The 144,179-nt window shown below is 34.9% G+C and overlaps 3 protein-coding genes across 9 annotated transcripts in view; 2 read left to right on the top strand and 1 right to left on the bottom strand.

Annotated features, from left to right (window-relative positions):
- The window catches only part of LOC113234764 (YLP motif-containing protein 1-like), a 22,095-nt gene extending 3,162 nt beyond the window's left edge, over positions 1–18,933 (top strand). Inside the window, exons 2-14 of one of the 2 annotated variants that reach the window (XM_026470233.1) lie at positions 1,373–1,642; positions 2,156–2,299; positions 2,606–3,489; positions 4,278–4,395; positions 4,833–5,006; positions 6,514–6,704; positions 8,761–8,927; positions 9,029–9,135; positions 9,431–9,541; positions 10,074–10,162; positions 14,047–14,131; positions 16,570–16,699; positions 17,825–18,933. In XM_026470233.1, the coding sequence (XP_026326018.1) occupies positions 1,373–1,642; positions 2,156–2,299; positions 2,606–3,489; positions 4,278–4,395; positions 4,833–5,006; positions 6,514–6,704; positions 8,761–8,927; positions 9,029–9,135; positions 9,431–9,541; positions 10,074–10,162; positions 14,047–14,131; positions 16,570–16,699; positions 17,825–17,851 (2,497 nt within the window). In that variant the 3' untranslated portion in view covers positions 17,852–18,933. Of the gene's footprint in view, positions 1–1,372; positions 1,643–2,155; positions 2,300–2,605; positions 3,490–4,277; positions 4,396–4,832; positions 5,007–6,513; positions 6,705–8,760; positions 8,928–9,028; positions 9,136–9,430; positions 9,542–10,073; positions 10,163–14,046; positions 14,132–15,681; positions 15,701–16,569; positions 16,700–17,824 lie in introns of those variants that run through there. The other variant, XM_026470234.1, reaches the window with a different exon arrangement.
- A 20,396-nt stretch (positions 18,934–39,329) lies between these two features.
- On the top strand, positions 39,330–129,533 carry LOC113234673 (GRAM domain-containing protein 2A-like). 6 transcript variants are annotated; one of them, XM_026470104.1, is made up of 10 exons: positions 39,330–39,401; positions 41,248–41,364; positions 90,663–90,776; positions 115,498–115,667; positions 116,642–116,745; positions 120,498–120,695; positions 122,118–122,259; positions 122,719–122,876; positions 123,753–123,881; positions 124,348–129,532. In XM_026470104.1, exons 1-10 carry the CDS (start codon positions 39,331–39,333, stop codon positions 124,450–124,452), a joined length of 1,308 nt encoding a protein of 435 aa, XP_026325889.1. In that variant the 5' UTR covers position 39,330; the 3' UTR covers positions 124,453–129,532. The 6 variants fall into 6 exon arrangements, with proteins under 6 accessions (XP_026325889.1, XP_026325887.1, XP_026325886.1 ...); XM_026470102.1 differs by having other exon boundaries at positions 122,716–122,876; positions 124,348–129,531; XM_026470105.1 differs by lacking the exons at positions 39,330–39,401; positions 41,248–41,364 and adding exons at positions 88,066–88,149; positions 88,257–88,434 and having other exon boundaries at positions 122,716–122,876; positions 124,348–129,530.
- Positions 129,534–138,412: 8,879 nt separating this feature from the next.
- LOC113234827 (elongation factor-like GTPase 1) overlaps positions 138,413–144,179 on the bottom strand; it is a 217,433-nt gene continuing 211,666 nt past the window's right edge. The window contains exons 10-11 of the mRNA XM_026470334.1: positions 139,383–139,567; positions 138,413–139,008 (exon numbers count right to left, since the gene is read on the bottom strand). Coding sequence (XP_026326119.1) covers positions 138,820–139,008; positions 139,383–139,567 — 374 coding nt within the window. The 3' untranslated portion in view covers positions 138,413–138,819. The remainder of the gene's footprint in view (positions 139,009–139,382; positions 139,568–144,179) is intronic.

Raw genomic sequence — 144,179 nt, 5'->3', positions numbered from 1 at the left:
CATGAGTGTCAGACTGTTTTTCAGGTTTGATAATTAGACTCCTGTACTTCTGGTTATTTCCAAAACCTCTATGCAAATTTTTTTCATTAGCAGATCATTAGGTAATGTACATTATTATTCTCAATGAGTCTCTAAATATTTGCATCACAAGTTGGCCCCAATTTGGGAAAACATTAGTTCAAATACATAGATATTCACTCTCCACGAATTTTTGTGTACATTACCTATTATGGAAAGTACCAATATGGTATTATTTGTGTTGAACATTATCCCCTTGGCATTTCGTATGTGGATGCTTTAAAGTGTGAGGTAGGAAAAGTTGCAAAAGTAAGTAGCATGAAGAAAAAATCTATTATAAGGTAAGTATATAATCTGATATTGGCATGCTAATATGCATGCGAGTACATGAGTCCAGTATTTTTAGAATAGGCATAAATGACTTCTGAAACAGTATTTGGTTCAAATAATATCGCACCCCTCATGGATGAATTGCATGAGTTACGTCATAAACGTTTATTGCTACATTAGATACAGAAAAATATAACCCACATCGACGACTAATATTGTAGCGACTAATGTTGTAGATAGAGTTACAAGAATGACTGAGGATGTGGGTTATATTTTTCTGTATCTGATGGAGCTATAAACATGTTTTTCGTAACTTCACTTATGCCATTCTTCCATGAGGGGTGCGATATGTGAACTGCTATTACAACAGTGTCGTAACTGAAAATTGTGGAATTGAAAAAACACAATTTGAAAATAAAAATAAACTAAATGGATCTTATTGCCAATAATGTGTTTTCTATTTATCATTATTTTTAATTATCCATTAATAAACGAGAACATAGTGTTTTTTTAATGAGGCAGTACAGGGAAATCCATAACCATAAAAGATACAAGGTAACTGATTTAGAAACCATTCTTTTTTTAAAAACAATTTTGGCGTAGTTAATTTTTTGGTCAAGCATGAGTTGTCCATAAAAATGAATCCCTTCATAAAACTATAACTTTAACTGTAATATTAACTATAATTTTGAGCAACGACACTACTGTAATTGCAGTGCGATATGCTCGTTATTGGATATCCTTAGTGTAGCACTTTTTAATTGCTGGATGGCCAATGGTTCTTACCTATTTTTATTTTAGATGGTAGGTCAATGTTAGATCCATAATTCTTTGCAATTTGCCTAATCTATGTTTATATATACATACATACAGACTATCATGTCTTTCTTCCACAGGACGAGTGGTGTAAATTGTCTTCAGTAGAGACAGATACTTTGTGATTAGTACCTGTTATGATCTTTGTCTCATTTTAAGTAGATTTTTTATGTGTACTTATGGTCAGATAAAATTTTTTTTTTTACAGTACTTGCACCAAAGATGATAAGGGAACTGCTAACATTTTCTCAAACGATGGTAGTTTCATGAGTCAATTCAAGGCATTACTGGAAAAACAAAAACAGGACAAAGAAGAAAAAGAGGAGAAAGAAAAACAAAAGACCCTTGAAGAGGAAAGAGTTAAAAATGAAGCACAAAGACAGGAAATGCATGATAATGACGTGGAGAGTGATAGGGAACACTCTGGAGATTATCATGAGAGAGATCTTCTTGACAAGAGAACTGGAGATCGATCTAGGTAATTAAAAAAAAAGTAGTTATATTAGTCGCGGTTTTCATTAGTAATGTAGGCACGCACACACGCACGCGCGCGCGCGTTTACAAACTATCTCACCTAAATGGTTTTCAGTGCAATTGTGACAATATGTTTTGAATCATGAAGATGAAAGTAATATTTGTTATCATTGACTTACAAATAAATGGATGACGGGTCTAATACAAAAACCACGAAAAAAATGTCCCAAGTCAACCTATTTAAACGTAGTGACATGTAAAGGAATATGAAAAAGCTAAAACGTTGAATTTAAATTGTAATGTCATCGCAATACTGTCTAATTTTGCTTGCTTCGCTGTCAGTCGAACAAACGAAGACTAAAGCGTGAATGACGCTCTGTATACGATTTTAACGCCCTATAATTTCGGACACTTTTTAGCGCGGACCCGACGTCCATATAATTGTAAGTCAATGTTTGTTATCATTTGATTCTAGAAGTTTATTAAAGAAAGTGATGTACTGTTATCTCATTCTCAGGGAAAGACACCGTAGATGGAGTGATAGAGGTCGCAACCGTACACACAGCCCAATGACTCCAGTTGTAGAAGACAGAAAGAAACTCTCAGACAAACAGATCCCTTCCCTCATGCAAATCCCTGTTAGGCCTCCTGAGGATCAATCTCCTGAAAACAGTGAAAGTAATTGGCATGTGTATAGAGGCTCATCTGATGATGAGTCTAAACCTGGGCCAGGCCCCATGGGCCTTGGATCAATGGGTCCAGGTCCCATGGGCCCTGGTCCCATTGGCCCTGGTCCCATGGGCTCTGGTCCTATGGGTCATGGTCCCATGGGACCTGGACCTATGGGTCCTGGCCCTATGGGTCCTGGTCCTATGGGCCCTGGTCCTATGGGCCCGGGTCCTATGGGACCTGGTCCTATGGGGCCTGGTCCTATGGGCCCTGGTCCTATGGGCCCTGGTCCTATGGGTCCTGGTCCTATGGGTCCTGGTCCAATGGGTTCTGGCCCTATGAGGCCAATGGGTCCTAGGACTATGGTTCCTGGACATAGCATAGGTCCGGGTTCAAATATGGGCCCTAGATCAAACATGGGACCTGCACCTGGTATGGGGCCTGGTCCTAATATGGGTCCGGGAGGGCCAATTATGAATATGCCCCCTGGTGGGCCAATGCCTCCTAGAGGTCCAATGCCTCCATTCATGGCTGGTCCGCCTAATTTTCCTATGCCACCGAATTTTATGGGCCCTAATGGCCCTGGTGCTATGCCACCTAATATGTGTGGTCCTAATATGCCCCCAGGACCGAATGGTCCTCCTATGCCTCCGTTTTTCGGCCCTCCGTTTCCTATGGGTCCTAATGGTCCAATGGGTCCCAATGGTCCAATGGGTCCGAATGGTCCAATGGGTCCCAATGGTCCAATGGGCCCTCATGGTCCAATGGGTCCTAATGGTCCAATGGGTCCGATGGTTCACAACGGCCCAATGGGTCCTAACGTACCTATGCGCCCTAACGGTCCCATGGGACATACTGGTCCTAACTCAATGATGCCACCAAATCCCAACGGTAATATGCCGTTTATGGGACCACGTCCTCCTTTCGGACCAAATGGGCCTAATTTCGGTAATGGGAACGGTCCTAACATGCCTTTCATGCCTCCGAACTCAATGCCACCTAATACAATGTCTCTTCATACAATTCCTGAGCCAAAACCCTTGGACGCTCCTTCGATTCCTCCACCGGAGCCAATGAAGCTGCAGAACATTCCGCCGCCCATGCCTCTGCCTCTGAACCACATCCCGAAACCGAAAGACCTCGATCCGGGCAATATACCAGCACCACCAATCGTGACTCAAGGTAACAATTGCCAGAATAATTATCTTGCGAACAGCTTTGCATTTTTATCTCTAATTCGGGTATTAATGCAAAGGTTTGCTTCTTCATGGGACTATTCTATACGAAAACACGAAATTGCGACTTGAAAAGTCTCAAGTGGAGAATCTAAAATGAAATGCTACATGTAACAGTCTAATATAATTTGTATTGCCTTGCTCTTTCTCTATGAAAAATAAATACTAGTTGTAGCACTTCGTTTTATGAAAAAAGTTTATGGGGTTATTCTTCGAGCTTTGCACCCAATGCCTGATTCACAGATATCAATAACATCTCTATGAATTAGCTAGAAATATGTTGTAAAAATGAGAGAAATATATATTGACATTAAAAAGTGGAATTTCTGTGCAATACAAAGATTAGTAAATTATTTAAAGCTATTAAGTAACAAGATTCATATCCATGACCACGATGTAAATTCTCTGTAAATTTCCAATTTAAACATTATACACATAATTTATAGAGCCCTTTTTCGGTCACAAGGATTGTTCTTCGCATGCGTTATTATTGACTATTATTCTAGCTATTATGACTATAATATTTGATGTAATTAAAAATCTAATATAATAATAGATTTATGAAGTCGGCAAAATTTTTATTAGTTCCTATTTGATATGGATTCAACATTTATTTGAATATGTACTTGACATATATTTCACAATTACGGGGCAGAAAATTGACTGATATATCTGTGAATGTTATGGCGGGTTCGCGTGGCGACGGCCGACACAATGCTGACTCGTGGTGTGCAGTTCTCTCTCCAGATGCGTTCCCGCCATCGGTGCACCGCGCGGCCTCCGAGGTGGCCACCAACGGGGACCACTGGGAAAATGTCCTGAAAGCAATACACTCACAAGACCAAAATTTGTGGTAATGCCACTGGTACCCAATATTCCCGACAGGAGGATACGTGATCTTTTATACTTTTATTTCTATAACTTAAAATGTGGTGAGACCGTGTCATGGATAACACAGTAACGATAATCTTTAATGGTATCATTAACGGATGTTTGATAAGAAAGAACATGACATGAAATTGTACAATCAAACTGACCATTATAACTGTCCACGTAAGTAACTCCAAATATAGCAATGGCATAAATATAATTCCTATTACAGGACATTTTAATCATTAAAAGCGTACATTAAAAGTGATACCAAACATATTAAAAGTAGTATTGACAATGAAACGTTTTAAAATTGAAGAGTTCATAGCACGGTCTCACCTTATTTCCAGGTTGATGAAACCTTAAAAGCATATAATATTTCCCTTATTCCCCAATCTGTATTAGTTAATATTATTGCAGGTTTCTTCACAACCCGAATAGCGCGGAATATAAGGCGTTCAGGAACTTAGTAAAGATTATGAAGGATGAAAAGAAGCCAGAAGTGAGACCCGAGGATAAGTATGAACCGGAGTTCTGTATGGATGATGACAGCAATGACAGCAAGTCAGGAGTCAGGGAAGAAAGTAAGGACGGGTATGTACGAAATAGAGCTTTATTTAGTGTAGTCTGTAGTTTCTTAGTCGAAATGTAGTTGTAATTATATTGCCGAGCTAATGTTGACAATGTCTAAATTACCTCTCTTATTCAAGGACGCTTATTTTTATGATATCAAGTGACGGGATCAACAAGTCGTGGGTCAATTGGTAAGCGACACGTCGATCCATAAATGTTGCAGTGCCACTCAAAGCTTTAAATTGCAAAGATCTGAGAGGCACTGTTATTGCGCCCGTCACCCTCTGACACAAAGTTGACCAGTTCTATATGACATTTCCTATACATATATTTATATAGAATGTGTTCCGTACCGATGCCTTACTTTCACAAACTCCTATAAAGAGTGATTATCAGGAGATGGCAAAACTTTGTATTTATTTTAAATTTCTTATCAGGGATGTTAATGTGGATGCATTACCTACTTTAAGAATAGGCAAAAGGCAGTGTGTGAATATGAAGGAAATGTGATGTGAATCAGTCTGCAAATTTTGTATATACAATCCATTTTTTGCATTTCAGTAACTTTGTGCTTTAAGATACGAGTTTAAGAGAGTAAGGCGACGATACATTTCCTTACTCTTACAAATGCAGTTATAGTTGGTAGATGTACTATTAACTGTACATCTAACAAATGTAATATGAATTTTTCAATATAGTTAAACAGAATGAAAAATGTTGTCCCAAGTGTTATGTAAGACCATCATTTTATAGTTTTACATCCAACCTAAAATATGTGCTGGTTAAAGCACAATTGTTGTATTATATCGCACAAACCAAATAAAAAAATAAAACTTGTCTAACTAAAATTTGTCGTAATTAAAAAATGACGGAATTGAGAACATACTTTTTGAAAAAAAAAATACTGAATGAATTTTGTTGCGAATAATGGGATTGTTTTTATTTATGCATAATATTGGTTATCCAATTATAAACGAGAACAGAAATTTATTATAATAATAATATTGCACACATAACCCTGGACTAAGGAAACCCTGTATCGCGAGTGCCATGGAAACAGATAAACAACTACAAATTACACCCAAGCTCAAGAGAGAAATGAACGTAGGCCATACAAATAGAGAAATATTTAAGATTAGGAGGCCGGAGAATCGAACCCGTGACCTCTGCGTTGCAGACTAGCATGCTAACCGTTCGGCCACAGAAGCAGTTAAATAAATTTGGTTCCATTCAATAATTTATTGTTCAAATCGTGTTTGATTTCATGTGCGATATTTGTATGACATTCTGCGTCCCTATAAAACGGAACTCTAATCGAGACCTATCTAATAATTTATAAATATAATAATTTGATACGCGCTTTGGGACAGCTCCTTATATTTTCGCCCACGCATGTTTACATTTGCAAAACCTTATGCAGCTCTTATGATACGTGAGCATGCATTATGCCTTTACCTAGCAAAACGGTAATTGGTAATATTTATTTGTTATATTGACGCGTGACGAGAAATTTTACAAAATATTCCAGCTATACAGAATCTCAGTACCCATGGAGCCAAGTAAAGAGGGAGCATACGAGTTCCCAAAGTGACGAGGAGCCAGAGGCAAGAAGGGAAAGGCGTAAAAGGAAGAAATCTCGATGGAGTGATGAACCGCCATCAGCCGATATTAAGCCGCCGGGTGTTGTAGTGCCTATGCCGGGCACTCTTGTTCCAACGGGTAAGTTGAGAAATAGAGTAATTAAATAAAAGTAAAAGTAAATGAGAAAATTGACTCAAATTGACTTTTATTACTTGCTATAATGTTCTACGAAAAATGACAATATCGGAAAGGGTTCGCGAAATTAAAACTTGTGAAGTACTTGTCGAGATCATTGATCATGTGATAGGTTAAAATCCTCTCCACACAGGAGACTTACATTGATGGAAATGACCATCAAACTTACATTCAGAAGAAAAGGGGAAAAAGCACAATCAAATATGAATTAACAATACCATTACGTTACATTTTTAATAAATGTTTACTTTTTTGTTATTATTTATTTACTGTACATATCTGAACACCTGTATTCTATTAAGTTCAAAAATATAATTTCCTTTTACTGCTATTTTGGCACAAGGGCAGTTCTAATCACGATGACAAAATTCTGGCCTACCATTTTTTCCCTATTTTAGTTCGTAAATTAGTCTTGCGTGTTTGTGAAAATATTCGTAATGTTTCGTAAGACGGACAGTAAAAAAACAAAAATATGCGAATTATGACGATTTGAAATAATAATCTTAGTACAGAGTACTAAAAAAACCGACCTCAAAAGTCATTTATCCACTAGTTTGCCATCCTTAAATGTGGAATATTTTCTTTAAATTTAAATGGGACCACATCTGAGGTATCCTCATTCCTACAAAAAAGAATCACCAAAATCGGTTCACAAGTTAGCCGGAGTTAGCGCGCAACATACATAAAAATACGAAACAATAAAAACAGTCGAATTGAGAACCACCTCCTTTTTTTAAAGTCGGTCAGGGGCTGATAACATAATCAGGAAACGTATATAAAACGAAAGAAATCAAATTAAAATAGCTTATTTCTTAGTTTTGGCTAAGCAGAAAACGTGCAAAATCTGTTGTAAATTAATTTTTCAGTCTCAATAAATCACTAAGTAATGTTTCTGTATAGGTAATAAAAGTACTTAACTAAAACTACAACGTACTAATTATAAAATACGTTCTGGTCAATGTGGACGGGGTCACATTTTCGTAAAATTCTGATGGTTAGAGCTTGAAAACACATTAGCCTGTGCCTGGTTTTCAGTTACCTACGTGAATAAGGGACAAACATACAGGGGACCGATTTCAACTGTGAATCTGTTAGACCTTTTCAATCCGCCACTTCATTTACTGTGTAATGACTATTATGTCTATACTAAAAATATCAACCATCTGAGTTTGGTTACTGACGAAAACACTCACCAGGGAACTGAACGTTTGAGTGATCGCGACATAATTTGAGGCACCGCACTGACGAACTGAACGCGTGCCGTGTTATCATTTGCGGTTTGATGCGAACTTCACGAAGTGTTACGATTTTTCGGAATAGCAAAATTGCACGCATAGAGTACTATTTGTGATAATTTTGGAGTCACATTTTCTCCAGGAGACTGACAACAAATTGCAGCGACGAAAGTATTTAAAAGACTTTGGGTGTAAAATAAGCAATAGACTGAGGGTCATATTCTAGAACTCTACTCAATGCTCAAGTCAGGACTTGAGTATGATTTAAAGCGCTAGAAATCATACTCAAGTCCTGACTTGAGCATTGAGTAAAGTTCTGGAATACGACCCTGATTGTACTTTCGTGACCATAACTGCTTCATTCTTGACTTTAAAATAGCAAGACAACTTAGAAGTTTAAAAGCTGAATTGCCAAGCATCAATTAGAAATTCAAAAATTCAGCTTTTAAACAATATTTTCCAGTCCATTCGGGAGTTGCGATACACCAGGGGACTGAGGGTTTGCGACTTCAATCTTTTCATTAAAAAAAACAACAATTCTTATGTCGCCACTTTCAGTGACTAGATGGTTAATGATGTAAATATAGGTGTAGATATAAAAATAAGTGATGAAATGAAGAAATTTCACATGATATGTCTCGGGCCATCGAAAATTCCATCATGATTAGAACGTACCACAACGCTGTCACCATTTGTAAGATTTTTCACACACGTTCGTCTCTTTGAAGGATGACGTATTAAGAATTCATTTTTATAAATATCAGGTACAAAACTTGCAAAAATTGACGAGGAAGGAATAAAACTGACTACGATGAACCGAACCAACCAAGCGTTAATGCAATACGCTCTTACAAACTATGGTACAACAAATTTGAGTGTTGAGGATTGGAAGAAGTGCGAAGATAACTTTAAACTTAATCTGTTGTATCAGGTATGTTGGCTCTTCTTTATACAGATTTTTATTGAGTATCAACAGCACACACATACTAAGGCAGGGAAATAAATAACACAGTGATCATAATTAATTTTCAGGATATGCTAAAGAAAAGGCAGGAGGTGGAGCGACTGGCGGCAGCCGGTAAGCACAAATACGAGTATGACAGCGACGAAGATACTGCGGACGGCACTTGGGAACATAGGTAATTAATTGAAGAATGTGATGTACTTGGAAAAGAATAACGCACAGGCTAAATATAGAAGGTTACTCGATCTGTTCAAATATACATAATATCCAAGGATGTTCTATTGAACACTTTAGTCCATACATTATTTCAGACACAAAGTTTGCGTTCACGTAACGAGTAAAAGAAAGAAAGATAAATAAATATCAATGTTTTATTACTATGTTATTTAAACATAGAGACCTTTGTTTTTCCGAGATTGTAGCGTATATGTGTTGTATTTGAAATTAAATTGTCGTAACGTTTATTACAGGCTTCGTGCAAAAGAAATGTTTGCAACACAGAAATGGGCAGATGAGTTGACGAAACAAGCTGCTGGCAAACACCATATAGGTGATTTCTTGCCTCCGGAAGAACTGAAAAAGTAAGTGCATATTATTATGTGCTTTATAAAAGAACATATATTTCCACTCAGAATATGAAACAAGCAATTTCTCGCTGTAGTGTATTTTCAAGAGTGATTTTTTAACTTTTTACGCTCGGGGAGAAGCTCAAGTATGCAACACTATTTTCTTATGTTTTGCAAAAATAAAGCTTGGAAACTGTGACAGTGTATATCTGACTGTAGCGTACTGTACTAAGTGTAGCTCTCTTCTATAATAGACAGAATCATAGTGACTAATATAAAAAATCTGGTGCATCCCAGATTTTTTGAAAGCGACAATAATAAGAAATATGAGAAATTAAATAATAATAATAATGAGAAATTAAATTCCAAAGAAAACACTTTTACGTAGGGGACCTCTCTGAAATCGCGAAAAGACCTTTACACACACATTGCTCTTTTTTTAATATACCTCGACAGAAATTACAATTGCGAGAATCCTTAGCCTAGAAGTCATGCCTCGTATCTCGAACCCGTACTTTTTTTCCTATTTAATAATGCACTATTACAGATTCATGGAAAAGTACTCGGCGGTGAAAAGTGGCAAGGAGCCAGACCTCAGTGATTACAAAGAATTCAAACTTAAAGAGGACAATGTTGGTAAGTCATGACTTAACATTTCGCATTGTTATTAATACCTACATAGTTTGTCGGGGATATCGGTTATTTTTCTCAAATCCGTATTAATAAAAAGCTCTTAAATCAGTTATTAAATTTACCCTCCAGCTCCTCTAAAACCCTTTGCAACTACTAAATATCTAAGCTAAGCGTGCTTGGAAGAAATTGCAATTTAGTAATAATGCCGCATGTTGAATATGTGCTTATTCTGTTATACCCACATTGCATTTCTATGTTGTCTTTGTAATTTTTAACGTGTAATAAAAAATATTTCGTTAATTCATTCACTCTCTGTATTATAAGACCGTTTGCGCAATACATTCGATTCGTATCTGTTTCGAGAAATGACGGTCCAAAATGTCACAGGTATCCAAAGTGCCATTTTAAATGTCACAGGTATTCAAAGTGTAATTTTATCTCTTGGTGTACAAGCGATGTTCGTATGTTCCAGGACTCCAATCGGACTTAGTGCACAAGCGACATCCGAGTGACTCTCGAGTTTTCTGATTTGCATAGTCTCGGATTCGGAACTCTATACGAACCGGATGCAGTACGCAAACGCACTAAGACTAAATCGTTGATGTCCTTAATGATACTATATCAAGTGAACAAGATTCCGCACTTGATTAAAAATATGTAAATGAAAAATAATAGCTTTAGCTTCAAATCAGACGCTTCTAGAAACGCTGCAGTGAAGCAGCAGCCGCGCGTCTAGCGTAATTTTTAGTTCACTAATTGTGACAGCAAAAATGGTGTCACGACATTGGCGCTTTAACTGCGCTTCTAAATAATGTATCAAAATCAGTAATGGCGCTGCTACAGCGCTTCTATAAGCGTCTCATTTGAAGGCGCCCTAAGTGCTGTGTGACGAATATTCATCATATATAGTTATAATTAGTAGTCAGTTAGAAACAATTGTTTTTAAAATTAGGTTACGAAGTGAGTAGATTATATTGAAAAAACAAGTAGAACACAATATAAACTTTCCGAAACGGTTATTTCGGTTATGGGTATGTACTTTCAGGAGTAATTCCATCCAATATTTTTGGATGGAAAAATCTGTTGGTACTGCAGCGCAATCTGCATCTTAGAAACATCGCCTTTTTCGGCATGATCGCGAAAAAATCATCAATACGGGTTTCGGCAAACATCCCCGACGCGCTGCAGAAGCACGACATCCCCAACAAGGCCCTGCAGATGTTATTGTATTGTACGCGCAGAGTAATGTAGATACCTGTTGTACGAAATCCACAGACAGCTCGTGTAAAACGACTTGCAAAGTAAATCTTCGAGCAAGCATATTGCCCCGTACCGCCAGCGCTCTATGCACTCTTTCGACATCACTATCGTGTTTACGGTGTTTATTTACGTGCCCGAGATATTTGTACTCGGGCGACTCTTTTGTGGTCTACTCCATTAAACCGTACTGGAGGTACATGATTTGGGGCTTTAATATTAGGGGTTAAAGTATGAAATTGCCGTTTTATTGCAATAGGTTCTTTGAATTTTCATAGAATCTTCATGGTTTGAGGTTTTCGAATGAAACTTTTTTCAAATGGTTTCTGTGATTTTTTTTTTTAAATTTGAAACATTTGAATATCGACTTTCAATTGTTTTTGTTATTCAATTTAGACAAGAAAGATGGATACTGCGAAAATTCGAGTGATTTTTGAATACGAGTTCCGACGCGGAACTAACGCGGCAGAAACAGCCCGCAATATCAATGCTGCGTTTGGAGAGGGGTCTACTAATGAACGCACCGTGCGATTTTGGTTTAAACGCTTTCGTGATGGAAATTTCGACTTAAAGAACGAGGCACGAGGAAGACCGCCCACACAGGTGAATAACGATGAATTAAGAGAGATAGTGGAAGCCGATCCTAGTCAAACTACCCAGGAATTAGCGGCATGGTTTAACGTTACCTTACCCACAATATTGACTCACTTGCGTCAAATCAATAAAATAAAAAAATACGAAAAATGGGTGCCTCATGATTTGACTGATCTGCAGAAAGAAACGCGTGTAGAAACTTGTGTTGCCTTGTTGAACCGGTACAGAAATGAAGGAATATTGGATCGAATTGTAACATGTGATGAAAAGTGGATTCTTTATGATAACCGGAAAAGAAAAATGCAATGGCTGACCCCAGGTCAAATGCCACAACAGTGTCCTAAAGCAAAACTTACCAATAAAAAGGTAATGGTAACTGTTTGGTGGTCTCAACATGGTGTTATTCACTATAGTTTTCTCTGATCTGGTCAAGCAATAACGGCAGATGTCTATTGTGCCGAACTCCGAACCATGTTGACAAAACTAGCAGTAAAACAGCCCCGACTCATGAATCGATCTTCACCATTATTGCTCCACGACAACGCGAGACCTCACACAGCACGAGAAACCATTTTGACCCTTCAGGAACTGCAGTTAGAAACCATTCGTCATCCTCCGTATTCACCAGACCTTGCTCCAACGGACTACCATTTTTTTCGTGATTTGGACAATTATCTACGTGACAAGAAGTTTTCTTCCCAGGAGGCAGTACAAAATGCTTTCACACAGTTTGTGCAGTCTAGATCGTCGGAGTTCTATCGCAAAGGCATTAATAACCTTCCCATTAGATGGCAGCAATGTATAGATAATAATGGCAACTATTTTGATTAAATAAATTTGTTAAAAATTTAAAAAATAAACAATTTAGATTTTCAGTACAAATCGGCAATTTCATACTTTAACCCCTATTATTTGCTTTGAAAATCGTAAATTCACTCTATACGTTGTAACGTAATCCATGCATGATTAATGAGCGAAACTTTAAAAAACTCGCAAAAATGATGCGTACTCACTAATCAGTGAGTAACCGTTGATATAAACGCAAAGTTTTATTTATTGGTAAAGGCATGGGACTTAAGTAGTATTTTAATAATGGTCCTATATTTAAAACGGACTTATTAATACGGGCTAGAAAGGTCAACCGGTAACTAATGAAAGCAATTCGACATGTAGTGTACTTCTAGTGTACTGTACTTTCTACCCTGTCTCACTGCAAGAGAAACCGAAAAATTACGCAAACGTAAAAAATAACTGAGTATTCACTCAGTATGCAATCAAAAAATATAAAATGCTCGTAATTTGAATATCTGTCTACAACTACTATGCCAAATTCATGTTTCGGTAACGTGAATAACGTCTTGCCAAGAGTCTAGTTCTGGAATGTGGAAATTTATTCAGATATGAAATCATATCATAAATGTCCGAGACAGTATTTCCGTTGGCGATTGCAACTATGATGACAAACAACTATATTTTTGTTCCTGATACTGAGTATCGATTCTTCGCGCGCTTTGTGTGAACAAATTTTTTCCCCTAATTTAATAGTCTAACGGAGTAATTTTAGGGTTCGTTTTCTCTACCTAGTTTCGGTGGCAAGCTTAAACCGTGTTTTATTCCCTAGACTCTAGGACCTAGAGAATAATGAAATTTGAATTTTAGTCATGAGATTTGAACTGAATGCTCCACAACATAGCGCTACAAAAAGATCGAAATTTAAGATTTTGTAAATGTAGAATAAGCCGACTAGCCTGACAAGCGCCTTCTAATGATTTTCGTCGTAGGGTGGATTGAAAATTAAAATCTTACATTCAGGATGAAAATTATTTCCATATCAGGCGTTACATTCTACAGCGAAGCGAAGCGATATCTTAAGTAATAGAAAGCAGTAGTCTGCACCCTCACTCTAAATATACTATTTGGGTTTCTAGCGACACAAACCACTATTTTATCAAAATTCTTATCGTGTATGGTGGACTTTTTTTTAACTGTATTTCCTAGGTTTCAAAATACTGAATATGGTATCTTTTATATTCTAGGCTTCAAGATGCTGCAAAAACTTGGGTGGAACGAGGGACAAGGCCTCGGCGCTGAGGGCACTGGGATTGTCGAACCTATTAACAAGTAAGTTTAGTATGTTTTGAAATAATAAATCAATCATAGTTAAAAAAGGTATAAAATAAATGTCTAATTATTTACAAGACAAAACAAACAAAGACAAAGGACAAGACCCCTATCGTGGACATCCATCCAGGGCACAGAATAACAAATACAATAGAAGTGCTTAGTGGGCGTCACACGTATGCCAACAATACGCGGAGTTCCATTTACTTGAGCTCAGTCCGCCATTTTGCGCTTTGTACGTTATGGCCAATTATCTCGCGCAAAACCTCAAAAATCAAAAGTGCCTTATTTTGCTACTTTGGAGTGCAAAAATTATATTCTGTAATATTATCCATGTGGTGTTTAATATCTCAAATTAGTACATTTTAAATTTGAACGCAATAAGTTAACGTAGATATTATATTATTGTTCTTAAGACTATTATTATACATTATTCATACATTTATATCGTAAAAATTAAATTATAATTGGACCATTAACTAAGTACATTCGTATATTTACGTCAAAAATAAATTATAGTTTTATAATTTTAACAAATAGGGACATATTATAATATACAGATAACCATTGACTAAGTACTTTACTGTAGCAGTATCTCCAGGTTCATACTTTTGACACGCCTTTTTTTATTAACCATGAATTTGTTCTATCATGAACCCATAACTCAATAGGACTGCTAATCTCCATACAGATCGTAACTCTGAAAAAAGTCAAAATCCCGTCCTATATCTGGACGGCGCTGATCAATAGCCTGGAAGTAGTATAAATTACGTTAATGGCCGTAGATATCAATTAATTCCTCTTTAATATGAAATATAAGTACTCACTTGTTTCTTTGTAATATAATTCAAATATTGATTATAAGCTAGAATATTTTTTTGTTCATTGACAAATACGCGTATCAGGACGGGATTGTGTTACAAATTAATTTAAAAATTAATGCTTGATAATATGGGTAGATGGCGCTAATCTTAACCCATAATTGGTCGCGTGGGGTGTTTCACACACCGTTGCAGGTTTCTAGGCTCATAATTTTTTTAAATTTGAAGTTACAGCGCCTGTCTTCAGGTTCGTAACTGCGTACAGTCTTCAAACAGTTTTGTCTAATAGTAATGCAAACCACCCTATTTTTTCGCTACAGTTACAATAGGTTATTAATTAAATACCTTATTTTTAATTTTACAAAGAAAACGTTCCAATTTACGCTACATTAAGTTTTACAAATTATTTTATTGAATGAATTTTTATTAAGTTCAATTTATTATTACCACCTCAGTCAACCGTGACCATGGGACCTGTAAAGGGCCCGAAACGTCGGTTTGTTTGAAAAAACAAATATACGCGATTTAAATCCGGAAAAATAGTTTCATTTCCTATGTGTAACAATCGCCAAAACCTAAGAACTCCATAAGTAAATATATTTTTTTATTATTACGTATTTAAGTAAGACAGGTGGACAAAAATACATTGTAGTGACATATGTACAACGAATATAATGGCATTTTAAAGATTTTGTTGTAATGTGGTGTTTTTTTGTATTTTGTTTTGAGGTAGCTGTAAAATGCCACATGAATTGACTGTTTATGAGATCGTGCAGCAATTGAAAGACGAAGAAGCTGTTGATAGTGCTTCTGAAGGTGAACAACTTCATGAAGTCATTATGAAATGACCATAATTGTGCATAATAACAAAGCGAAAATGAAAACGAAGGTATTCGCACACCACCTCGACCGCTGCAAAATACACAATATTACAAGGGGCTTGAAAGTGGAGGTCCTGAGTCGGCATCTAGAGCAGTCCGGTCGCCTTTATATAAACAATGCCATATATGTCCTAGAATCAAGGACCAAAAAATCAAGACAGAATGTTCGAAAGGCTTAAAACATATGTGCATTGATCACACGATACTAGCCTGCCAAAATTGTGGTGAAGAAAATAAGCTGTTACGAATATTGTTGTTTTTTTATTAATAGTATGTTTTATCAGTCAGAAAGACTATCTGTAATGTAAGCTAGAAAATAACTGTTCAAATATTGTCATTAATAAAAGTCTAATTTTGCGTGTATTTTGTATTTTATTTCACGAGTCTATTTTGGGGTGTCGCACACCCCACGCGACCAATTGCGTAACTTTTTTAGCGCGACTAATTGGGTTAATTAAAATAAAAGAATAACCGGCAGTATCCATAAAAATCTGTGCAATAAGCGCCATCTAGTTGATTTGTCTGTTATCACCGGAAATTAGAGTAGCTTTAATAAATTGCATCTCGTCAATGTAAAACAAATTAGTTACGAAAATAGCTATTTCGTACTCGTCGCGACATCTACTACGGTACTAAATACCCGGCTACGTTGTCTTGTATCGCGAATAGCAATCCTCTTGAGTATTGGTCCATGGTTCTATTTTTTTTCTACTATCGTTTAACTTGAATTGTGCAGAGCAAACCAACCAGTGGCAAATATGGGCCTAGGCGCTTCTGCATCCGATATCGTGTCCCCGGAAGACGACGAGTTCGACGCGTACAGGAAGCGAATGATGCTCGCTTATAGATTTAGACCTAATCCATTGGTAAGTTTCTCGCTCTCTCCGATATGACATTAGAATTAGAAATTTAACCTCTTAAGACCCAGCAAACTACAATGGGAAAAGCGCTTAACGCCCAATGTATATTAAAATGATCTAAATATAATTACATGTTTCACGCCCAAGTAAGAATGCACTCAGTTTTGTATGAAAAACGTATTTTTATCTCAAAAAAAGGAGGAGGTTCTCTATTCGATTGTATTTTTTTGTATGTATGTCACGCGATAACTATTTATGAACCGATTTTGATGATTCATTTCTTGTTGGAAAGAGGGTGGTACCTCAGATGTGATTCCATTTAAATTTGAATAAAATATTCCACCTCTTAAGGGTGGCAAACTAGGGGATAAATCCGGTTTCAATAAAACTTGGCAAATAGATGTAATTCCACGATCTCATGAGGTCGGTTTTTTTAGTTTTCTTTTACTTTTATTATTCTATACTTCGTTTCAATCCATTTTCAACAAAATATAAACAAACAAGTCACTGACCCGGCCATAGACGGTTTAGTGATGGCCAATTGTAATGCCAACTACAAATCGATTAATTAATTGAATTAATCGATTTATTCAATTGTGTCATACTGGAGATTTTCCCTACATAAGCATATTTAAAATTTCCGAAATCGCAATTTTAAGCCCTCTTTCAAATCCTTACACTTAGATACTCTTTCGTTTGCTATTGAAATCTCATCCAAAATACTCATTTGTATGCATTTCAAGCGGCGGTCGGTGGGTTTTATTATTAACTATGTAAAAGTAAAGTGAAGAACGCTCTAAAGGGGTGCCACTCACTTTACATAAGTTTAACAAAATTATAAACAATCGTGAAGATGTGATATAAATAGTTATGGAGAGTAAGTCTTGTTTCGATCCTACATGAACAGGACTCCTTCCTTTCTCCAACTTTCTTCCCACGAGGTAATTAACGACTAACGTTAGGTCCAGGAGAAAGGTATTGTATTTTACTTGAATATTTACTTCTAAGTTCATAGATTTCTTTTTGTATTTTGATTTAGATCATTTTGTCACTTTTCTACTTCAGTCGTCATCCTTTTGAGTACTGTACTAGTTATTAATTTGTAAATAAATGATTTTCTTTCTTTCACAGAATAATCCTCGAAGACCATACTATTGAGAAGATCATAACAGCTGCAGTGAAAGCTTAGGGATCATGACCAAAGTTCGCTTATTATTATAAAAAATGCTTGGCAGCCAAATTCCAATGAAATTATGATATATACTTTATTCACTGCCTGTATACGTCGCTGTATTGTATATAACACGCATGAGGTCACCAATCAAATAATAATCAACAGGACATCTTTTTAGAACCTGCCATTATCTTTCTAAAGGATTATCCGGCCGTAAAACTTCTAAAGGTGGAACTGCTCTGGGCAAGATGACAAACAGTATTGTGCGTCAAAATTGCATATGCGTGCAGTGTCCCAATTAATAAAGCCACTATAGCGTTGTTAAGACCCCCATATACTTACGATTCCTCGTTTTGACCGAGATAGTCACGATAATCTTATCGATCCGTCGCTACTCCCATGGCTTTCAAGTTAATCGTTAACGACATAAAGATATACTATCGATCCATCGGTTAAATCAGGCTGAAACTATAGATCGTGAAGACAAATCCGTATATTACTATGTCGTTTCAATAATCGTTTTGTAGTTATTCTCCTGTAATGCAGTTCTAGTGCGGTTCTGCCGCTTAAGGGATCCACATTTATTACCTACGTTGTTTTGTGGGTTTTGTACACGAATTTCTAAATAATGTATGTTTTCTCTTGTAGTGTAATTAATGTGTTTTTATATAATATGTAGTTAAACAAATTAATGCTCTATGAATTTCACATGTTTTATATCACAAATTGCCGCATTTTGGCGTGGAACGACGTATAGCCCTTAGACGAGCGAGACCCATGGCCAGATGTTAGACGTGTAAAGGTGAATACACGTTGGAATTTTATTACATTTTGTTCGTAATATTAAATTATAGAATAATTATTTACTTATAGTTTATTAGTTTACAGCAAAAAAACATTGTAAAACAATACAAAGTATAAAGAATATCAACAAAGTACTATAAGTTTCATTTTGACAAGAAATGGTGACCATAATGCTTTTGACGTCGTCATTTTAAATTTGTTATTTTGCAACATGGCGCGGGTTCAAATTTAACTGGTTAACCCAAATTAATACAAGGATTTTTTTTAGTGTTAGAAATGTTAATCAACTGGTGTTTTAAAATGGTCGTTGGAAATAAATCTTCGAGATTATAGCTAAGACTTACTTCCATTTTATTTAGTGTAACTTGTATTATAATAAGTAAGTACGTTATTTGGCAAAGTATTGTTAACTCTCAATAAACGATTTTAACTGTATTTAATCATTATTTTCATTTTACTTTGATAGTGATTAATTATTGGAATTCTTTGGAATAAAAGGCGACAATATTCTTCCATTTCCCAAGTTCGAACGGCAGATAGGCTCGTTGCCAGTATTTAGAGCATAATACGTCATCAGAGGGCACTTTGCCCGAACATTTTGTATCCAGCGCTACCGTAAAGGTCAATTTATATTGCCGGAATGGCATTATGGAATGGAAGCAAGTTTTTATAAAGAAATTGTAGGGCTTTTATCTCGCTGCATTGCGTGCATGCGTCCCGGAAAAAAGTATCGAGACTCGAAGCGGTCTCGAAAATCCCGGGAGAAACTAGACTGTTTTAAAAGTAGGTTTCCATACTTACTGTCAAACCACGTATAGGCAGTCAAACCACGATATTTCCACATGATATTTTAATTAAATCTTTAATAATACCTTCATTTTAATGAACAATTTTTATGAAAGTTATTTTTTAATTTTTATAGTGGGTACATTTACTACAGTTTCAGATGTAGAGGACCTGATTTTGTTACTACCGTTCTTCAATCTCCACAAATATACTAAGCTGCACTCTACGTGTTGCCACGTCCGGAATAAAAAATAACTGATGGTTTAGTAAATTTTTGAACCGAGTTCTGAAAAAAAGGAAACAGTTCTCATCGACTGTATTTTTTCTTGTATGTATGTTGCGCGATAAGTCCCTATTTGTAAACTGATTTTGGGACGACGACCGTGTCTTTTATTAATGAAAATCAACGCTTTATGACCTAAAAATCAAATCTAAAATGTGTCAACATTTGATATTAGTTTTCGTTTTCGATGATTATGTAGATTTGGGACTTAACCATTTTATGCAAACCTTAATTGCTTATTGCTGATGTCACTAATGTTTTTCTGTATTCATATTGCAAATGTTAAAAAAACATGTTACATAAAGCCTTCTGTTTCGTAATGTTACCTACTCTACTGTTTGACATGTCTTTTATCAACTAAATAAGAATCTAATCGATTGATAGGGGTTATCTTCTAAATGGAAATCTTAGTAGGGAACTCTGCAAAACTAGTCTACCACATAAAAAAAACTGTGAAAATTGTCATAGGAAACCGAATCATGTCATTTCTAAAAGCGTTTGAACTTGTGAAAATATTATTATAGTTTTTATAGGTACCTACTTCAGTTTAGATGTCGATAAAAGCGCTATCGCAGCCATATATTGCAGACAATGGTATAGTATGGTCCGCTACATTATTTATTTAACAATATTTCCAGAGAGGAAGATGTTTTACAACTGATCTAATTTTTGGTCTTGATTAAAATGTACCGACGCTCAGGCGCCGGCGCGTGTGGTAGCTGTCGACTGTCAGTGTCTAGCTATTCAGTTTAAATTTAGAAGTCACAGTAATTTCTCGGTACATTTATTTTTCTTAAATCCTATACAAAAGAGTAACATAGGAATCGTCACCGGCCAGTGTGTTTATTTGTTCCATTCAATGTTCTACATGTTCCAGGTTTTATGTAATAATTTTCCTATAAGGAAGTTTTTTAAAATATGGCGAAAAGGAATTTACGTAAAAGTGCTAGTTGTCAAATGTATAACAATTTAACCTTAAGTGGGAGTGATATTTCGGCTCCTTCATCGTCATCGGATTCACCAACTTCGGATATCTCAGAACAATCGAGTTCGCCTTTAAAGAGGTAAATTTCATTTCAGTTTTACGAATGTATGCAAGCTTCTATTTGCTCTACATATTTTTTTCTTCAAAAGAGGTAAGTAGGTAGGTACTGCAAGTTTTAGTATAATACAAAAGGTAACAGAGGAATCGCCACCGGTCAGTGTGTTTCTTTGTTCCATTCAATGTTCTACATGTACCAGGTTTCATGTAATAATTTTCATAAAAGGAAGTTTTTGAAAATATGGCGAAATGGAATTTACGTAAAAGTGCTAGTTGTCAAATGTATAGCAATCTAACCTTAAGTGGGAGTGATGTTTCGGCTCCTTCATCATCATCGGATACACCAACTTCGGATATCTCAGAACAATCGAGTTCGCCTTTAAAGAGGTAAATTTCATTTCAGTTTTACGAATGTATGCAGGCTTGTATTTGCTCTACATATTTTTTTACTTCAAAACAGGTAAGTAGGTAGGTACTGCAAGTTTTAGTATAATAGAAAAGAGTAACAGAGGAATCGTCACCAGCCAGTGTGTTTCTTTGTTCCATTCAATGTTCTACATGTACCAGGTTTCATGTAGTAATTTTCTTATAAGGAACTTTTTTAAAGTATGGCGAAAAGGTATTTACATAAAAGTGCTAGTTGTCAAATGTATAACAATTTAACCTTAAGTGGGAGTGATATTTCGGCTCCATCATCATCGGATTCACCAACTTCAGATATCTCAGAACAATCGAGTTCGCCTTTAAAGTGGTAAATTGCATTTCAATTTTACGAATGTGTGCAAGCTTATGTTTGCTCTATATAAAATTTTTACTTTAAAAGAGGTAAGAAGGTAGGTGCCGCCAGTTTTAGCATATACGTAATTACCAAACCAAACAATGACACGAATTACTTATACCCAATTAATTTATCTGCTAGCTTTGCTTTTGTTTTCCGTTACCTATACTCAGGATTATATACAAAATCACTTTAACCAGAGCAGTGTAGTGTTATTGAAGATATACAATAGTATGATCTTGTAATGTTGTTGCTATTGCTATGAATTATTGGCAAACGATTATCACTAATTACAAACTTCTTACAAAGTAAGATTTTCAATTCTTCTTTATTTTGAAACGTTCACGCACTATATGCACGGCCATTTGTAACTAATGGCCTACAAAACATGAGGACAAATTTACCTACTATGGTGTCATAACTTTATTGTTTTTACAATAGTGGTACCTATGCATATATTAATGATTATTATGTGACCGTCAAAATACAATATTTGGACGCCTAGCTCTTATTTTCGGTTCTTAAAGCACACCATTTGTGGAGCTTCTAAACCACGTTGGTTTAATCTAACCCCTCCCTCTCGTAAGTAGGATAGCATCGCATAGCTTTATCAAAGGCAGATAAGGCATACCCCTAGCTTCGTTATGAGTTCCGGTAAGTGGATGGTGGAAGCTAACTTACAACTAATTGATAGGTGGTAAATATAATTACGCACCTAGATGGTACACGTGTGTATGTACATAATAATTATCTTTCAACGAGTTAAAAGACTAGTAGGTAATGACGCAGGTAAACGGCAAAATATTGACCAAATTTTTATAGACATTTCTGTATATTCGAGTAAGGTTGAATTTCAATTGAAACAACTGCGTAGCTTTGGCAAAGGTAGAAGTCATTACCTACAAGCTGGCAGGTCGCAGTTGTTGACTGAAAATGATGGACGGCTAACAGATGTTCTTCAAAATTTTCGTAAGAATTTACTTCTTATTCTTGTTTAAATAATGTTTTTTTGCGTCATAATCAGTTTTGAAAATCAAATTCGCAGTAACAAAACTACAAATCTACCATTGTACATTTATTACGAATTAAATTGAACGAAGTATTTCCGTTCACGAATTCATAAAATATTTACACTTCCAATGGAAACGGGCTTTACTAATATTTCAATGTAAAAATGATTCACGGTTCCAAGGATCTCGCATTTGACTTTTACATATTTACATAAGTAAATAATTTCTTTAACGCAATACCAAGGCGACTGAGACGTTGATAAGGAAATAAAATACTATGTTAGTTTTTCTGCAATGTTGTAGGTGTAACCTAGACACTATGTATAAATTTAATTAAACAACAAACACCATGCTACACCTTCCTACATTGGGGAGGTAAGTACAGTTGCAATGAAATTTAGACACGTGAAGAAATTACAATAATAACGTGAATATTTTATTAAATTACTATATTGTGGAAATAACTTCTTAATTTCAATGAGAGTTTTAACATTGCTCCGTGCTTACAATGCAGGCGTCTGTATTTTATAAAGATTTAATAACAGAAATGAAGAATAGCTTCATTAACATAACAATATTGCATAGCTGAAAGAGACAATTACGAATATTAATAAATATGACAGCTTTCAGTTTAAGTAAAAATTTAAAATCAGGTGGAGTGGAGTCATCTGCCTGCCTTGTATAAAAAAAAGTCCGTTTTATAAATAGTAGACATGGGAAACTCGAAAGAGGAAGGTGCGTTTTTTAAAATATTATTTTTTGAAAATTATAAAATAATAGTTTGGATAGCTGCCTTCCCGCATTATAGACACGTGTAATCGGGCAATGTGCCCAAAAAAAAAACGAAACAGGGATGATGTTCCACCAGACGAGGAATCCCTTTCCAGCAGCAGCGGACAGTGAAAAGGAGTCTGTGAAACATGATACATTCAGGGCTCCTAACTACAAAATGGTCCTAGACCTTTGCCTTTCCGCAAAGAAAAACGAAAAGAAAAATAAATAGTAGACAAAACGTCTAATAAGACCATAATAACACAATTTTTGTTTCAGAATTCTCAATATCACTTTCTAATTGGTTCTAACATAAAAACATGAAAAAACTTTGTGTCCCTGCAAATTGCTTTTGTGGTTAGGCCAACGAAAAGTTGAAATTTGCGTACCACTAAAGAAACGCAATAATTTACGGAATTCTCTTTATTTAAACACTAAAGGGAACCTTATGAATCAAATCGACAGTAGGTATATGTTAACCAAATTTCTAATTCGTGCCAAAGAACCTAGAAATGTACAGATTTGCGAGATTACGTACATTGTGACAGCAAAAGCAAGTTTCAGGGGTATCAACAGCTACCCTTTTCTACATACTTGCTGCTCGATTGAACAGAAACCATATACTGTCAAAATAGGAACAAATATCTTATACGAGATCACTGCCAGAAACAGAACCTTTTTAAAAATTGTTACGTAGTGTAATAGACAAAACATGTAATTATGAATACTCGATACTGGCGAAATCCAAAAAGGACACCGCCAACAAGCTAAAAGAAGAAGTTCTCAAACAAAAGTCAATCTTGATGAGCACAAAACGTTTGTCGTTCCATCATCATCATCAACACAGGCTGACGCTGGGAACGATTCTCTTCCAAGAAGAGTGTCAATAAACTATAGTCCGAGGCTAGCCTAACATTTCTTCAAAGAGTTATGTGACCTTCTATAACATGCAGGTTTCACCATGAGATATTTATTTACAAAATGTTAAACTAATTACTTCGCCCATTGACTTACAAATAAATGGACGACGGATCTAATACAAAAACCACGAAAAAAATGTCCCAAGTCAACCTATTCGAAATTTAAATTGTAATGTCATCGCAGTATCGCGCTGTCAGTCGAACAAATGAAGACTAAAGCGGAGTTTGGCGCTCTGTATACGATTTTAGGGCCTTACAAGTGCGGACACTTTTTAGCGCGGACCCGACGTCCATATAATTGTAAGTCAATGACTTCGCCCATCTATTTCAGCCCCACTTTGATCTGTCTTTTGTATTTACCTCCATACATCCTCGAAAGCTTTTCTGGAGATTGGTCCCGCGAGTCTAGAGATCGTTTCATCCAATGAACATCTGCAAGTTGTCTCATGTTAATTATTGTCGTTAATTCATTTTTCGGGTCATCATGTGGTCGTCTTAGTATATAGATAGATACTTCAATAGGGCCTAGTCGTGAGACGACGAGTCTTTCTAACCTAGAGCTCTGTCAAACGAAAGATTAATAACCATTAAACGGTAATAATAATAATTATATTTATTTTTATATTAGAACGATATATTTTTTATAATTTTATAATCATCACAAAATTCTCAAAATTGTAGATATGTGGTACATACTAAATCTATGGGTACACTAGACTGCAAGAGTGAAGGACACCTCATCAAATAAAAAAAAATTCGCATATAATATTTTATAATAAAAATATTTGTAAATAGCGGAAATTAAATGTAAACTATAAATTTTTGAGACGATATGTTTTATATTGATGTATTTAGTAGCTGTAGAGCTCCTTGTGTAAAAGTTCGTCCAGGGAAGTACTGCCGCTTTACGGATATTAAACTGTAATGTGAGCATTATTACGTTCCGGTTTTGAAGAGTAAGGGTGCTTGGTGAAATTACAGGTACCTACGTGAAACTTTACAACTTACATATTAGAGTGATGGACGCAGTGACAGCGCCCCTCAGATCTGTAGCACGATTTGGTATCATAATAATAATTTTTTTTCTATAATATATACTTGTTCGCCATACTCTTTTGCAATTAAACATGTTATGCTAACAGAAGTACATTTATTGTTAACAGGTTTAATCGTCTACTGCATAATACATTATCTAGGCGCTGGGCCTATTTCAGACTGTACCGCCGTGGAGTCAAGTCTCAAGGGCGATCGTTCTCTGTCGCCAAACTCTACACCATTGTAGACCATGGTACGTAAGGAAAAAAAACTAATAAAAGTTGAGACGGTGAAATACCTTTTGAATTGAAAACTATTGCAGTCTAATTTGGACTATGAGTTTAGCTGAATGTGATCATTTTGAATACGACACAACAGGCACACATTATAACATAATAAAACCTTGTTTTAATTAATTATTTTACTTATTTTTATTAATAAAGTTTGTAAAATTATGGGCACATTGGACTTGTGAACTTATGTCTCAGAGTGACGGGCGCAGTGACAGTTGCCCCTCAGATTTGAGTGGCACTACAACTGTTATGAACCGGCGTGTAGCTTACTATCAGGCGTACGACTTGTTCGTTTGGTCACTTGATGCGTATTATAAAAAAGTTATAGTATAGTTTTTTACTTATGTTTTTTTCCTTTTTCTCAGTCCATATTTTTGTGTTGTCTCTACAGTCAGATACAAATTGTATCTAATTGTATATAGACAAACACAAAAATAATGAATAGTACGTCGAAGCACGAACCAAAATGTTTATCTTATATAGGTAGTTTTCAACTTATCTTCTAAATCATTACAACTTTCAAATTTTACTTTAAAATTCCTTTAAGTTGAAAGCCCAACGTTGTCTTAACTATTTTTTTGATAACGTAAAGTACAGCATTATTTGACGACCTTGGTGGCCTAAAGGTTCAAATTGTGGATGCTGCATGCGGAAGTCCCGGGTTCGATACCCGGTACAATCAATTCTGCCGCCGTTTGTTCAAAGGGCGCTTATGACAAAAGCTTAAAATCGAGAAAATAATGTAACGGCAGGCATAACAAATTAAAAAAAAAATCACATGCACCCTTTCAAGTAACGGCGACAGAATTTGGGAAATGCGCTTTTCTAAATTGGAAATCTGGAACTACCTACTAGAACTTCCTTGAATTTCCTGGAATTCCCTAGTTGGAGATCAGGCAATTGATGTGGTTGTATCGCACATATTATTATTATTTATTATTATAATTTAATTTCATTCAGTTCAAAGTACGTTTACTGCATCAGAATCGGTAATACCTACAAATCGTGTCATAATATTCAAATAATTTAGAAATTAAGAAAACTTCTGGTATAATGAAAGAAATAACCGCCACCATAATCAAGTTCCATTTGGTTGCATAAAAATTGTTTCAGATCCAATATTGGCGTATCTTGACATCCCGGTGGGACCGTCGCGACGCACAATGCAAGTGTATGGCAATCGGTCAAACAGTGTCACCATTAACCCCATTTTGACGTGAGTTGTTGTCTTTCATTTTGTTTTTAATATGGTATACAAATCGGCTAAATAAACAGTTCATCTGATGGTTAATGGTTACTGCTGTAATACTCGTATATAGGTACATATACAATGTATGTAAGTTATGTAGTACGTTTTATGAAGTCAGTTTAGAGCAGAGGTTCCCAGACTTTTTCTCATAGACCACTTTCAAAATTTAGCTGGTTCCGGTGGACCCCCTGCAGCTACATTTCTACCATATTCCATATCCATATTATTTTTTGTCACGCCAATGTAGACCCCCGTCGAGTCTCCCGCGGACCCCTGGACCACTTTGGGAACTAAGAGTTTAGAGTATATTCGGTTCAATTTATACATCGTTTAGCTGCTTTGTGCACCATTAACTAACTGCCTTTCACCTATAACTCCGTGATCATTTGTAAGGTTGCCTGGAAAAGATCGCTGTCGCGATAGGTCGCCAGTTGTACCTTTAACTGTTTTGAATTGTTATTATTTTTATTTTGTGTGCAATAAAACTTATTTTATTCTAAACTATACAGATACTTCTTCTTCCTGTAAGTGTGCTTACCGCAAGTGCAGGTTGTGGGAAATGCTATCTTTGTTCGGGAAATGTATTTAGTAGCAGTAGGCTTCTTGTGAAAGAGTTCGTCCAGGGAAGTATTGCCACTTTACCTTTTTCTGTCGCCAAGCAGTAATGCGTCAATTTATGTCTCAGAGTGGCAGGCGCAGTGGCAGCGCCCGTCAGATCTTTGTGATTTAAAGCTGTGTATGGACAGGCGTGTCGCTTAACACCAGGCGCACGACTTCTCCGTCCTGTAACTTGGTATCATAAAAAAAAATATTTTCTAAGTTGGTTCTGCTCAGGGTGTTCTGGGAAGTGTCCCAGAAATCCGTTAATCTGGTACTAATTTTTTTTTGGTACTCAGTTTGGGACATAGGTATACCTATATGTATATACTTCTATATGTGACTGTGATCGCTCTGGCTCACCTTACCCTTCAACACACACACACAACAGTGCAACTTTGTTTTAGACATAGGATTGGCGCCCTACCCATGCGGGAACCGTAGGTTTAATTTATATTAATGACTCACCTAGCCTCGCGGAAGGATAGAACTTTAGATAGTACTATTTGCTGTCGATACTTCCTTATTATTATAAGTTCTAATTAAAACTTTTTGTAAAACCAACCTTAAAAGTTTGTAGAATTACATTTATTTGCTAAGTTTTATTGAAATCGGTTAACGTAAATTGGGTGAAATGCAATAAATATGATTCATTACCTAATTTGCCACCATTAGAGGTGGAATATTTTGTTTAAATTTTCACTCACTAATGAGGTACCCAATTTCCAATAAAAAAGGAATAATCGAAATGGGTTCACAAAAGTCGCGTAACATATACACACAAAAAATACAGTCAAATTGAGAACCGCCTCCTTCTTTTCCTGACCTAAATAATGGTATACTTCGGGTATAAAGTATAAAGGTTAATATATTGGTTTCCATTTAATAAACAACTTCTTGAAGATAATAAGACAAAATTTCTGAACTTAAATAATGTTAGATAAATAGTTTCAACAATCGTAGTGAAAATATTAAATGAAAATGGTGTTAACAGCCACGCCTATTCATAGTTACTGTGCCACGCAGAGCTTTAATTTTTTATTGCAAAGACCTGATGAACACTGCCACTACCCTGTCACCCTGACATAAGTAGACGTGTCTCTTGTGTCTGTAATTTCACCAGAACCCCCCTTACCCTTCAAAACCGGAACGCAGTATTGCTCACATTACTGCAGAAATAGGTAAAGTGGCAGCACTTCACAGGACGACCTGTTTCACAAGGAGCTCTACTGCTACCAAAATTTTATTAAACATTTACTTGTGATGCAAAATATGACGACTCTAAAGTACAACAACATTGTTATGAGATAGACAAACTTGCCACGTAGAGTAAAATTATAAACGCGAGTGAAGCGTTAGTGGTTCATCAGTAACCTTTCAAAATCTGTGGGTAAGCATTATACCTACATACAGGGTTGTTTCGGACAACTAAACAATGCAAATGGAGATGTAAGTACTGGATTTTATTTAATTAAGATAATATACAGGTAAGGCAAAAAAGACAATAAGGGTTTAACTACTAGAAAGTAAATCTAGGATTTTTAAATTATATGAATAAAATTGGGTCCCCGCGGCAAGGTGCCCAAGATGCTGGCAGTGTTCTCTCTTTGTATTGCTATGCTTGGGTTTCGTAATTTATTATTAAATTTTATATTAAATTTATTAATATAAAATCTTATATTAAATTTTTCCTTAAAATTTTGTACAGATGAAGGGCACTGGGGTCACGGGCTAAGGGTTTCGACTCCAAAGGCTGTAAATAGGTAGTTGGAGCCGAGATCCTGGTACTTATTACTTTTTATTCTTTCCGCCAGCTTAGCTGCGGAGCCAACCCTCTTGCTGGTAAACTGGAGATGGGATGGGGCAAGTGTGTCGGCACATGTGGCGTTCCCACCAGTACTGAATTCGTAAAAGAGCGCAACATTACATACAAATATATTCAAAAAAAAAAAAAAAAAAATGAAATTTGAAATAAATACACAGGACGGAAAAAATCAAGTGGATCTAAGTAATTTTACTCAAAGGGATATTTTTTTATTTTCAACCGAATTCAAAAAAAGGAGGAGGTTCCCAATTCGACTGTATTTTTTTTTTGACGCGACAACTCCGGTAATTGTGAACCGATTTGGATGATTCTTTATTTATCGGAATTGGTACCTTAGTGGTAGTCTCATTTAAATTTGACGAAAATATTCCACTTCTAAGGGTGGCAAACAAAAAAGGGATGAATCCGGTTTCGCGTACTTTCCGGTAACCGATTTCAATAAAACTTGGCACATAGATGTAATTCCACGAACTTTTCAGGTCGGCTTTTAGTACTCAGTTCCTTAATATAAATAGCTGAATTTGAAAAGTTTACCTGAGCAGGGAATCGACTCAACTAAAAATGCAAAAAAATTACATTATATAAAATAGAGTTACTATATATTTTATGTATGTGAACCCGATTGTTACGCCACCCATGGTACTTATGCGGTGGCGTAACAACCGGGTAACAAGATTGGCAAAATGCCATAGATCTCCAGCATGATTGGGCTTGACCTGTGTGGTAGGTAATAGAGGTTTTTCACATGCTAACAAACAGCTTCTTTAAAAGCTTCTCTGTAATAAATAAATTATTTGCAAATGAGAACCACTTTTAGTACCACTTTATAATTATAATAATAGTACCACTTTATAGTGTTGAACGTTGCTAGCAAGCAAATTAAATAGTTTATAAGAAAAATTTAGTTCTTATTGTGACCGTTAGCAGTGGTACATAGAATCGCACCTTTGATGTCAAAATTAAATTTACTTATTAATAGATTTTCTGATTACTTTTCATTTGTCCAACTATATTGTATTAATGTAGCTACATATTAGACGTTCAAATGAGGCTGGGACAACAGCGGTTTAAACTTGTACCTAAACGTAATGTGAAGTGTACAAATGGTAATCTGATGGTCCTCCGAGCGCAACCAGTCTGAGTTGGTACCACGCGCCTTAATCAATTCGCACCCTTGTTAGTTCAATAAGGCCACATCTGCAAAATTACATAATATAATACAACTTTTCTGGAGCGAGTTTTAATGGTTCTGCGAACGAAATTAGCTTATTTATACTTAAAGAGAAGAGTTATAAAATGACAAATATACGTGTATGACTTTCATGTGATAAAAGGATCATTTTCATGTTGGTTTTCTCTACCTAATTACGGTGGCAATTTTTATTATTTAAATAGTCTATAATATTACCAGGAATTATTATTTAATACTTCACGATAATATACTCAAATCATTGACCTACCAATACAAACTCAAATACTTAATAAGCACTATTGACGTTTGTTAAAAAGAAGTGGCAAAGGTTACGAAATTGTCCAATAATTGACGCGGCTTCTATCGGCTTAGGATCGTAATTTATCTAACAAAAAACATGGACCAAAAAGTGATCCCTGCTGATGTACACGGGTCCAACATTGTCACCTAATTATTTTACCCAATAATAAGGTCGCTGTCTCAATCCTTATGAAATTTATAAAATTTCTGAATACAGCTGTGTAATGAGACTAAAATGAACTGTTACAATTATGACGTCGTTGTGATGTCAACTTATTGTTATATACTGCCACTACAATTAATATGAATAAAAGTGTTTGTAGAGGTAGACGTTATTTAAAATTGAGACGGCTGAAATATTGATGGTGAAAGAAATATATTTCAGTATAGTAATATTCACTTGAACAAGTGTTATTATCACCGACGTTATAGGATTTACAACTATCTTTAAGATATTATAAGACAAGAACCAGGAACTGACTTATACAACGAAACAACTGAAAAGAAAAATATATGAACTACATAAAGAACGAGATGCTATTGATTTTACTCTGCCCTTGACCATCTCACTTAAGCCTCGGCCAAGATGTTTTCCTTGTATCAGCTAGATACCTTGTACACACAGTTCAACAGACAAATGTAATTGTTAGGTTATGTATACTTGTCATACGTTCTGTGTGTACTTCTTGATTGTAATCTGAGCACGTCGTTAATAATTGAATGGTAATGGTAGATTTGGCTACTTTAGTTGCGAAAATTTCAAATTATTCCTTCTCACTCTGGAAATTTGATTCGAAGTAAATGGATTTTATTTTTAATTTTACGAGAATTGGAAATGGCACATATTTTCAAAAGCAAGTAGACTGAAGATTCCATTAGTGGATTTGGTTTTGAGTATTTTTAGATGGCGAGTTTGATATACCGAGGAAACACTTATTAAATATGTATACATACACAAAAACTATCAAAACAGGTTGTCGCCAGCGGATTATTCCGTTGTGAATTTGCCAATATACTATGAAACACATCTATATATATTACAATGTTTATAAATATCAAATGTAATTACGTACAGCTCCCTCTTCTTTCGTCCTGTTGTAATATAAAGTCATTTCGCCTAGAGGTTGTAAAAAATAATTTCCCGCCAGTTCTTCTATCATACACATGATTGCAATCAATACTTGCGCAATGCACCACTGCGCATGTTTCCCTTGGATTCCACCCCTCCATAGAAATGTCGTTTTTATCGCGTATTAGTAACATGGGTGAAAGTTCCATGACGACAATGCCGAGCCCAGATGACAGGCACCGTTTAGGACAGTGTGCATGAGAATTTTATTGTGAACGTAGAACTATCGTATCTCATAACATACAATTAGCGTAAAAATTACCACATCGAACAATTCTTCCAATACTCTTTGTGTGTCAATCGAACACTTCATGAAATTCGTGTAAAACCCAGTGAAATTATCAAGTGTAGTGTTTAAATCGTTCGTGCGCGTAGCTGTTGTTTTTCGTTCTGATTCCTAAATGTGCGTTCTATTTTAAAAAAGATGTTATCTCAATTTTTTGTTACTTTTTTTTAAATATTAAGCATTTGGATTCTTGTTTTTGTCGGGTTATGTCACGAAAAACGTCTTCGAACCGGTTTCATTGCGTTACTATAAGCGATGCTTCGATATTTGTTAAGAAACGTGTGATCTTTTATGTTACATTATTTTATCTTGCGTTAATTATTTAGTTTATTCAAAATTTATTACGAATTTTGACATTTTGATGCAAGAAAATTTAATGTAGATTGCTATTACTATAGACGCATTTTACGCAATGTTAGCCGTTCTTATATAACATGACACAACTCTAATCGATTACCTCTTAATACACCGGGTGTTTTAGTAATATAGACGTAACCACGGATAGTACATTCTTTATGTAGGAAGACAGACCTCAAAAGCAAACACGCTTTGTATAGAACGTTCGCCAATCTACTTTGGCTCGCAGGATCTCTGATTACAATCTTTACGTATTTTATTAATATTGTCATTCGGTATTCATAGACAAAAATACAGCATTATATTTTACTAATTAAATATGTGAAAATGCCTATTTACATATGTGAGTATTCGTAACAAAGTCAGGCGGAAATTCATCAATTCAATACTCAAAAGTTAGTGGAATTACATTTAAGTATTTGCCAAATTTATTGAAATCGGTTGACGGAAAGTGGGTACAATCCAATATACTAGTTTTTTTTTTCGATGGCGATTTGAATGGCACCAGCACTAAGGTACCCCATTTCCAACAAAAAAGAATGATCGAAATCGGTTCACAAATGTCGGAGTAATCGCGTAACACATCCACACAAAAAAAACACTCGAATTGAGAACCTTCTCCTCCACCTTTTTGAAGTCGATAAAACAATAAAACAGAATTCTTGTCAACCACACAACCTTGTAAATAACACAAAATAGTTGTTTCATTATTAACGGTTAGTTTGTATGAGCGCTTTATTACATTTGTTGTCTAATTTTATAAATCCAATGGAATTTTTTCAAGGTGTCGTAGAAAATAATAATAATGAATGTTCTGTACGTTGGAATTCCCGTTGGATTCCGGTAATTGTTAACCACGTTACAGTGGTAAAAAAATAACTAGAGTATGTAGATCTTTCTATAGGTATTTTATCTGGCGCCATTTCACTGTGTCCTTTTGCAAGCAAAGCAATTTATTCAAGTTAACGAAATTTTATTTTTATGTAATAATTACGCTTTTCTTACTCGTAGCATTCACTAAAGATAAATGTAAATTCGTTTTTTTATCTTTACGAGACATGAAAATCTATGAAAAACAAAGAAAGAGAAGTTCCAAACGTTGAACGTACAGACATTTATATGTCTGTGGTTGAACAGTAACTTTTATAAAATAATAACATATTATCGTCTCATTTGTAAAAGTCATTTTGTCATCAGTTCTCACGATGTTTTCTTTAATCTATAACTTGTTGTCTGAAGAAAAAAGTTTACGATCACTGCTTCTTTGTTTACAGTTTTTCTAATTCTAAAACAACGAAGTTTACATACGTAGCAAATCTACCTAAAATAATTTCTTATAAATTTCGTAACTCAAGATCAAGTAACGGGGACCTGCCTCAAGCAATCGGGACTGAATAGTCAACATTAAAATTACCAAATCTTGGAATGTGAAATAGAGACAAAAATATTGGTCAAATGTGACATAAAGGTTTTATGATATTCAAGCACTAAACATTGATTCTTCAAGCACTAAACAATTATCATTGGTTACCTGTTTCTTATCACGATATGAATTAGATAAATCTTGTGATGTTTAGGAGCGGTTACATGCTCCATGGTCACGGATTGACCTAGGAGGGAGAACAAATTGTCACATCGTGACGTAAAAACCCGCAACTATTACAGTGACAATTGTTCAAAATAAAATAAATTACACAATTGTTACAAAATTGTTAAATAGGACGGATTGTAATCCAATAAAATTCAACGTAGTTGTACGGTATCTACGTTACGTTATTTCTATAGGTTAAGGGTGCCCGTTTGATGCACTCGTTTTATGATTACGAAATAGTGCGTATTAATGCACTATTTGACAATAATAAAAAACTTTTCAATTCTAAATGGGGTTTGTTATTCCAGTTGCAGATTGCTACCAGTGAATACGAGACCAAAATCTTAATTTTAAAAAACTATGATCGGGACTTTGCGTTTTTTGAGTCTATATGACATGTTCGTGCGTTCCTAAAAGATTATTTAACGCATAAATACAATTCTGTAGCGTTTTACCATACATATAATTTGGACGTGTCAATCCGGATTATCTACTTAATTAATTGTACAATTGGATGACGAATTTAAATTTAGCATGAAAAGAGATTAGATCATTAAAACAAATTACTGAATTTTAAACTTTACATAAAATAGTATATGTAAATAACTAATAAAAATAGAAACAAAACATTAAAACAAAACGTTTTAAAAATTTATTGTTTGAAAATTTATGGTATAATTAACTAAAAAACAATATTTTTTAAATTATTTGCAGCTTTTACGCAAAATCTTATTAGAATCGTGTGTTAAATAATGTTTACGTGAACGATGCGTTATTTATTGTGAGACATTGTTATGCAACGCATGATTTTGAAGACTTTTTGTAACGTGAAGTCGTGTGGTAAAAGTGTACATAAAATACCAAGTCATTAGTCGACTGAAGAGAATTTTTCGGTAAGTTACATTTTGTATTGTACAGGCTACAGGATACGGAGGTAAAGTTCATATATTGTAGAGAGGATATTTTATTTCATGAAGATATTATTTTAAATTTTTATTGAATTGATATTCAATTATTTTTTGTGAAATTACTCCACTAGTTTGTAATAATTATTAATACAAAGATCGCACACTCAGAAAAAAATCCTTTGATCCAGCCGGATTCGAACCGACGTCTTCTAGCTTACCGTGCCAGACGCTATACCAACTAAGCCACGGAACGAACCAGCGGACCTCACGAATTTTTCTATGTGCTTGTGTCGTGTCTTTGTATTTAGTTTTTCAACGACTTTTTAGTCGTAGCGCCATCTATGAGAAATCTATGAAAGATTTATCACCCAGTTAGTACCTTTTGAGCTACCAGTCCTGGCGAGAGATGTTGCTATTCACTGTATTTTAAAGATATTATTTTATTTCTAAAAGTAAGTAACACTGTACTCGTAGACTTTTAAAAAGGTGCTTTCCTATTTCTTTTGTATTTTTATGATGTCGATCGAAAGTGTCAATCATAAGCATTAATTCCTTTTATGTAACACATTAGCATCATTAAAAAAAATTAAAGCAGTATTACTTTTAAAATAAAAATAATGTCTAGGAAATGAAACTATTTTTCCGGATTTAAATCGCGTATATTTGTTTTTTCAAACAAACCGACGTTTCGGGCCCTTTACAGGTCCCATGGTCACGGTTGATTGAAGTGGTACAGTCTTCAACCAGTTATATCTAATATTGATGCAAACCACCCTATTTTTTCACTATAGTTATATACAATAGTTATTAATTAAATACCTTATTTTTAATTTTACAAAGAAAACATTCCAATTTACGCTATATTAAGTTTTACAAATTATTTTATTGAATGAATTTTTATTAAGTTCAATTTAGATTCGCTCTGGACCTTTTGGAGGGAAAAGTGTCGTTTTTATTTTGACTTTCAATTATTTTGTGAAATCTAGTTTAAAGTGGAATAGGATAGTGCTATTGTGCCTTAATCAAAGAATAAAACGCGAAATTATACGAATCTCGAACTAAAATACCCGTATCTGCCCGTTCTAAGGAATCCCGAGCCAATCCAAGCACGCCGCCTCAAATTGCCTATCCTCTTTGTGGCGGCCATATTTACAGAAACATAATTAAACTTCATGTCCAAAAAAGAATAATGTACTAAGACTTGGCTGTATGGTGTAAAACGTTTGTCTTTTCCTTTATGGAAAGAAGAAAAAAAAAAGTTCAATTTATTATTAATTATTAATAGAAATTAGAATAAACTAAAATATATTGATTAGTACTGCAGTCTTATGTCTGTTTGGGATTTTTCATTAGAGGAAATGCTGGATCCCAAACTGGTGGTACGGAGAAACCATCTTCCCTGTTGAAATTAGGATGTTTTTTAATTTCAATGGCCTGAACGACGCGGGTACAAATACTTCGCTTTTAGCGAAGTACTTGTAGCCGCGTCAAAGAACATATAGCTGATGTCAAACACCGTCGCGTAAACAAGTCTGCAGTCTGCGAGCATGTCATGGATAAACCTACACATTCAATGAAGTTTGACAAACCCCAGATCCTTGCAAAAGAAGTCCGTTATCTACCCAGGATGCTGCGAGAGGCCATTGAAATTAAAAAGCATCCTAATTTCAATAGGGAAGATGGTTTCTTCGTACCACCAGTTTGGGATCCAGTATTTCCTCTAATGAAAAATCTCAAACAGACATAAGACTGCAGTACTAATTAATATGTTTTAGTTTATTCTAATTTCTATTATTAATTAATAATAAATTGAACTTAATAAAAATTCATTCAATAAAATAATTTGTAAAACTTAATATAGCGTAAATTGGAATGTTTTCTTTGTAAAATTAAAAATAAGGTGTTTAATTAATAACTATTGTAACTATAGTGAAAAAATAGGGTGGTTTGCATCAATATTAGACATAACTGGTTGAAGACTGTACCACTTCAATCAACCGTGACCATGGGACCTGTAAAGGGCCCGAAACGTCGGTTTGTTTGAAAAAACAAATATACGCGATTTAAATCCGGAAAAATAGTTTTATTTCCTATGTGTAACAATCGCGAAAACCTAAGAACTCGAAAAATAATGTCTCCTAAAATATCCTATCCACAATGTTTAAAATACTTTCCCTCGGTGTCCCACAGCCGTGTGACGCCTTGATAAATAAGTCCCGTTGATATTGTTTTAGTAGCATGCTTTATTACTATTTGAGAAGAGAATACACACTAGTAAGTATTTGATTTTTAGTGACTAATCACCATGACGACTGTTTATATACTAAGATGATGTAAATCAGGGGGTTAGTTATTATGTGGAATAATAAACAAAATGAAACTTGGCGAAAAACTAAATCACTGCTGCTTACAGCAGCGGTTGAATGGCAAGTAGCTTGTGCAATCAAGAGCACTTCAAGCTTCACACTTTGAACTTTGAACCGTTCTTATCGTAGGCGGCATGGAATTCAATTTAAATCCTTAACATCACGCTTGATGTGCTCTTGACCTTATACCAATTAATTTAAAGATATGTGAAAATGACGTTAAAAAACGGCTGAAATACAATTTTTGTAATATTTTTTTTATTTGATTAGGTGAAAGGTGTAAGGTAGCTTGGTATAGTAAGTAAATTTATGTATAGTAAGTAAATTTATTCAAATGTGATATCATGTTTGCACATGAGTTATTTATTGCAAGCGGATCTCAATATGATTGCCAGTGAACTTATCGCGAAAATTGATTGATGTCAATGTAGAAACTAATGACAAATTGATGTTAAATTGTAAAGAAATAAGATAAATAATCTACGATATAGGTTTTCTTATGACTATGCAAGGTATTCCGTGGCTATGGGACACAGAGGGAAAGTGCTGTAATATTTTGCTTCCTAGAGATATTATTTCATTTTAAAAGGAAGTAATTGAAACACTCGAACCGATGAAATGTAAAAAAAAAATCAACTGTACTTTTATGATGCCGATCGAAAAGGTCAATTATAAGGATTGCTTCTTTCTAAAGGAACACCCTTTCAGTTATACAAATTATTCAAAAACGAAAAAAAAAAAACTTGAAACTCAATTGTCGGCTAAATTCGTAACCTCCATTACTGTGAACTGTAAGGCACAAAAAACAGAATTTCTAGAAATAATTATACGACAATCTATGATTATACCTTTACAACTAAAAGAAGATCTACAAATTATATTTTAATCTTTAATTGCGTCATATTGCGCTTGCAGAGTAAAAAAAAAGGATTTCTTCCAAAAACAGCGTTACGAGGTTTCATATTTAGCCAACGCATTGTATTTACGGTCTCTTCAATTAATTTATCAATTGTTCAAACTGTGATCCATCTTCTTGTGTGTCAATTTTCTATCTTTTGATAAGTTTGCTGCTTGTAGATTTACTTAGGTATCTTGCATTTTAAGAAGATATTCGAAATAATACGCCACAATTCCATTTCTAATTCTTCCACGTCCAATTGTCAAATTCGCCTTCTGTCCTCAGTGAGGTAGATGCATTCAAATACTCGATTATTATAATTTTTTACTTACAAACTGTGGCAGGAAATAGTTTCTTAACTGGGTACTATTAGTAAATTAATCAAAGTTATTTATGCAATGATAATAACGATATTTTTAGAAGTTAAATATTATAATTAATTTCTGTTAACTTAAATATAATTTCATGGTGGTCCTTTAACCTAAGATGTTATGTTACTACGGAATCATTATCCTTTTGTTTGGCATCATTAAAATAAAAGTTAATTTTTCACATTTGCCGATTTGACTCTCCGATGCCGATGAGGCAAGAAAGGTCGCCGTATTGCTTGGGTACTTTTAACTTCATGAAGCAAAACATCCTTTTTTTGCTGTTATGTATGTATACTTTATTGTATCCATGGTGGATACAATAAAGTATACTTTCCGTCCGTGACCCATAGCCCTGAGACATACTTTTATTGGATTTGTTTTAATTTTCGCATATTTCTATCCAGCTGACGTCAGTAAATTTAAATGAAACTTTCATCAAACCATAGTGTCTTTAAGATTGACATAGCCGTAATGGTGTAGATTAAAAAAATAATAATAACAAACACTATTAGAACATAAGAACCACCGATTATTAGAAAATAAATTAAATTTTCGTTTATTACAGTAGTTAAGTTTCTTTCCTATATTACAACACTAGCCAATAATACATGAAACATTGTTAATAGAAGCTTATTCAACGCATTTTCTAGGTAAACGGCATGGCGTGCCCCCATGCACTTGAACGCACAAGTAATCAAGCATTTACTCCTGCTTGAGGCTTTTGTTCAGCTTATCATGCCAAGGTACTTACAATCGCATAGCAGTTTGCTTATTACCCGCTTTTCCTGTACTTTATGTTTCAAGTTCTGCTAAGGCACCTTTATTATACCTACAACTTTTAAAAGATTTAAGATCCACACGTGTAAAACAAGTTTGATTAATCAGTGCCAGATTAGTGGGTATACGTTTCCTTTACACAGTTTCTAAGATAGACATATAAGATAGAGTTCAGGTGTGTACAAAATTAAATTCCTTTGATGTTACATTAGAGTTTTGAACAGTTTTAATATTGAGTTAGTTAGTTGGTGAATCTTTTGGATTAAGTATTCATTTCGTCGTCTTGTAATAACGTTATGTAGATTTTACATGGGATTACACCGAATCTTACGTATTAAGTCTTATAAAACCCCCAAAAGCTAAGCAACATTCTGGTCCCTACGTCTACGATGTATGTATAGGAATTATCAAAATTGTTAAATGTCCAAAAAAGATGTTCGCCAGGAAATGGTAAATCCCTTACATTTCTCATTTACTAACGTTTCTTGACAATATTATTTTGGATATTCCTCAATTATAAGTTTTTTTTACAACTCGTTAACTTTTCACGTAGGTACCAGGTTCCGTATATGCGCTAATTGTTCGCTATGTGTGTAAATTATCACTGTTTGTGTTTCCTCTTCACGTTTTTCTTCGCTCTGGTAACGTGTTGTTAAAAGATTTTTATCTAAATCCTCTCCATTTTCATTTTTATTAAGTAGTTAAAATTCTGCAATGCTTAATTGAATAACTTATGATGTACCATTTTAAACATTTAAGTTCTTTATTTGAAATTTTAAGCAATTAATATCATCATCATCATTATCTCAGCCCGTTAACATCCACTGCTGGGTATATGGGTCCGGGATAGTTAAATAATAATTTGTATCAAACATTTTTTACGTCAGCATTCTCTGTCATCTGTCTATGTTTCTCGTCACTAATCACCATGTAACACGATTTTTGTTTCCGTGTTTCTTCAATATAATTTTCTAATGTAAAAACATGAAAAAACTTTATTACCCTGCGAAAACTTTGCTTTAGTGGCCAGGACAACGCAAAGTTCAAATTTGCGTACCATGAAGGAAACATTCCAATTTTCGGGTATTTCTTTATTTAAAGATAAAAAGGGAACATTATATTTCAATTAAAATGCTACAAAGAACCAATAAATGCGTAGTTCTGCGAGATTATGTGAATACCAATACGTAATCATGTAAATAGGCAGCTACATAAATACCACTGTGTTTTGTGGCTACAAAAGCAAAGTTTCAGAGGTATACCGCTACTCCTTTTTACATATTTCCTGCTCAATTAAACAGAAACCATTACTGTTAAATTAGAAACAGAATCTTTTTGAAAATTTGATTATCATAAGATCTTTCAAAACCATATATCTGCACCAACACAAGTATACCTATATTATGCCTATATTATAAGTATGCTATATATGTATATTACAATTATTTTGTATGTATATTACAAGTATACCTATATTATAAGTATGCCTATACTGGATTTTATTATACAAATAATAGTAGTTATAATAATAATAATAATAGTCATAATAATTATAGTTGTAATAATATGTAGAGTCCATCTGAATGGAAGATATAAGAGAGAATAATAAGGAAACGAGACGCGACGTCTTCTTACACTTATTCGCTATACAAGAAGATGCCGCGTGTCGTACTCATTAAACATGAATTACGACTTCAGAGTGTTGAAGCTAAGTAATTAAGAACAAATATTCATTGTTTGGGGACGATCAAGGGTTGACAGAGGCCTACTTAGAATAACAAATGATATTAAGAAAACGTATTCTGGTGATAGGTCGGCGAGCGGCGCCGGCACAGGCTCGGCTGGTGTCGAAGAGGCTAGCGACAGCGACGCGGAGCGTCCTCGCCGCCAACATCATCTACGCGTGCCAACCCCTGCTCTCACGGGACAGTGAGTATTTTTTAGAGTCAAGTCACACTGAAAGAGCAGCGGCGCGCAGCGGTCAGAGGAGCATTTTCGATGCAAAATCTTACCTATCATTTTAAATCTTATCGTCTAAAGAAAAAAGTTCAAATTTATTGAAACCATAGATAGATCATAAACCATAGGGTAGTGCAGCAAGCGTATTACCGATCTTTTGCGATCAGTCGTCATCATTGCTTGGGCCCGTCCTGCGCCCGCGCTCAGTGTGTTGTCGTTCATATAAACACACGAAATTAGGCCCGCCGCGGTCCAGACCCGACCTCCACCCGCTCTCTGTGTGTTTCACGCTTTATTGCTGTCAAAACATAAATTCGTATTACGAAACGCGATCAGCCGACTAAAGTGCTGCGAGCAGCCGCGAGACCGCGCGAGACTAGTATCGATTAGTAGCAGTAGAGTTCCTTATGAAAGAGTTTGTCCAGAAAAGTGCTGCCACCTTACCTATTTCTGCCGCCAAGCAAAAATGTCAGCATTATTGTTTTCCAGTTTTGAAGGGTAAGGGTGCTGGTGAAATTACTGGCACATGGGACTTGTCAACTTATGTCTCAGGGTGACGAGCGCGGTGGCAGTGCCCCTCAGATTTTTGTGATTTAAAACTCTGCGTGGCAGTGTCACTGTTATGGACAGGCGTGTAGCTTACTATCATGCGCACAACTTGTTCGCCCCGTCACTGGATACCTATTATAAAAGAAAGACTAGTTAAATGAGGCACCGCGCGGCTGCCGCGCTTAACCCTCGCCGCCTGCGCACTTTATGTAATTTCACTGGCGGGTCATGTCATGTCACAAGCTAGCTATTCACGCGGAGCGCACCGCGCTAAACCTCGCGATGCCTCGCGACGGCTCGCGCCGCATCTCACCGCTAGCTCCTCCAGCCAGCTTTCAGTATGACTTGACAGTTAAATATTGATTATTACCGTCTATCAACGACATATATGTGTATGGGAATCGGTTTCTTTGGACTTTCCTACGAATAATGACATGCCACATAATCAACATTTTATTTTTAGCAATGAATGTCCTGAATCAACGGATTAATTGCACTGTAGGGTTCTATAACAACCACGAGATCATATGAATCGTCATTTTTTTTATGATATCAAGTTCCGAGACGAACAAGTTATTCATCGCAAAGATCTGAGGGGCACTGGCACTGTGCCCGTCACCCTGAGACATAAAGTTGGCAAGTCCTGTGTGCCTGTAATTACTCCAGCTCCTTTTCCCTTCAAAAATGGAACGCCCCATAATTCTCACTTTACTGCTTGGCGGAAAAAATATGTATAATGGTAATAATACCTGATTGAACTCTACTGCTACTACTGATAATAATTTGTGTTAGTGTCGCTCATTTTACATTTGCATCATGTGCCTCACCCTATGTCAAATTATTTACAAAAATGACGATGTTTATTTAACGGAATAAAAAAATATTAATATTTACAATGTTATTTCTAAATTTTAATTAAGGCATAATAAACAATTTACCACAAAAATACAAATAAATTAAGAAAAAGTGACTGGTTCTCAAATCATTTATTATTTTGTGTCCTCTCCTCGTACAGCGTCACTATATACAGTAACTTTATACTCTTGATAGGAGTATATTTAGAAGTTCTTATTTCCCTGATATCGTAAAGTAAATACTAACAGAAACTGTGAGATAAGATTGGAATAGAAATGTATTGTGCTGTAGTGGTTAAAGTGATTCAAGTGTGTCGTGAAATTTTTTACATTTGAATAGTGTTAAGAACAAAGTTTAAATTTCGAATATGTCGTGATCTAGGACAAATGGAAAGTAAGGATACGGTGTCGAACGTAACGCGGCGTGTTCATTGGTCATTTAGGAGGGACAGTCTTCCGTTCGTCAGTCTTGAAGCATGGTTCAAAAGAAAGCGAAGTCTTTCTCCAGATGCTCCAATATGGCGAAGACGGTAAGAAATATTACTTTTTTCGAAGGCGTCTGCTGCCCAAAGTGGTATACGTGCGCAGTTTTTTCATGCAGTAAAAAGCCTACCTAATTGTTTCTTCGTTGAGGAAATTCTGCTTAAAGCGGATAAACCCGTGCAAAAGGGCACATACTTTCACTATAGGAATGCTATTTAAGCTATTTCGAACCATTTCATGCGCCAAAAACCAATAGATTGCTGTAAGTACAGAGTTAGACAAATTAGCAATGAGTGCACGCGAGACAGGTAGCGGGATAAGGTGACAGCCCGTCTCGGTCGATGTTAATGGGCCAAACTGAATGCAAATGTACAAAATAATTACTTATGAATAACGTGGTAATATAAATAAAACTAAATCATACCCGAGTTCATTGAGATATTCATAATTTTTAAATAAATAACAATACTTTTGTTAACCCAACAGTATAACTAACCTTTAGGGGAAAGGCTATCTCTCCAGAGTCATTTAACTGAATTTTTGTAATACCAGGCGACAGGACGAACAAGTTGTACGCCTGGTAATAAGCGACACGTCTATCCATAACAGTTGCAGTGCAACTCAGAGCTTTAAGTCGCAAAGACCTGAGGGGACACTGTCACTGGACCCGTCACATAAGCACACCCCGGACACTCCATACAACGGTCGAAAATTATTTACCTACTACTACTACATACAGCAAGGCGCTATCTGCACACGCGCAAATGTGTGCGTGAATTGGCAGGGTTACCCATCACTTGCTCGTACTATTACGTTACGTAGTCAGAGCGGCAACATAGCGAAAATTCTAACACGAATCTGTTATATATAATTCTATTATAGAATCCTAATAATTACATATGTTCATTACGTATTTATATCAATATAAAGTTATATTTTTCATTTCAGAATAATATTGAAGATTTATTTAAAAAATATAATAAAGTTCTTAGGTTTTCGCGATTGTTACACATAGGAAATGAAACTATTTTTCCGGATTAAAATCGCGTATATTTGTTTTTTTCAAACAAACCGACGTTTCGGGCCTTCGGACCCAAACCCCAGGTCGTTGCAAAAGAAGTCCGTTATCTACCTAGGATGCTGCGAGAGGCCATTGAAATTAAAAAACATCCTAATTTCAACAGGGAAGATGGTTTCTCCGTACCACCAGTTTGGGATCCAGTATTTCCTCTAATGAAAAATCCCAAACAGACATAAGATTGCAGTACAAATTAATATGCTTAAGTTTATTCTAATGCCTATTATGAATTAACAATAAATTGAACTTAATAAAAATTCATTCAATAAAATAATTTGTAAAACTTAATGTAGCGTAAATTGGAATGTTTTCTTTGTAAAATTAAAAATAAGGTATTTAATTAATAACTATTGTAACTAAAGTGAAAAAATAAGGTGGTTTGCATCAATATTAGACATAACTGTTGAAGGCTGTACCACCTCAGTCAACCGTGACCATGGGACCTGTATCAGATACTGAAACAAATATACGCGATTTTAATCCGGAAAAATAATTTCATTTCCTAAATATAACAAAAGCACTTTGGACAGGTACCTCTAAAAAAGGTAACCAAAAAGTATTTGAAATTGCGTGTCCAACGTTATCATTACCTAGTTAATAATTAGGTATATCCACTACGTAATATTTATCGGCTATAAAAATTTAAAATTCGAGAACCCTTCTCTAGCTCACGAAGTTGTGGCGTCTTATTATATTGATACAATAAATCTGTATTATATTACTCTGCACTAAAGAAAAAAATAACTGAATGAGTCTCAGACATAAGTTTATTTACTTACTACGTTTCATCTTTCAAAAAACGAAAGAAACTCCTGTCTTTATCCCGTTTAGATGATTATAAACAACCGCACACACCACAATTCACGACCATTATAAATAGTAACGTAAAATGATGTTATTTATTAACGTACAAATTTCGTATTGAATAAATGAAAACTATATTCAAATATCAAAGCCGTCTTATCCCGAAAGCGGCTCGCCGACAGCCTTGTTCTCGTTCAGTCAATGTGACCGTCAATGTGCGGCGCGCGGTGCGGTATCTAAAGCTAGGGAGGGGCGGAGAGTGTCTGTTCTCATTACTTATTTGGTCTCTGACATAAGTTGACAAGTCCCAAGTGCCAGTAATTTCAATGCAGACCCTTCTTTTCTGGAAAAGCAAAGCTTTTTTGGTTGGACACTAAAAAAGCTTTGCTTTCGTCATCATTTTGTAAAAGAATTGAACGATGGTAAACTGTATGCATACGGAACGTCCCTTCCGTATAACGATGGTCTGTATGTAGATGATGGATACATATAAGAAGGTAAGTATTTTAAAGTACCATCTTTCAACACTTTAAAGTAATCTAGGTATTCAAGTTGAAAAGCTATTCGATCTACGCTGTAAATTTTAATCACAGTCTTATACTACAGAGTATTAGTGTTTGAGTGTCGATGGGCAACAATTTTGTATACAAGAGATTGTAATATTTCTTTGTATTGCAATTGGCAGTTTGTGAATTCTTTGGTAACCTGCGGGAACATTTTAATGAAGATTTCTGAATAATGTTATCATAGTTCGAAATTAGCAAAAATATTTTCTTCGATAATTATCAAAATAAAACTACGAACTATCCACGTAATCATCTTATATTATATATACATAATGATCGTAATCATCTTATATATATAATATAAGATGATTATAATAATAATTATATAATAATATTATAATATATAAATATATTTATTATATATATATAAGATGATATTTATATATTATATGTGTGTATATTTGCGTTAAATATTGTACGTGTTTATAATGAAATGGTATCTTTGATTTATTTATTTTTTATTATCATTTTTATTTCTTTTTACATGCTAAGTTTATTATTATTCTCCTTACTTTTTACTTGCACAGTGTTGCCCGCTTATGACCTTTGTTCTCACTGCATTGGGTTGGCTGGAAGAGATATTTTTTAGAGAGTCCACCTTTGCTCACTTTTTCTATAATTAGCTTTTCTGATGTATTCTTTGGTGCAATAAAATATATTCACAAAATAATTATTTGATAGTTATTCGATAAATATTTATAATTTATATTGATTCACAATTTTGTCTCAAATTTTTAACAAAAAGCTACTTAAACACAAGGGAAAACCTTTGGTAAAACGATTTGGTATGCGACTTTTTGTAGAGTTAGATACAAACACATGACACGATATTGCTTGCTAGCATAAGCATTTTGTTGTTCCAATTAACTTTATAAATACCGAGATAATTAAAGGTATATTTTTCAAGATCATTTTTGTGTTCTGACAATTGTCACTGCAAACCCTGAATATTATGATTGAGAAATGATTCCAATATAGCGTTATTGTAGGAACTTATCCCCTACAATCTTTCTATCCTTTTCCACTGGTGTCTAGGTATGTTTTTTTTACTTTCTCAAGACAAACGTAACCGCCTTTCTACCGTCTCTAGTCTCCCGTCAATTGTCAACTAGGGCACATTCTATTTTGCTCGGCTATCCCTTCCAAATATCCATTCGTATTAATGTACGAAGTATTGATAAGATAACTCTGTATACGGAAATTCGAACTGGGTTACATTTCCGAGCTACTTACTTTTGGGGTTATAAGCGAGCGAGTAAAAATAGGTGGATGGATTCCGCACACTACTTAAGCTCAGGCCACACTGCGAACGAAGCTAAGCTAACAGCTTAGTTCACGTAGTTAGTTGCATGCAACGATCTATACCAGTTGCATGCATAGTTAAGCTAAGAAAATACGTAGTAATACGTATGAATAAGTGCATTGATGAAGGGCGGCAGAAGGGCGACATATTTTTTAGCTTAGTTTAGTTAGGTCGGTTAGCTCAGTTCGCGCTGTGAACCGAATTATGAATAGATGCCCCGGCTGCATGAGCTAAGCTAAGTCAGCTTAGCTTCGTTCGCGGTGTGGACTGTGTTTTAGGTAGGTGAATATTTAATAGACGAAGAGGTAGTAAAATATTTTATTCCTAGTATTTAGAACTTAGTTACTACCACGTAATGACTACCAAATTACAATTAGATCCTGGATATATTATTAGTAGTTTTGTAGAGCTGCAAAAATTTTCATTAAACGAGTGTGCACGTTAATTGAAAAGGAACCTTAAAACTCGTATATCCAACTTAACCCAAACGTTTTCCCAATTTTTTATAATAACAAATCGAGCTGCACCTTAACAGCCACGTATCTTATTGAAATTGACGTCATTTGAACTTTATTATCAGTTTATACGGTTTTTAATGCTTTGATATCGTAGGTACTTATGCTTGGTATACCATACTTAGCGTAACGTGTTACGTATTAATTCTAGAAACTTGTTTAGGTATCTATGTCAAGGTTCATAAAGGTACAGGTTAGGTAGTCTAGGCTCTTAATAATATAAATTTATATTCGCAAATAACCTGTAAACGTTGATTTATAAAAGTAAAACTAATTTCAAGGTGACTCGGACCATTATCAAATTCTGAATAGCTGTTTTGAAAGTAACCTGCCTTAACCTGTAGGCGTTATGAGAGTGCTAGTCATGTCATATGTGTTTGGCACAAAATATTTTTAGGTATGTATATGTCGTGCCAAAAAATGACTAAACGATACACACCTTCGAATGCGTGCCAAAATTCGAATCACGTCATAAAGTTTACAATTCGTCATTTTCGATGGTCATTAGATAACGTTTATCTTTAATTGCAATATTTTGTTGGTTCGTGACGTGAACAAAACCACTTTAAAGTTGCTGGAACGCTGTGATTCTAGTTTATTCTTTCTGATATTAGGTACAATCACATGGAATAAATATTTTATATGTATAAAATAGTAGATTTTACAACAATGCGTGCATAAAACGCGTCAATTTACCCGAGACGAGTATATGGATACTTAAGTCGAAGGTAAAATGAGTTTTATGAATGCGTTATAGACTCTGCTTTTCACTTCGATTGCGAGGAAATTCAACACCAATATTACAAATAAACGATAACACAACTATTGCCAAGAGGAAATAAGAACTTTTCGCCAATGTACTACTTTTTTTTACACGTGACTCAGGTCGGACTACATAATGCTCAGTTATATTTTACAAGCTCTTATTTTTTATGCATTTCTATTTCTTATAACTTATTACGATTACTATTGCCTACTTTTTAATTTTGTAATATAACACGGATTAAAAAAACAAAAGTAAAACTTTATTTTATAAAGTTCTAGTCTGCGTGGCTGTCGGTACAGGCGTCATTGCCTCGGTCTTAAACGACGATTTTATTTTATGCACTAGAGCATAAAATCCTATGTTATGCAGCCTACACCCAGCATAAATACGAACTTTAAGAGCATGGGAAGTGAAAACTATATTACCGCATTGTTCTGAAACTATATTACTTGTTCGTCGCGTTACTTGGTATCATAAAAAAGAGTACCTACCTAAATAAATACCTACACTCAATCACGCCTTAAAACTAGGTGCGAGAACCTGCCTACCTAAGTAAATGTTAAATTTCAATGCAATGAATTCAATTTCAAACCCGAGTCTGGAACCCTGGACCTCAGAGATGGCAACATCATGAAAACCCGTGTGCAAGTTACTCGATCACGGGCCTCGTCAATTTATTTATCAATTACTTAGCCTCTTATAAATAAACTACGTTTTGATAACTGAAGAAACTGAAGCCAAATTGCTACATTTAGGTTAAACGTGAATCGTGACTCACTTGTGGTCTGGAATGCTAAAAAGCCGGAAATATAGACATCGTCCCGTTACTTATATTATAAAAAAATAACATTTTACCAGAGTACGTCAACTAATAAATAGGGAGATAGTTAATTACATATGCAAGATTTTCAGTAAGTTACCACTGGTTTCGCTTTTGTTCGCTTTACGATTGTAACTTATTATTTCTTTTTTAACACGGTATGACAAAAAAACGTAATTGAACAGTCACAACGTTGTAAGGATGACTGAATGTAGATAGATGAAAGATTATACGTATATAATAAATATCATCGGCTGGGCAAAAAGTCCTTGGGGTTTGTGCCTAGTTAACTATAAACAAAAAGGAAAAAAAGCTTTTTCTTTCAAAATTTTATATTGTCTACGATCATTTTAAATAATATTTCATGAAATATGCCCAAAACTGGTATATTGTAAAGGTGGTGTATTTCATCATGATAATGCCGTTTCACGCGGTTTAAAGCGGTGAAAAAAACGATTGCAACTTTAAGTTGGGAAGTGTTACTTGATCCGTTATATTCGCCCGACATAGCCCCTTCACCTCGGTCTTTACAAAATTCTTTTGAATAGACATTACTTTGATAAGGAATAGAGAGACCATCAAACGATACTTAGGGTCGTATTCTAGAACTCTACTCAATGCTTAAGTCAGGGCTTGAGTATGATTCAAAGCACTAGAAATCATACTCAAGTCCTTGCCATTAGGGTCGTATTTCCAATGCTTATGTTGCCAGTGCAATCCTGACTTAAGCATTGAATAGAGTTCTAGAATACGACTCTTAGAGCTGTATTTCATAAGTAAACATAGTAATTTTTTTGAAAGAGGAATTCTAAAGTTAGCCGAAACATGGCAAAAGATTGTACTGGCCAATACATTTTGAATGACGGTTGATATATTTTTTTTATGTTTTTCATTTATACTTTGATATCGCATGGGCTTTTTGGCCAACTCGATCAATACCTATGTAAATTCGAAGGCAACACGTTCTCAGATTAAATCGAGAATGTTCTTAGTAAATTCCAAGTTAATTTGGGCCAGAAGGTTTCCACGATACCCAGCGCGAAAGATATTTTCGGTTCCTGTGTCTCTACTGTATTATTTAATGTAGGCCATTTTTCTTCACTTTACCATAGCATGTGAAGTTTCAATAAGGTTAATACAGACGAAGTTGACATCTTCCACGACTCATTATTAGTCATTATGTAAGTCCTAACGGAAGGTCACAACTGGTTTAAGGGTGAAGCTTAGAGGTTTTGTTTTGTTTAATAATTTCTTAGATAGTAGTTTTCGTTTTCTTTTTTTTTCTATACAGTATTTTTGTTCCTACTTTCTTTTTAAATTAAGGTTTTTTATTTTCGTAAATGCTGTATACGACTGTAATGGCGGCACAACATACTGTATAAAAATGTATTTGTTAAAACACTGTATATTTCTCTATGTACGGACAACGGCACACCAGACTACACATTTTTGTTCGAAAATCGCCTCCAGTTCAACGGAACAAGATACGTCAATAAGTAGCTTGATGTGCTGGCGTGTGTACGTGCCGATGGCGTATCTAAGTAAATAAATAAATCTGGAGTGTATAATAGGGCTTTCAGTCTCGCTGCATTTCTGCGTCCCGGGAAATAATTATCGAGACCTGGTTCGGTCTCGAAATCCCGGTATAACCAGACTGTTTCAAAAGCAGGTTTCCATACTTTTGAGTTAGGCATTTAGGCAGTCAAAACATGGTGTTTTAATTAAGTTCTTAATTAACTCAAATTATAAAATAAGAAAATATTTAAGAAAGTTATTTTTTAATTTTTAACGTAAGAAACAAAGGGCGTTTAATACACTTTCACATAGAGAGGACCTGATTTGTTATTAACTTTCTTCAATCTCCTCGCATTATACTTAAAGACTTTAGGGTATTGTTATATATACAACAGTTTTTTTGTATATTTTTAATACTTTTGAATTAAGTTTTTTTTATTGTGAAGCCCCACCCTAGGGAAACCCTGTGTCGCGGGTGCCATGGACATACACATCGACAACCATAAATTACACCCAAACGCACGAGAGAAATAAATGTACGACATACAAATATTTCTCCCGGCCCGGGACCTCTGCGTGACAGGCCAGCAAGGTTCGTTCAACTGTTCGGCCACGGAGGTAGTTTATTAAGTGATTTAAGTCTCAAAAGTGTCGACATTCCTGAAACTGAAAACATCAGTCTCGAGAGATATATGCCTGTGGTCTCGAGTCTCGGAAATGTCAAAAATTTGTTCAGACTCCAAATTTTCGACACCGTAACTCCCGGGTTCAAAGCCCTAGTGCATAGTGAAAGGTATAAGGGGGCTTGTAAAGAAAGATTGGTGAATATGACTGAAACAAGAGAGGTTTGCCTAGATAGTGCAAAGTGGTGATCATTTACTCCAACGGGAATCTACAGACATAAAACCACATATTTTTATATGTAACATGATACATATGGGTATGTGTATAGATAATTTTGTCCAATATCAATTGTCTTAATTAATATTAGATTAGATACTTTGTATTCAGGCTTAGTCTATAATTACTAAGGACTATATTATTATGTCGAGAGACAAACGATTTAATTGCAGGATTTTGGGTCTACGTAGAGAGAGATTGGAATTGGAACAATGAAGACATATTCTCTAACAAAATTGATTCTATAGCCTATCTTAATTAACATTAGGTACTAGGTAGGTATTAATTTTTTTGTGGTTTCAAGTTGTGTTACGTCCCACTGACGAAGGTTTAGGCTATATAATCCGCCACCCTGGCCTAATACGGGTTGGGGACTTCATACGTTTTTCTGAGGGTTGTCTCGACGCGCAGAATTCATCACGATGTTTTCCTTCATCGAAAAGCTCATGAAACTCCGAGAAACTCAGAGGTGGGAGCCCGGATATATTTAATCATATATAATTCCTATAATTCGAAAAAAAATCAATATGATCTCATAGCCGTATTAAGTACTTATAAACAAAATGTATGACAGGTTTCATACTTCCTCGAAGCACTTTTTTACACTTTGATGTATAAGAGCATTTTAATCTAAACATTTATTTTAAAATGTTTACCGAACTACTTATTTCTTTTTATACTGCAAACTAACGTGTAAATTTTGAAAGTGTAAACAGGATGTGCAATACGGGTGTAACATTTGTATTTATGTTTGGTTTGGTAGGTTCTCAATCCATTTTTTTGTAAGTATTCTCAATCTCAATCTATTTTTATTGTCAACCGATTTTGATCATTCTTTTTTTGTTGGAAAGAGGGTAAATTTGAAGAAAATCCGGTTTCGCGCACATTCCGGTAACAGATGTCAATAAAATTTGGCAAATATATGTAATTCCACGAACTTTTGAGGTCTGTTTGTAGCACTCTGTACCTACTTAGATTATTTAATTGCATATCACTATGTGTAGTCATCAGCACGGTGGGCATACATATACCTACTTAAGATTTAAGATCATATTATGCCCCTTGAGATAAGATAGGTCCAAAGAGTGAAGTTTTCTTTGCACCTATTAGTTTAGATACCTGCAAGCTTAGAATAATAACGCATAGAAACCTAGTCCGCACACGCTAAGTGAGGCAAATTGAAGCGCGCCCAATGGGCCTACACGAGCGGGCGGGCCTTCAGTGCTCGAGGTCAACTTGCACCGCGAACAGATCAAGAATTTTAACTAAAAATGACGAAATGTGCGAAAAAAGAGTGTAAAAATACATCAAACAAACATAAAATAGATACTAACATGACATTCCACAAGGAAGTAACGCGTTTCAACTTGTATTTTTATATAAATATTCACTAAAACCGAAAATTAACCTACTACTAAAACTAGCCTACATGAATTTGATTTTTGCCTCACTTGTGACAGTTCGTTTGATATGATACTATCATTCTATGCGTTATTATTCTAAGCCTGCAAGACGTTAAGTTATAGGTATAAAGAATGTTATACAAAACACTAAGCTGTATTTACACATGCATACGAGTATGTACGTGAATTGAAATACTACGTAGGTACTTACTGTGTGGCTACAGTGTTATTAACAAAAACATTACGTTTTTGTGAGTGTTATGATTACACGATACATACGTACACATGCGTATACAGCCTGGTAAGAAAGAACGTAATACAATATAGTACAATCCACTTCACGGATGATCAACTAACAAAAACCCAATGTCCAGGTAGCAAAAATCTCGAATAATTTAAAAAATGGCTGGTTTTTGAAGTTACGCTTTTTACTCGAATTAATTTTTATTTTATTTCAATATAATGTTATGTTTTGATTTTGAGTTTCGTAATTATTTACCTGTTAAAGCTGATGACTCTACAGCCAATGCTCAATAAATTAAATATTCAACGAGGAGTTTAATGGCCCGAATGTTTGTAATTGCTATTCTTGCTGTTTGTGTGGTGCACAATGAGTTTCGTCACACTTGCGAGGAAATTAAAAAAAAAAGGAAATTAGATGGACTTAAAAACTTCACAGTTCATTTGTTGCATTTATAAAGTTTCATTAAGAGCGTATAATAAAAAAATCATGTTCGTTCTGAAGCTATATGTACATTAAAAATACCGTCAAGTTATGTTGCAGGTTGTAGTTAGTATTATTTACGATAAGCGTGACGAAAAATAAAAAAAATGTTTGAAAAAACAACCTATAGGTGCGCGAATTAGAACAGGAAAAAATAGTTTCGTTTTAAAAAATGTTTGAAAAAAAAATGGCGGGTTTTTGCAGTTACAGTTTTTACACGAAACAATTTTGAGTTTAAGTTTACATAAGGGTTTCATACTAAATTATACGTTACTTATGGCTCTAAATAATAAAAAATACTAATTTAAAAATATTCCAACAGAAGAAAATGTAGTTTACGACGAATGTAAATATGTCGTGGAATGTTAGTATACCATTCGATTATTGTTGAATTGCTATCTTTTCCATTTGTAACACCCTATACACATACGCAGTTAATTATGTATTCGCCTTACGATTGATTATCAGGGCAAGAAATACCTGCATACCTAATTACATTTTGTTTACGACACGATTTGCGATACTGTACAAAAAATACCATATACACACATGGTTGCTTGGCAAGGACATACTCGTATAAAATAAGTATACGTTCTAAGACGTGCTGCCTTTGCACAGGCCGTTAATTATTGAGTTGATGACAGAAGAAATTTATTAGGAAGGAAAGAAGCGCGAATTATGACTTTATTTTGCCTATCTGTACATTCAAACTTACGCAAACACATTAAGTGTACATTAATGTGTAAGTGCACAAAGACATGGGTAAAACATGTTTTTATATGAAAGTAACTCTATAATGTGACTGGGTATTTAAATAACGAACGTCAAGAATTCATGACGAAATAAGGCAGGTAGAGGTAGATAGTGATTAGGTATGTAGGTAAATTGCAGTTCCTAATATAAAAGATAAAACACTTACCTATGTTACGTAGGTATGAATATTTAGAAATATAAATGTGACAATTTCAAGGTTTTGGTGGGATCCAAAATACAATAGGTACCTACCTCAAAATTATTTGAAAACATCAAAATGTTAACAGCGATGACGGGAGGTTCTTCGTTCCGCTGACGAATTGTTATTTGTAACAGAACGTTGACGACTTGTTGACGACACATATTTGTAGTAAATCGGTCGTTCACCTTCTAAAATCGAGGGAACTGGATATTATACGACGACCAGGACTAGTATTTATAATCAGAATTATTAAAGCATTTTTAGTAATGTATACATAAATAAATAATCGTAACTACTTCAGAATTTCGCATCAATTACAAAAAATTAAAAACGTAGATAAATTGCTTCGCTTTATTGTTTTTGACTCTAAGCCCTTATTTAAAGTTTTATTCACAAGTTTGAATCCCGGTAACCCAGGCGATCGATTTTGATCGTTATACTCACGCAAGATTTATTTTACTGATTTATGTATCAGCTGTATTATGTAGGTAGGTATCTACTCGGGTGGCGGATTTCGTGATGAACACATGCGTGTCATAAAGAAGAGCATACCTACCTAGTCGCTTTTTAAAACATGATTCTTAAAACACTGAAAACCTACTTACTAGAATTATTTAATGGTTTCTTATCCATTATGATGCGACACGTGGACATCATTAGATAAAAAAATTATATTAGTACAAGTATATTTTACAAAGGTATGTATGTTTCCATTCACTGCGCCACACGAGTGAGGGCGTGGGGGCGACATACAGGTTGATCACTTCACTCAATTTCAGTTCGACAACAGCTGTTTCGGCTAAAGCGCGTTTCGGAACGGTGCGCCCGACATATTGAACCAAGCGTAAAAAGAAACGTCATAATCAAACGACAGTTTTGGCGGTCCACTAGTTTTAATGTCGTAAAAATCAAATAAGAATGAATTTTCATCAAAGATAAGTGATAAGTGCGAGTTATTGTGAAAAATTTTGTGGTCTGTGACTCGAAGTAGAGAAACGACTCTGGATTGCAACTGTTGAAGACGCAAATAATTGTTTGTTTGGTAACCTACTTGTGGATTGGCTGTCAAAACGTAGTCAACTTAATTTTCTGTGTTTGAAAATGTTTAAAGACTCTGTTATGTCGATAAGGTGAATAGTTAGGGACGAGGGGAATAAATTGGATGTGACCTCGGATAGTTTCAGACGTGTCTATAACGGCATGACCTCATAAATGAAGGAGTCATATCCTGATGACATTATGCTGTGCTTTGTTCAAGGGTTCGGAGATAGAGAACGTAATAATAGTAAAACACGTGACTTGGAAAGGTCTGAACCAAATGGCACAAGGCTGTCTAAGCGGAGAGAGCAAAGCAAGTTAACAGTTCATATTGAGAATCTGGAATCGGATGCAGCAGCAGAGTTAAGTAGTAAAGATACCACTCCTGATGTTAATGGAGAAACTGTGGAGATTCGACCTAGAAAGTCTCTGTCAATAGTCGGGCGGTCGTTAAGGCTTTCATCTGCGGATCGTTTTCTGAATTGTTTGCCTGAAGTGAAGAGGAGCTTTAGTGACCGGTTTTCAGTTGCCAATGATGCCAATGGGAAGAGGACATCGAAAGGACTCTTGACCATTAGGAAAACCTGGTAATAAATTGTTTTATATGATTATATATTATTCTTTCTACTCATATTGTATACTAAATGGTTAAAAGAGCATCTTTTCATTTACTGGTTATCAGTAAAAATCGAAGTTTTGAAGGTCACTCCACATTGCCCTAGCCATGTACAATAAATACTGACCTATGAAATTCTCAGGTGATAAAATACAGATCAAGCTCATCCAGTCACTAGACCGTTGGTTATCCCAAAAGATGGTCACAGGTTAACATGTTATAATTGAGGAGCATCAGAACAAAAACTGTTAAGTTACATTTTGGCTTTTTCTTTTTTTAACTCCTCACCTTGAGACATAATTGCATCCTTATCCTTCAAAACTGAAACACTGTAATGCTCTTGGCGGCAGAAATGGCTAAGGTGGGCAGAACTTCTGACTTACAGATTTTTTTCTGATCTAACATAATATTGTAATAAATACTGTTATGCAATATTTTTACATCTCTGCTAACAATACAATTAAAGTACTGCAGTACAATTCCATATATTGTCTCACTGTTATATGTATTAGTATTCTTTTCCAAATAATTGGACATTGTTTGTTAGATGATAATGATGCAATTTTAATGAAACTTTAACATAAGTATTTATAGTGCTGGTGTAGCATGATCAACATCAAATTGATCTGCAGGGCTAAAAATGCCGTATTGGCAGAATCATATTATGATTAATTGGCAATTCATATAACAATGACATAACAATTCAACTCTTTGACAGCGTTTTATGGAGGTCTCCATACAAAACTGTCAAATGTGATGAACTGCGTTTTTTGTTTTGTTTGAAAATTCATAATATGAATTGTCAATAATTAAACATATTATGATTAAGTCAGTGCCTTTTTAGGCCCCCTGAGCACTTATTGAAAGTATTTGTAACTTATGTCAAGTAGCATCAAAGGACTATCGATTCAATTCATAGAAAAGCAATTGAAACGGAAATGTCCAATTGATTGCAATGTAAAAGTTAAATAAAAATTCTAAAACACCACAATACAAAACAGTGTACCTTAAAAAGTCAATAAAGTTTGTAACTAACAACTTGTCTAGACCAGTTTAATGAGCCCAAACATGATAGTTCTTATGTAAGTAGATGAGCAGTTGGGTAGAATGTAGACTGTCCTGGTTGCAGTGTCGTATCAACGTTACCCTATTATTGTAGTGTCATTAGATTTCCAAATCCCAAGTTTATTAGATTAATGGAAGTAAATATAAATATTCATGACTAAAGTCCCTGCGGCTACGGCCAACTTTCAGGATTGTAGAGGCATTCTAAGAGGAAACCCCTACTCTGAGTGGAAAAAAGCTGACAATCTTTAAATAGCTGACCAGGTGTTATACAACAGTTTACAACAATACCATTTAAATTAGCCTTCAAATAAATAAAAAAAAAACACTGACATTAGTCCCTTGGGAGCTACAATGCCACAGATAGTAGCATTGTAATATGTAGATAAGTATTTATTCGCATATTTTTTGCATTGGGGGTCAAGAATGGGGATTAAAATTTTTGTGCAAATACAAGTAAAAAGGCTGAGATTAAATGGTATGCATAGATATAACATATCAGTAGTGCTCTCCAGTGGAACACCCTTTTGAACATGCCTCATTCCTGGGAACATGCATGTATAGCGTTTGCACATATTTCAGACAGATAATAAATATTAAAAAAAAACCATTTGTCAGCAGGTGATAATACGAGTTACTATTACTTACCTTAATGAAATATTAACAACAATGACATAAGACATTGAACCACTCTTGTTTCCTGTCGCTGGTAGGCCGTGTCAGTGCCAGGGTCAGCCTGGTTCCAATGTTATTGTAATGACAAGAATAAAATGATGCCTACTTACTCATAGAAAATTGTTCAAAGTATGTTGAGTTTATAGGGGTATAGTGTAAGGCGGGCATTTTTTTTTAGTAGACTATGATTAAACTGGCCAGTTTGTTGACGTTTAAACATTTAATGATACTTTTTAAAAGGCATAAAAAAGAAATTTGACAAAGACTTTTGCGAAAGTTGACTAACAAAGTGAAATTGAAAGTTATGTGTTTTTAAATTTACATAAGCATGATCAATCATTATTGTCTCTACACAACTAAAGGTAGTGAATCTATTTACCAAATCACTCAAAAAGATAACATCGATGCTTCAGAATCACGCAGGTGTTTTCAATGGCCGGGAACACCTGCAACATCTTGTGATAATTTTATGTAAGTGTTTCAATATTATCTTAAATTTTATCAGTAGTGGAATTTTGTTCTTTGTGATTTATCCTGTACTTAAAAAAAAAGATAAAAGCCTATAGCACTGCTATTACAATAGTGCTATTACAATTTCACATATTTTGAGTTACTCAAAATATGTGAAATTTATTATTATATCATTATTGAATGTATAATTTGATTCTCTACACGTCAAAAAAACCGTTGGTGGAATATTGTAAGAAACAATCAAAAGATATCTACTTAACTCAAAACGAGACTCACTTTATGTGAGGTAGTTCTGGTCAAAATAATCCTTATTCAAAAATATGAAATTCTCTATTTTCTTTTTAAATATATTTGGGACATTGTTTAAGTTTCTATAATTAACTATAACATAAACATACATTTTAATGATTTTTGCGGGAAGTGAGTAATTGGTTTTTCGTCGATTCTGAGAAAGTCCACTTTTTGAGTTAATACACTGCCAGCGTAGATTGTTTTGATTAAGTGATTATATATTTATGATTGGAGTATATTAAATTACCAAAAGAATAAATAAGTTTTTAATTTTGTGATTATGTAGATGTAAAACTTTATTTGCAATTATTAGAAAATCGCCAAGACCTTAATTGCAAATATTATCGTTATAATTAGAAATGAAAAGGTTTGTTTGTGTACGTGACGTAAAAATTTATTACGTTATTTGCATAAATACTGGCTACATTTGTAATAGAAAACGTAAACTTTTATTATAGAAATGAATGGTTCCAATTTCGACCAGTCAAAAACACACTTTTGGATCCTAATTCCGTAAGCCATGTGTTCGGAGGTCAGCTGAGCGATTACTTATAATGAAGTTAGGTATTTTGTTTGTGTTATCTACATACATCTCTGTTAAAAGAATTCTTGCGCAGACGCCGTGTCGCAACGTTTGTATGATAGATTCTTTCCATACGCTGTGACCTAGTTTGTGTACGAAAATAGCCGGGCTCATGTTTGTAAGGCGAAAATTGACGAAACTAGATTTTCATATACAATTCTCACTTGTAGTTTTAAGTATAACTTCTTTCTTATAGTATCGTTTCCATATGTTTATGCACGGAAATTGTGTACAATTAATAATACATGTTGAGGTAAGAAAGGTACCTTACGTAAACTAATATATATCATGAATAATGTTATCAGACCCGCAATTAACGTAATTTTACATTGCCATTGTTTAAGCTATTATTTAAAATAATTGACTGTATTAATTTTTTAAACGATTATAATGAATAAGACTGCAATAAAATTCTCTATAAACACATTTAAGTTTAGTAGATAGGCTTTCGCTTAATTTACATTATACTTATTTCGGTCGACTTCTTAATCATTGAAATTTTTTGGTTGAAATTTTTAAGCTGATTATAAGAAATGAACTTGAGTATTGATACGAACTAGCTCTGAGCATGAACAATGTCACAGGATACCCATATTTTTCTGGTAAAAAACCGCAACGTATACAGGAGATGAATGTTATGATGTCATAATAGTTTGAATGACCGGAACGACTTAATTCTATGTGTGTGGGCTACCATGATAATTCATTGTCGTTATGATCAACTTCGATGAGATAAATGCGTACATACTCTCACATAAGATATAGACGTATTTAAAGAATGAGTCAAGTTCAATTTCCTAAGAAGTCAATTAGAGCCATCACAATAATGGGTCCTGCCTTCCATTTAATGTACAAAAAAACATGACTAATCCTCAAATTAGACTAGCCTTTCCACTACCCACTACATGTATAGTCGGGTCATCAGGTCGGGTGACCATGGAACCTGTAAAGAGCCCGAAACTTTGGTTTGTTTGGATAAACAAATAACCTCGATTTATATAATCCAAAATAAGTAGTTTAATTTCCTTTGTAAAATATCCTAACTTACAAATGTCAACTGTTAACTGTGGTTTTTTTTTGATGGCCTCATCGTCATTGCCTCTTTTGGTATAGCCTCGTCTAAATTCGTAAACCTCATACCTCCATTAATGTGAACTTTTGAGTAGGCACAAAAAAATAGGATTACCTACTTGAAATTATTATGTGACCATCGATGATTATACCTTTATTTTTAAAACTAAAAAAGGATCTTGAAATTATATTTTAAACTTTAATTGCCCGATATTGTTCAAAAAAACGTAGTTACGAGGTTTACTAACTTAGCCGACTATATATTATAACACAAAAAAATCTCTTAGTGTAAAATCAGGATTTACCTTTTGCTATTGACTTTGATTGGAACAATTGACTACCATTTTATAAGGAAATGTGTTACGTCCTGCATTTGATGAGATTGGGCAAAACTGGGTGTTGTGATTTTAAGGACGTCTAAACATCAGTGTTATCTGTGTTATGCACTAGGTTTTATGGATGATTTATGAACCTCGTATGTGATTTGAATGTATATTTTCAGGTATAAAAAGTGTGCTGTAAAATATCTCAAGCACATAGCTGCTTTTCAAAAATTGAAGCTTGAACCAATTTAGATCATTTTTATCTTAATTAGATCATTTTTTATCTTATTACATAGATGGACTCGGAATGAGCTAAATTTTATTGTGTCCCCGACTTTTTTATTGTTCACGTGAGCACTTGAGCCTGTATAAAATACATCTGCTTGAATTTTGGATATTTTGCAGTTGTTTTTAAACCATCTTCCTGATGATTTAGGTGATTTCGAAACAGGCAATTTTATTCTAGCAAGCCATCGATATGTTGTTTGTAGTTTGAATTATACCTCTCTTGGATGCTACTTTAATAAATATTTAAACAAATTTAGCATTAACAAAAGTGAGTTAAAATTAAACATGTAAAAATACGTAGACGACCTTTTCACTCCAAGGCGACGATACATAATGAAATTATAATAATAGTGTAAACCGATGACCTTGTTTTGGGTACGGCTATAATTCTCATGATCACACGGCTGAAATACGGACGTCATCTGTATTTGACACTATTGATTTCGCTGTACAAAATTTGGAGAATTGTGGTTGACTCAAAAGGACTACAAAACGAAGGGCCGCTGGTACAATGATCTTATTGTGTATTTTCTGTATGCAACAACTCTTCTGTTAATATTTAGGAAGTTTTTTTTTAATTAACTTTAAAACGAATTTTTCATTTTGCTTTCTGGTCCGGATTTTCAGGACAATGCCCCGGGAATAAATATTATTACTCTGTGCGTCATAGTAAAGGGAATATTAATTTGATACCGAGTATTTGGTGCAATTATTTGGCACATCATGGTCGCGTGTTTTGTTCTATGCAAGTCATAATATTATTCTTTTGAATTTATCAGGGACATAAACAGACGATTGTTTTCCAGGTGTTTAATAAATACGGTTTATAAATTATAGTACATACCTATTTGCAAATGATAACGAAACAAAAACAAATATTGCTTAACATTCTTATCTTTTATCGACTTTTGGCTACAAATAGACTGCGTACTAGCTCAATTTTATTAACTCCCAACAAATAATAAAAGAAATATTTCGTCGGGGACAGTGCAAATCCATTGGAAAAGCGCGTAATTGCAGTAAAACACATTTTACAGGAGAGGGATTTAAAGTTATTACATTGTGTTTGTAATGGTTACGACTTACATTTTTCCACAGAAAAGTTACTAAAATCAGGGATAGATGGCACGTTTACGTTTCACAAAAAAACAATTTGTACCCGAGTTATCCATAAATTCCATCCTCTAAGCAGTTACCAGTGTAATAGTCTGTGGTATGTTATTAATTAACTCAGTTTTTTGTTATGGCTTAACTTCATGCCTTTTGACTTGATTTGACTTTTGACCATGCCAGTATACAAAATAATTTCCTCTGAACTTTCCTCACGAAACAAACCACGGCACCATTCAGCTTCTATTAACTCTAATTAAGGCTTCTGTAGTTTACTTTAATATGATAATATTTAGAGCACATAGGACGGGAGACGCTATTAGCGTCATTTCTCGAACAAAACTTTCTGCCACTTTTTGAGAGGCGGGTGGGTAGTACTACAAGCAAACACTCAAATGCAAAATTGATTTTTGTCACTATGGTCTTACACAAACAAAAGGTTACAAACACTAGCTAATTTTTACAAATACACAGATAAAACACATTCATGTCATGTCCGTACACGGAATAGACCTATAAAAATAAATCGATTCTCATGAATATACTAGATGGTAAGTTATCGACGTGACTGTGTCGATATGTGTTATGTACTGCTTAATCATCTATATGAATAATGTAATTGCACCTTTGGCTAGACTGGATGTAGAGGATTTCTTTTTGCAATTTTGTGAGTAGTGTAACAGGGTATTGTTTTACTTGTATTTGCCAGAGCAGATTGCCCATTGACTTACCACTAAGTGAATGACAATAAATACATTCCAAATTATAATCCAAAAACCGCGAAAAAATATCCGGAGTGTTTCCCGTTTTCGCGGTCAGCGTTAGAGCCAATGACAAGCATGGCCGGAGTTAACCTATACATGACATGACATGTATAGAAATACAAAAAAAAAACTAAAACATTTAATTTAAATTGTAAAGTCATTGCAGTATTGCTTAATTTTATTTTCTACAATTTAAAGGCCCAAAAATTTTCCATATTCAGCTTCTACTGGAAATAACAAAATGCACCATATTTAGCTTCTAGTGGAAACTACTTGAACATAAGAGAGTTGGAGTAATCTTAATGTCAATATTAATTAATTTTATAGCATTATGTTGAATTTTATACGAATTCGCTTCAAGTAATAAGAGTTGTGCAGATATATAGGTACATACAAATATTGTAAATGTGACAATAGCCGTGTCTCTTTGTGGGTAGTTGTAACATGCTGGAAGAAACGTATCGACATTTTGAATTTCTAGATTCCAACTAGACGTAAACTCAATGTTTCATAATCTCGAAAACCGATTTATAACAAAACCGTTATGCTTTCAGGGGATTTTGGTTGCTTATTACAAAGAAAAGATTAAGTTAGTATGTTTTGTAATATTCCTAAAATAACCTAAAAAAGTACATTTCGGATTACAAAAATTCGAGCAGACATTACTTCGGGCAAGTGTATTTTCGGACTTCTGATTGATAACTCCAAACAGTAAAACGAATACAACAATATTTTGTTAGTTATTCAGGAACTGCACCTCTATATTTTTTCTGTTTATGACAAATATGTGAAAATATAATAGAGTTGCAGGCCCTGAACTAGTGTTGCCCAAAGCAAGACCAAGACCAGACTAACCCCAATCTTGGTCTTGGTCTTGCGTCGATAAACCTGGTATTGGTCTTGGTCTTGGTATTGCACACTCAGTCTTGATCTTGGTCTCGGTCTTGCTGCAAGTCTCGCAAGTCTTGCAATTACCTATTGTTACTTATAACTCGTAAAAATGAAAATATACGGGTGCAGGTATCGTAATCCGCAGGTTTATCTACAATGAGGGTCTGGGGTAAAAATAGCTGTATTTTTTTATTATTTATGCTGCATAAAAACGAGTCTTTTGCTTCATTAATTATTTATTTGAATGAAAATTATATTATTTCGTTCGACCAACTATTTATACAAAGTAACCATCTGGCTCTCACTCTACACTTACTTCACCTATCCTATTTCTCTTCCTAAGTCACTTAACCTATTTCTATGTTTTCTAATAACTAAAGAGGCTTTAGAGAATAATCTCTCAGCAGGCACTGAAGTTGCCGGTATTGAAAGAAAATCCCGGGCCATCTTGGATATAATCGGATACTCCGATTCATGCGTCCTCCACCACTGTAGGATGTCTTTCGAACTTGCGGCCCTCGGTTTATTTAGATATCCTCGAACTCATTGTTACTGAAGCGTTGAATACCAGATCCAGATGATGTAGAGGGGCATGCATACAATTTATTAAAATCGATTACGTCTTCGTCTTCATCATATTCACATACTTCATTGTCATGTCTTGTTAATCCTGGAGATCCAGGCACTGCGTGTAGGTTTTTATATTCCTTGTAAAGTTCTTCAAATTTACGCAGGCTTTAGATATTAGTTGTTGTCCCCATAGTGTCATGTCGATAGTCTGAGATTTGTGCCTTGGATCTAAAATTAAGGTGGTACAGTAAATCCAGTTGGTCATCCTATAATGCTTAAGCATTTTATTTTGGGCGGCTTGGAAACCCAAAATGAGCCTCTCATCTACTTCGGTTCGATTAGATTTGTCGTCGAATTGTTTTATCATAGCTTCAATTTTATCAAGCAGAAGATTGAACGACACAATCACTAGCGGTAATGTTACATATTTTTCTCCACCAAGTTTCGTTGTTAGAAGTTTAAAGTTTATCAAAAACTTATATATTTTTTCGAATATTTTCCAATCAATTTCTGATATTACAAAATTACTCAAATCAGACACAGAAGTGCATAATATGTTAATGCCAGGTTTTAGTTTTAAACATAATCCAATCATATCATGTGTGGTCATTCCATCTTGTTGGACAGTCCAGTATGAGACTCAGATTTGTTGGCACACCAGCTGTTTCACAAGCCGACCGGAACTTCCTTTTCAACATTTCACTTCTTTTTATTTTACTACAAATACTGCGTAATTTTGTAATAGTCGTACTTGAGTCAGAAATATTTGGCACATATTCTTCAACTTGCTCTTCTTCGTCTTCACACTGCTGTTCTTGTTCTTGACTGTCAGTTTCAATATTTAACGCTAAGTTATTCAATAAATCTTGTACGCCCAGGTTCAAGATGTGAGCAATGCATCGAAAATGTTGATTATCCGAATCAAAATGTGGCAGTAGTTTTCCAAGTTCATACATGAATTTGGTATTTGCAGTTGCGTTGTCGACTGTGATACCCTGAATTTTATCAGCTAAGGTATATTCCAATAGACATTTGTGGAAAATCCTTGCAATATCCATCCCTGTATGTCCACCACTCGATGGAATAAAATCCAGGACTAGAGATCGATACTTCCATTCATTATCTATATAATGAATAGTGACCCCATAGTAACTTCTACCAGCAATTGACGTCCATCCATCAATAGTGAATGACATTTTACATGAGTATTTTTGTAGTCTACTCTTAACACGCGTATGCAGTACTTCAAACCGCTCTTGAACCATCCTTCGAACTGTCGATCTCTTAGGAAATACCAAATTTTACCATATTATTTGAAAATATTTTTGTGTATCTTCGTCATCGAAAAACGAGAAGGGAAGATATTTCTTGGCAATCCAGTCAACTGTAACTGTCATAAAATTACTATGGCTTTCAGATACTGACTGAAACAAGATAACAAAACGTGTTAATACTTAATATAACATTTTACAAACACTACCTACTTACGAACCTACTAATTACATTGGATTTTTAACTATATTAAACAAACAAAAAATTGCCTTGACCGGTAATCAAACCCAAAACTTCAATAGGCAAAAAACATGTTGAGGTGACTGCCGAACTTTTCAAAACTTTTCTACCAATCTTATTATTTGCCCTACTAACTTAACTTAATAAATAAGTACGTACCTGAATTTTGGTGACAAGATTATTTTTACAAGTTTCTATTTAAAAAATATTGCCGCCAAATACACAAACAAAAAACAAGACGGATTAGTACCTATAAAAATAATTTAAATTCTAATTTAACACACAACATATCTCGCTTTTTAAAATTGTACCTTAGTAAGTGCATTTCGCAAAAATAATAAATTGGTTAGAAACTAGAGAAAGCTATTTTCTTACTAAAAGTTGGATATTTACTGAGTTTTAATTTCCTCAAACTTTGTAGGTATAGCCTAGAGAAATCGTTTTAAGAATTCCAATCTAATCGGTTTGTTTACTTCTCATGAAAAAACGATTGACACTAACTATAAGTATGTAAATTAAATTATAAAAAATATTAAGGAGGTGTTACGTTAAATATTATCTTACCTGTTCACTTCTTCCAGTGGTATTAAAAAAACTTGAAATATCTCTAATTGTTGTCGGTTTTCTTATAGGTATAAGTTTTTGCGATTCCTTTTCGTGACAAGACAGTAGATGCTTCCTTAAACCCGAAGTGTTTCTGTTTTTCATTTTTATTTCAACTTTTTTCTTTTTAGAAATTGGGCACAACTTGCAGAGAGCCATTTCAGATTCAGGAATTATTTCGAAATACTCATCAAATTTGCTTTTAGAGCACCTAGATGCAACACAACTCTCACTACTCTGACTAGAATCTTCGTCGCTCATGTCAAAAATAATTACTGGTCCGACTCGTAACGAAGCTTAATTGCAAATAAACAAATTTCATATAAAATTTCCTATTTATAGGCACATGCCGAAAAATTGGTAAAGAAAAGTTCGGCACCTTTGATAAAAATAATGATTCATTTGAAGATTAAAAACAGAAGAGATTTTTTTTGAAAGTTGTAGTACCTACGTAACAATTCAAGGCACTTTACCAAAATGTACATAAATCATTACGTGTACTGTATACCTCTTTTGATTGAAAATATACACAAGTACAGTAAACAGTAGGTAGTAAACCTTTTACATGGAATTCTGTAGAAATTGGTATTCAATCAATGAAATAATTTGTTTATGTACAAAAGTTATTAAATAAAGTAAGTAGGTAGTAGTAATAGCGCATATAACACGTAGTTTTGTTTTGTGCTATGAACTGTATACTTAATATTTATACAGTCCAATATAAGAGCACTATAATAATATTTATGATTGTTACAACTACAGTAAATTATAATAATATAACCCATCGATCATTCGCGATGACCAAACCAAGATGTTTGACTACAATCCGAGCGCCTCTGAATTAATTTTACTCTTTGGAATTTCGGCGTCTTTTTACAAAAACGCGGTCGCTTTGAGCGATGTCAAAGGTACCGCGCGCGACTCGTGCCGTACCGTCTTATAAACGCGGCGCCGGTGTCTTTGTCCCAAATTAACAAATATTTAGCGCTCTTTCGCATAAAAGAGATAAAGCATCATATTGACTGCAAACACTGTTTACTATATGTACTCGATTACAGTTTCAATTTTACGACAATATTGGTAGGTTATAATTTTAGGCATACCTACAATTCGTAAGGACATAACACTCGTTTGACGTAATTGAGAGACCGCAAGACTCTCGCAGACTCGGTCTTGTTCTTGCACAAATCTTGCAGGGTCACTCTTGGTCTTGGTCTTGCTTCAATTAAGTGGTCTTGGTCTCGGTCTCAGTCTTGCAAAACTGCAACACCAAGACCAAGACTGCAAGACCAAGACTACTTTTGGGCAACACTACCCTGAACAAATTTTGTTTTGGGTTTACTATTCTGAGAAGTCAGGAATTAAAGAGATTCCAGTTTGAAGTTTTGGAGGTTATGCGTTATGTAATCGAATAAAATATATTCGGTGTATTATTACTTTGAGCACATAGGACAGGAGGCGTCATCGATAGGCAATCCCCTCTGTCAAGGTACAAGCACAAAACAACCATCGCACAATGAACACTACTTTCAAATCGATGTTTTTTCATTTGCATTATCGAATTCATACAATAAATTTCATAAAAATTCCATTATCGAATGGAATTATACAAATTATGTCAACGAAAATTTATATGGGAGTTAGCCATTGTCCTTTCTATTGTGGAGAGGTCTATGATCAGCAGCAACCTATTATGTTATGTATCGACATTAGTTATTCGATCAATGGATAAGGAAGATCTCTCGAACGCAAATTTCTTTCTTCAAAATAAAATTTCCAAAGTATTTTGTACCGTATTGTGTAAAACTTACGACTTATGACAGGTATGAAGAAATACTTGTTTCGTTGAGTCTAATGCCTTAAAAGAAGTAATTCATTTTAGAACTGTCAACGTAAATAATAATATTTGTATATTTTAGATGATTATTTTAGAGTTTGTTCATTCGATAAATAGCAAACTTCTATTAACTTTACATACATTGACCAATAATAGGAGGATGCCAAGAATCCTCTTTACCGTACAAGTTTTAACGGTCATTTACCATAACTGGTATTTTAATTCCATGTGTACCTCCAAGTTTTTAATTTTGTATTTAGTTCTCGTCAAATGTAGCTTCAAATGCGAAGAACAACCAGTAACTTGTTGGATTAGTCATTCTTTGTAGACGTAGTTTTTAAAATGTGTCAACGCCTTTGTAACGATCTTAATATAACCGTCATTTGGCGATGTCTCATAGTAGTCGTCAACGAATTTTGTCGGTACGTGACAATTTGCAAAGAGACGATAGCCAAGGCCATCGCACTCCATTACTTGGAATACCCTCCTGAATTAAACATTCACTAATCGTGATGGGATCCTTTTATCCTGATGATACTACTTAATTTAGTCGGCTATATGTTACTTTCTAGTATAGAGTTCAAACAAAGCGTGCTAGGAAGTTGGAAGTTTCCCAACGGTTCGTTTTTACTGTTGGCGTTGTTAGTACTTCACGCATGTTCTCTTGTGCAAGTAATAGTTCGGCATTTGATCGTTTTATTGCTTTTCTACGTGTGAGATCACGGTTCAGGTATATATTGTTAACAAACTATAAATTATTTTGACTAGTTTCTTCTTGATTTTTATTGAATATCATGATAACGATTCAGAAGTAGGTTCGAGTCCTGCGAGGTCGTAGTAATTTTTGTTTGTGTTCGATCTTTGTATTAATAATTACAACCAACTAGTGGAGTATTCTTACAAAAATAATTAAGATCATCATGATATTCAATAAAAATCAATATTATAATTAATACAGCGACATTTTACGTTGGACTCGGGTAGCTGTAAGAGCCTATACACACGGCGTATGTTACACGCGGCGACGATGAGCAGATGACGCGCGTTAAAGCTATTCAAACACGGTGCAGTTGCCGCAAGTAAACCTTTGCACACGTTCACAAATTCAGTGTCGCCGTAAACGCGCGACATCTACGCGTATACGCGCCGCACGACTTGCTTGCTTTTTGTATCCGTAGTAGCTGTAGCCGCGCGTAAGTATCGCGCATTTCGATAAGAGATAGTTTTATTTTTATTGTTGTTTGTTAATTTCAGTTACTTTTTTGAAATAAAGCAACTAAAAAATATAAAGGCACGCACACTGCGCTTTTTAAACATATAATAAAATAGATTTCAGAGAAATCACTTAGTAACTGTATACTTTTGGGAGTTTATTTTGCATGCCTTACACTAGACACGAAGTGTGAAAAGGATAAATAAATCACAGCAAAAGTTATATTCAACATGAAATTCTAAGTGTAAACTTCAGTGGAGTATATAAGCTTCTTGCTTGCAACATGTTCGATACAGACAAGCTTCGAACGTGCTTCTCGCGCGCGACTGCATCTCGTTTTACGCGCGTTTGTATCAATACAAACGCAACATCTGCTTTTTGAGCCTCTACGGCGCCGTAAACGTGCGTTCGAGAAATGCGCGTCAAAAGAGCGTATAAATTACGGCGATAAAAGTCGAAAAAACCTAATACAAAAGTTTTATAACAAACACTTAGAGAAATTCGTAAGGCCGGCTGACTCGATTTGTAGCTCAATTGGTAGAGCGGTGGCCCTTGTTTGGCACAGACGCAGGTTCGTTTTGAGTCAGTTCAAAGGAATTTCTCTTTGTGTTCGATCTACGTATTAATAATTATAACAAACTAGTTCTTTCTTGATCATCATCGCCTAATTTGCAACTCGCATACCTTTCCAAAGATTTATAGTTATTTATATCGACAGATCGTGTAATGTTTTAAAGCATTTCAACCGTCTGTTAGACCTTACTTACGCTATTTTTTTGCTTTACGTCGCCAAATTAACGACGATATATAACCGTTTCAGCGTGGAAAGTAATCGCAAGTCTGTAAAAAAAGATTTATGTACATGCGCACGAGATTGTAAAAAGACTATTGTCTTCCGAGAAATCTGGAGTTTATTGTACGTTGTAACTACTGTTCGTAGTCATCACGTGCAACCTTTGAAGTTTTGGGGTCGTATTCCAGAACTCTACTCAATGCTTAAGTCAGGACTTGAGCAGACTTGAGTATGATTTCAAGCACTGGAAATACGACACTAATGGCAAGGACTTGAGTATGATTTCGAGTGCTTTAAACCATACTCAGATCCTGACTTGAGCATAAAGTAGAGTTCTAGAATGCGACCCTTAGAGTTTTTTGTTGATTAGCATCCTTTATTGGATCAATTATTAAGGTTAGTTATGTGGTAGCAGTATTTTGCAATCACATACATATATACGTACTTCGCGTGCCCAAAGTAAGTGAAATTCACTTACTTGCCGCTGCTTCAGAACACGCTCGACCGTTATCGTAGATAAACACCAGCCGAAAACGCGAAAAATGCGTAATTGTGCCATTATAAACTGTAAAGCACCATAACTTTGGGTAAACGGGTTAACAGGAACGTTTCCTTCCACTGGCAAGTGATTTTGTAATCAGAAGATGCATAATTTATTTTAAAAATAATTAATTTGGTTTCGTTTGAATTTCGAGAAAAGAAATATGCAACAGAATGTATGCCGCATGATTTGTAATGCATTGCGGCTTTTACTTGGTGCGATATATTTGTGATCCTTTGTATTAACAAAGGATCACAAACGCAGAACGACGACGCAGAAGACGCAGTGTGCGTTCGTTCGATATTCGTAGCGTATTAACGCCCATTCATATTATTTTCAAGTTTCTGGAATGGAAAGGACTTGGCATCAACATCAATGGCGAGTACCTAACACACCTTCGATTTTCCGATGATATAGTTCTTATGGCTGAGACCTTGGGAGACCTGAACACAATGCTCGAAAATCTCAGTAGTGTTTCCCAAAGAGTGGGTCTTAAGATGAACATGGACAAGACGAAGATCACGTCGAATGTCCATGTTATACCCGCTCCAGTTTAAATTGGGAGCATTACACTCGAAGTTGTTGACCATTACGTATACCTGGGGCAAACAGTCCAGTTAGGTAAGTCAGACTTTGAGAAAGAGACCTCTCGTCGAGTCCAGCTCGGATCGGCAACGTTCGGGAAACTACAAAAAATCTTTACGTCCAAATTACCTCAATGTCTCAAGACGAAAGTCTTTGACCAGTGTGTGTTGCCAGTGATCACATATGGATCAGAAATGTGATCCCTCACTATGGGCCTCATAAGAAGGCTCAAGATCACTCAGCGGGCAATGGAGAGAGCGATGCTCGGTATTTCCCTACGTGATAGAATCAGAAATGAGGAAATCCGTAGGAGAACTAAGGTAACCGACATAGCTCGAAGAATTGCTCAGCTGAAGTGGCAGTGGGCGGGGCACATGGCTAGGAGAACCGATGGCCGTTGGGGCGGAACGGTTCTTCAATTGCGACCGCGCACCGGACGACGCTCAGTGGGTAGGCCCCACACCAGGTGGACCGACGATCTGGTGGAGGTTGCGGGAAACCGATGGATGCGGGCAGCGCAGGACCGATCGTCGTGGAGATCGTTGGGGGAGGCTTATGCCCAGCAGTCGGCGTCGTATGGCTGAATGATGATTAACGCTAGGAATATCGAACGAATGCACTTTCGTATAATGCATTCAGTTTCGTGGTACTGCCGCTTGTACATATCTTTTGCCAAATTTAACATTTAGTGATGTATATGTTAGGCAACACTGTTCTCAATTCTGATCAATTTTGAAAACAAAGGGACGAAAATTATTATGACCTTAGTAATATTATAAAAAATATTCTATAACTATTTTGTTACAACATTTAGTAACGTTTCGTTTTTTTTTTGTTTTGTAGTACCTATTATCAGTAGTATCTGGAATTTCGATCATTTTTGCAGCACGTTGCCTCGAATGTCCGAATATAGTGAGCAAATAATTACATACATCGCCGGATGTGTAGTACGGGTAATACAAAAAAATATATAATGCAAAGAATTAACGCTGTCTTCACAAAAATCTGGAGTTGGACGGTCATACGTATGAGTTCATTGCTTTCGAAGACGAAGGTGGTCTATTTTATCCCACCTAAGATGCTGTCCAAATTAGCAGAGTAGCAGAGTTATAAATCCGAGAAATAATAGACAAACCCCAAAAATTTCACATGAGGCCGTCATTAAGTAAACCTCTTCTGATTAAGAAGATTTTGCCATATTTTGTCAGCAATAACATTTTGTCTTACCATTCATCAATTTGATCAATTACCAACACAAAACCGTCTAGTAAAATTAATTGAGGCAGTCGCAGTTCGTATATTGACGTGCGCTTTCATTATTTAAGTGATAAGATCTTCTATTACAAATAGATGTTGTATAATAAGCTCATTTTATTGGAAAGACAATAATTTTAATATTTCAAGTCGATTAAAAATTAAAGTCTTCCATTTTTGAAGTAATCAAGATTTTTCTAAAACAAGTGAAATACTTTTTTAATATTACGACTACTTGTAATCAACAAATACTTGAACAAAGATTTTTATTCTATTTAGAATCGATTAATTGAATGGAATACGCGTGATTACGCGTATTCCGTTCAATCAATCGGTTTAGAACGAGCGGAAAGAGGTTTCCGTCACTAAATAGTTCTTGTGACGTCATAGTGGGTACAAAAAATGTGGCACGCTTGGTTTTCATACAAATTGCTGTCTATCTAGATATATGTCTGTGTTCGCAATTAATCAGACTAGTTTCGTTAAGCAATTTTTGTAAATCGTACAAAAATATTAAACAATATCGAACGGTTTTATAATAATGTTTGATTTGATAAAATTGTTTTGACATCAAATTTAGCATTTTTCACTATCCGAAGAAAACACTTGTATTTCAATTCTTAAGGACATTTTTATTTTACCATCACCTATTTAAGAGCCTCTTGTCGGTGGTCTCCTACACTCCTCCTAGTCAGGTTCATAGCATGCTCCATTACTTCCTTACAGTTGCTCACTTTGGTCTTCTTTTTTATTTGTTCACTATACGTTTAGAGTTTTTTTCTTTTTTACCTAATCAATAAGGCAATCAATATGGGGGACAGCTGGTAGTGACTAGTGGAATAGGCATTCTACTAGTCCCTACCAGCTGTCCTCCCTGGTGGGAACAAGTGGTTTTTCTTTTCCACTCTTTCCTACCACACCGTCACTGGTTGGGATAAGTGGAATTTCATTTCCATTTAAATAATAAATAAATAAATAAATAAATGATTTCAACCTAAATTTTTTTTTATTTTGAGTAATAATAATATTATGTACCACATAATCCACAGATTATAAAGTTACGGTGTGTGGGAAACATCTAAAATATAATTAATAAATAACGTGGTAAACATAAACATGAAGTTTTTGTAAGCGTATTTCATAAGCGTATTTCGTAAGTGGTCTGTTTATTCTTTCCTCATGACGATCTTGTGTGTCGTACTACAAACAACAAAGTATTTTCCAATATCATCGGTTGATGTAATGTGTATAGGGGTAGGTGTATACTTTGAACGTCAGGTTGTAAATGATTGTAAAATTGTATCTGCGTCAACGATATATTTACACGATTGGTAAAGCACTTATTACAAGTAGTCAGTACTATAGTTATTGTGCCTATTAATTATGAAATAGAGACTTCACAAGCCGGAAGTACAACGACAAATTCAATTCTTCTTGAATGTATTCTTAGAATAACATGGGAAGTATGCCGACGGAAGAAATGTATTAACACGTGACTTCTTAGGAACGGTGTTATTGTTGATACACTTAGGGTCGTATTCTAGAACTCTATTCAATGCTCAAGTCAGGATTGCACTGGCAACACAAGCACTGGAAATACGACCCTAATGGCAGGGACTTGAGTATGATTTCGAGTGCTTTAAACCATACTCAAATCCTGACTTGAGCATTGAGTAGAGTTCTAGAATACGACCCCTAGTATTGAGCGAACGCAACAAAACCTGTAGTGAATCACACGTTACTCGTGCAAGTCTCATTTCTGCATATTTGTTTTTATCTGGAATAGATTCAAATCGCTAATAATGTGATAGACAATTAACTATATCGGTATTATTACTACTAACAATTTGCACACTCAATATCAGATGTCTGAGTAATTAACATCCTGGTAATTGGTATAGATTCTTGGTTAATTAACCGACACGTCATAATCTAGTTTTGATAGATGATGAAATTAATGACCGACTCCTTATAGCAGATGCAGCCATTTTGGTTCTATTTTTAAATATTCTAATTTATAGAAATTGTTAAACAGATAATTGCCAATTTATAGCCGTGCTGAAAGGTTTTTAAATATCTTATCTGCTATCTACACGTGCAGCCAAGTTTATGTCACATGCTTACACGTACGTTTTTTCCGTTATAAAATGATTATGTTCAAAGATTAAACATTAAGTAATTATATTATGGATCGGACTTTCACTGCTGAAAGGATTTTTACGCGGAAAACGAAGCAACGAATTCTCCTTCGCAACTGCCTAAATATACTTACTCTTGTCATCAACTAAATAAACCAAAATCTATTTATGCCCAGTTTCAATTATCACGTTTACGTACACTTAGGTGAATTTGTCTTTTACGTTTTGTGGCAACATACAGTAACTCATTAACGTTTTCGTGTGGTAAACAAACAAACATAACTTGAAACACATTTAATTGACAAAGCGAGTAATCATATTGTTATAATGTATTAAAATATTACCTTAAAAATTGTTTTAAATAAATCCATTAAACATTCACGATTTCTTATATATTATATAATATTAACGCTTCCAGGATTGCGGGATTGGTGGAACTTCTTTGTAATATCTGTAATTTTTATAATCTAATTAATATTCCTTCAAGATCCATTAGGCCTGTGACGTTTTCACATTTTGAACACATATACCTAACTCTTTAAGTTTTTAAAGTACTTGATTGCATAAACAGAGATGAGAGATATTGATGTTATTCAATGGCACGAGTCACCTCGCTACATTTGTCAATGTAATTTTAGTAGCAGTATAGCTCCTTGTAAAAGAATACGTCTACGGAAGTACTGCCGCCAACTATAATGCTAATAATAATAAACTATAATGCATTACTGCGTTCCGGTTGTAAAGGATAAGGTTGCTGGTGAATTTACTGGCAAATGGGACTTTTCAACTTCTATCTCAGGGTGACGCGCAAAGTGTCTCTCAGATTTTTGCGATTTAAAGCTCTGAGTGGCACTGCAACTGCCATGGACATGCGTGTCGCTTACCGTCAGGCGCACTTGTTCGTCCTGTCACTTAGTAGCATAAAAAAAGTTGTGAAAGACAATAAAGGAATAACAATTCCGTATCGTAAAGTTAGGTTGTAGGACAGACTAACATCATCAAAATAACGCACTGCACTCGCCATAATGTACTATATCTGGTGCCTCTAGGGGATTTAATTAGAAAAAGTCTTACCGAACAAATCCCCCTAAAGGAGAGAAGGCTTTATCAGTCAATGGCACTAGAAGCGGTGACGAACGTAATCCCCGTGGTAACTTTATGAAGTATTGGACGCTACTAGGAATTAAGATACCTGAAAAAACGGTAAATGTGGCATCAAGTCAAGAAAAAGGAGAAATAAGAAAACGTATATGGAATAAAGGTTGTAGAACCATTGTGGTATAAGAAACGACTGACTGAATTTCGTCTTTTTCAAGGGGAGATTACAGACGGCAAAGAAGGTCTTCTTTACACCTTTACAGGCAACAAACTAAAATATGGTTTCGATTAACACTATACAGGGTGTCCCACGGCTATGCCACATGGAGGGAAAGTACCTTAAATGCCATTGATAGAACATTTTACTGAAAAAAGACTTCATTTTGATTTTAAAAACAATTCGAACTGCAATCAAAGATTTTTAAATAATCGCTTGTCTGAACCGGGAATCGAACTCGCAAAATGTGAAAAAAAACCACCTGTAATTTTGTTATACTGATCGAAAGCCTCAATCATAAGGATTGTTTTCTTCTAAATAACATTACATCTTAAATAAAAGGAAGACCATGAAACTGAAATTTAATTAAAATAATTAGGTACATTTAATTGCAACTTACAAGCAATCAATTTAAGGTATCAAATGTTTAAAATGTCTCCCATTGTGTAGTATACAAATTCCCATTCTTTTCATAATTTCGCTTCCTTTCCTTTAAACTAAATCTTTTACATATCCCCATAAAAAAGAAATCTAACGGGGTTAGATCCGGGGATCTCGGAGGCCATTTAATTCATAATGTCAATGAGTACCGATCCAGGAAGGAAAATGTTCATTAAGAAAGTCCGCTGTTCTCTGACTATTATGAGCCGGAGCCCCATCTTGCTGAAGAATGAGACTTCGTCGTTCATGCATCGGGAAGATTGTTAATCTCGCTTCTTAAAATCTCAAGTATTTCTAAATATTTTTCAGTGTTCAGATGCCCTTCGTAAAAATGCATTAAAGAACCCGGTTTTTCACAATCCCACACCAACAGTTGAATGAAAAACGCACTTGATCATTAGTCTCGCTTATTCGTAAGGGATTCTGTCTGGACCAAATACGATTATTACGCCGGTTGTACATACCATTGTTACTGAAGTTTGACTCGTCTGACCAAATAATGTTAGTCAGGAAATTTTGATTCTGACGGATGAGCCTCTCGATTTGGTGGCAGAAAATAAGTCGTCTTTCGGCATCACCCGGGCGTAATTTTTGAAGTAATCGCATAACTCTTGAATTTGTATTTTTTCAATATGCGGTGTATTTTGCTTTTTGAAATTTCAATTTCTTCTTCACCTTCCCTCACTGAATTCTTCGGGTTCGCCTCAAAGTAAATCAAAATGTCGAGTTCATCATTGTTAACGTTTATCATTTGGTGCTGTGGCTGCGGTACGCGACGATGAAATCGTCCTAATTTTTTCAAATCGTCCATCAACCTTTTCAAAATAAATCGAGATGGTGTTTCTCTATCGGGATACCGTTCGCGGTACCACTGCAAAGCTAGTGATATGTTTTTGTGGTTCATATAGTATGCTTTCATTAAATCCAAATTATGTTGATACGCCATGGTAAGTAAATTCACACAACAATTGCAATGCAAGAAATCGAAAAAGAAATTCACTAAAAAAAACAAAAGAATACATAGACGTTTGAAAATGGAACACATTTTCAAATTATTATTTTATAATCAGCCAGCCGCTTTGTGATTGTGAACTTCTTTGTGAATTTCCTTATTATTTTATCATGCACTTATAATAGGAAAATGATATGTATTTCTCAAGTTTGTACTCATTAGTAATACTTTGAAATGATAATGTATGTTGTTATGAGCGCGGCATAGTCAGAGAAAAAGTTGTCCGTTTTCCTGAACAAAATTTCAAATTAAAGTGAAATTTCATAGTCTTCCTTTTATTTACGATGTTATGTTATTTAGAAGAAAACAATACTTATGATTGAGTCTTTCGATCAGTATAATAAAATTACAGGTGGTTTTTTTTCACATTTTGCGGGTTCGATTCCCGGTTCAGAGAAGCGATTATTTAAAAATCTTTGAATGTAGTTCGAATTTTTTTTAAATCAAAATGAAGTCTTCTTTCAGTAAAATGTTCTATCAATGATATTTAAGGTACTTTCCCTCCATGTGGCATAGCCGTGTGACACCCTGTATATATAATGAGCGTTTTAGAATTTTACATGTTATGTTTGCGGTTGTGGTGTTTAACGGTTTCTTTTTTCAAACGGTCACGATTGAGTTATCAATATATTTAATATGTAGAGAAGTATACTGACCAGATTTAACTAGCTCATCGCAATGAAAGTATAATAAAGTGCCAAGCAAATTTGTGGAGTGAGTGGTAAATATACTAACCATTTGCGTCATATCTATACTTGCGTAAAAGTGACTGCATGTTTGCGTTCTGGACGTTGGACAGCACTATGACGGCACACGGCTGCGTAAAAAAATGTATATGTTAGTACAAAGTTGACTAAACTTAAATTTTATTGTTAGGATAAACAGGGTAGAGTTTTGTGTGTGTGTATATATATATATATAATAATAATTCTTTTTTAAAATCAAATTAATCACATGTCTCTCGAGGCCTTGATGCCTTAAACGCTTGTAGCGTTTTCTCCTTTTGTATAGCTGTACCAAAACGTACACATGGTACGGACTTAACATAATTTGATCGTAGAATGTTCTAAAATTAATTCTATAGTAGAGTAAGAAAAACTAAACAAAGAAAAACTAAATTAACCAACGTCGATTTGTTCAAATAATTACAATTTTATTCATATTTAAATTACCTTTTTAGAATTACTTGTGTATGGTTTTCTTTCCAAGTCGTAAACGGGTTCTTCGGGGTCGACTTCATATTTTTTTAGGTCTCTTTCGGTTATCTCGGGTGCACCATCACTTTCATCTATTGGAACGGGCACAGACTCGTTCGTGGATGCCGAGATATTTTCATCGTTCAATGGAAATATTCTCTATAAAATAATGTTTGATTATGGACAAAACATAGTTACAGTTACCTTGATTTCAAGTTGTTTTTTCTGACGCTTTTGTATTGTGGCCAAATGCACGTGCAAAGTGCACGGCATTCATTAAAAAAGTTAAACTAGACAATTATTTTTATCATTACCGTATTTATTTTTATGTGCGTTGGATAAACATAACTTAAATTCCTTAATAAATATAAATCACAATATACGACTAAACACTAATTAAATTGATGGATGAAGAAGGACTTACACTATTAGTATAAAGAATATTAAATGATACGACAAAAATTATTCCCCAAAACTTCATGGTCGAATGAAATGATGTCTCCGAATGAAACAATGATACCACATAGGAAGTGGGTCATATTTGTAAAGTGACGACTTACGTTTCTTAAAATTTGAGAATATGGTTTCAAATATCGCGTTCGTTCGGGTGTTTGTAAAAGTCGTGATTACGATTGGATACATCCGGTTTTCAGGATTCCCATTTCTGACAGTTGTGGTAGAATTATGTCGCGTTTAACGGACGGAATACGTGTGTCTAATTATATCGATAAGAGTTATTGAAATTTCACGTAAGTATCTACTTTCGTATTCGACTTTTATGGGTATTGTTGCTACTGAATATTTAAGGAAAAATTTAATAGTTGCACAATTTTTTAATTTTAACATTTTGAAATATTCAACTACCTTCAAGGAAGTAAGTTGCGCAATGGCACAGATGCTAAGTCTCACATGAGAAATTCACCACACTCTACGAGAGATACGAAGGTCGACATTTATAACGCACACACTCAACATAGCCCCGTACTAGGGTAACCCTATGTAATTATTAAATTCGATCTGATTTCTTTAGCAACTATCACCTGCTTATTTCTATTGTGTATGTATGAGATTACGGTTCAGAAATATTGAATCGTGCGAAGACAACTTTATCGTCTATTTGTGTCATAGATCGATGCGCAAAATAAACGTAAGCACGTTACTAAACCTAATATTATGTCCTTAACGTCTGAGTCACTCTTGTTTGCAAGTTTGAAACTTCTATGTGGTCTGTGTATAAAACAATGTCGTTCTTTGACGACATCTTTCATAATGTAATTCATTAAGAATTCATTATAATATGATGAGATGATGCCTGATATAAAACATTTGAAGAATCAAACTCATTAAATCACAAAAAGATGATTCTCAGGAGCAGGTCGTTTGGTTTTTTCCTCAGACTTGTTTACTGCTTGTCAGAATAGAATGGTTACAGTTAGTTGTTTGATATCGATAACTTATTAATACATCTCGAAAATTTCGTTTCGAGGTCCTTATTATTTCAACACGACGTAAAGACGAACCGTTTTTTGAAACATCAGTTTTAGTTATGACGATGTCTTACTTTTGTTTTTAAATGTAACTACTAATTCCAATAGACGTGTGTGTGGATTGAGTGAGCATCTTCTGTAAAATGTTTAAAATGTGTTAGTCATTTAGTAAAAGTTCTAAAACAATTGTAGAAACCAATCTTTCTATTTGTAAAAAGATAAAACAAGAGAAAAATAACTTAATGTGTGCTAACTCAGTTCTCACAGAGGGCCAGTCAGATCTACAAAAGTATTATGTTTACATATAATATTATTCTACTAGTTTTTAGTAAAAGTTTAGTTAAACTATCGTTTTTAATTACAGATCGATTAGTGCCTTTTTAAATTTTTTACAAATACTTTTTTTTAAATTAAATTCTTTTTTTTGCAACACATTTGAAACATTTTACAGAGGCTGCTCACTCAATCCACACACACGTTTCCAATAGTTAGTGGCCTCCGGTATGACGTATTTCAAGTTTTGTATTCTTGAAACGAAATAACACGGGTTTAGTACATTTTAAAAGCGTGAGTGATTACACCCAATCGTTTATTAATAGAAATGTCACGAAGTAGCGAGTAAACATTATCTGTTATATTTTTCCTGTCGACTTTAGAGCCAAACAAGAATAACGTTTCACCTGATTATAAATTTAAATGACAACTTTCTATTTGCCACTTGCTGATAAAGCAAAGCATATGTCGCCGAGTGTGCCGTGAACAATTTTTTCGGAAAATTCCTGAAGAGTTGAGACAACTAATATCATACGTCTGAGGTCAAATTTCCGGTTCCAGGAAAGCACACTTTAGAGTGTACGAGGTCTTTAACCAACTAGTGGCAAGAGTTGTTAATAGAACTATCGAGTATATTCCTGGTAGTACCGTTGCGAAAGCACTATTACACATGGCACACTATAGTCAGACGTCAGACGTCAGACGTAAGGGCGCCTGATCAGCCCGTAGTTTATTTTCACATCAGCTCTTGTTTCACTTTCTGTAGCCTTAATCATATTTCTGTTCAATTTTACCTACTTTTTTTCGAGCAATCGTTAAAGAACGTTGTTTGCCTTAAAATAGGATTGTACGTTTATTTTATACGACTTATTTATTGGGAAGCCGCTTCAGTATGTAACAACTTTCATGGAATTGCTATTTATATTGCCAGTAGTTGTTGATTCACTGTCTTTGATGTACTTTTTTTTTGTTGTTGCGACATGTAAAATTACTCTCTAAATGTTTGAATGGATGAATATTTAAAATTGCCAGAAATCTTCACGGCAAACAACAGGAAATCGGCGTGTCTGCTTCAAATCGGACTGAATGGTGACTAGCTACAATTACTTATTGTAACGAGCTTCGACCTTGAGCGTTAACCAATGCTCGTTACTCCTACTGGATCTGTTTTTATTCACACGGCCTAGACCCCTTTTAATTTTATTGATGCCTCTTGAATGAAAATAAACAAATTGCATAGCATACTTTCAGCAGATATTTAGCATTGAGTGCAATTTTTAGGGCCTAACAGTCATTTGTTTTTCTTCTAATCATACGAGTATACATATAGCGCCCTATAAGTTTTCGGAACTGGCCACTTAGCACAACATTTGAAAATGGAACTCTTTGGCTGTAGAATACAGTTTGTTTCATCTGACTGTCACTTGTTTTTACATCTTGGCGTCATTTTAGAAATTGGTTGTCTACATCACCATGGATTGAACTCGTGAAAATTTTCGTAGTATGATGATTTTTTTTAGTACGACTTTCAGTGTAATTGAACAGCTCAGCGGAGCTTTGCTCGGCTTCAAACTGCTATTGACAATGAAGCACCATGCAAGACGACTATTTACAGCTGGTTTGCAGAATTCAAACGCGGTCGTGTGAATCTCAGTGACGAATTTCGTGATGGTCGCCCGTCCACTGTTGTGAACAGCAAAAACATCGATGTTGTGCGCCGTATGATCAAAACAGACAGGCATGTGACATACTATGGGATTCGGGTAGTTTAGGCATAGGCATGAGTAAAATACAACCAATATTACACAAACATTTAGGTGTGCAAAAGCTGTGTTCTCGGTGGATCCCACACAATTTGACTGAGGCTCAAAAAACGGATCGCGTCACTTGGTGCAATGCCATGCTTACCAGATTCAACGAAGGGGCGTCAAATTTGGTGTGGGACATAGTAAACATGGCTTTATACTTACGACACACCCCGTACACTCCATACAACGATCGAAAATTATTTACCTACTGCTACTACTACATACAGTAAGGCACTATCTGTACACGCGCAAATGTGTGCGTGAAGTGGTAGGGTTACCCATTACTTTCTCGCACTATTATACGTTACGTGGTCAGAGCGGCAACATAGCGAAAATTCTAACGCGAATCTGTTGTTTATGATTTTATTAATAGAATCCTAATAATTACACATGTCTATTAGGTATCGATATATTATTATATTTTTCATTAATTCACTAACTAGAGTAATATTGAAGATTTATTTCAAAAATATATTAAAAGCACTTAAAATGTTATATTTCGGACATGTACTTTTAAGTAAGGTAACCAAGGTATTTGAGATTGCTTGTCCAAGTTTAGTTAATAATTAGATATATTCACTACCAACGTAATATTTATCGGCAATACGAATAGAAAATTCGCAAAGTCATGGCGTCTCATTATATTGATGAATCTGTATTGCTTTATACATATGTATGTATAAAAAAATACAGATTTATTCATATTACTCTGTAGTTAATAAATTAAGAAAACAATATCTGAATGAGTCTCAGACATAAGTTTTTTTTTACTTACTTCGTTTCATCTTTTGGAAAATGATGATAAATAGAGCCGTACACAGCACAATTCATGACCATTATAAATAGTAACGCAAAATGATGTTTTATATTAACGTACAAGTTTCGTAATATAGATTTTAAGACTTTCGTGGTTATTCACTAAATGATTATCACTAATAATAGGGGTTAAAGTATGAAATTGCCGATTTGTACTGAAAATCTAAATTGTTTATTTTTTAAATTTTTAACAAATTTATTTAATCAAAATAGTTGCCATTATTATCTATACATTGCTGCCATCTAATGGGAAGGTTATTAATGCCTTTGCGATAGAACTCCGACGATCTAGACTGCACAAACTGTGTGAAAGCATTTTGTACTGCCTCCTGGGAAGAAAACTTCTTGTCACGTAGATAATTGTCCAAATCACGGAAAAAATGGTAGTCCGTTGGAGCAAGGTCTGGTGAATACGGAGGATGACGAATGGTTTCTAACTGCAGTTCCTGAAGGGTCAAAATGGTTTCTCGTGCTGTGTGAGGTCTCGCGTTGTCGTGGAGCAATAATGGTGAAGATCGATTCATGAGTCGGGGCTGTCTCACTGCTAGTTTTGTCAACATGGTTCGGAGTTCGGCACAATAGACATCTGCCGTTATTGCTTGACCAGATCAGAGAAAACTATAGTGAATAACACCATGTTGAGACCACCAAACAGTTACCATTACCTTTTTATTGGTAAGTTTTGCTTTAGGACACTGTTGTGGCATTTGACCTGGGGTCAGCCATTGCATTTTTCTTTTCCGGTTATCATAAAGAATCCACTTTTCATCACATGTTACAATTCGATCCAATATTCCTTCATTTCTGTACCGGTTCAACAAGGCAACACAAGTTTCAACACGCGTTTCTTTCTGCAGATCAGTCAAATCATGAGGCACCCATTTTTCGTATTTTTTTATTTTATTGATTTGACGCAAGTGAGTCAATATTGTGGGTAAGGTAACGTTAAACCATGCCGCTAATTCCTGGGTAGTTTGACTAGGATCGGCTTCCACTATCTCTCTTAATTCATCGTTATTCACCTGTGTGGGCGGTCTTCCTCGTGGCTCGTTCTTTAAGTCGAAATTTCCATCACGAAAGCGTTTAAACCAAAATCGCGGTGCGTTCATTAGTAGACCCCTCTCCAAACGCAGCATTGATATTGCGGGCTCTTTCTGCCGCGTTAGTTCCGCGTCGGAACTCGTATTCAAAAATCACTCGAATTTTCGCAGTATCCATCTTTCTTGTCTAAATTGAATAACAAAAACAATTGAAAGTCGATATTCAAATGTTTCAAATTAAAAAAAAAAAAAAACACAGAAACCATTTGAAAAAAGTTTCATTCGAAAACCTCAAACCATGAAGATTCTATGAAAATTCAAAGAACCTATTGCAATAAAACGGCAATTTCATACTTTAACCCCTAATATAATGTTTCTTACCACGGTATGACTTCTTTTTATTTTCCCGATATTTCGGAACGGTAGGCACGCTCTATGGTCACGGGTTGACTGGACGGCGGCAGTTGACAGCTTTAAGAGCAGACATATCTGTCTACCCTCTTGCGCTATCGACGACTACCTTCATCGCGATTTGTTGTGGCGTTACCATTGTCACTCACTTTTTTCATACAAACCACACTCACTGTATCCAAACGCGAAACTGAACTCGAGGTGTTTTTGTTTTTATAACTGCACGTACTAAGGACCGGATTCCATGCACTGAATAGTCTAAAACCATCATCACGGTTAAATGTTTTGTACTTCGTGATCTCGATGGCTTCTTGTACCAACCGTGGTATGTAGTGACGTTCTGTCGAGAGTACCTGGGGGCTATGCAACTCGATCCATTGGTTAGTGTCAGTCTGTGTGAGATGTGCTATAGACGACTTCTGTGCATCATTGTTTTTTATTGCTTGGATGTGTTCCTTCATACGATCGACAATTGTTCGTTGAGTCTGACCGATATACGAGCTCCCACAACTGCAGTTCACTTTATACCCACCCGGTGTTTGTAAAGAAAGGTGGTCTTTTGGTGAACGTAACATTTTTCCTATTTTGGTTAAGGGGGTGAAAACAGTTTTTATGGAAAACTTCCTTAGCAACCTGGCTATTTTATCTGTCACCCCTTGTACATAGGGCAGAAAAACTGGTAGTCTCTGTACGTCAATTTGCTTCTTCCTTTTGTGTATTGGTTTACATGTTTTTATTTCGTATCCATTCTGTCGCAAAACCGTCTTAACGTGCTCCTGTTCCTGTGGTAGGTGGTGTGCATCACAAAGATAAGCTCTATTGGTTAATGACCTGACGACCGAATGTAGGTGTTTTGGGTGATGATGTGAAGTAGCATGTAAATATTTGTCCGTATGAGTTGGTTTTCTGTACACAGAATGACCGAGTGAACCGTCTTGCCGGACTTTGACCAATACATCCAAATCAATTTCACAAGTGAACTTCATTTTGTTACGGATGTTGTTAAGACGTGCTAAATAATTTTGTATATGTTGCTCCTTTCCTTCCATTACGCAAAATACGTCATCAACATACCTCTTCCATAACTTTATTGTTGATGGTGCTGACAGAATGGCGGCGTGTTCATAGTATTCCATTCAAATGTTGGCAACAATGGGAGCAACGGGACGTGCCATCGCTACACCATCAATCTGAAGGTAGTATTGGCCATTGTAAGTACAGGAAGTAGCTCGTGTTTAAGCAATGTTCAAGTAATTGAGCAATCTCCATTGGGATGTTATTTTCTTGAAGTTTCACTTTGATAACGTCGATGCACTCCTTTATTGGTACGTTTGTGAAAAGAGACTCAACATCATTCTTGTTGTCTCATTCTTGTTAACTGTGGTACTGTTTAGGATCTTAATGAAATGCCTGGAGTCCTTGACAATGGAGTTCGTTGTGCCTACTAGAGGTGTTAGTGTACGAGACACATATTTTGCCAATTCAAACGCGGGTGAGTCTATCTGACTCACTATTGGTCGTAATGGTACGTTAGTCTTGTGGATCTTTGGCAAACCATAAAGCCTCGGCGGTTGGACGATACGTGGACGTAATAGTTGTTTTTCAATATCAACTGGGATAGCGCTCCTACATTCAGTAATAATGGCATCCGTCTGTCGTTTCACTCTGGCAGTCGAGTTGTATGTTACATGTTTGTATGTCATGCCATCCTCCAGTAAAGCTTTTATTTTACGGTCGTATTCTTCAACGTCCATAATCACAGTGGCGTTTCCCTTGTCTGCCTTCAGTACTATAATTGTTGTATCAGTCCTAAGTTCTTTTACAGCCATCAATTCCTGAGTACTCACGTTTTTGGTGGTAGACGAGCGTGTCGCAAGGCTACAGCCACGTCTTGATGTAAGGTTTCAGCATCACTAGCTGGCACCCTACTACACACAATGGCTTATTCAATACCACATATGACGTTTTCAAATGGAATGCGCGTTGGGGTAGGAGCGAAATTTAATTCTTTTTCCAGGGCGTTAATTGCTGGTTCAGTCAGTAACTTGTTAGACAGGTTTATTATTATCGTTCAGTCAATGTGACCGGCAATGTGCGGGGCGTGGTGCGGTATCTAGGGAGGGGCGGAGAGAATGAACGGACACTCTCTGCTTATTCTTTATTCTCCGGTTACGATCCCAAAACAGCAGCAATCGAGCGTGTGGGTCTTTCGAGATAAGCCGAAACCAACCAAAGTGGCGCGCGTGCAAAATGCCTCTAAGCGGATGATTGCTTCTTTTTTTAATAAAAGTGGACACGTGGCTACAGTTGCTGTGAAGAATCGTTGTACCGTGAATAGTGATAGGTACACGACCATTTGTTTGCCGGAAGTTATTGACAAGCTCCGTAAAAATAACCGTAAACGCCGTATCATCTTGCACCACGATAATGCCAGTTCTCACACGGCCAGACAGACAAATGAATTTTTGAAAGTGAACAACGTTGACCTTATGAGCCATCTCGCGTACAGTCCCGACCTTGTGACTTTTATTTATTTCCAAAAATTAGGAACCAGTTACGCGGCCAACGATTTACATCACCTGAAGTGGCTGTCGAAGAGTATGAAAAATATAGATAGATAGATAGATAGATAGATAGATAGATAGATAGATAGATAGATAGATAGATAGATAGATAGTATGAAAAATATGTTTCAGAGATTGTCACGGAGTGGCATAAATGTTTTCATAATTGGTTCATTCGTATGATAAAGTGCATTAACGCTAACGGAGAATATTTTGAGAAACAATAAATTCATTTCTGACCATTTAGTATTTTTTTCTTATTCATTCCGGAAACTTATAGTGCGCCACACGTACAATAATAACTATTTCGCTTTCATTTTATAGTTATAACGTTTTCAACATGTATCTTGTAAGTGTTTTGATTCTTACTTTAAATTATAATGTTGTTTTCGTTTAAAAACTAGTTTATGAATACCGCCGACGATTTATTACCCGGAATACCTACTTCAGTATTATTTATTATGTTGCGATGGTAAAATGAATGTGTATCTCAAAGCTATGAGGTTTTAAATTATACAAAACCAAAATTATTCATCTATTCGAGTTATGTTGTTTCGTACCTTGTACATATTAGTTATTTATTGTATTTATTTCATTGTTATTGTTCATCTATAAATAATTCCGAAACGTATCAAGAAAATGTTCATGTCAAATATAATAAAGTGCTGATTGTGGTTGGCACGTAAAAAGTGCCAGTGAATGTAATACGATCGTCGCAGATATGAAACACGTGTATGATGTAAATTGTATTGTACTTCTCTATAACAGACGACCTTTACTACATGTATTTGCTGTCAATTATTTGCACAAATGTGTGTTTATTTCCAACATTTATGTTCACTTGGCCACTCTACTCGTACGTTTTTCATAAATCATTTTCATTGTTATGCTATTTGAACACTTACGACTTTTAAAAGTGTACGAAGTAAGTTTTTTAAATATTTACCGTTATGGTGGTAGCATGTTACTTTGATTTCAATCTTTTTAGTGTTCAGTGGTTGAATTTAATTGATTTTCATTTGTTCTTCTGAGGTTCACGTGGTACAGCGAAATATACAAATACATATAATGTGTGTACAAGTGAATTTAGTAAAATGACCAAACGAAAAAGCCTCAAAAAGGTAGAGTCCCATTATGGAGTGCCAACTTACGATGTTTTGCCACAAACTGTTTTATCTCGACGAAAAAGTCAAAAGTTTAAGAGAAGAAGGTATTTATCATTGTGGTTGCTAATTTTATTTACCTAAATTGTAAAATACACAGTGGCTAACTTCCAGTAGTGTGCGATTATTGTTTGCGTCACAGCTTGTCTGCTACTTGATTCTGTATGACGTTGATGGGTGTATTTTCTTGAAATCTTTTCTAATAACATAAAAAATACAATGAATATAAAAACTAAAATTAATTTCTGTTTTTTTCCTGTTTACAGTTTGTTTCCAAAATGCAGTGACTAGTTTCACAGTGCATTTTTCTATAGGTCTGAATTCTATGTTAATATATTATTTATACCGATTGATATTTCATACTTTTATCTTTCAACTTTTTTCTGTCCTTTCATAACCTAGACCTCGCATCTTACCAATTAGGTGAAGTGCTTTCACTTCAATGCCATACCGTTACGAAACATATTTTGCTACCGAATATATTTTGCTTTTGTTGTTTTTCTCATAATTTCTTGCCTTATCTACATTAATTTGTCCCAGGTCTGTAAAGCCACGTGTACGAAAACTTACTAAAATCCCTATATCAATGTATTGATCACGCTAAATAAAACCTGAAAATTCCCAAATGAATATCCTTACGAAATGTGTGTGATTAATCCAAATTCGTATGGAAGCATCCGTCAATGAGGATTTATACAGTTGAAGCTTGTTATCATAAGTATCTTTTACATCAACTGAAATATGATTTTACCTTTTTGTTATCCTATATTTGTGTGTTAATTATTTAGGAATAATCGAGTCACTATTTTATATACTCTACCTACTCGTCCGTTTATTCTTACAAAAATGTAGGACTACATGCGCTGAATTGTTTTTTTTTTCTCCTTCGTTTATCTTTATATAAAATAAATCGATATTGTAGTCCTGTTAGAAAATCTGAAGCGACGAACTGTACAGATTAAAAGCGTTCGCATTGAGATTATGTTGTGGTTTATTTTTATTTAAGTTTAAAATTTCTTAAGTTTAAAGTTTCCAGCGGTACAGCTCCTTGTGAAAGAGTTCGTCCCAGGAAGTACTGCCACCTTACCTATTTCTGCCGCCAAGCAGTAATGTCAGCATTACTGTGTTCCGGTTTTGAAGGGTAAGGGTGCTAGTAAAATTACAGGCACATGGGACTTGACTTGGCAATTTCAAGCTCTGAGTGGCACTGCAACTGTTATGGACGGGACGTCCCGTCACTTGATATTATAAAAAATATGTTCAAAATTATTTGATTAGACGTACGTCGTACGTGTCGCAAAATTAGATGTGCTTGTAGGGTGCCAAACTAAACCTTATATATCATTATTATAGTTTAATGCAGCTCGTGCAGCATTCAATTTATGTAGACCAGATTTACTGCAAGGCAACTTCACACCATGAAGGCGGTGTTTCTGATGGGTTTGTTCCAACTTGACAGTTTGTTGCATACAGCACCCTCGGGACTACGATAAATTGTAGACCTGTTAGGCTCTATCTACTATGGCGCAGAACGGGATGGAAACAAATTTTTGTAACGAAATTGCTGAGAATAATGAACTTTGTCAATTGTGCAATGTAGAAACTAGATACGATACAGTAGCTGCCGGAGTTCCCAATACTGTGGGAGAATTGTCAGAAAGACGCGCGACCCTTTTTTGGCTCGTATCTAGTTTGTACGATACACTAATAACATAAAGTTTATTATACTATGGTTGAAAAAATCACATTTAGCAGCAGTAGAGCTCCTGTGAAAGAGTTCGTCCAAGGAAGTACTACCACCTTACGTATTTCTGCCGCCAAGCATTAACGTGAGCATTACTGCGTTCCGGTTTGACAGGGAATGTAATTGTGAGTGAATGTAATTTCACAAGGTGCTGTGAAATTACATGCACTCGGGACTTGTCAACTTATGTCTCTGTCTGTCTATTGTGACAATTCCCTCAGATCTTCGCGATTTAAAGCTCTGAATTGCATTGCAACCGTTATGGATAAGCGTGTAGCTAACCATCAAGCGTACAACTAGTTCGTCACTTGACATTATAAAAAAAACTTCTAAATTTCATATGGAATAAGAATATGAATTTCAAATTAAATAAGCATAAATACTAATACCCCAAGTAGACGAACGTGCACGAACGTTCGTTCGTTCGTGCTTGTTATGTAGTTGAGATTTGTTATATCTGCCTACACTCTGGCAGACGGAATTGTGATGATAAGTGCGTATGACGAAGCTGATTGTCTATTCTTATTGCAGGTCCACTGGAAACTTTGCGGCGGGCGCGGCGGGTAGCGGGTGCGGGGCACCGCGCTCCGCCCCCGCCACCCCGCTGCAGATCGAGTCTCACTCCCGCGCCAGTAAGCACGATAAGTAAGTACCACATTACATTATTCTTTGCTCTTACAAAGTCACAAATTGATGCACTTCACAATATCAGTGACGTTAGAGACTTCCGATATTAAACTAGCTTTTAGTATGGGCATTATACTAATGCCCTCTGGTTCAATACAGAAATTACCCCAAGTAACATGATTAAGGGAAATAACACGAAAACTACTACTACTACTACTTCCGAGTTTTTTATTTTTTTAACTTAACTAGTAGGGGAACGGAAGTTAAAATGGACCCTGTGGGTAAAACGGACCGCGCCTATAACTATGAATTACTACTAATGTCATCTATTACCGACTTACGCCCTCGTGGTAGTCACCTCTCTCTCATTTATGGTCAGTATCCTTGAAGGGGCCATGTGATAGCACACGTTTTTTTCAATTTTTTGACAATTATGATGTAAAAAAAAAGCAAATTTTTAGTAGCCTTTACTTTTATTTTGCAATGAATATTCGTTTCTAAGAGGTTTTGATTTAATTACTCTTTACTTCACTTTATTTGAACGATATAATAAACAAAGTCTACCTAATAATACGCTAATTAACATCTAAATATTTAACTATTTACATAATCTACTAAAAAGCCAAAATGGAACGGGCAAAACGGACTACGTGGTCCGTTTTGCCGTCAAATGTTTTTGTCGCAATATTATTATCGGATTTACATAATTCGAATTTTTTATTTTATTTTAGATGATTAACAACTATAAAAAAACCTCAAATTGACAAACTTGGCGTAAAGAGGATATGAAAAGTGCAAATGAATAGGTAGCAAATCGTAAAATGACATTAAACCTTAGAGGATGGAAAAAAAATCGGTATACACACGAAAAAGCAAAGAGAAATACTAAAAAAGTTACTAAAAAGAGAAGCATTACTAAGACACTGTACAGCGAAAGAGACGTTCGATGTTTTTATTGTTTACGTCTGTTTTCTGAATCAACTGAATGATCGATTTAGTGCCCAGAGTATTCTTTATGAGCACATTGTAGTTGTGTCCTTGTTGAGGACGACGATGAAGAAGTTAGGTTTGTTTGTGAAAGGTGTTCTTTTGAGTTAGTGCACTAATTGTTTTTTTACATATTGTTATCTGTACATATTACCTTCATGTGTGGTCCGCTTTACCTCAACATGAGGGCAAAATGGACCAATTCTAGGGTTTTGGAAATCGTCTTATATCTGTTTAATCCGTGATTTGATTGAAATATTAGACATAGGCCAGTAAGATGAATAAATGCTCTATAATATAACGTTTAACAAGTTATAATGAAGCCGTTGATTCTTTTTTCATGGTTGAATTTTCCTTAACTGATCTGTTCTACCTTCCGTTCCCTTAGTAAGGCTTTTTACAGCTCCAAATATAAAAAATGGAAATATAATGAATGAACATATTATTTTAATTGTTTTGAATCAAATATTATTTATTGCACATTAAAAATTACAATGACAACACAGAACAGTACATTAGGTACTGTATCACAAAGTGAGCTAATGTGCACAAACTAAATGTACTGTAGCAGCTATTTATTAATACACTCCCGAACACATATTTCGAGCCACCTTGCATTTTTAGTATTAAATGCCCTAAGCTTAAAAAATATGTTTGATTGATCAAAAACTATTAATGCAATTTTGAAGCTGGTTTACTAAACGTCATTTCCGTATGTCCTTGTTGAAAATTAGATTTTGTGAAATCAGCGAAAAACGAGTTTAAGTATCACAAGTCTTGAATTCATACAAAGCCAGCATATGACATTACATGAATATAGAGGCACTGGCGAATGTATCTGTCGGCATTTAATGGTGGCAGCCGCGGCCCTGTCACAACCTCTAGCGCAGTTTTGCCTTCGGTGGACATTCCTCCCCAGACTGTGAAAACTTTTTCTTTAATAAAACAATATTTTTATGTTCTAGGTCTTTCAAAATAAAAATTCAAGGTGGCTCGAAAGTTGTGTCCGGGAGTGCATATTAATTCCACTGCAAATAAGAAAAAATATATTTGTAGAACAATAATAATTTATCGAGTTCTTGAGTTTTCGCGATTGTTACACATGGAAAATGAAGCTATTTTTCCGGCTTTAAATCGCGTATATTTGTTTTTCAAACAAACCAACGTTTCGGGGCCTTTACAGGTCCCATGGTCACGGTTGACTGAGGTGGTAAAGTCAACAACCAGTTATGTCAAACATTAATATTTTTCACTATAATTAAAAAGTTATTAATTAAATACTGTATTTTAAAATTTTCCAAAGAAAATTCCACTTTACGCTACTTATGCTTTACAAATTATTTTATTTTAACAATATGATTTTTTATTTAATTAAATTTATTATTCATTAATAATGGAAATTAGAATAAATTAAAAACATATTAATTAGTACTCCAGTCTTATGTCAGTCTGGGATTTCTCATCAGGAAATACTGGATCCCAAACTGGTGGTACGGAGCATCCTGGGTAGAAAATACATTAATTAGTACTCCAGTCTTCTGTCTGTCTGGGATTTCTCATCAGGAAATATTGGATCCCAAACTGGTGGTACGGAGAATCCTGGGTAGAAAACGGACTTCTTTTGCAAGTGTCGGGGGTTTATCAAACTTAATCGAATGTGTAGGTTTTCTATGGCACACTCGCAGACTGCAGATATTAATAATAATTGAATTAAATGTAATTACTAGAGCATTTGATTTGAGAAGAATCGATAACAGTAAAATAGCAACAAAGGGCCAGTTATGGAGGTGGCACTCTGATGTTCGGATAGACGACTGTTCGGACGGACACCAGAAAATTTATCTTTTTTAATAGGTGTATTTACATGATATACGGTACAGTTTTTTCAAAAAGTACAAGTCACGCTAATATTACTACAATTGAATTAAACAATGTATTATGAAGTAAAAAATAAAGGCAAAATACCTATTGTTACCGTACCATTCTAAGTTTAAACTTCCACACCATTGCAATGGCTCTAATTAATGCAATGTATACATAATATAAAGTATATCTTGGTTTAAAATAAAAATAAAAAGCCACTTAAAATTATAATAATTTGCCTCGTTAATCATTGAAAAGAATATAAAGAAAAATGCTAGTATTCGTATTAAGGGATTTGGCTTCAGAAAAAGCTTCATATCCTCGCAATAAGAGCAAAAGAAGACGTTGTGTGTAGCGAGCTAAATAGTGCTTTTTTGTTCTTGACAAAAATCTTTGACGTTTGTTTATTGACACAGTTTTATATATCAAGTTCTTAGTACTTCGCAATTGTTACACATTGGAAATGAAACTATTTGTTTCGGATCTAAATCGCGTATATTTGTTTTTTTCCATTTTCAAACGAACCAACGTTTCGTTGGTTCTGACCATCCCAGGTAGTCATCATCAGTATAACCAGAAATAGAGACGAAATGTCATTTAATTTGTTTGAAAACTATTCTACCATATCATTATTGTGACAACTGCGGCCCGATTGGCTAGCCCGAGTTCGAGACAATTGACGGGTGTCGTCAACTGTTTCACTTTAAATCGTCCAGTCACTTGAGCTTTGCTATAATGGACGAAAATTGCAAAATTACATATTTAATATTTAATTACCGATGAAATGTGATTCCGTTTGTTTTGTAATTAGATGTTTTGCTGTTTTTCCCATACCACCGAATAGAACAGCATGGCATTGTTAGAGATATTATCTTTATTACAATAATTACAGAATATTTTTTGGAATATACGGAGACGTATACACAGGTCAATAGTTGGCCTGTCTATATTTAGTGCAAACGGGAGTTGATATTTATAAGACCTGTATCGCTAATGTGTTACCAGGAATATATGGCCCTTATTTCGTCTCTATGTCTGATTATATAATCGATGTCATCAGTATTAGACTGGATGATCATCATTACAATGTGTATATTAATGTTTGAAAATATATTTTTTGACTGAATATTTACTTGAATTAGTAATTCAAGTAAATATTTATATATTTGCATGCCAGGCATGATAGAGTTGGATTTGTTTATAATGATAACCTTCGGTATTATTCCGACAAATAAATACATTTTGAAAGATTGATAAAATATCTTGTTATTTATTTAAGTCGTATGATTTTTGTTCTATACGATATTAGTATGATATTACTATATAAAGATTACGTACATGCCAAACACTAGCAATTCAACTTTACACTAAAAATTTAGTTTCAACTCAATGCCACTTATAATAAGAAGAGTCCAAGATTGAAAGTGTAATGCTTTATACTGTACAGACAATTACAGAATTGACGGAACACTAAGTAGTTACATGCAGTCCAATATTTCCTTTCAGGCAGTTAGCAGTTACTGCGGCCAAAAGTGGCCAAAAGTGGCAGGTAGTCTGATATATTTAATGCTTATTGTTAACCCGTCATGAATTTTATATAAATATTTTTTAATTTTCGGAAGAATACATAGTTGAGCGTTAGAAATATACTGTGGTTCTAGGACTCCATTACTAAAATTGTTACAGACACCGTGTGTTTCAAGGATGTGTTACGGGTTAAAGCAAAAGTCACTTAATTGTTTAATTTTCACAAGTTTTTATTAATGCATTATGTTGAGCTTTAAAATCTGAACATGTTTTGAGAACAAAAAGGGACCAGCCTTGGCTGTATCATGTTTACGATAGATCCAAACCGTGGCATACTGAAAGCATTCCTCACATTAGCTTGCGCAGCAAGTGCTATTTTTTTCTCTCAAACAACGTCTTTTCCTCGTCTGAAACTATTTTGCAAACATGAATATGTTTCACTATTCCAATAGTAAAAAACGGTGATCAAATTTAGAAAAGTTAATTTTCCAAATTGATTCTACCGAGAATCGAATCCGGAACCTCCTCATCCAATGCTCACAGTGCAAACCGTTGGGCCACCACCCAATCGTCAGCGTTTTAGAGTATAATAGTAGCGTTAAACAATATTTGTGTTGGCAGCATAAAACTCCGCGACATGATCTAAACTCCAAATCCAACCGTCTTACCTGAGGATGACCTTCATACAGAAAAACCTCATAATATTTTTATACCTTTCGCACATTTCATCCACTCAGTTCAATCTTGATCGATATCGATAAAGATGAAACGTGTGTAGTCTACTTACATATAGTTTTTTACCAATATGATAATACGACGAATCGGAGTATACTTTCTTTGTGGAATTCACCACATTAATAAGAATAAGACAAAAGGCTATTTATTTTGTTGTATGTATGATGTTTTTATTACCATGTTATTTTTTATGAAAGCACGTAGATAATTTCATAGGATCTACTGACTCGGTCAAGTTACTTGGTAAGGGCGATGGCCCCGATATGGCTACAGATGCTGGTTCGAGTCCAGTCAGAGTAAAGGAATTTTTCTTGGCTAGAAAAAAGAGCCTTCTTTCGAGCCTTTTTATTTAGAGAAACAATTATTTTTTAATAATTCCATCATTCTGTTAAAACATTTTTCAGGGTAGCATGTTTTAGGTTTTAACGACTGTTTTAAAATATTTACATCCTGTTTTAAAATACAATTTTTGGTCTTATATAAGTTTGAAAATTGAATTTAAAACAGGACGTAAAATATTTTAGTCGTGAAAAAGTACATGCTACCCTGAAAAAATGGTTTCGAAATGGCGCTTTCGCCCTTTCCACAAAACACCGATGATATAATTCGGAGATGACATGAACAGTTCACAATCTATCTTAATACCGAATCAGAGGAAACCAGAGGATCTATAAAAACTGGTTTATGTTACCGCGTTCGACCTTGATCGGAGGCTCAGGCAGATCATTAAAGTTACTTCGTAATATTGGTCAATTTTCGATATAATTATTCTTGGAACATGTGCTACACATTGATTTTATACACACACATGTTATTATGAAAAAAGACATCAAAATGTTTCATGTATTTGGGTTATATTTAGTACGGAATAGCTGAGATTACCCGCGATTTCAGATGAGTTCACATAACAAATATAGTTGGTGCGTAGAATGGCTCGTTTAAAATCGTACACGTGTAGAGAAATTTGGAGAATGGATATAATCAGATTTAATACTAATTCTCGCCTATATAGCAATGCAAATATTGTTTTGTAGAATCACCTCCTAAAAATTTCGCCAAATTTTTGGTATCACCCTATATAATTACTAATTTATAATTTAGGAAGTTGTGTTATTATCTACACTGGCTATTACAAGCGATGTTCGGGGCGTATCCTAATCAGTCGTGTTTACTGTTCGTACAGTGACGTACGTATTACTAATAATATTTAAAAACGAAATACCAATTCTTATAACTTTATACGTTAGCGGAAAAAACTATCGACTTCATTTGTTATAACTCAAGTCATTCAGATTTGATATGAGAACCGCTGCGTGTTTTTATGTAATTTAAAATATTCTGTGTTCCGTTTTGCGAAGTAGAAATTTGTGAAGTGTTTAAGTAAAGTTAAATTGTGATATGGGAGAATGTCGCCTGGTGAGACTGATGAGCAAACAGCTTGGAGAATTCAAAGGCTTATGAACTTTGTCTACGGAGGAGTGAGGTATATTTGTAGTTCAACGCAGTGATTGCGTGCCTTTGTTTCAAAGATATTCATGATAACTTTTCGTCAATAATAAAAAGTGCATGTAGACAGGGTGATAATTATTTATTTCATACTACTTTAGTAGGGGACTGTACTCATCAATACAACTACTTTTATTTATGTTGGTTCCACTCAAAACGCGACAAAATTATCAGCAGGGCTAAAAAGACCGAATTGGCAGAATGATAATTTGATTAATTGACAATTCATATTATGAAGTTTCAAAGAAAACAAAAAACGCAATTCATCTATTTTGGAGACCTCCATCAGAGTACGAACGACATTATATAATAGACCTAAATATTGAAAACTTTAAACTTTACATCCAGACAAACAGTGTCGTACTGAATAACAAACCTATAAATCTGATTCTCTATAACGAACCCGACTAGAAACGGTGGGTGTATTTTGTTTGATTTTAATTCCATCAATTATACATATAAAGATTATTTATACCTTTTATACATTATATTTTGTATCAAATAACTGTACTGTTACCGAGAAGGAGAGCCAGGAGTACCATAACAAGCACAGTATTTACCTACTTTGGACTCCTTTCCCCCATATCTAATGTTATTCGATCGTTTACTTGTATTACCTATATACGTGTTGGGGGATAATAAATGACTTTATTATTATAATATTAATTGCTCATAACGTATGTCTGATTTAGTAATATGGTAAAAGTATTACCAAAGACGACTATTACCATAGATATTGCACACAAAAAACAGTAGATTGCGGAAAAGGAAACTGTAGATGCTGAACTTACCTTCAAACACTTTTAATCTAGTTTTTTCAAACATTGATTGGTCATTTTTACATTACTGTCTGAAGAACTTTTTCTTCTTGCGTGTAATGTTTTTGATGTTATCTTACAATATTGACAACTGAAAATAAAATTGTATTTGTTAAAACCCCTAGCGGGAATTTTAATTGCTAACCATCATCGAGTATTCGCTGTTAACCATAGATCATTCTGGGTTAGAAAATATATGGCGGGTGTAATTACAGTTAATTCTAAACTACAAACATGAGCCAAAACATACCTTCAAACTTTTTATTTTACTTGCACTTGCTAAATCGGTCAATCACTGACTGAATCTTCACCGCACATTGAACTATTAAATGTGGGCAGAAATCTGTTTAAGTCATGATCTATTATAATAGAACAAATTTTTAAAAACAGTAGATTTTTGTTAATTGTCAGTAGAACAGTAGAAATCAGCCAAAAATAGTAGATCTACTGTTAAAACAGTAGCCCTGGCAACACTGGCTGAGGATACTGGCTGGTAGTGAACAAAGATTGAGAGCAAGTGACGTGCTTGAGGCGATTTCACTGGAAGGGTATTCATTACATCTATCAATAATTTAAAAATGGAATCATTGTAATACCTGCTATGTGAGAAAGCGGTATAAGTTTCAAAGAGATGCGAGATCATTCAAGAGGTTCTTACCGTTATTTCAAATTATTGTTATTAAGTGCTCCGGAATCATATTGTAAATACATATATAGTTTCCCATAAAAGGGTCGTTTGCCATGATTAAACGAAATCGTGGGTACCAGGAGTTTGGACTTGGCTCTAAGGTTAATATAACATACTGTTTAATGTAGTCTCTCTTGTCTCTCCATTATCCACTTGATGTGTAGTACTATACGCGGGGTGGCTGCCTGGAGACATATCATACAGGCTAGACCTAGTTTAGGCTCCAGTCTCCCGCAAATGTAACTAACTAAGTACCTTATTGCTAATATGTGTCATTTAGCTTTGTGAGGAGAAATAAATAACTTTGTGTTTTGTATTTGTATTGTCAACCGTAGGCGTGCCAAAAATGGCGATGAGCAAAGAGCCCGCATATATTTTCCAACATCTACTAATGTAAAAGTAATGAAAATATAAATACGGCTTTAATACTGTTACTTTTACATAGGCGTGATTATCAAACCATCATAGTTTTCCATTTCTAAAAAGGTCCGCTCCTTAACAACAACTAGCGGCACGTGTTTAGTTATATGTTGTATTTAGCAATCTAGTTATAGTCAAAACTATAAGTCGGGTTATTGATCAAACAATTATGGATCAATGACCTCAAACGTTATGTTGAGTATGGATACACACACATATTATGAAAACATACTCGTCTAAAACGCTCGACTATTTTAAAAGTCGCGTGATGCAAATGAAGCTTCATTACATATTAATATAAAAAATATAAAAATATGTGAATAGTGATAAATGTTCGAAAAGAACGATGATCACGAACTATTCAGACCGTTACCATTGAGACGTCGTAAATCTTAGGTTTTACTGGAAAATCCTAGGTTTTACCGTAGTTCGGGCTTCTACAGTAACATATATGTATTTCTATTCTGTAAATAAGTGGTAACAGCACTCCTTGTGCAAGCGTTCGTCCAGGGAAGTATTGCCAACTTACCTACTTCTGCCGACAAGCAATGATGTAAGCATTACTGCGTTCCGATTTTGAAAAGGTTGCTTGGTGAAATTATGGGCTCAAGGGACTTTCGGGGTCGTATTCCAGAACTCTACTCTATACTCAAGTCAGGACTTGAGTATTGCAGTGAGCACTGAAAATCATACTCAAGTCCTTGCCATTAGGGTCGTATTTCCAGTGCTTCAAATCATACTCAAGTCTGCTCAAATCCTGACTTGAGCATTGAGTAGAGTTCTGGAATACGACCCGTAAACTAATGTCTCAGGGTGACGGGCGCAGTGGCAGTGTCCCTCAGATCTTTGCGATTTAAAGCTCTGAATGACACTGCAACTGTTATGGACAGGCGCGTCCCTTACCACCAGGCGCACGACATGTTGGTCCCGTCACTTGGTATCACAAAAAAATATGTTGACGATTTTGGGCGTATCAATACTTCAATATATCTATATTGAAGTGTTGATAGATTTGGCGTTCTGTAAGTCCATTTCAAAGGTTTACAAACCTTGCAGGTACACCAGCGTTCTACGACTGTAGCTTTTGCTAAACTATTTGGTAATATGTATTGCATAAAATGTATTTATATTAGTGTCGTTATATTATGTCAGTAAATTCGGCCACAAGTCCCAACAAAAATAATGTTATTTGTAAAAATATGTTCTTGTAAATTATTCCTTACATTTACATTGTCAGTTTATGTAGTTTAACGTGTAACTAAGTGTACTCTTTTACCTGTGGTAGTGGTTAAGTTGACGAAGACATTATCTAAGGTCGTTTGCTACTGTTTGTTTTCTAAATAAATGACTTCACAATCAAACTCATATTTATCTCAAAACATTATTATATTTTCTTTTACATACACACATTACATTAACTTTAATATTCTTGCAGTTATTGTAGTTACACAAATATTATTACAAAATAATGAGGTTACGTAATAAACATTCTATGTGGATACTAACAAAGATAAAAGGTTATCTCGAAAGTTAGACGCTAAGACCTTACCGTTATTTTGATGTTCAACGTGTAAATCTGTATTCTTAAACAAATGAATATAAATATTGTTAATTAATGTATAATATAAATGTAAAATATTAATAAATGGCTACATTAATAACTCCATATTATTAATGTATAACAATAGCATTAATTATCATTAATATTCATTTAGTACATTATGATATAAGTGCGGTAAGTTGAAAATTACTGTAATTTTCAAAGCGCACGTATGTCATACGACGTTTTATAACATATTTGCGAGGAAATAAATAAGACTCTCTCTGACTTTCTTAAACGAATAAATCTTTAATTACTTGTTAAAGCAGTTATAGAAATTTGAACAATTTTTAAAAGTGATTGTTACGTTGCCAGTTGTCATTTTTAATGTTGTCAAGTTATTATTATTAGTTACAATCTCCCCAGTCTCTCTCTCACTCTCTTGAGTGAAAGTAGGAGAAACGAGACCACAGAGTTCTGCAGTCGGTGGCGGCGGCGGAGGCGGTTGCGGCTGCGGCGACGATGGTGGAATGTACGCGTGTGTGCTCGTAGATGGTTGAAAGTCAACACTTGACTCCAAATTTATGTTCCTTGTAATGCGAGAGCTAATTTCTTCTTTATTTCTTATCGAGTCTTCTACGTATCCTTCGGCTACATTGCTTGACCGCCATCCTCTGTGGCGTTTTAGTGTCAATAAGTCCGCACCTGAATCGGCGAGCAATGTAGCCGAGGACCTTCTGAAACTGTGCACTGTGTATTCATGTGCTTGAGGCAAATTTAAGAAAGTGGCAATTTTTTTCGGCATTGCTCCCAATTTATTAATGCCAATGGCTTGGTTAGTGCATTTTCCATTTTGGTAATTTTGAAAAAATCTGTTGGAATTAGCTTTTGTTGAACGAAGTGCTTCGTATTTCTTCACTACGTCGTAAAAAGGCCCCTGTATTGTGAACGACCTTGGAATTTTATTTTTTGTGTTTTTGACCTGGACAAGAAGAACTCGCCCATGGTTCTCGACGTCATTAGTTGTTATGTTTGCCAACTCTTGACGTCTACATGTACCATTTATACCGAATATTGATACAACCTGAAACGATATAAAAAGAACGTATAAGCACCTATATTGTAAAGAAATACGAAAGTGAAAGAAATTAATAACTTTTTTTATTTAGTTTCAACTGACCTTTGTTGCCAAATATCGCCAATCCGGAGCTTCTTTTAGGAACTTCTTGATATTGTCAGCCGAAAATACTTTCGACTTTTTACTTACATGGCCATCTGAGCGTCTTTTTAGAAATGCTATCAACTTGGAGTATGACTTGATATCAATACCATGGTTTGTTTTCATAGTGCTTTTTAGCATTGAATAGTAGCACCACAATGAGCTTGACTTATATTTTTGAGAAAGTTCCATGAAATAGGCTAAAAACACATTTTCTGAAAATGAATTTGCATCTTTGCTTGTTTTCCATATGATGAAATTTTGATACGTTTGTAAGTATCTATCGGTTGATTTTTCAGGTAAGAGGCTTAGAGTAGCCTTTTTCGCTGCGTTTAAGACTTGTGGCGGTGTCAAATTAATAAATTTATCACTACTTGACGACATTTTCAAATAAAAACAATACAGCGAAAAGAAAAAGCGCGCGAAATAATTTTTACTTGTCCACAAATTAGCCATGCGCGCGCATCAACGTTTTTTTTTAGGCAAAGGTATAAAAATAGCCAGTATTACTAATAAAGTAAATTAATATTTTTGTGTTTTTGTTACAGATAAATGGTGGTAATTTATTGTCGAAATTAATTAAATGAAAGAATTAAATGTTTATTTACTATATTTTATCTCCCAAAGTTAATTTTATTCATAAAATATTGACCACTTTTCTAACATAAAAACTCTTTGCGAAGATTTAAAAAAGTATCGTTCATTTTTAGACGAGGCATCTTAAAAAACCGTGCATGTTACATTACAATAACGCACTTGTGCGTTTTACATTACAATAACGCACAAGTGCGTAATGAAATACATTACGATATTGAAATTGGTGTGATTTCACCCACTTTACGAGCAAATATGTTATAAAATATATTACAGTTAGTTAATATAGATAGTTACAAAAATTCAGAGACAATATCAAGATGTTTATTTACCAAGATATCACAGTACATAAAAATTATATTATGTCAAATTACAGGAAATACAAACCTAAATTAGATAGAAAAACAGTTGACCTATAAAACATTAGTTTTTTTTTAATTAAAAGAAAAAGTTTATCTTCGGATGTGTTCTGAATTTACACCTCACTTTTATTTTGTGTGATCAAGTGATTATTGAAATTATATTAGATATTCGACGAATTAGAATAATTTAATTAACAATTTGTTTCCAATGTAATTTGTTATCATTGTCAATTTAATGCAACAATAATAAGAATATAATATACCAACGGATTTATATTCCATAAATAAGTAAATGTACGACAAATCGCGAAGTTGAACTTGTCATTATCTTTTTTTTTCAACGAAAGAAAAAGTTAGGTGCACCACAGTACATTGTCAAGTTCGAATACCTAAAACGTTTTCCACGCTAGCGTGCAAAAAACGCTTTTGCACGCAGATTTGTAATAAGAAAGAACGCCTTTCCGAGCTAGGGAGTCGAAAATGTATTTTACAATTTCTTAATAACTTCCCATACTGTTCTTTATCCTGTTAGAAAAAATCGGTAGGTATAACATAAACAAATTGCTAACTTTGAAAGAGCAGAATTATGGTGAATTTGATGTAATGAAAAAATAATAAATATGACAATACGCAGAAGCCAAAAAAAGTAGAATTAGCTGGGTGCTACTACTCGTAAGCAAAACGTTGCGAGGAAATAATGTCACAGAAAGTTTTGTACAGCACATAAATTTCCTTTTCATGTCTAATGTATATATATCATATATACAGGTTACCAGTGTAGTTGGCTACCAATAAATTGGTACTGATATATAGGCATGCGTAAACATATTATAACACAGACCACATATTATAATGTAAAGTTTACGTCACGTGCGACTCGTGCCAGTGAATTGCGCTAGTTGCTTCCCATTTGTCCAATCAACGCAAATATTATTGATGTTACCCGCGCTATCCGTGTATGTACCGACAGCAAACTATACTCGGTCCCTCCTTTCTTCCTGTGACATGCAGAGTACGGAATCATCTCAAAATTGACCTATCAAACTCCCATTGGTAATTATTAGTTTTCATTTATCAATAACATCTTTACAGAAACCGGTAGCAACCATCTCCGGGTGTATTCACGATTGAAATGATAGAATGACTTTTCCTTAATAATTATAATTGAGGCCTTTACGTGTTGGACCCATGTCGCCTCGCAAGCCTTAGGTTCGGGTCGCATATTGTATAATAATAGTTTACATCGAAAACTAGACTTGTGCCTGCTCGGTCTAAAGACTCTCTATCTAATTGGAATGACTCCCTCTAAAGATGGAGCAATCCCAAGTAGTTCCTTCCGACAAATGAATTAATTCGGTCTTGTAGTTCCTTTAGTTCTTTTTGTTCCTTAATTCAGTGGGATCTGGAAATTGGAAGGGAATAGGAACCGTTTCGGTCTTTGAAAGATACGGAATGCAATTATTCGTACGAACGATTTATAGATTTAAATAGGAATGTTTTATTGTTTTCTTTCTTTGCTATTGTTATAGGCACTTTTGTTTTTTTCGAATAAATATATTTCATATTTACAATTATTTTATTTTTTCTTAAATTTTACATTAAAATTTTATTTAATAAATACATTATACATTAATACATTATTAAACGGCAAAAAATTAATCGTGCATCTCACTCGAACGTGTACTAAAACAATCATAGTCCATTAATTGTCTAGTTCGGACCATCTCGTTTCGCGTGTGTGAACTGAAAGTACGAAAGAACTAAAAAGACAGGTGTAGTAATAGGATCTCGCGTCTGTGGCGCCACAAACAGCTCCCATTCCGACTGAACTAAAAAGACAGGTGAACTAAAAAGACCATGCACAAGGAACTAGTTCCTTTCGGTCAGTGTCAGGAATTAATTCCTAATAGTTCTTAGTTCATGAACAACTCAAGCCTATTGAAAGGCGGTTGAAATGTACAAAATATTGTTTAAAGTGATAATGTAACTTGTTTCCAGCTGAGCCTATCAAGCACGATGATTGCTGCAACTATTTTTAATAATGAATATGTTGTGATTAATTCAATAAATTCGCCTTTTTTCCATTATCTGTAAGATTCGCCAAAACAAGCAAAAAGTCGTGCTTTTCGGTGTATTTAACACGATATTGTGTAATACAGTAATTTTGACTTACTTAAAATAAACAACAATAAAGTCTTATGTACGTAGGCGCGTAATAGTTTCCCGTGAAAACTTAGTTTGTAAATACATAAATACCTGGTTGAGATGTTACACACACGAATGTAGGTAGCCTGTTTCATGTAAAACTGCGGCTTACTTACCTACGTGTTGTTTTATTTTGACAACCTACTTTATCGATATATTTATATTGTTCTAAAAAGTTGAAATGTGATGTAAAGACAAAAGTATGCTCAATGCTCTTCAAAAACAGGAGTCTATTCCACAATTTTTTTTAAGAAAATTTGTGTGAACAGTATCTTTCATTCAAAGTCGTGAAATTGTCAAAAATCTGTTCACTGCGCACGCGACACGACGTTAAAAGTGCACAGGTCAGTTAATTATATCAGCTACCTGGTATGCATTATTAATCTGCATTTCTAAATTTATATATATTATAGGCGCATCCCAATGCTGCAGACGTATGAAAACAGCGGCGCGGCGGCTGATTGGATAGTAGTAGCCGTTACCATTTTATTTTTTACGTTTCGGGTTAACGTTAGGGGTAGTTTCAGCCACATACAAGTTAATGATTTGTGCACATTGAACGTTAAAAACTGTCAGGACATAAAAAATATCGAATCAAAGATGAATTCTGGCTTTAGAGAAACCTATTTCGCCCCCGGTGAGGTTTAACAATGATCTGACTCTGAATCTGAATGACCTATAAGACACCACGGTCGTTTATGAACCATCCAACTTATCTGTTATATTGGCGCTAGAGTCTGCAGTGTTGTTTGTAACGATGATAACTGACAGTTTGATGTTTTCCCGTACAAGTGTAAGTTCCTTTTAATACCAGTATATTACCTCGTCTAACCCATATTTTCTCTCTATCTCCCTCTTCCTAATCACGTTTCCAAATTTCCTTTTTATGTTATAAGTTTTCCCGCTTTAAAGACAAAAGTCGAAAACCTGCAAGTGTAGGAAAAAGTTTCAATAAAAAAATATAAATTGCAAATACCAATGAGATAAACAATTTATTGGGCATCAGTTCTATATTTCATATATTTTTTCGAATTGGTTACAAAGGCTATTGGGACGTAATGATTAACTACGGACGTAATAATTACCTTAAAATTATAATGGCGGTCATTGCCCTACGTGGCGGCTGAAAATCATCTCATTTTTCTACTTGACAAGACGATGACTTAGTTTGAAGCGGTAAGAGAGCTCTGTAAATTTCTTTCTTTATAATTGTGACACAAATTATGTTTAATTTATAGAGCTGAGTTATGAACTTTAATGAAAAATGCCCCTTTAGATCGTGAAAACGTCTTTATTATTATTGATAATTGTTTATTGAATATTTACTTAATGACGACATAATAGGAAAGATAAACATTCAACAGTTCATTGTTTTATTTTGAATATGCGGTTTGCGTATAAAATTTTAAGATGAGTTCGACAGTCTTGTTCTTAAATAGAACGGAAGGAATATCGCTTTATAATTTAATAATTACGAGAAATGTGAAAATTATTTAATCTACGTAACTAGTAGATTACAATACATACTAATTAATTAGCATTACATTAATATATGCGTTGAAAGAAATTTAGTTACTCAATATCTTGCGTAATTTTAAGTACTTGAATTTATGATATTTTTCATGCAAGTTCTGAAGAACTATTACTTCCGTGTCATAGTGATGTATAATTACCGCAGTAGTCAAGCACAGATCTGTGTTATAATATTATTGTATTATGTGTTTTAATAGAAATACTTGATTTACGTCCATTGTCTCCGCTGACCATACGACGTGTTTATAAACGATGGCTCTTTACTTGGCTACAAGCGGTATATTTGCCGTCAGTGTCTGGCTAGCATCGCACTGTACCGTTCATTGTTCAACCACTCACAGTTCGCAATCACTACCCGTAGTACATGGTTTCCTCGAACGCCGTTACGTAAACTGATCTCAACACTATTCTATCGAATTCGGTTGTGGTGTCTATACAAAATACCAATTTATCGTCAGCATTCTTTACTCAGTGGAACCGTTGTCTTTTCTTACTGTCCTGGGTAATGTCATTAACATCAAGTCCAGTGTAAGTACTTGTGTATATGTTTTGTTGTGGTTTCGAGATTGTCTTCGTATTTGTTGATGAGTTCAACTGTTACTGCAAAAATAGCTTAAAATCACTTTCGCGATTGGAAAAATCCCAGAAAGCGTTCAATTTTGTAATGGCTCCGCCCGCTGAAGGTCGTTATCTTATCGCTCGACTGCGATAAATTACTTCGTAGCCGATATACAATCAATATGTTATACTTTGCTAGATAGAAGAACACGCTTCCGAACAGTTATTCCCGTGAACGCGCTCAGAGTCAACTCATGTTTATTACCTAGTATTGATGAGATTATTATTTCTTCGATGTTTTTTCTCCAAGTGGTTGTGAGTACAATTATGTCAATGGTTTTTGTCTTCTGACGTCTGGAATACGAGTTGGAACGCTAAACAATTCTCAATCTTGTTATTACCTGATTGAATCTGTGTTCGAAACTTTGCGACTGACTAGTGTATTCACAGTGAAACTAAGTAATTTCATTCACTCATATTATTGTCTACAATTGTATTTTATTTGGCTTGTGTGTTAATCGGCTACGGTATCAGGTTCGTAGTTTGCCCTTTTGTATTATCCGCACATGTTACATGAAAGGTGTGGGAGGTTTTGATATGAGTGTAAGTAACTCAATTATTTATGGTTGCCGTCCTGTTGGTATAGCTATATCGAAACTGTACAATTATTCACTGTTAAGCTGACTTGCAAACAACGAGCAGTCGGCGTGCAGTAAAGTTGGCATACATTATTGCAACAGCATGCGGACTGCATACGCTTTCTGCGCTTTGGTGCTATGGATCATTCGTAATGTACGTGATTTGTCTATGAGTATTTTTTTTCAATGGTGACGTCTTATGTGATTTGCTACGTTGTCCTACGCTACGTTGTCCTACTTCTATATCAATAGTTTTCACATGACAGTGTTTATATGTAATTAATGACTAATCAAACTACGCACCTGTTGGCTTAAAACGATATGATAGATAACATTATCTCTTAATGTAATTGCATATGTAATGTATATGTGTGTATATATATATATATACACATTTATACACACACACACACACACACACACACACACACACACACACACACACACACACACACACACACACACACACACACACACACACACACACATATATATATATATATATATATTAGATATTTATTTAATTTACATATTAGATATATATACATATATCTAATATGTAAATTAAATTTTCATATTTTTTATTCCTTCTGGTATAGCAATTGGCAATAATAAATTTATATCAGATATTACTTTTATAGTTTCCATATTTCTTTACGAGTATAGTTGGTTTACAGAGCATCTGTGGTCGGGTGTTAGGTTTTGCGGTGAATTTTACAGTGTTACAATGAGTAAATTGAGGTGTTGGCCATAAGTATATAAAATTGTGGTGTATTTTTAGAATTTGGAACAAATACATGATGAGTTCTAAGATGCTTTCCTGTATATCTTGAATAATGGTGGATAACGCTTCCTTCGAATATTCCGATGAATCGAGTGGTGAAAGCGGCGTTGTTAACAATGGGTGAGTTTCGATTATATGTTTTAAGATTCTTTATTTTTTTCAAATACGAAAGACTTTTTTTGGCCATTTATGAATATGGATAAGGTTTGATACATAGTTATCTACAGTTTTAAAGTTTTGAAGGTTAATTTAGTTTTACTCAAAACTTTATCTAATGACAGTACTATTTAGTATTCTAGGCCAATATTCAGTAACAGAATAAGCTTCTAAATTTCTTCTGGTAGATAAGTTTTTCATAATTCATTACTCATTTAATAAAAAAAATGGGGCAGATTTTGACAATAACATACTTTGTTATACTTACATAGTTAACAAATAATATATTGCGAAGAAACATAGTTTATTTACTAACATGCATTGAATAGTATAATCATAAAACTACACTTATTAAAGTAGATTTTCCAATATTGAGCCTTTGCTCATTGGTAGGTTATATAAGTAGTCAAAATTACTAAGCGTATATATGACTAGCACAGGAGTTGGGTCTAAAGGGGATTTTTGAAAACAGTAGGGCTAGCACGATAGGGTGTGATTTGCGCGAGATCTCTATGCGAGAATAGCAGTATCTCACGCTATATTACAATGCTGGACACACAAAAATTGTTTCTATTTATTTAAAAATATGTGATTGTTTTACTCGGTTGATGAAAGAGCAGATCTCTACTCTATATTCTAAAAAAGTTTTAGTGTGCAACCACTCAAGCTTATTTAAATCCCTAGAATAATCTTCATCGATAACCTTCTTCAACTGTACAAAACCGCTGACAAACATCCAGCGTTCTTTACCAGATCTCCTGAAAAATCAAGAATAATAGTAAGAAGCACTGTCGAAGACATTTTGTAATGGAATCCAAGAAAAATTACTCTCAGGGTCGTATTCCAGGACTGTACTCAATGCTCAAATCAGAATTTGAGTATGATTCAAAGCACTATATACTCAAGACATATCATACTCAAGTCCTTGCCATTAGGGTCGTATTTCCAGTGCTTGAAATCATACCGAGTCTGCTCAAATCCTGACTTGAGCATTGAGTAGATTTCTGGAATAGGAACCTCAGTCTTGGTTGTATGGCGCATTAGTGAAAAAACAGTGCCAAAAAAATATGGACATAGGTAGCGGAAGCGAACTTTTTGTAAAATAACATTGCAATATTTCTTATTTAAAGGTTCTTTATGCCAACATTGACAGGGAATAAGGACCATCAATACACCACGATTATGTGTGAGGTGTTAACAAAGTACGTTTAAAATATGTATGTGACGACTACAACCACAAACATCATCTGAGGTATTATTTGTATGCGATGTTGAAATTTTTTTCCTGATCTTTTAGAGCATAGGTTCCCGAACTTTTTGGCTCACCAAACTCTCACTTAGGCGAGAAAAAAATGTACACCATAAAAATAATTGAAAACACGTGTTTTTTATATTAAGTTAACGCAAAAAAATCACAAGGGAACAATGTAGTGTTGTTTATATAGATAATTCACGTTTTTTTTTCAAATACTGCACCCAGTAGACAGCATGAGTGCCCACTGGGGGGCGGTAGGGACCACTTTGGGAAACTATGTTTTAGAGGATGATATTCTGTTCTGTACCATGGATAGAGTCACCCCATGGAAATTCAAATATACTTTTAATGCCCTATATGCAAACTTTAAACACGTGTAAGCAACTCGTGGAGAGCAAAAGGCAATTCGATATGTTAATTTAAACTTGCGTTTGCCAATCTCATTTGCAACGCATGTATTACTTAAAAACTCTTATTAAAAAGTATAATATTTGGTTATAAATAACCTTTTCTTAGATTTTGCTTATTTTCTTCATTACACATTATTAAAAGTAAAGTATATTAGACATTTTAGAGAAATTAATCATAAAGGCAAAAACGCCAATTATTTTCCTTGAAAATAAATATCGATGAAGACCACTACTTGTACCATTCGAAAGATGTCACTTTTCGAAACTATGATTACACGGTTTATCTTTCGAACGTGAATTCTATAAATAAAATATCTACATCAAACCCCTTGGTTATTAACTTATTAGTCATTCATTAATGAAAAATTTCGGATTTGGATAGCAGACATTGCTACTCTATTGTACATATGTGCATACACACGTGTAGACATATTATGTCGCACATAAAACTAAATAATGTCGTAACCCAAAATTGTGGAAAATTTTTAAAAAGTGTGAATGGATTTTATTGCGAATAATGTATATTTATATGTACATAATATTTAGTTGTCCATTTATAAACGAAAATATATATTTATTCGTTTCGTTCAGTAATTTTTTTAAATTTTCAAATTGTGTCTTCTCAATTCCACGTTTTTAAGTTACGACGCACAGTGAATAATACATGAATCGAAAGATTAAATTTTGGTACGCTTGTTTTACAGGAGTGACAAATAAAGTGCAAAATACTTTGGTATGTGAAACGGTTCATGATGTAAACAAATTTATATTATAATAGCGTTTTTTTACCTTCCGTTACTTTTTTGAATAGTTACATTTTTGTTTACATTAGGGGTTTCCACATTTTTCTTTTCTGGCTAAACTTGCATAGTACCCTATGGTACTATGTAAGTACTAGATACTTTCACGTGCTGTTGCAACCCTATATAATTTTGTTGAAGATATTAAAGATATAAACTCTCAATCCATTTGTCGCATATGAAAAAACAATAAGTAGCAGTAGAGCTCCTTGTGAAAGAGTTCGTCCATGGAAGTACTATCACCTTACTTATTTCTGCATTCAAGCAGTAATGTGAACATTACTGCGTTCCGGTTTTGAAAGGTAAGGCTGCTGGTGAAATTTTAGGCACATGGGACTTGTCACCTTATGTCTCAGGGTGACACGCTCGGTAGCAGTGCCTCTCAGATCTTTGCGATTTAAAGTTCTGCGTGGCACTATAACTGCTATGGACAGGTGTGTCGCTTACCACCAGGCGCACGACTTGTTCGTTCCGTCTATTACTATCACAAAAAAATATCAATAACTAGCAATATTTTCAATTGCGTAAATGACATTTTGTTTCCTGATCCAATTCGGAAAGCATGGTAAATTTTTTATTTGCTGATCAACAAGAAAGAAGTAAAAGACTTCGTTTCGACTTCAAAGTCTTCGTCTATTCTATTTCCTATTAACGTCGATGGACGGAACGCCAATACAATTTTTTTTTACGGTGTTTTAGTTACTTTTTTACGGGAGAGATTTGTTTTGGAAAATAGAATTTTTCTTTGCCAATAAAACTCGTGTGTTTTTGCTAATGTCGTTTTATGCTTTATTGCACTACCCTGTATAATCTTTGAAGTATTTGAAGTAGGCTAAAAGAACAAAATCTCAATATGTTTATCCAATATGAAAATTTAGATAACAGTTGCCCATGTATCGGTGTCGCGTTAAATTTCAATAACTAACGTAGAAACGGACGTCAGTTCATGTTTTATGTATCTGGAGCTTGTCTCACCTTGGATTTATGAATAAAATGAAATAAATCAATGCCTCAGAGATACGTTAAATAATCTGGTTAGTGGAAATTTCTTGCCTAACGTAATTTTTTAGCACCTCTATAATTTTTCAGGTTAATAAAAATCTAATATTTTGTCCATTACTCAAATTTGAAATCTTCATGTTGTGTCCATATTTTAGTTATTACTACATTAAAATAACGTGGGTCGTTAAGTAGCAAGTGACTAGTTGACACGAGTTTCAGAATGAGATAGCTCACGCTAGTCGATTGCCGGGTTAAGTGTTCCATAATGCTCTTCATGCCTGTAGGCTTAAGTAAAACTTGTCCAACTTGAGAACTTCAGGACATGTTTCCTTATCGCCAAACTAAGCGATTATAACCTTTGTTGCCGTAAGTATGTAACCCTCATTATTAACGCGACCATTATTTTCTTCCCCTCAGAGTGGGATGCTTGTAAATTATTGTTTTATTGTTTTAAAAATAAAACACATGTTTAATACAGTTACGAAATGTTTAATAATTAAAAAATAAAATAAAAATGTATTTATTAATGATAGTAGGTATTGATTTCAAGGGCTCAGGATTTAAAAAGTTTGTGGAGCAGGATTTAAAAAGATTGTGATGCAGGATTTCAAAAGATTGTAGTGCAGGATTCCAAAAGATTGTAGTGCAGGAATCAAAAAGGTTGTGATGCAGGATTGTGTCAGAAATCACACCGTATCCTTATCCTATATTGTTAAGTATAATCCAACTTGAATTCTCTCTTTAAATCCTACAGAAAACTAAATCCCGATTTTTTTTTAATATTTCGTCACAGGGATAAGTTGGTCACATTACGGTATATTCCTATCTGTATGGGATGCATATAAAGCGAAAACAAACACGGTAGCTCCCAGTCCGCTTTCGGTATTCGTGTTTTCGGTCCACTTATTTGTGTTCTAATAATTTCGATGATATGGGAGTGTTTTTCTTAACAAAGTATGTATTTATCGAGATCTTAGGTTTTCATGATTGCTAAAGGTTGGAAGTGAAACTATTATTTCGGAACTAATTTGCTAAAAACAAATATACGCGATTAAGATTTAAAAAGAAAATAGATTCATTTCCATCACATGCATGCATGCATTTTTAAAAAAAAGATTATTTGTAAAATTTGCCAGGGAATAGTGAAATTTTGTAAAGCATTGTTGAACCTTCATATTGGAAAACGCGTGCCCTCCTTTCAAAAGGGTGTGTACCCAATTCCAGTCGGAGTTATTTGTTATTTCTTGTTCAGTTTTGATATAATGTTATATAATCAATAATATAATGCTTTAAGTAACTGTGAAGGTATTATACTAAGTCATATAGAAGGTCACAAAACCTTTTGGAATATTTATCAGTCGTGCATTAGATCATAGCGTGATGGACTACAGCCTTAGCCCTCTCCTTAGAAGCAACACGTGTCTAATTCGTAGTAGTGTAATGTGGATGTGTTTAAACAATGATGAGTAACGTGACCATAACGTCCCGGACAATCCCGTGTTTAAACTTCGTATCTCGCTGTCCCCAAAATATTTAACAATGTCCCGCTTTGACAAAATAGGACACACGTGACATGAATTTGGAAAAAATGCCGTGAAAGCGAAATATATATAAAATCAGCCCACAAGACTACACAAGATTAGTACTTTTTGAATTTTTGATCAACATTTTTTGTTCTGTTTTGAATTTTTTTAATCATTAAACATTTCGTAACTATAATAAACATGTTTTATTTTTAAAACAATAATAAATTTACAGGCGTCCCGCTCTGAAGGGAAAAAATAAAGGTCGTTAAGTACGATTGGACATTTCTACAGGGAAAACAAAATATTGTAATATAATATTTATTGTTTATTTGGCTAAAATTGTTTTAAACAAGATACCGACCACCTGCCGAAATATGACCGGACCTTTTGTTGCAACCTGTATGTACGAGATTACTTAAGTACGTAATTGGCGAGTTTTGAATGATGTAGAAGATGTCCTATCTAAACAGTCGTGAATTATTATCGTACGTGAGAATTTGGTTGATGAATACGGTTTCAATGAAACGGACATTAATAATAATAATAATAAAATAAGAGTTTAAAATAAATACAATAATAATAATAATAATAATAATAATGCCCACACTCAACATAGCCCCGCACTAGGAAACCATAGACAACCAGAAATTACACCCAAACTCACGAGAGAAATAAATGTAGGCTATACAAATATTTCTCCTGACCCCGGAATCGAACCTGGGATCTCTGAATGGCAGTCCGGCATGGGAACCATTCGGCCATGGAGGCAGTTATTAAAGACATTGTTAAAGATAAACTTGAAATATATATAGTAATGGTTAATCATCCTCAACTTGCATAACACTAATAAATTACCTGATAAAAAATTTAAATCTATTACGCATACTAGAGAAAACTCTCCATCAAAACAAACCAACTGCTGCCCTTTGTAGTTTGGACTACCTTATCATAAGTGGCATAGAGTTGACTTTAACATGCAGATACTGTACATAATATTTACTTCTAAGTAATATACGATCGATCACCGCCACCGTGTGGGCGAGTCGTGTCGCCAAAAAGACTGCAAACAACTCGCCTATATTATAGCTTATTAATGCACTCTATTAACAAGTGTAATAAAAAGCAGTACAGGGTTCACATTTATTCCCATTAGCCCCAAATACATTCTTTTAAACATTTAAACAACCAATATCTCAAAAAAATTAGGATTAAAATTTAAAACTTGTAATATTTAAAAATTTTGTAATAAAAAACCGACCTCTAAAGTTCGTGGAATTACATCTATTTGCCAAGTTTTATTGAAATCGGAAAGTGCGCGAAACCGGATTCATCCCCTTTTTTTTCTTTCTAGTTTGCCACCCTTAGAGGGGGAATATTTTTTCTTCAAATTTAAATGCGATCACTACTTAGGTATTCTCTTTCCAACAAAAAGAATCATACAAATCGGTTCACAACTGCCGAAGTAATTGCGTAACATACATAGAAAACAAAAATAGCGAATTGAGAACCTACTCTTTTTCATACCTCCTTTCCTTTCCTCTCTTTTACATAACTAGCGAGTTTTCAATGTCAATGGTCAATGCTTTCCTAAATCAGACGTCAATCTGTTACAGGCATGCAGTGAAACCCTTGTCAGGATCAGCGCCATCAGTCAACGTGTCAGTAGTTCAGAGCGCGGGCTCGGGAACAGAGACCAAAGACGGCAAGCAGCCCAGCAAGTCCCGACAGAAAAAGTTTCAGAGACACTTCCCGCAGGTCGGGCCCGAAGAACGAGTACTCAATTGTAAGTTTAATTTATTTTATCTACGTGTTCTATCTATTCGATGCGTCACCACTTTAAGAGTGCCTGTAGCGGCCACCCGCAGCATCACAGATCATATTTTAATTATAAACATATGGCTCTCACAAAAAAATAAAGTCAACAAAACAAGGGACAGAGATAGCTACATTTTCCGCTTGTAAAAATAACAGTTTTGGGATTGAGGAGACTTCAACTTTGCTGATAGTGTGTGCGATACCAAAATGTTATAAAAAATATGAAGGGAATGATCGATGATGAAGAAGAGTAAGTCCCGATTACAGAAAAAGGTCTATATGGAGCTATACAGGAGATAGAACATAGAGGGCGTTTCACTGACCGTCAACAAAACTTTTGTATCTAATATTCAATATATCAATCATGCTTATAAACCCATATATGTTCCACTGCTGAGTACAGCTTTCGTTTGGGAGAGGATTAAGGCACATAGTCCATGACGGGTTGTGAACTGGAGTTCGAAAACTTTGTGTAAGAAATATAAGAAAAAATCAGGAAATACTATGTATACTTTTAGTTTTTTAAAAAGTATAAGACTGTCGAATTTTTTTTGTTTGAAAGTAGCGTTTGTTTGTTTACTATTGCAAGTAGTGTATGATATGATAATCCACTTTTTTTAATGCAAAATATACTGCCAAAACTCACTTAATGTTAAGCGACGATATTATGACTGACTATAGTAAAACAGACGCGTTTGTCTATAAATGCCTATTCGCTCTACCCCTAAATAGCCTCAAATTTGAGGAAACAAAGGCTTGTCACACGAATCTAAACCAAACGGTGTTCACTACATTTTGTTCTTATACTTTATGGAATTATAGAGCCCTTTTTCCGATCTGACCTTTTTTATTATTGAATCAATAAGAGTTCTTATAACTCGTCCATATCGCTTGCCCTCAATTTTTGTGGAAATTCTGTATCTTTCATTTCTTTCATTTCAGATTATTCCTGTGCCCTTGTTGGCGATTTGCTTCTCCAGGGGCATCTGTATATAACGAAGAATTATTTCGCTTTTTATTCAAATGTCTTCGGATATGTTACTAAGGTAAGATTTTTCCTAATTTATTAGATGTTTTGTGAGATTTTCAACCATATTACTGGTATATTTAGAACAAGACTATAAAGTAATCTGGCGTGCTGTTAATTAAATTGTCACGATGGGAATAATGTTTCGGGTTGGGTAATAAAACATTTTATTTATAATAATTATTCATTTACGTAGCTATTTTACAAACTGGTGGTCAGCTTACAATGACGTAATTATGTTTAAATTCAAAATTAGAACTTAACACTTAACGGTCACGGATGGTTTGAAACAGCGTTAAAAAACCATAAAACAAATAATTAAATTGTGGTTATTGCCGCCAAAATTTCAAGGTTTTGCTTTATTTATTTATTATTACATTTCAAAAGCACTAAAAATAAAACATTTCAGTTTAACATAAACTTAACTAAGTTTTTCTGTATACCGCGTATTCGTCGTACAAAAACATTTCTATGTGTAGTGTGTGCGTTCGTACCACTGCGTGTTGACATTCCTCGGAGTGTGCGTAAGAGTCGTTAATAAAGGTGTCACTAAATCTTGATCTTGTAGACCCCACCGCTGGACACGAGTCTCTTCTAATAAAATGGTCGTGAACAGTACTTTAATATTTTATTTAGTTTCGGTTTCATTATTAAGCAAAATCAACGTAATGTACATTTTATTAGGTGACAATAAAACTTTACGTACTAATATCTCGAAAGTCCCCGAAATGCAAATGCGTTAGTTATTATAATGAGGGCAGGGTTGTTTTGTTACTTGTTTATTGTTAATCGTATAGCGTCTAACGCATTGTATAAACTCGTATATCGTCGCCTTAGAGTGAATACCTCGTATGTGATTTCTATGTAATTTTTCAGGGCGAAGATAAAAATGTGGCGTAAAATGTAGTAAACGCAATAATGTTTGCAGTTAGAGCATTTTAATTAGTAAAATTTTACCTCTTTCGGATACTATACCACTTTAATAATTTATTGGAGCAAGAAGTTTATAAGTTTTTCTTCAACAAAAATCAGTAAAAACGAACTATGTGAAAACGCATATGCGAGGTTTTCATTCTAGGGCGACGATATAGAGTTATGAAAAAAGTTTCAGTTTGGCAGGGAGTAATCTGGTTTTTGCCAAGAAAGCATTGATGGCTTGTATTTAGACCAGGGCCTATAAATATAATTGTAGAAGCTCGAGCACAAGCAAAATTGGACATAAAATCCTCACCTATATTATAATATACAATTTACAACGTGCCGCTAAAAGCTTTTAATATGGGCAGTAAAAAAAATACATTGTAATTAGTATAGTACCTTTGTACATTTTTGTGTTAAATTTTACAACTGATACTCCAATAACCGTTACTTTTTCGATCTCGGAAGTCTACAAGGTTTTAGATAATAATATAGTCCTGTTGTCGGTTATAATCTACCGTGCAGATCTGTTTGTATGGACAGTTAACATTATAGGTATAAAAGAGTATTTTCTGAATAGGTAAACTCAGTCAACGTTTTCGCCGCGTTAATACCGCATTATGATGACACCGCAATGGCACGTAAATTTTAACGTGACGTTTCCGCCGAAGAATATTATTTATTATATTTTATCGCGACATTAAAAATACAACTTTATATTTGTAAGAGTTTGACACTACCGTTATTATTCAATACACGATTATCACTATCCATCGAGTATATTACCAGAAATAGAGACGAAATGTCATTTAATTTGTTTGAAAACTATTCTGCCCAATCATTACGGCGACAACTTCGCTCCGATTGGCCAGCCCGAATTCGAAACAATTGACGGGTATCGTCAATTGTTTTACTTCAAGTCGACCTGTTTAATTTGAGCTTTGCCATAATGAACGAAAATTGCAAAATTACAAATTTAATAATTAATTATCGATGAAACTTGACTCCGTTTGTTTTGTAATTAGGAAACGTATACACAGGTCCGTTGTTGGCGCTGTACTATTTCAGTTTTCTAATTTGTGATTTCAGCGCAAACGAGAATTGACATTTAAAAGTGATATAAGGCTCATTTACCTGATGAGTTGCCAGGGATGGATGGCTCTTATTTCGCCTCTATTTCTGGTTATATACTCGATGTCACTATCTTATCACGATATGATTTTTCATTTTACAACGTCAAACCCTCATGTCAACATCTTGCGGCGATACCACTGTTACTTACTTTTTCCCGTCATACCAAACTCACTTCATCTACTCGTGAAACTGGAGTCAAAACATTTTTGTTTTTATTATTGCTGTTATAAAGAGTAAGCGTTGACAAGGACGAGAAGAAGTTAATTTGAACGAATCAACAAATAAATGGAAGCCACGTCCTAAAGGAGGTCAAAAAAAGCCTTGCAGAAATGCAAGGGTAGTGTAGTGCAGAAATGTAGTTACCATACTAGTCTTATTATACTTTGTAATTGATGACTGGGAGGCTTTTCATGCCTGTCTTTCGTACGCGGGGACGGCAGACTTAGATACTTTCCAGAAACTAATGTGCATATATGTATATAGTTATAACTTTCAAGTAGGCAAAAACGCTGCAATGTCACCGATGTCACATTGAAAACATAGAACAATTCACAACCTTGAACTTAAGCCATTGAAATTAAAGCAATAATGCGCATTATTTGCTTGACATTTAAATAACTAAAGCCTGGTAGGCGTCTTTGTTAAGAGTGGGAACCCATTCAACAGCGGCGATCGTCAGCTTTGGAGAGAGGTATTGCTAGTAAACATTCACTAATGTACATAAATTACAAAGTAATGACATAGAGCGGTACCACTGCTCGGACCCCGGTATGTAAACAGAAGGCACGTATTGAACTTAAGTACTACATTTTCAGCGAAAGCTGCTTCTGGTGTTGCTTATTGAAATCTACAAATAAAAAGCATTTTTCAATATTATAATCGACTCAATACATGAAGTGTTCAATCCAATAAAACTTATCTGACTTCTTGTGTAACTCTGACCTGACCCAAATTCAATAGAATATTGAAGCGTCCGATCGATCTTGTTAAGGATTTTCCTTTTATTTAAGTTGCACTTAAGCTGTGTTAGCGATTTTTTTTTAAACTGGTTGTTATGCGATCTTTGAGCAAGTTACACAAGTTACCTACGGCAATGTGTTTTGACACTGCCTACCTGGCCGAACGGTTACCATGCCGGACTGCCACGCAGAGGTCCCAGGTTCGATTCCCGAGCCGGGCGAAATATTTGTATGACCTACATTTATTTCTCTCGTGAGTTTGGGTGTAATTTGTGGTTGTCTATGTGTGTCCATGGCACCCGCGACACAGGGTTTCCCTAGTGCGGGGCTATGTTGAGTGTGTGCGTTATTATTATTATTATTATTATTATTTTTATATTATACAATGCCAGATTTTGTCTCACCAATGAAATCTGTATCAGAAGATAACAACCTTTGTAGTGAATTCTTGGTATTTTAGTTACAAAAACTTTCAACTGAAATTCCCTGATCTTTATTGTAATTGCAGGTAGTGCAGACTTTCATATACAATTACATCTACATATAGATATCACGGAAATTTCTGCGAACTAAAAGTAGTATACCGAGGTCAAGACGTCTAGGTACAATACGTACATACATTAGACCATCAGACGAACTTTCTATGTATCATAATTTGCTCACGATAAGTTTATCGCAAGTATATATGACAGGGACGTCACGATATTATAAAGTATTCAATTATGGTTTTAATATAAATTCTTCCTGTCTCTATTTACAGTTGCTCATCCCAGTCACGTCCGTGCTCCGAATCACAAAGGAGAAGGTGGCCAGGATTATCCCGAATGCAGTGGGAGTATGCACGAGAGACGAGCGACATGTTTTCGGGTCGCTTTTGTCGCGCGACTCTACGTACAAGCTGATGACGCAAGTTTGGAAGGCCACTCGAGTGCCTGAAAATGCTACGCCGAAGCCGCAAGTGAGTTTAGTAATTATCTTCATTCATTCCCAGAAAACCTTTTGTCGGCACTTTGTAGGTTATTAGAGAATATTACCTAGACTGTTAAACCTACCTACCTGGTTCAAATATTCTGAGTATAGGTATTGAGTGACTAGAAAATAAACTTTTATTTATAAATTTTTATTATTATCGTCACTTGAACGGGACGAACATGTTGTGCGCCTGATGGTAAGCTACACGCCTGTCCATAACAGTTGCTGTGCCACTCAGAGCTTTAAATCCCAAAGCTCTGAAGGGCACTGCCACTGCGCCCGTCACCCTGAGACATAAGTTGACAAGTCCCATGTGCCTGTAATTTCACCAGCACCCTTACCCTTCTAAACCGGAATGCAGTAATGCTAACATTACTCTTGGCGGCAGAAATAAGTAAAGTGGCAGTACTTCCCTGGAGTACTTTCCTTGCGAAACTACTAGTTTACTGCCGCTAAAACTTACTTTATAGGTATACATATAAGTGGATGGAAAGACACTGAAGCAAGACGAGAATGTTCATAACACTACACATTGTGCTATGACGAGGAAACCGTATAGGGGTATGTCGCGTATAATATCCCCCGCACATCTCGCCTGTGTACTGGGGCGGGACACCGTGAGAGGTCTAGCCTCCTCCTTAGTCCATTCTCTAACCCAACAGAATTGTGCTTCGATAGCTAGATCAATGAGGCTAGTATACTGCGGGTCAAGTCAGCACGTGGCAACTTTATACTCATGGAACAAGTATTGTTACAATATTGTTAGTTCTTTCGTTTCTCTATCGTGTTTCCAGTATTTTTCTATTCATGATGCAATGTTAAACAGTACATAGAGGAACTTAGCAAATACAAAGCAGTATTACCACAATATAAAAAATTTGGGTGAAGTTCATTTACTCATTAAATGACATTATCGTGTGATTCGCGACATCTTCAGAAGAGTATACTCGTATAATATATACCGGTAGTATCGCAAGTACCGGTACCATAGTAAGGTTAGGTTAATACATAGTAATAATAATAATAATGCACACACTCGTAGATGTTCATAGCCCCGCACTAGGGAAACCCTGTGTCGCGGGTAGTATAGACACATACATAGACCTATAAATTACACCCAAACTCACGAGAGAAATAAATGTGGATGTACAAATATTTCTCTCGGCTCGGAAATAGAACCCGATACTTTTGCGTAGCAGACCAGCTTGGTAACCGTTCGGCCACAGACGCAGTTAAATTATACTGATAATTTATGCAGCTAGCATCTAAGTACCGATACTGTAGCAAGTTTAGTGGTACCGCTTCCTGAAAATACCGGTATTCCAGCCCTAGCCATCATCATGCTTCAAGAACTTAGATAGCTTTTCTGTGTATATATGTATATAATGTGAAAAACATTTGTTTTCAGGACCTACGTGCATCTGAGGTAGAGTTAGACGCATCAGAGTACTCCCCTGACGACAGTAGCTCTGGCGGGGCGGACCAAAACGACTCGAAACCACCGCCCATAGTGAAGAGAGAACCTGAAGCTATCTCGTCCCTTTCCACAGGTGGGTAAATGCGTGTCTTGATAAAAAACATACGTAACAACTTATGTCTCGCGGTGACGGGTGCAGTGGCCGTGCCCCTCAGATATTTGCGATTTAAAGCTCTGAATGGCACTGCAACTGTTATGGACGGGCGTGTCACTTACCATCAGGCGCACGACTTGTTCATCCCGCCACTTGGTATCATTAAAAAAAGTATTTTGTTCATCCTGTTTTAAGTATAGCACTATCCTATTGTTTTTTCTGTTTGGCCCAATGGTTGACTGGTAGAAAATGCTTTAAGGCATTAAGTCCGCCTTTTGTACTTCAGTATATTGTACAATAAAGTTTGAATAAATAAGTAAATGAAGCGGTACAAATAGATTACCCAGGCGGGTACTGCAGAGAACACTACTTTATTACAAATTAGAGAATTTATTTATTACAAATTAGACCAATAATGGTACTCCTTGTCCATAGCAGGCGCAGCGGTGATCCAACCTGCGCTACTGACAGGTAGTACAGCACCTCGACGAGCGCCGCGTGGCTGGCAGGCGTTCCTCATATTCTCTATCGTCATTCTTGCATTGTCTTCGCTTGTGCTGGCCTTCAAATTATACGTGAGCAGATCGCAGACAGAGGTAATAATACACTATTATACATGTAGGTTACAGGAAATGATATAATGAAAAGCCTCAACCTCAACTGGCTTTGGTTGATTCCGCATAATAGTGAAACTGTCGAATCAATCGCTTTCGAATAATATATATATATTAACATGTTACTATAGTAACATTGAGGATATACATTGATTATACGGAGTGACAACACGATTGCTAAAAATGTTCACAATAGAAAAAAACACAAACTTACCTCGTACTAATTTTACAAGAAAACCGCAATACAGCGGTATGGTATATTATACCAATTCTTTTTTAACCGCGTACAAAAAAAGGAGGTTCTCAATTCGACTGTATGTTTTTTGTATGTTACGCGATAACTCCGGTATTTGTGAACCGATTTTCCTGTTTCCTTTTTCGTTAGAAAGAAGGTACCTCCATGGTGGTCCCATTTAATTTTGAAGAAAATAATCCACCTCTGAGGGTTCACGCATGAAGATTCATTTTTATAGATAGCGCCTAAATTTCATTATAAGGAGCAATTATTTTAATGGTTAATTTTGCTATTCCCCAATTCAAGGCGTTTTTCTCTCTCAATATACTTTGAGTAGTGAGAACCGATTTTTATTATCTCCTGTGTCAAGTCCCGCATAGTGGCGAACTAGGGGATGAATCCGGGTTTGCGCACTTTCCGGTAACCGATTTCAATAAAACTTGGTAATTATATGTAATTCCACGTACTTTTGAAGTCCGTTTTTTTAGTACTCTGTACTGAGATTATTTCATATCAACTGAACTAAATATAGTATACGATATTCATTTTTCAAATGGCTTTAATTTCGTTTTGTAAAAAAATAAATTCTCTAATTTTGTATTAAATATGTGCATTAAATCCAGGATGACGTGTTAAAGCTGTCCGGGGAAGAGTTGTATACTGAGCTCGTGAGATGGCGGGCGCGTCTACACGGCCGCGCTGCCTCGGAAATGCATGCTTTTCTTTCTACCAACCTGTTACTGCTCACAAAGGTATGGTATTCCTTCGTTTAGAAGTTCAATATTTTTAACTTTTTTTAAACTATTTTTTCGGATCTAAACCGCGTCTATTTGTTTTTCAAACGAATTATCATTCGGGACCTTTATAGTTCCCACGGTCACGGCTGACTATACGAGATTTAGAAAATTAGTTTAATTTCTTATGTGTAACAATGGAAACCTAAGAACTCGTTATTTATTTAAATGCAATTTCTTTCTGTACTTCGGCTGCTAAAGCATTGTTTCGGGTCAAGTTTGTTCTGGAATGGACAAACTATTATTGTCATCAAAAGGAATACGGAAGAAGGAGGAGTAAAGAGTGGTGGCTGTAGTTTTGATACCAAGGTGGAACGAATTATTCCTTTCATAAAACCAATGTGAAGTGAAGACACTTTTATTAGTTTCTCATAGATGTCTTTGTATCAGTTATAATAACTAATGTGACTTTATGAAATTTCAGGTACGGCAGTCACTAGAAGCGCTATCTGGGGTGATTCTCACTGACATGGCACAATCCGGTCACCAAATAAATCTCGATGTGCCCAACGAAACTGCTTTTAGTTAGCGGACACTGATACCTTAGTGTCTAATTAATGAACATTCATTTTAGTGTCAAATTAGTGAACAGTATCAACTTGGTGAACAATACCAACTTACTGAAAATGTCATTAGTCGACAATAGTTGTGGATTCCAATTTTTTAACGTAGACTTATTTGACAAACCTGAATATATTGCCTACCTTTCCACTCTCTATTATTTAAAAAAGGACAGCAATGTATAAAGAATTTGAATTACAGAGACCATTGTCATCTTAGTTGAGTTCTACTTTGATATCGACATTTGTGCTGGCTCCAATTTAGTGTTTTAACAAAACTAGAATTAGAATATCTTTTTTTTTTATTAATATGTGGAATTAGTTTACTACCTGAAAATGAAAACGATAACGATTTAATGTTGTTTAATTTAATTTTAGTTTAGCACAGAGTTAATCGTACTGTCACACTAATTGTTGACTTAGTGAAATCTGAATTGTTTTATTGCAATAACTTTAACGCGAACTAAGATTATTGACAATTTTCATTGTAGTTGTTGATGGTGCTGATTCTGTTTTGTACATCAGCCAAATACTAATCGATACTAAAGTTAGTTTTATAGATGTGCGCCACAGAACAATAATCTAAATGTTCACTTTCGTCAAAAGTAATGTGATATTAATTTCTATTGAATTTATTTACGTAATCAATTTATAACAAATAATTTATCTTAAATGTTATTTATTTGTTACAGACTTCCTCATACTATACACATTATGATTTTTTATTGCAATCTTAAACCAGATGTTGTACTGGAAGATTGAAAAAATATACTGTTTATGAATGTATTTAAGTAAGTAACGTTTAAATAAAAACATCTTAAAGTGGCATTTCGAAATATTAAGAATACCGTTTTATATTTCTCCAATATTCTAAACTAACAATAAAGCTAATGATGTTTATATCACTACCCACAAAATGAAAGGACGTTGGTCTTCGTTCTGTCCAATTTACATTACCAGAATTGGCATTAAAATTTAATTTGATCAAAGTAAATGCCTTTGTTAATCTAAATAAAATAGGAACCATAATAATGTCTGTAGCTTGTCTTGTGCCGAAAGTTTAGTTCATAATAATACTTTACAACATTTATCTTAATGTCCAATTTTGAACTAACTGGCATGATTTAATTTTAATTTAGTAAAGTTTTAGTTCACTAAGAAAAATCACAAAATGTGATTTTTGTTGAGATTCGAAATTCCATACGTCTAAAATCGATCAAGCCAAACCGCTTGTCAAGTCAAAGGTGCAACAATTTAATTTGACATTAGTATACCGATTCTGACTATAGTTTTAAATTGATCCCAAAGGTTCCCACCTTAGTTCACTGCTTGCATTAAAACATCGTTGCAACTCAGGGATATCCCAAAATAAAACCCCTTACTGTATGAGTCGATCGAATTTATAGTTTGTTTTTTAGTTTCCATCTATGCTGTCTTTAGTCGCTCAAACAACTTTTTTAGTGAGTTAAAATTAGTGTATTAGTGTATGCTATACATGATGTCAATCACTATGTAACAAAATTTCAACAAGGTTCCGTTTCTGGTTTGACAGTTCTGGTTTCTGTTTAATTGATCAGCACGTATGTAGAAAATAGTAGCTACACCTCTGAAAGTTGGTTTTGTGGCTGTCATACATAGTGGTATTTACATAATCTCGCAAATGTACACATTTTTAGATTCATTGTAATTTATTTGTAGAATTTTGGTTGAAATATATAATGTTTGAAATTTGCGTACCTTTAAAGAAACTTACAAATTTTCTCATTATTTAAAGTCAAAAAGGGGACATTTGTATTTCAAATCACTATTGATTTGAAATATAATGTTCCCTTTGGCTCAATTTATATTGCGGCGGAATGGAATGGAAGCGAATTTTTGTAACTATATTGTTTATGGCGTAATGAACTTTATGGTTAATAGTGTAACGTACAAACTAGATACCAGCTAAAAATCAAGTCGTCTCGCGCATTCGCGAGAATTCCGCGGCTGCCGTCGTCGACGCTTGGCGAAACCGCGGGATGTGGCGCGCCGTGTAACGCAGTGTAACGTCAAATGTCGACAAAATACAACAGCCTCAAGGCGCAGTTCCTGGAATGCTCGAGCAATTACAGTGATCGAGCGCGCCTTCTCGCGCAGCGAAGCGAAATTAACGCTTCCATTCCCTTCCGCCGCAACGTAGATTGAGCCTTTTTGTCTTTAAATAAAGACAAACACGAAAATTTTGTAAGTTTCCTTCATGGTACGGAAATTTCAACTTTTGTTGTTGTACAACACAAAAGTGACGTTTTAAACAGGGGAGTAAAGATTTTTCTTGTTTTTATGTTAGAACCAATTAGAAAATGATATTGTAACCCAAAAACAAAAATCGTGTTACATGATGTATTCTACCCTACTTTCAGTGGTTTGCCAAATAGGTTTAAATAACGATTCTTGCCAGTACATTATGACATTTTATACATTCTATTGTAATTATGAACATGTTGCTGCAGGTTAACCCTCGTCAATTTAGACGAAGTCAACTATTCTTGGGAAATACCATTTCATAGTAAGAATTCCTAAATAATCTATTTCTCTAGTCTCTAAAGCTCACGGAATTTACAATTCTGTGAGATTTATTTTAATATTGACTTAATTTCATATTACCAGTTTTCTTAACGTTATTACGACATATTTTTTATCACTGTTGATAGCAACAAACGCGTAAAGTATGCCAGGCCACTTTTGAAAATTACCTTACGTCTTTAACATGGCGTTGGTTGTTAAAATGCAGTAAGTTTTTGTAGGCAGACTATATATTAGCATGTGCCTCGATATACTTTTGTTAAAAAAATAACAATGTTTAGACAAATGCAATATTAATTTACTGTAGTAGAAATAGTTTCATGTATTTAATATTTAACATAATGTAACAAAACAGTTGATTTTACAAAGCATTATAATGTAATAGATGAAGTGTAAACTATTATTTAATTATTGATGTAACTTGTGTAATAATATATTATAATTATGTTACGCGAAGGTGTCTTGTAACATCGTTTTTATTGTGTTGCGAGAAAATGTACCAAAAGGCAGTTCCCAGAGGTATCGCGAAGGAGAATGTTGCGTAACGCGCGGCCGTGTGTGATACTGTAGTGTATTATACAAATCAACGTTCTTCAGTTAGTGTTGCGTCTCTCTGTTGCGTCCTCTTGTGAGAGCCGTCTTAGCCAAGCCGCATTGAGACTTTCTGATTAAGATATAATTTGTTATGTCTCAGGATGACGGGCTCAGTGGCAGTGCCCCTCAGATCTTTATGATTTAAATCGCTCTGAGCGGCACTGCAACTGATAGGGATAGGCGTGTCATTTACCACCAGCACACACGTTCGTCCCACCAGTTCGTGTCATAAAAACAAATGTTCTGTCAGATGTTATGCCGTTACAATTTTATGTCCGCTGCAAGCACCAATACGTACACCGACTAACAAAGGAAAGGTACAGTTGCAAAAACACTTTTTAGAAATAAAAACAACAGTAAATCACGGAATGTTTTTAATTTTATCGAGAAAATGAATTATCTGCAGGTGTAATACAATTGTATATGTACATATTTTCAAGTAAAGAAAATCATAATATTTTTTGATTGGTGAAAAAGTGCGGATTCCTTCCGGTATCTGACAGGATATATAATCAGCAATTCTGAAAATATACTTTGTGTTATTGTTGGTAATTTCTGTGAATGGCCTAAATTCGTTTGTACCGGTTACCATCAGTGCCAAAGTCTACGTCGTTTTCTCATGTTGTGTATTTGAACTTGTTTCTATTAATAGATACTAGCGCAAAATCTTACTCTGTTCTAAATATAGACTTTAGGTACGTAAGAGTACATTCTTAGGAGTCCTACTTTATGGTAGTTGACATACATTTAGTGGAACGTGCGCTAAATAAGTATGTAAGCAATAACAATATGTACAAATTTTGAAAAAGGTTCTGTTTCTGGTTTAACAGTATTGATTTCTGTTTTATTGAGCAGCAATTTGCTTTTGTTACTGTCACATGTGTATAAACATTATTTATAAAAGTGGTAAAGTCCAATAATTGCACTAAAATACCATAGATGGCATTACTAGTTTACTCAGAGAACTAAAATTACTACACATTAATTTTCTAAAAGATCATTATTTCAAAATTTAATTACAAGGGCTTAATTCACATTTACAATGAACGACACATTTCTAGGTTCGTTGTCATCAATTTGTAGAATATTTGTTGAAATTATGCTATAGATTTTAAATATAATGTTCCGTTTTTACCCGAAAATTTGTACATTGTCTAAATGGTACGCAAATTCAAACTTTTCGCTATTGGGATCACAAAAACCAAAGTTTTGCATGGAAATAAAGTTTTTTCATATTTTTATCTTAAAACGAATAAGAAAACGATATTGATAAGCCGGAAACAAAAATCAGGTTACACGGGGCAATAAAAAAAAGACAGCATTTTTAAACACATTATTACCGCCAGCGTCCACGTTCCTAGCTGCCATGTTGTAAAAGGTAGTACATTTCATTTAAAACAATTTAAGAGCATTTAGAAGATACTATCCATGTTTTTGTATAGTCGAGTAATTCTTTCCCTTCGCCAATTTCCATTTCAAAGTCGATGACAATTTTGTATTCGCAAGTGCTAAATAGTTAGACGTGTTGACTTGACTTACAGTTTTACTAAATTTTCGCATATAAAATCGTCCATTTCAAAATTAAATGGAAAAAGTATAATTTAAAAACATTTTTAATGCTCAAGGCGACTCAAGTAGCATCTTTTCGTTCGGTAACTTTTTGCCATATCTTTATGATTGTTACATATATGGAGAAAGTACAAGTAAAAGCTTTGTCGCCAAGTCGCTGGGTACAGTATGTCACTAAAGACTGAAATTAAAGGATCTAATTGTTGCCACGGATTTAACAACTTTTGTTGTACAATTTTCAAAACATTGCTCAAAAACACTTCGCTAATTGACGTCATCAGCGCAAAAGTGGTGTAATCCACATTTAATTTCTTTTGTATAATATTACTTTAAACGATACTAAAGAACATAATTACTTCGTATTTCGATGCTATTTTCATGTATAAAATATTATAATAATAAAATATTTTTTAAACCTAAAAATAGCATTCAAATATAAAATAATTATGTTCTTTAGTATCATTTAAAGTAATGTAGAAAAAAAATTAATGTGGGTTATACCACTTTTGCGTTGATAGCCTTTTATATCCCTTTACATTGAGGTAAAAAACCAAAAATGTTGACCTTATTTTATTCCAAGTATTAAATCGACGGTTTAATTTGCAGTATATGCTTTTATTAGGTCATTACACGTCTAACCAACAATTAATGATTTTACGAAAGCTAAATAATGATTTTATTGCCAAAGACAACCTTAGACTATATGAAATAAAGCGTAGTTAGAATATATTATAATAGTGAGGTTTGTACAATAGGTAAGAACATGTTGTTATTTATGGTTTATATTAACTTTTTGTAATATATTTTTTGTTCACTTTTGAAAGATTTTATTTCATATTGTGCAATATTTTTTTTTGTAGCCGGTGAGAATATTATTTTTTTTTGTTAAAATTATTGAATTTTGGGACAGTAATTACTGTCTTTATTTCATCATAAATATATAACAATTTAATAATAATTTTCTTTTTTGTTTTTATTGTATTTTTTTATATATATTAAAATGTTAACTTTATACTAAACACATTGTGAAAGATCCTTTATCGCATTCATAAGACAACTTTAAATGAACTAATATTTAGGAAAACGAATGACTTTTTAGTTTAGAGGATACCCGTTAAAAATAAAGTTGAAGTCTCGGTTCAACATATTATAATATACATTTCGTGAATAATTTTAGATATCATTTTTTTGACGAGTCGTTATTTTGAATTAAAAATTAAAATTAATTATTTTTAATTGTTAATGTGCCTAGAAGTAAATCTTGAAATTGTGTAAACTAAGTAAGCCTCAATTTTTAAGTCGTATTCTGGAACAAAATTGCATGTTTAGCGAATGCGTTATATTATAGAAGTTGCTCATAAAATGCGTTGTATGGTTACATGTAGTTAAATTATGTTATTTCTACTGCGTAGGAATTGTCAGTTTGACGTTTGATTGACATTTTTGTATATGTTTGTTTTGGATGATTTGTTTGTTGTTCCATGTAAATAAAATAGATAGACGAGTTAAATATGAATTTTGTAGTTTAAATTTCTCAAAACAGTACTCTTTACCCTGATCTTATTTATAAACAAAACACGCTACAAAACGATGGCAATCACGTGCATTATAATGTTACATGTCAAATTAAATTTTTGTAAGAAATATTCTTTCAAATCATATAATGTTAAAGAAACATCCGTTAAGGCCAATTTTGCGTGTTAAATAATATCAAATTAAAAAACTATTTGCGGATTTTGTTTATTCTTTATTGCATATCACAAATTACCATAACAACAGAGAAAAGTGATGTACAACAGGTGGCTGTATGGCTAAGTAGAAATTTCTTCCAGGCAACTTTAGGATAAAAATTATCGAGATATACACACGCACACACGCACACCCGCACACCCGCACACCCGCACACGCGCACACACATACATACATACAGACATATATCGTCGTAGTCGTACAACAAAAACTGATCTGAAATTCCACAACTTTACAGTAGAGCACTTTAAAGACTTTTTAAGAGGTTTTATGTCATATTTTTAAAACGGCTACATATTACTGTGTGTATAGACTTTTACAAAATGACGTACAAAAAGTTCCTAATATATGTATCTAGATTTTGTCAAAAGTCACATGCGTCAATGTTCCACGGGTTCCAATATAATGTGACGTATGTTATTATACGACGTTATTGAACGGAGTTTAATTGTATAATAGATGGCGTATTATAATATCCGATATTTTAGGGAATTAGCACCTACTTAAAAACCACTATAACTTCAAATTAAATTAATTATTGTGAGCTATATTAGCGGAGATAAAACATTCATTGTGAACGAGACTTTTACTATAACCCGTAAGAGTTAACTTGAGATCTGAGCAGTAGGTAGTACACAACGGCGCTCAGGTCTGAAGTTAACTTTTACGGGCTACACCTGCCAATGAGAATGATTATTGAAACGCAACTTTATAGTATTCAGACAGAGTATCTTTTATTCAAAATAAAACAAACATAATCGATTCTAATATAAAAACTAATGTGAGGGATGAATCTGATGCTGTTTCATAAGTTTGTTGATATCAGATTCCTGTTTACTCAAGAACAGCCGTAAGTCACCACGTTCGGTAACATACAAACGATTTCTCTTTTTAGTAAGCAGCGTTGTCACAGCACTAAAACCACGTTCATACAAATATGACGAGGGGAATGCTATAAAGAATCGTTGAACGATTGCCCACAATCCAGGGTACAATTTCGGGATCGGTTTTTGTAGCCAAAATTCTTGGTGGCCATTTTTGAACTTGATTTTTATTTCCTCGTTCGTTGTCAATTCTATAAGTTCTTCTTCCAGCTGAGGTAATATTGCTGTGTAACATTTGAAAACGGATCCAACACCCCGTCTGGTATTTCCAAGTTCAAAATGTCCTGGTATCGTTCGGTGAAGTCAATGTGGAGGTTTTCCAAATGTTGGCAGTAGGCAAACAAGTGGTCGTTACTGCAAGATACTGATAAATTCGGAAAATTGTGAAATTCACGTCTGCCCATATTCTTTTTGTGTAGAAGCAGTTTGGCTGCGAAGGCAGCAACGACATTTTTTGTTTTAATTAAATTTAGTTCATCGCCTTGCAGTTGGAGATTCATGTCGTTGAACAATTTATACGGGTCTGTGATTTAAGCTATATCATTCTTTGATGTAATGAGCTTATTGCGCAATTTTGTATCTTTAGTTTTCAAGAACTCTACCACAGAGTCAAACAAAAAAAAAACGGTTGTAAAATCGAGTCAGACAATTGCCTCTTGATAGCCAACGAACTTCAGTGTGAAACAACAAACGGTTGAAATCTTCGTCATTAGTAACACAAAGCTGATGAAATAATCTATCATTCAAAGAGCTGTTACGGATTTTATTGGCTGCTGTGATGACATATTGCAGTGATTGAAATAGTCGTTCACTTAAATTTCTAGCAACCAAATGTTATCTATGAATAACGCAATGTACTGCAAAGACATCTGGAATTTTATTTATTAAGTACGCTATGAAGCCTTTAGGGTACACTGTCATAGCCGGAGCGCCATCTGTAGCAACTGATATAATAATTTTCAAGGTAATCTATTTCTCATCATAAAACTTTTCTAATGTATTGAATATGGTTTCGCCTTTTGTATCGGTCTCTAAATTTCTAGCAAACAATAGTTCTTCAATATTTTTTCATTATATATATAAAGCTACAAATCCTGACTCACTTAGAAAAATAGAACGCATACTTCCCGATATGGTGGAATAAATTTATTTATACCCAATGTACGCGGATAGGCTCCAAGGCAAAGAATCAAATATGAGAAAACCTGAATGTGGAAAATGTAAACGAGTGATCAACGGCCTGCAAAAACTATAATATATATAAAAAACTCAAATCGAAATTCAAATCATCATCACGGAAACTAGAGATAGGTAGGAGGTGCTGGAAGGAATGTCATGGAGGGTAATAGTGGTCAACTGCCGCTGTAAAAAAAATTCAAGATGGCTAACCCAAAATAGCGGCCGAAGAAAAACTTGCTTCGATGCGGCTGAAAATTGGCATGCGGGGGTCTTTAGGAGCCCTTGATTATAATTTGCGGTCAAAAGCTTTTTTCGCCATTTTTTTATATGGCGGTCATACAAGTGCTTTTTTCATTAAAAATAGCTGCTGAAAGAGACTCGCTCTGTTGCAGCTAAAAATTGGCGTGTGGATGCCTCTAGAAGTGCTAGACAATAATTTGTGCTCGAAATTGGTTTTTCGCCATTTTCAAATATGGCCGCCATACAAGCGTTTGTTGGCAGTAGAAAAAAAATTGTCTGATCCCTTTGTAAGTTGTCATGCTCTAGAAGTGCTTGATAATAATTAGTGATCAACATCAGTTTATTGCCATTTTTCAATATGGCTGCCATAGAAGTGTAGAAAATTTGCTCTAATTCGATTGAATGCTGGGGCATGTTGGGGATTTCTATGGGTGTTTAATAATAATTTGCTGTCAAAACTTGTTTTTCGCCATTTTTCAATACGGCTGCCGTACAAAGTTTTTGGCGGCAGATAGAAATTTGTTCTAATTTAGCTGAAAATGGGCATGTAGGGGAGATCCCCACATAGAGATTATGGCTGTTTAATAATAATTTGCGGTTAAAATTTACTTTTAGTCATTTTTCAATACAGCTGACTTACAAACTTTTTTAGCGAATGATAAAAATTAAGTTGGTTCTGGTCAGGGTATTCTGGGGAACCCTGACCAGAACCAACTTAATTTTTTTTTCCATAAATTGGCTCAAATCAGGGATCGAATCTGGAAACCTCCTCATCAAGCGCCCATAGTACTAATCACTGTGCCACTGAAGAGCATAAGCACACCCCGTAATCTGCAACCGACCACGCGCCGCATGGCGAGATCGACCCCACCGTAGGTGGAGTATAGGGGTCGTTTTTAATAAACCTCACGTAAGATAGCAACAATGCGTCATTAGTTGGTAAAGTGGACTCATCGAGTTGAATTGAGAATTGACTAGTCCTCAGATGATTGCATAAGGATTATTCAATGTTTTCAGCCATTTCATCAATTCGTCTTTGCACAGAATTATTACTCAAAGGAATTTTTCGGATATCTGCGGCCGGTTTATGAAGCACAGTAGTTATTACTTCCTTTATTGCTGGCAAAATTAACTCTTCTCCGATGTTGTGTGGTTTGCCTTTTTGAGCAATTAACAAAGAGATATTGTACGAAGCTTGAAGTCCGTCGTCATCTTGCTTAGCAGCCGCCGAAAAGAGTTTTGCTACACTTGGCTGAATATTATGCTTCTTCTCTAGGTCTTGAAAATATGCTACATTCTTGTCTTTCTTATCTGGATGCATTTTATTCAAATGATGTTTCAGTCTTGAAGGCTTCATTGCTTCATTCGATAATGTTTTTAGACATAGAAGGCACAAAGGCGACTGATGACATGAATCCGAATTTAATATATTCCGCACAGTATTGCCGTCTCTTCTTTTTTACTTCCGTCATTGTTTTGTTTTGAGAAATACGTAAGTAAGTTTTGAACTTAAGTACTGCTTATCTATTACGCCCGAAACCGGAAATGAAAATAAAATAAATATTACGTGGTTTATATAGGATTGCATAAGCAGCACGCACCGACAGGAATAAGACAAACATGCATAAACTCCTTTATCTCATTCGACCCTCAATCATACTCAACAAATAAGACAACAAACAAGTATTCTAAGAACCAGCCGATTGATACAGGAATGCACAAATCGGGTTATTTAACAAAAACCTTTTAAAACATGATCGCCCGCGGTCTATTATCTACGAAAATTACCTATCTAGGAATACTAATAACTAATATAATAAAAAAAATATATTAAAATAAATATGTAATAAATATATTAAAAATATATTAAAATGCGAAACTGTGTCTGTTGCCTTTTTATTTGTTTGTTTGTGTCTACTTTCATTTCGAAACGGAGCGACCGATTGACATGACTTTTATTTTATTTATTCAATAAAACAGGACAGATATATGAACTACACGAAGATAAATATCGAACCGAGGTAGTTTGACCAATCTCTTAATTAATATTAGTTGATGTTCACAAGTTGTAGTCGAGAGTCGAGAGCTCAGTCGGTGTGTAAGTCTTCATAGATGAAATTACAAATCTGCCCCTAAGCCTCCACACAACGCTCCCATTTTTTTTCTGGGTCTCTTACCGCCCTTACCCTTTAGGCCTGCAGCGCCCACAAGGGGGCGTTATCGCCCACTTTGAGAAAGGCTGGTTTAGACTCTAAATAGATCGCTCTAAACTTTAGTGCGATCTATTTAAATAAATTTATTTTTGTATGAAAGTTAAATATGATGAATTATTAAGTTGTGGAACACAAGATGGTGCTTATGGTGTTAGCAATACAGTCCTGCACAGAAAAAAAGGATTTCTACTAATAAGAAAGAGCAATTTCTCAAAATATTTGCTAATTCTGAAAAAATATTTCTTAAAAGTAATAAAATATTGTCATTACAAAAATACTGCTTATCTTTTTGTAATACAATTTTACTCTTAACTTTATTCTAACTTTGAGACAAATACGTTCACTTCAAGATTTTATTTCATTTCTAATCAATTAATTGGGCATTACTTACATCAAGAAATTTTTATCTCTTATATCATATTTAAATAATACTAAATGAATTCAAAATTTCTTGGATGTATTCTAAGAAAATATATTCTTAAACAAATAAAGAAGTAGTTTTCTATTCAGATTAATATTCTAAATTTTAGAGTATATTCTTAAAGCAATATTTCGTTGCGTTTTCATAGTCAATGTTGTCGTGACATGTCGCCGAAGGCGCACGCGGTAATGATTACTTTTACTTGTGCTTGTAATCATAAAAATCATAAACAGTCATTTATCCAAAGAAATCATTCTTTTTTTTTTTTTTCAAATCAAAATCGGACATTTCTAATAACAAATAAATATTTTGTTGAATCTAGAGTGGGTTTGTGACTTGAAGTAAATTAATTTGCTCTTGGATTAAATATTTCTGTCTTGTAACGAAAATACACTTTTGAGACGTTTTTTTTTACTATTATAAAGTAATTATTCTCTAGCGTAGGGAGAGGATCGTTATGTTGGATTTAATAAATTTGTCTTCATAAAAAGAATGTTGTCTTTTTCTAAGTAATCTGTTTTTACCGTGTGGGAGGTTGTTAGTACTTTACAAATAAGAACGTGTTTAAGTATAAGAAAATATAATTATACGCAGGAGTCTCCCCGCACCATGGGCAACATTCGACGATCGCCGCATTATGGTAGTATATATGCCATCGATATGATAAGAAGAAGAAATACACTTACGTTGGAAAAAATAAATAAATAACATTAAAGTAGGAAAATATTACTATTTAAAATAAAGAATTAGGGGAGAAAAGACGAAACTGGAGACATTTCACTCAAGGACACTTCCATGACTCTCAAGTTTCGTCTTTTCTAAAAAGTAAGTATACTTACTTTAGCATGTCATTTGACGAAACGAAGACAAGGTCCAAATCGTTAAATAGGTCCAGAGAGGGAATTCCACATCCAGCATACACGATAAACGAGTTGGAGATATGAATAATAAAGCATTCCTACAGCCATTTTTTTGATCTTTGTAAATTCAAATTGTTTAATCCATATTTGCCCCTAGAGTCAAAAACGACCCAAAACTAGATGTATGTTTCAGTGCGTTATTTATGTTAAAATTGTATAATAATTCTAATAACGTTAGACGACCAGTTAATTTAGGACTAAAACTATGGCGTTAATGCTTCTTCTTAATTTTCATATTATAAATGAAAAATGCTTCTAACTCTTCTACTTGACGAAGATCTAAGTTGACTGTTTTGCAAAACTCTGTATCATCTATCTCATAATGTTCTATATATGTCATCTTGAGAATGCCATACCGGGATCCCGCAACAATTTGCCAGCCTGAGCGGGTTAGAGCATAAGCAGATTAAGGGTCGTATTCTAGAACTCTACTCAATGCTCAAGTCAGGATTTGAGTACGGTTTAAAGCACTCGAAATCATACTCAAGTCCCTGCCATTAGGGTCGTATTTCCAATGCTTGTGTTTCCAGTGCAATCCTGACTTGAGCATTGAGTAGAGTTCTAGAATACGACCCTCTATGTGTTGATCGGCGCGCCTGAATCGCGTTAACAAGGATCGCGGTCGTCTGCGTACGTAATACGCCGTGTGCATACTCTTTTTATATAAAGACTTTGCAAGAGTTGATGTTGTGAGAAAATTTACAGATAGCGAAATGCAGTTTGAGTAAATCGATAATTAAAACGATAGGACGTTCCATTAAAAATGCATTTGGCGACAAAATATAAAATTTATACCAAGTCAAAATATTTGGCAGATTTATTTATCAACCTCTGTAGGTCTTAATTTAGTACCCTTGTAGTTAACCCAGCTAAGGAAATAACCATTATGATTCATGTGGATTAAAAAGCTCATCTTCAGTGAAAGAACAACGAGCTTTTTCCGCTGCAGGCTGTATACCTATAGTCTGTCTTTTTCTGCAAACGGAGTAAAATTACATTTGTAAGGTTGCCAGTTTTCATAAATTTTAAAACAGTGATGTAGTAGTTGTTGATATTTTATCGATAGATTTTTGAAAGAAGATCAAATTATGTCAATAATGACTGAATTATGAATGTTACGACGTTCTAACGATTACTTATTGATTTATTGCTTTCTTTATTCTTATTTTGACAGTTACTTAGTCTACTATCGAGACTAATTTTTATTCGTATACATTTTAACAAGAATAGCCGGATTTGATTATCTGTATTGAATTAAAATAAAAAACTTTAAAATATGTCTCGTCTTTGTATTTTTCATAAACAGTTCTAAATGCAGTACGTACGATCTGCTCGCATTTTTACTCCGTCTTCAAAAAAGTCTGACTATGCTTACATATTTTGTGACCAATAAAAAAAACAAGAAACAATGTTGGTAATATTTACGTAAGTATATTTTAAATATAATAACAAAATTATAATACACATTGAAATGTAAACAATATTAAGTTTTACCTTTTTTTTGTTTGTGTTAAATTTCTAAGTTTTTTTACAAGGTTAAGTTAAAATAAGAAAATAATAATAGCGTACAAATTAATAGACTGACAAGAATAATGTATTTGGACCGAAAAATGGAGGCGTTAGTACTGATTTCAACATTAACGTATAGAAAACAAAATTCCTTTAAAATTACGTAATATGGGTAATGTAAACTGTCAGCCTTCCCGTAAACAACCACTTATTAGGACAGGTCACGTTCTCATCGACTTTTATTGGAAAAGCAATCAATATAAAAATGATTTTATATATTTTTTGAGTCGATATTATACTATGAAATATTATGTATTTCATAAATACAGTAAACAGTAGATGTTTTATACCAAGAATGAACACAGCCAAGCCACATAGTTCTCTGAGTTGATAATCAAACGCGAATTGAACGCAGTGTATACAGGCTTTATTTTAAGAATCTTTTGGGAGCCCTATGTTCAGCAGTGGAGTTTCTCCGGTGATGATTATTCAAATTCTACTTGTTCTTAGAAAGCGTTCTCTGCTTCTCAGCGTGTTGCACGAGTTGTTTATCAGTGGCGAGGCCCTTGCGCGCGCGCACCGAGTCCATGTATGCTTTAGCGCGGTTCACTCCGTCCCATTTCTCTCCCCAGTGAAGAAGTTCTTCCTCGGTACGAGGCCTCCAGAATGGATCGATATCTATTACCTGGAAATTGAGTGTAAAATAAGTATAAAAATTTGTTGTCTTCCAATTGGCTTAAAGCGCATGATATTGCATTTCTTCATATATTGTAAGTGGGTAAGGTCACTAGTTTTCACACCACCAAAAAAGCCCCGTTGAATTTTAGCTCTCTAAAAAAGGGATAGGATTAAGTAGATATATCATTAAAGTAGGTAAGTAATGAACACAGTTAACTGTCGTTGTACGTAAATACTGCTATGGGTACCTAATGTATACAAAGAGCTGCTAATTTCATGGGACTATTCCCTATTTCTGTATTCCATCCACGATAAAGTACTTAGTGTGACTCCATTCGCAACTGAGAAAGGCATGGCAAAAGGTTTAGTTTTATGTCTTACCTCCCAATGGCTGAACATGAGTTGGGGGGCGGCCAATCCGGACGTGTGTGTACGCAGTTCCAAAGCGAACTTGAAGCTCTCTGCTACGGGGAGGAGCGCTCGGACTCTGAATGATGCCGAGCCGCTCTGCAGATCGCTCGCTACGACGCGGCCACCGCGTCGGCCCAGTGAAGCGTATAGTTTACCTGCGAAGAAGAAATAAATATAATTAGTTCCATTATCAATGTACTCAAGTGTATCTATTATGGTGACGTATCTCTTATCAATATACAATTTAGTTTTATTTTCATTACACTAAGCGACGGGAAGAACAAGCCGTGTGCCTGGTGATAAGCGACACGCCCGTCCATAACCTTTGCAGTTGCAGTGCTTTAAATCACAAAGATCTGAGGGGCACTGCCACTGCGCCCGACACCTTGAGACATAAGTTGACAAGCCCCATGTGCCTGTAATTTCACCAGCACCCTTGCTTTTCGATACCGGAACGCAGTAATGTTCACATTGCTGCTTAGCGGCAGAAATAGGTAAGGTGGCACTACTTCACTGGACGAACTTTTTCGCAAGGAGCTCTACTGCTACTACTACTACTAAATATCAAAGTAGTTTTTCAAAAACTAGGCTCACATTTCCCAATTTAAATGACAATTGGATAGATTGGTTGGACTTTTCCGCAAGTAGTAATGTTTGTACAAGATATTAAAATGTACAATCCACTAATGCGTCATTTTATAAAGAAATGTGACTGTCTTAAAAATTAAGTAGGTAGCAAAGTAAAATAAGAAACATTTCTTGACGTGATTTCGAGGTATGAAATTAAATAGTTTTAGTAAAGGTTGAACAAAGGCTCACTCGCAAAAGGTGATTGGCTATTGCATGACGAGTTGAGTCAGGAAGCGAGGCAAAAACTCAGAGGGGCCAAAAAAGTTTGCCTCGTGATATCACTGGATCGCTTGACAAAATATTCAGAGATCAGTCGCGTAGAAAAATTCCTTGCTTTTTACAGATTCGATGCGGCCATTTTGAGATGAAAGTGGAGGCTTCCGGCCACGGGCGTGCATCCGGTTCCATTGGTCACGTCTTGACACATTCTATAGAGCCATGCAAGATTAGTTCTGAACGTCACTGGTGGCACAAAGGCAGGCGAGACGCAAGGTTGCGGGACGCGCGGTACTAACTCTATATGGAACGTAAATTAGTTCCACTTTTTGTCGCGCTTAAACTTAGTTTTGTACGCTCATGTTTGCTTAGTAAATAAAGAAGTTTTTTTATGAGTAAGCCTACTGTATACTTAGTTCCAAGCTCAACACGGCAAGAATGTTAACGAAAAAAGATATCATTTGTAACGGGAAACGCACGTAATCGGTAGAAAAACTCGACTGGAATTTAAGCACATATTTGTGGCTTGCGCCGTGTGGTCATCAGTAAAAAGAAACAAAACGAAGAAGACATTTCAAATCTAATTATACCTGTGCTGTAGCTCATATAATAGAAAAATTATTTTGTGGTTTTCAAAGGTACATAAGTATAACTATACACTCAGCATGACTTTTATGTTAGGATTTTATATTATTTGTAACAATACCTCAACCTATTTTAGTTTCATCATAACATTTTACACAATGTTGGAGATTATGTGTGATGTTTATGTTTTAAATCTCGTATTATGGCGATCTTGGCATTTCTTTAAATTCCCGAGGAGTTAATGTTGGTATGACGTAAACGACGGCAGTATGCGATTCTAAGCGGTGAGCCTATTTCCTGTGATAGATCTTATAATTGCGCTTACAGCAAGCTCGGCCAAGCCTCTCACTGATCAACATAAATAAGAAAACGTTTACAAACATGAGCAATTTTTACGTCGTTCGATAAGAGCATCAACCCGCCATGAATATTTGTTACACTTCCAAAAAATTACGATAATAATATTCATATAGCACCCCTCATGGAAGAATGGCATAAGTGGAGTTACGTTAAACACGTTTATTGCTCCACTAGATTCAGAAAAGTATAACCCACATCATCTCCCCAATTGTTAAAACTGTAGCGACTAATATTGTAGATAGAGTTACAAGAATGGGAGATGATGTGGGTTATATTTTTGTCTATCTAATGGAGCAATAAACATCTTTGACGTAACTCCACTTATGCTATTCTTCCATAAGGGATGCGTGCTTTTAGTAGCAGGAGAGCTCTTTGTGAAAGAGTTCATCCAAGGAAATATTGCCACCTTACCTATTTCGGCCGCCAAGCAGCAATGCTCACGTTACTGCGTTCCGGTTTTGGACGGTAAGGGTCCTGGAGAAATTACAGGCACATGGAACTTGCCAACTTATGCCTCGGGATGACGGGCGCAGTGGCAGTGGCCCTCAAATCGTTTTTTTAAGCTCTAAATTTTAAGCTCTCTCTCACGGCAACTGTTATAGACAGGCGTGGCGTTTAGCACTAGATGCACAAGTTGTTCATTCCGTCATTTACTACCGTAAACAAAACAATACTTTCGAACATTATAGGACTGAATATTATAATTTTCTACGAAACTCGTTTTTTTCGAAATTTCACATTATATATTAATTCATGCGACTGAATCTAATAACTTGGCCTGAGACCACTGAAGTGTCTTTGTGTCCTTAAATAACAGCAAACTCTTTCAAGGGGTTGATAAAATAACGTTAAATTAAGAAATGAAATAAAATACTATAATAACTAAGTTAGCACCTACAAAAAGTTGATATTAACAAAAAACAAACTAATAACAAATCAAAAAGTCTCAATGTCTCAGCTAGAGAGTATTTTGGAGTATAATAAGTAATGATCATAATAACGGTAATTTGTTTTACGTCTGTAAAATAAACTTGAATCGATAATGACGTGCAGCAATTAAAACCTTTATTATTAGTATTACTACACTAATGTCAACATTGGTTCATTAATTGGTTCTATTAAATAACAATTACGCCTCGAGTATGAATGGACGGGGTTTGAGAAAGTATTTTTATAAGAGGTCATCTATAAATAACACGTTTTTATAAGAGGTCTATAAACAAAAACGTAAGAATTTGTTTTGTTCGTGACGAAATATTATAGGCTTTTTTGATGAAAGCTTATAACAGTATGTAATGAAAATAAAATAAAGTATGTAAGGTCATGTTTCGTGTTTAATAATACAGGCTCATTTCGAATCGATTTGTGGCATTGTAGGTAAGTTCGTTACATTTCCCAGCTTATTTAATATTTTTTTCTCAGTAAGAAGTTGGTAGATTGATGGCACAAATTTATAGAGCGAATGTGGATGGAGGCGTGGCGAGAGGTAGACTTCGGCGTACATATCTTAATCAGATTGGGGAAGTCGTTAAAAAAGGATTAAAAGTATCAAGAATAAACGAGAATGTATGAAGAGACTGATAGGAGTGGAGGAGGCGAAGGAGGTTTGTCAGGAGCGTAGCAGGAAGATCAATGGTCTCTGCCTACCCCAGTGGGAGACTGGCGTGATGATATGTATGTAAAAAGTGGATTCAAACACTTGTGGAGCTGGTGTACCACCAACGCGATGGAGTTGGATACAAAAATAAAAATAGAGAAAGAGAGAAAGATAGAGACAGAAGAAGAAAAAGTGAGAAATAGTTTATTTGAAATAAATGCAGTTACAGTGGTGAGTCATACGTTATAGCTTATGTAATAATAATAAAACTTACAAACATATTAATCATAACGACAAACCGTTAATATTTGTATTCAAAACAAGATTGTTATTATTATAGGTTAACATTAAGTGCCTATACGTATAATAATTAGGTAGTACTATGTAGGCAGTTAAAAATTTATTCACTTTGATATAATAAACGTGTTAAGTTATTAGGTGAACAGATGCATAATCTGCAACTTGCTCGAGTTACGCTAAGTTATAAAGTCTTAAGAACTTAAGCACCAACATATATATAAGTTAATAACCGATGCCACAACCCGTAAGTTAAGGTGCTATCACACTGCAAACATTTTCCAAGGATGCACCCACTGTCGAGCAAAAAAGTACATCCCCTTTCTTCTTCCATCGTCTCCGCTTATCTTTCTCAATTTTTTGAATAAATCCGTCTAATCCATCTCACCAGATTTGGTAATATTTTAGATTGTCAGGAAACCGAAAAAAAAATACATTGTTTTGAAATTCAGACTTACTTAACAATAAGTAAGATTTTGAGAAACGATCGTGAATTTTGGATAAAAAGAAAATTAAATTTAGAACTTTAACTTGTATCCTCACATGTCACCACTCATCAGCATTACGTTCATATTAAACGTTTGTTTAATGTGGGGTACTATTAGTAAGCTCATAATTAATATGGCTGCGGTGTCGAAGGCGCTCCCTATGATAGAGTGTGGTTTACGATATAGCGTTTTTAAACGAAACTAACGTTAATGAATCTGTTTGATACATGCGTGTGACTTCAAGAACATTCGTAACACCGATGTGAAATAATTTTCTAGTAACAAAAACAAAACAATTTTAAACTGTTTAAAACGGCAATGTGTAAGCACCTTAGAGCTGTGCTGGCGCACGGCGGCCCATATCCCAGTCCGTTAACGGGCCTCTCAGGACATCCGGCAACTCTCGGTTGCATTCTGTGGATAACTGGACTGCTACATTGATAATACAGACACTACTAATCGCTAGTCGAGACCGTTGGTTCAGCGGCTAAGGTCATTTATATACTAAGCGATCCCTGTACCTCACACGGTGGGGTCGGGCTTGGCCTGCGGCGCGTGGTTGGGTTCAGTTTACGGAGTGTGCTCATGCTCTTC

Source organism: Hyposmocoma kahamanoa, unplaced genomic scaffold, assembly GCF_003589595.1.
Source record: "Hyposmocoma kahamanoa isolate Upper Pololo Valley unplaced genomic scaffold, ASM358959v1 86, whole genome shotgun sequence".
Taxonomy (NCBI): Eukaryota; Metazoa; Arthropoda; class Insecta; order Lepidoptera; family Cosmopterigidae; genus Hyposmocoma; species Hyposmocoma kahamanoa.
The sequence above is the reverse complement of the archived record's forward strand: the minus strand, read 5'-3'. Positions and strand labels throughout refer to the sequence as shown.

Excerpts from the sequence above, each read along its gene's own strand:
- LOC113234673 (XM_026470100.1), top strand. The coding sequence starts at position 55,842 with ATGAAGGAGTCATATCCTGATGACATTATGCTGTGCTTTGTTCAAGGG. Across the intron at positions 120,696-122,117 it reads ATGCTACGCCGAAGCCGCAA|GACCTACGTGCATCTGAGGT; the intron begins GTGAGTTTAGTA and ends ATTTGTTTTCAG. Across the intron at positions 123,882-124,347 it reads ACCTGTTACTGCTCACAAAG|GTACGGCAGTCACTAGAAGC; the intron begins GTATGGTATTCC and ends ATGAAATTTCAG.